The sequence below is a fragment of the Schistocerca americana genome, chromosome 2 (genome assembly GCF_021461395.2).
Source record: "Schistocerca americana isolate TAMUIC-IGC-003095 chromosome 2, iqSchAmer2.1, whole genome shotgun sequence".
Taxonomy (NCBI): Eukaryota; Metazoa; Arthropoda; class Insecta; order Orthoptera; family Acrididae; genus Schistocerca; species Schistocerca americana.
The window spans coordinates 525,684,628-525,828,806 of record NC_060120.1 but is presented as its reverse complement, the minus strand read 5'-3'; the positions used below and the strand labels follow the sequence as shown (position 1 = coordinate 525,828,806).

General features: G+C 41.3%; 4 protein-coding genes and 1 long non-coding RNA gene across 5 annotated transcripts; 1 reads left to right on the top strand and 4 right to left on the bottom strand.

Annotated features, from left to right (window-relative positions):
- Window positions 1-23,757: 23,757 nt before the first annotated feature.
- On the bottom strand, window positions 23,758-33,862 carry LOC124596320. Its single transcript, XM_047135421.1, has 3 exons — window positions 33,820-33,862; window positions 27,096-27,323; window positions 23,758-24,141 (listed from the first exon to the last, which is right to left on the bottom strand). The coding sequence occupies exons 1-3, from the start codon at window positions 33,845-33,847 to the stop codon at window positions 24,080-24,082; spliced, it is 318 nt and encodes a 105-aa protein (XP_046991377.1). The 5' UTR covers window positions 33,848-33,862; the 3' UTR covers window positions 23,758-24,079.
- A 4,758-nt stretch (window positions 33,863-38,620) lies between these two features.
- Window positions 38,621-54,459, top strand: LOC124596319. Its single transcript, XM_047135420.1, has 3 exons — window positions 38,621-38,653; window positions 50,894-51,121; window positions 54,077-54,459. The coding sequence occupies exons 1-3, from the start codon at window positions 38,626-38,628 to the stop codon at window positions 54,136-54,138; spliced, it is 318 nt and encodes a 105-aa protein (XP_046991376.1). The 5' UTR covers window positions 38,621-38,625; the 3' UTR covers window positions 54,139-54,459.
- Window positions 54,460-61,792: 7,333 nt separating this feature from the next.
- Window positions 61,793-78,907, bottom strand: LOC124596325. The gene is made up of 3 exons (XR_006978291.1): window positions 78,881-78,907; window positions 69,775-70,002; window positions 61,793-62,043 (listed from the first exon to the last, which is right to left on the bottom strand). It is a non-coding gene; the product is annotated as an uncharacterized LOC124596325 (long non-coding RNA).
- A 17,600-nt stretch (window positions 78,908-96,507) lies between these two features.
- LOC124596318 lies at window positions 96,508-111,974 on the bottom strand. The gene is made up of 3 exons (XM_047135419.1): window positions 111,867-111,974; window positions 103,025-103,252; window positions 96,508-96,840 (listed from the first exon to the last, which is right to left on the bottom strand). Exons 1-3 carry the CDS (start codon window positions 111,892-111,894, stop codon window positions 96,779-96,781), a joined length of 318 nt encoding a protein of 105 aa, XP_046991375.1. The 5' UTR covers window positions 111,895-111,974; the 3' UTR covers window positions 96,508-96,778.
- Window positions 111,975-135,612: 23,638 nt separating this feature from the next.
- LOC124596321 lies at window positions 135,613-143,346 on the bottom strand. The gene is made up of 3 exons (XM_047135422.1): window positions 143,279-143,346; window positions 138,389-138,613; window positions 135,613-135,928 (listed from the first exon to the last, which is right to left on the bottom strand). Exons 1-3 carry the CDS (start codon window positions 143,304-143,306, stop codon window positions 135,867-135,869), a joined length of 315 nt encoding a protein of 104 aa, XP_046991378.1. The 5' UTR covers window positions 143,307-143,346; the 3' UTR covers window positions 135,613-135,866.
- Between the last annotated feature and the right edge of the window lie 833 nt (window positions 143,347-144,179).

Sequence of the window (144,179 nt, the reverse complement as noted above, 5' to 3'; positions counted from 1 at the left end):
AGTTTTCTACGTGCATGTAATCAATAAACTGCATGTGCAGCGTCAGACTGTTATAGATAACATCAGAGAATTCGCATATATCGTTGATGATTAAAAAAAATGTTCAAATGGTTCTGAGCACTATGGGACTTAACATCTATGGTCATCAGTCCCCTAGAACTTAGAACTACTTAAACCTAACTAACCTAAGGACAGCACACAACACCCAGCCATCACGAGGCAGAGAAAATCCCTGACCCCGCCGGGAATCGAACCCGGGAACCCGGGCGTTGATGATTAATTTCGCTCTCATGTTTACTATTGTTTCAACAATACTAAAGGAAACTTTACGAAAACTGTGCACTGTATTATAAGAAATGAAATAAAACTACCCACGATAACCTTACGACGAAAGTCTGTTTTAATAAAACTTCGTATCTGTACACAAGCATGCCTCTATCGACACGAATTAGTAAAATACTACTCACTTAGATTTTGATTGGGTCTGTGTTTAATTTGTATGCTGTGTCATACTCAAGAGGTGGGCAAATGTGGCATTTCATAAATATAGTTATGTATTTCTAGGAACCCAAAATTTGCTTGTCAGCAGCGGAAAGAGGCGTTACCTGTTGTGCAGCATTGTTAGTTTTTCACCGTTGCACTATGAGCCGAAAGCATTTTATTGCGATTTACTTATTGATGTTTGATCTGACTGCTTGTAGCTCTTCCACAGAAGGGGTAAATTCGTTGAAGTCACTGAGATTGGAACTGCGAACCGTAACAGACCTCTTTCACACGTCAGCACGTTATCGCACAGCTGGCGAACACGTTATTGTGTGAGTTTCCTCTTACGAGGCCAATATTGGCTAAAACTCACAAACCGCTATTTAAAGAACGAGATTAGTTGCGATTTCCACCTGCAACGACTTTCCTGGGCTGAAAACCGTAAGCTTACAATCTTTTGTTACACCTCAAGCGATAATAACTGAGATTATTCAATGGAATTGACAGGTAAAATCAAGTGAACTTTGAGGCTTAATTCCGTGCACACGAGGAAGTAACTCGTCGATCACAGAGTTGCCAAACATACGTTGCCTTGTTGCCAAATCTCAGTTACACTACCAGCAGGAAGAAGACGAACCGATGTGATCCTGTAGCGGGCTGGGAAGTGACCATAGCTGGTGTCTCCAAGTCGTAGCTGCTACAGCCTGGAATGCGTAATGCGACTGATTCGCATTTCTGTAACTGGGTTTAGGGACTGGAGCGTAGTTACTGTAGTTACTAAAAATACTCAGAATTGATATAAAACTAAGCATCATAAATCAGTAACTCTCATAGTTGTTTTTATATTTCTTTCGCAAGTGTACTCAAAACTAAGAAACTCATTCACAGGCGTTTTCGTGCCTCGTCGATAGTCGAGCACAACAAACAAATAAAAAAAAAATGTGTGTGTGTGTGTGACAGAGAGAGAGAGAGAGGGAGAGAGGGAGAGAGAGAGAGAGAGAGAGGGAGAGAGGGAGAGAGGGAGAGAAATAAAAAAGAATGAGAGAGAGAGAGTGTGTGTAAAAAATTGTTGTAAAGAAATTGAATCATGATATGTAAAGAAATCTTTCATTTAAAATGACACGTTCCACATCATTACGAAATGTCGTATTCATGATCTATGGAACAGGAATTAATCTAATCTAATCTAATCGCATCATATTGATGACTAGCCATGAAGAGTCATGAATTACCGAGATATTTGCCATTACCAGTAACCAAATCTAAACTTGGAAATAAAAGACGACAATTTTTGTAATAAACCGAGACCCCTATCAAGACTCTTTCGTCCCTGTTAACTAACCACGAAAGGTGTCTGATATACCTCCATTCTGAAGTAACAAAGTGTGCATGCATTTAAAGATGAAGTGCAAGATGTGAAGTTCTGTGACGGAGGTACGAACCCAACACGTAGTCGGATTGTTAACTAAGAAAAACCAAATGTTACGTATCTGTTTTTCTTCCGAGCTGCTAGATGTTTGAATAAAAAAAAAAGGATACAAAGTTCTGCGCCTAAGCGACAATCGAACTGCACACCTACGGTGCATCCACGAATATAGCTTACATATCAGTTGCTTACTCACCAACAATAAGATGTGTGCATGTCTGACCAGAAATAACGACACCTATTTCGATTGTTGGCAACACATGAACAGACATTAAAAATGCACGTTAATTTTCACTAGCAGGTGGGTGTGCACTTGATAGGGCTTGAAATGAAATTATGAATATTTTTGTACTGAATGCTTTGGAGGAGCCCTAGAGAAGATTGCAGTCTTGGGAAAAGGAACGAAATGAGTGAACTATACTGTTCTGAGAGATTCGGATCCTCGAAAGAGGATATACGAATTCGAATCACAGTCCAGCACCAAATTTTTCAACGTCTCTAGTTCCATCAAGTATAAGTAAAGTAAGAGACCCGTTCCTTTAAATGGGTATCGGTTCATCAAATAGTAGACATGGAAACCATATGACTACAATGAGGAAAGTTGCAGTAAGAGAAGACCGGATATTTGTGTCATTTATGCAGAATATCTGAAAAGGTACAATACCGCAACACGAGAGCATGCATCCTTTGGTGAAAATACAACAGATAGGACGGAAATTACTTTTCCTAATTAGCTAGGAAAAGAATTATAGATGTAGAGCAAATGAAGTTGTGAATAATAAAATCAGTTGCCAGATGTGGTTACTCTTGTTTAGTTCAGAGAACTGTTGTCACTTAAAGTTATTTTAACTTGGGAGCCGAACGTTATGACTTGGCCGACGCTGGTGCATGCGGGTGAGCCACCTTCAGTAGCCACATGGCTGCCGGCGAGCAAGCAGGTAGTCACAGGATGAATAAAACGTTCTCGGTTTTCAAGCTGCGTCAATTCGAATAAAATCCTCGGGTTTTCGATGACCATCGTCGTCAGGAGTTCACTGATTGCCCGTGCTGTTTTTTTTTTTCTTTATTGTGATTTCATTACCCTGCCCCATAGGGGCAGGAGAGGGCTGTCAGCAGCACAATCCGCTGCACTTCAGCCGAGTGACACTACAACTAAAACAAGAATAAAATCATACATACATTAGGAGATAAAAAAGGGAAACATAAAACAGAGTAAGGGGAGAAAATAGAGCTAAAATATACACTGACATGGAGACGTTCATGGGGGACAGTTAAAAAAGTCAACAGAAAGTTAAAAAAACACAGTTGGTGATTCTCAAACACAAAGAAGACACTGAATGCACAGGCACAGGTTAAAAGTCGGCCACAGTAGTAAAAACACTCCGGAACAACACACTTAAAACCCACTTGGAGCACACACGACGAAGAATAAAACTGCCAGGTGGGACCTGCCGAGGGAAAGGTCAGAGAGGATGGAAAAGGAGGGGAGATGATGGGGCAGCTGGGGAAGCGGCGGGATGAAGAGAGGAGGGGCAACAGTGGGTTCACGAAGAGGCAGGAGACACGTGGGACGGGAGAGGAAGAGGGAAGACAGGGCAGGAGGGAGCGCAGAGACACTGAAAGGAGGCACAAGAGATGGAGGGGGAGTAGGAGGGGGAAGCCGCTCAGGAGGAGGGAGGGAGAGGAGAGCCCGTGCTGTTATGGTTTCTCGCTTATATAGGCATGATGACATGTGCAGCAGCCAATCAGTTAGAACCAATGTGGCGCAAGCGCGTAAGGCGACCCGGACAGCTAGCGGAGCTATTGCCCGTGGCAGCACCGGTGACGTCAGGTGGCGCCAGGGGCAGGCGATGGTGGAGATGGTCATCGAAAGCTCGAGGATTTTTTTCGAATTGACGCAGTTTGAAAACCAAGAACTTTTTATTCATGCATGTCGTCGCAAAGACTCGGAGGGCACATAGTCAAAGGATATCAGTGGTTTCCCACCAGCAGTGGAAGGGATGAAGTAAGCGCTATATAATGCGGAAGACAAGAGCTATTATCAGTAAAATGACAAGCTCTATGTACCTTGTATGTATTGTATTGTAAAGATTTACATATTTTTATTTGCGTAAACGTGCCAGATCCGCACTTACACAGAACATGCCTGTTGCATGACATTCTTCATACCTTACCTCTGGTAAAATGGTGACATATATATAACATAGAACAGGATTTCTAGTTAACTTCCAATTTATTTTTAGTATTAATTAAATATTAAATGTGTCCTATACGGAAGACTACTCACTTGAAAGTGGTAATTTAAATGTAAATTCCATAACAGCACTGAACAGAAAGCAGAGAGGCGCTTTTGTTGAACCGGCTATTTTAATTTTATTGTATGTTTATGAACGATTAGTTGATCGTTTATCATGTGCCCTTATGCACAAATGTTGTGTTTTATGTAATGATGTGTAAAGGATTGTATCTTTGATTTGTAGTTCACTATTGCCATTAGAATTTACATACTACCATCCTGTTGCTTGGAGGTAGTGATTGGGGTTGTAGACGCTAGAAACTGGAGTCCCAAGTGCATAAATCCCAACATTCCACCACAATCTTTTATTTGAGTTCAGTAAAGGTGAGAACCAAAGGGAGCAGTGAAAAGCACTTGCGCCGGTTATGGGGATAATACCACTGATCATGGCAAGAAAATGACTTTTGTTTCAAGGAGGAATGTTTTTACTTTAGTGACTCCCCACGTTCGTAAGACCTTTGGGGTTTGATGACGGTCGTTTAAAGGCATTAGGCCAAAATTACGCACGTCAATGTACCTGAAAACTGGCAGATGCGATGAATGACCTTAAGTTTAAAACTAGTGTACTGTACTTGCTTTATGCAGTGCAAGTGCTATGCAAATAAAATGAATTGCACAGTGTTCGTGCATTAATGGTCTTGTAAATCAGCCCACATCTCTCAGAACTGTATTAAGTAAGAGTACATCAGATACAGGATTTGTTTCAGGCAGAGGGTAAGTTGTTGTGACATCACGTATGACACAATCATTTTACCAGTCGCCATTTTTGAATGTGAAATCAAGATGCAGCTTCGTTTGACCAACTACGCTGCTTAGACCTACTGTGATTTTGTTGACTTTGACAGTTAGTTCCACTGTGCTTGCGATGTCAATGATTTCGTCTTATTACATCTACAGTTAGGTAACGATGTCGTAGTGTTGGCCATCCTGGACGCTATATATCTGAGGGAACCAGGAGGATAACTACTCTTGAATTTCATTTACTACAGAGGGGCAGGAAAGGGTAATGCAATCATAGGATCGTAAATTATCCGATAAGAATCAAATAATTCTTGACTCCAGCCGCAGCCCGGTTTGTCTCAAAGAAGAGGGTGAGAAGGTCATTAAGCATCTAGTGATCAGGTGACAAGTAATCAAGGGGGGCTCACAAATAATCCCTGTCTTCTGGGTGACAGTTGGTGGAGAGGGTCTGAAAGTGGGATAGAACTGGTACTGTTTCACAATTAACATGTAATTATTAGTAATTATCTTTAAATTATCACAGCTACTCATTATTATGTGAATTCTGATATGTAGAACTCTATAGTGAACTATAACTATTTATGAACTGAGGAATATTTTGTGTTTAGTAGATGACAGGGGACTATATTTGTCACTGACCATCGCCCTTTAATAAATGTATTGGAAACTACTAACTCTAAAATACAGAATCACGCAAACTTCGCTGCATTTGATAATTTTTGTAACTTGTTTTGATGCTTAAGCTATATTTATAGGATAACCATGTGAGTTATTAATCTGACCACTTACCCGCATCTCGTGGTCGTGCAGTAGCGTTCTCGCTTCCCACGCCCGGGTTCCCGGGTTCGATTCCCGGCGGGGTCAGGGATTTTCTCTGCCTCGTGATGGCTGAGTGTTGTGTGATGTCCTTAGGTTAGTTGGGTTTAAGTAGTTCTACGTTCTGGGGGACTGATGACCATAGATGTTACGTCCCATAGTGCTCAGAGCCATTTGAACCATTTTGAATCTGACCACTTCCCGTGTATCCATTTTCAATCCAAGGTGCTATTTCTTAAACAAAGTGAATTTTTTTATGTCGAAAGAATATTGTCTACAGGTATTCTTTTGGTACAAACAACTAACTCCTCAGTTTACAATAAGAGATTACTACTCACATTACCTGCTTATCGTCGTTATGTTCCATTTCAACAGCTCAGTCATTCCATTGGTTTGGCATTCCTCGTCTCTCCCGAACTTGTGTTACCCACTTTGTTTTGCGAACTTGTAAAATCCACCATCCTTTGTAATCTATTTCGCATTATTTTCATCTGCAAGTGTGTCTACAAATCTTCCCCTCGATTGCACACTAGAACACCGAGTAGGCTTCTCATGGGTAAGTAAGAACAAGTCAGCGAAACTTTATGTTTGTATTTGCTTGGGCCTTACTCTCAAAAAATTGAAACTTTTCCTATAGGCAACACGAACACCTTTCGTCAAGTATCCATGAAATAACATTGTTCGTGAGCAAACGAAATGAAAAAAATCTTGCTAGAACGCTCTCGACACTCTAAGCTGTCTTCCATTCCGAGCTTAACGTCGCCAATTGCGGAAATTGACTATTCTAGTTCAACAGTAGAAATTGATCTTCACGAGGATTAATACATGAGAAATTATGTAAAATGGGGCTAAGAAAAATTTCGTTTATCGTGAATGAAAGTTTCTAAATTCTGTCAAAACTTACCAGCATCAAACAACAGAGCAGTCTTCATTATACTCGAGAAGAACTATAACTCCTCTCTACGTTATATTTTCATTTGTATATGTTTAAACGCCCGATGGCATCATCGACTGTTATCGCAAGATTCCTCCTGATTTTCCGTTCCATGAACTGTGGCTGCAGTAATTAGCAGCAGATTGACTTTCCTTGTACTTGAAAGAATCTGTTTTCGTTTGCTATGTCACACTTATTATCAACATAACAACTGCAGCATTCAATAAAACTGGTTACCATAATGCGTGTTTTGTTTGCTTCTTTTTTCCTTTCCTTTTTTTTTTTTTGCGTTGTGTGTCACTGTAGTACAGGCGAGGAAACGAAACCACCCGTGTTCGCGGAAATTAACAGCCAGGGCTCAGCAACACAATTGAGTTGATATTTCATACACGTCTTAGGGGCAGTACTTGTCAAATTCGCAATGAGAAGGGACATTTCTACTAAAGAGAGTTTCGGGAAACTGCTAATAATACTTTTGAACATTAGTACAACTCAACTTAGGCACAGGCTCGAAAGGAGAATTCCTTTTCCGTCAAAAAAACCTACCTTTTAATGCAGTAAGGTTTAAATCCTGAAGAAAGGAGGTGAACAGAAGTCACTGATCGTTTACACCATTCGCCTTGCAGTCTAAAGAGCTTTCCATTTGGAAGAGGTAAATCTTGTGCCTAGGGGATTGTATACCTAGGAGCTACAGTCAAGGTACCGATCTTAGAATCACATGAAAAAATGAACTCTGGAGACTACCTAAGAAATTTGCACCATCTTATGAATTTTTAATTACTATTAGCGTAAGGTGGTGTTTTGTGTGGCATTTTTAATTATTTCGTCTTCTACACGTTTAAGTCGTGTATGATATTTAAAACTATTTGAAATATATGGTTAATTATTTGGTTACATAAAATCATTGCAAGTTACACACATACACGGTGGTCCATTGATAGAGACCTGGCCACATATCTCACGAAATAAGCAGCAAACGAAAAAACTACGAAGAACGAAACTCGTCTAGCTTGAAGGGGGAAACCAGGTGGCGCTATTGTTGGCCCGCTAGATGGCGCTGCCATAGGTCAAACGGATATTAACTGCGTTTTTTTAAATAGGAACCCCCATTTTTTATTACATGTTCGTGTAGTACGTAAAGAAATATGAATAATTTAGTTGGACCACTTTTTGTTTCGCTTTGTGATAGATGTCACTGTAATAGTCACAAACGTATAACTACATGGTATCACGTAACATTCCGCCCTTGTGGACGGTATTTGCTTCGTGATACTCGTGCGTTACCCGTGTTAAAATGGACCATTTACCAATTGCGGTAAAGGTCGATATCGTGTAGATGTATGGCTATTGTGACCAAAATGCCCAACGGGCGTGTGCTATGTACGCAGCTCGGTATCCAGGACGACATCATCCAAGTGTACGGACCGTTCGCCGGATAGTTACGTTATTTAAGGAAACAGGAAGTGTTCAGCCAGATGTGAAACGTGAACCACGACCTGCAACAAATGATGGTGCCCAAGTAGGTGTTTTAGCTGCTGTCGCGGCTAATCCGCATATCAGTGGCAGACAAATTGCGCGAGAATCGGGAATCTCAAAAACGTCGTTCTTTTCACGTCTTTCGTTTGACGCTTATTTCGTTATATATTTGACCCGGTCGCGATCAATGGACCACCCTGTATATTGGAGGGAGGTGGTAGTGTGTATTGCTCGGGTGGGGGGGGGGGGGGGGGAATAAGGGAAAAGGTTGTGGAGGGAGACCTATAGATGAGTACATTAAGCAGTTTGAGAAGGATGTAAGTAGCAGTAGTTATTCTAAGGTGAAGAGGCTGACGCTGGTTTGAGTGGCTCGGAGCACTTCTTCCGACTATAGCCTCAACAACAACTACTCCCACTGAGCAACTGTCATTCTTTGTACCAATTTGTAAAGTGCAAGTACTGTTATTACATACTCTCTATGTTTAACTTCGATAATCGCTATACAGGGTGACGAACGAATGTTAACATGCGAATCTTTAACCAGATTTCAATCAAAAATTTGTCTATCAAAATAAGATCGGCCGCATTTAGGAAACACATGTGTGAAAAGGAGGAGCTGTCGACACTGTCACATCATGTAGGGCATCGGAATGTAAATAGCACTGTGTATCACTGCAATAACCGTGAAAGGCGTAGTAGGTCACGGAGTGGTCTGCTGAAACATCAAACCTACCCCCACCATTGAGCCATTGTTCGAATCCTCGTCAGGTTTCTTTTTCATTGTTTGGATGCCCGTTCGCTATCTCTCGTCGCTTATAGGCGGGACATAATTTCAGCACAAGATAGTGGCCAATAGGATGACAGTGGCCTATGACATTTGGGTGGGATCCATTAAACTGCATTTATGAGTCTTCAAACCGCATAGTGGACAACCATAGACGCTACTGTCAAGTCTATGTAGGACAGATTCCCGAGGGAGTGCACAAACGAAGAATATCTCAATACCTTTTTGATGCCGAGTATTTCCGATCAGGAAGCTGCTGCTGTTGGTCGTGTATGTGTCACACTGTGCCCTCACAGTCGTCATCTTAAAGAGAATACCAGAATGAGATTGTCACTCTGCAGCGGAGTGTGCTCTGATACAAAACTTCCTGGCAGTTTAAACCAGGTGCTGGACCGAGACTCCAACTCGGGACCTTTGCCTTGCGCGAGTGAGTGCTCTACCCAAGCACCCATTCTCTCATGTTTACTTCTGCCATTTCCTCGTCTCCTACCTTCCAAACTTTGCAGAAGCTCTCCTGCGAATCTTCCAGAACTAGCACTCCTGAAAGAAAGGACATTGCGGAGACATGGCTTAGCCACAGCCTGGAGGGTATTTACAGAATGAGATTTTCGCTCTGTAGCGGAGTGTGTGCTGATATGATACTTCCCGGCAGATTAACACCGTGTGACGTGTGGGGCATGACTCGTGCTTGGGTAGAGCACTTGCCCGTGAAAGGCAAAGGTCCCAAGCTCGAGTCTCGATCAGGCACACAGTTTTAATCTGCCAGGAAGTTTTTAAAGAGAATGATTTTCGTCAACTGAAGCACAGCTTTCTGCTATATGGGTAATCTTCGTTCACAAGTAATGCACACCTGTTGTCCAAGTATAAAACACACTGTTTTGTGATGCACAAAGGTCTGTTTCTGTATCATAGCACGCTAATTCAGCACCAGTGGCTAGAAGACCGAAATGGACGAGTATAGGTTTGAGAGTGTATTTTACACTAAATGGAAGATAACTTTGGATGGGCTGAGTGATCCATCTTCTATTGTGAAGTTACTTTCAATCGACAAAAATCATTATTGATTAGAAAACAACCCACATATAACCTGTGAACTAGACACTTTCTAACCTCCCGCTTTCCGCACTCAGGGGCTGTAATATGTCCGAACGATCTGAGAGGTATGGTTCGGAGGAGCGGGGTGACTAACTCTGAAGCATGCACAGAAACATCGACAAGAGTTTCACTGACTTTATTGAATCGAAGGTACACAGCAGGCCTTCCTGTGGTCCCAGTGGTGGCGCCTCATGGAGTGAGTGCGTGGATCACCCACAAATGCCAATGGTGAAACCTGCTGCATGGGGGTCCAGTCACCCAGCGTTTTAGACGTAGCGCTCCAACTCAAGTCACAGCTAAGGGGCAGCCGCCTGTGTTGGCTGCAGAGGTACCCTGGGACGTGGCTGGCTGCTCCCTAAAGGGCAATTTGTGGATCCCACGTACAGCACCGTAAGGAAACAGCTGGCCGCCATTGTTGTAGTATTCTTTAGCAGCCAACACGTCTTGGTAAGTGAGCGCAGACTACTCTGCAACCGGGATGTCGCTAGTTGGCGCCTCCGCCTTGCCTCTGCGAATGGCAACTTGCCATCGGCCGGACGATGTCGCGCCGGTGCATCTCCAGGGTGCGGCCCACCCGGCCACACTTGTTGCGTGTCCTTGCTGCGGGCCGGTTTGCCGGCGTAATCCATCACCCAAAGGTCGTCCAGGTTGGCCTCCAACTTAAATAACCGTCCTTCTCTGGCGTTCTAAACATGGACATAATAGAGACACGACGGCTTCCAACTTTCGCTTCCGGGCTCGCTTATTTATACGTCTTTTACCTACAAAAATGGCTCTGAGCCCTATGGGACTTAACTTCTAAGGTTATCAGTCCCCTAGAACTTAGAACGACTCAAATCTAACCAGCCTAAGGACATCACACACATCCATGCCCGCGGCAGGATTCGGACCTGCGACCGTTTTTCCTACACCTCTGACGTATTTCCTCTGGAGGGGGCTAGTAGAGTGATGTTTAATTAATACAACGTCAGCTTCCCTCAGCCCTCTTCGGCCTCTACACACAGATTTTTAGGCGCTCCTCTATCTGCAATGTATCGGATCTTCAAAGCCCGTCAGTTCCCTGAGCTACTCTGTTTTCACCACTGCACATGGCTTGTGTTCGTGACGCAGGAACATAAATCCACAGGCTAGAATCGTGGGAGAATTACCTATTGCTAGACAATTTGCATGTGCCCTTGCATCGTTAGTTCCTTTGCAACAAATTCCATGATGCGTTTGAAAAGTTTCTCTTGGTGCTCAGCGACAGCTACGGTTTCCGCATGATGGTGCACTGCCACTCTTTGGAACAGAATCGTTTCCAGGGAACTGAGTTGGTCATAGATAATAGGTGTTGTCACCATCCAGCTCAGGGTGAAGGAGTACTTCGCACCTTGGTTCACAGGGCCCACGTTATCTCAGACCCTGAAAGTTTGGAAGCTGAACTATCACATCTCAAGGTCACCTTTCGTGAGAGTGGTTATAGTGCGAGGCAGGTCAAAAGTGCGTTGCGCTATAAGCCTTCTGTGCAACGGGTGAGTGACGATAGCAACAAAGTGCCACCTAAGTCTACGGCCTTTTTGCCTTACGCAAGAAGCATTTCCAACAGGACTGGCCGTATTTTGTCGAAATATGATGTGAAATGTGTTTTTCGACCACCTTCTAAGATTAAGGCCCTGTAGGCGTCCGTAAAAGATGATCTTGGTTTGCGTAAGGCTGGTGTCTATCGTATTCCTTGCAGTTGTGGGATGTCATATATTGGTCAGACAATCAGGACTGTGGAAGACCGGTGTATTGAACATAAGCGTCACACACCCTTACAACAGCCGAGCAAATCCGCTATTGCAGAACATTGCCTTGACACCTGTCATCCTATGGAATACAACAACACGGAGATTCTGGCTTGCACGTCCAGCTATTGGGACAGTGTTATTAAGGAAGCTGTTGAAATCAAACTATCAAACAACATTATAAGCAGAGATGGTGGATTTTGTTTAAATGCTACTGGGAATCCGGCTCTGTCTCTCATCAAAAATCAGAGGGACAGAATTAGTGCGCATATAGCCGCATATCAACCGTCCAGTAATCCGGCGGAATGGTATATGCGCGAAATTTGGAGGATTATGTAGAACATACTGCCATTAGAATCACCGAGCATGAGGGAAATACATTTCAGATTTTGAAGAAATCATGAACTCGCTGAAACAAGAGAGTACAGCATGTACTCCAGGGGATAATCTAAAGCAAAAGGCACACCAAGAGTTTGGTAGGAAAATTATTAGCGTCCCCACATGGCAAGGAAATGGCTGTGGATGAAAAGAAAGACACATTGAGAAACAAAATGGCTAAGCAAGCTGAGAGCAGGATTCGTCGGCATGACGAAAAATAGAAACTTCCAAAACCTGTCGTTGGTGACTTGGTTCTCGTGAAAGCTTACGAGAAGTCAAGAGAAATTGAGCACGAAATATAGAAATTTAAATTTGTTTATAACGGGCCATACCGAATAGTAAACATACCGCATACCAGTGCGTACTATTTTGAATACCCAGTGTCAAAAAAAGGTTTTGGGACTAGAAAAATTCTAGACTTAAAGAAGTATGAACCACGGGTTCAACCGACAGATAATCAGACTTAAACGCTGTCTGAAAAAACCTAAATGAGTAAAGTAAAATAAGAATATAGTACTTGTTAAAGCATGACATTGATAATAATGTATAAATATATATATAGATGAGATTGTAACATAGTTTTCTAAGTTACAGGGAAACCTAAGTGTAAATATAGGTAGGAAGGCCTGTGGTTCTAGAAAGCCGTGAAATTCCAGTGATGGTGAAAACGGGGTGAGCAAGGACTCACCGGGGAAATGAAAGTGGTGGGGAGTGACAAATGGTGCACTAATAGCTCCACAAACGTAAGCAACGAAATGAGCAAGTGACGCTCTTGGGCGCATTGCCCTTATCTCTATTGTTTCCTTTCGTGTGACGTAGAGACTTTCTCTGTTTTCAGGAGAATTTTGTTATTTAACTGTGTATTTGGTATACTGTATGTGTTAATGTTTTGGGCTAATCTTATAAGAGTAATACAGAAAAATCTATAATATGAAAAAAGCAACTAAAGAGTAATGTGTAATTTAACGAAATGTGGACCAAATATGCAAAGATAAGAGGAGGAGATGGAATAGTAGTTTATGTAATTATTGATGTAATCTAGATTTTTGTTTTTTGATGAGATGTTATATTGATGGAAGGTATAACAAAAATTTTGATCATAGAGGAAATGAGTTTTACCAAAGAAACATTCCGTTAAGCTCATCCCTTCAGGAAGATTTAACGAAATGTGGGGAATACGTGATGCCACCGTTAAAAATTAAATAATTTTTTAAATATTTTTTTACTTTGCTTTAGGGTACTGGTATGTTGAAAGATCGATATGAAGTGTTACAGAAAGACGTAAAAGGAGTCAGCAAATAAATGTGTAAAATTGTTATGTTTGTATGCAAAGCTCTTTGACATAAAATAATTACTTCATTCCCAATTGTTAATTAACGATAAGAAAAATGTTATTGCCATTCAATGAAAAAATTTTAATGACTGTAAACACCTCAGGGAAAATTTTCGTGTTTAATATGTTAATCAATGTACAGAATAGGATGTGGGGAAGTACAGAGGGTTTTACGTGACCAGTTGTGGAGGTGACCTAGGTGAGAGGAGCGTTAAGGGAAAAGACGATGGAGAGAAAGGAGGTTGCGTGGGAGCCTTCACCGCATTTGTATCGGGCTGTAATAGGTCCGCTAAGGTGAGGCTTATTTGGTGCTAAAGTTGTGAAAAAGTGCAACCAAATATTCGGATGGCAGCGGCTTTTATGCCCCAAAGTCGTCTAGAGTATGTATCAAATTGGAAAGCAAGATTATCGGAATAATTTTATAAGGGAATTCGGCCGACCCTCCGACGAGTAAAGATGGCTGCTGCTTGTGACGTGGCTATCAATAAGGAAGTCCATCACTGGGGACGTGAAGAGCCGACCGAAATTGTTGTACCAACAGTACTATGAGCCATCCAGCACACAACTCAAGGCAAGCACTAATTTTACAGACTCGTTTGTTTGATCTCAGAACATGTAAGGGGTTACAGTTAACTTACTTTTAAACGAAAAACTAGAAGATGTGCAAACTTATTCTTCGAAATCATACAATACAGGCTTTCACGGCCGGTATTGTCTTCACTTAAAACTTCCGGGATGATAGGCCGTGGTCGAAGTATAAAACTCTCCGCTGACGTTTCGTCTCCGACTGCGGGAGACATACTCGGAGTTACAGCGGCGAACTGCGAAGAGAACTTGAGGAAGCGCTGATTACATAGGCAGTACAGATGGCGCCACTGTCGATTACGTGGCGTCGGCTATGAGATTGTCTCTGGTAATGCCAACATTCACGATTGGAAGTAATCGATCGTCAAGATTGCGGTGCAACGCTGACATCCAAATTTTAACCAGTTTAACACCTTCGTCTTTCCTGTCAAAATTATTACGCTGTTTATCAATCTCTATAGCCTCTCTATACATGCGTGCATAATAATGCGAGGTTTTTTATATGACGCTCGTATGCTGAATTTTATTTCATGATCAACTTCCTAGTAAACATGTTGCGCTACGGCCGATTTATCTGTGGCGGCAATTCCTCTTACGTTCAACAAGACGGGTATTCACACTTCTCTTTGTGGTACCGGTATAAACCTGTCCACAACTACAAGGGATTTTATATACCCCCGGTGTAGCCAAAAGCTGTCGTGCATCTTTTTCCGATCTTAAATATTCTTTTATTTTCCTGGTGGGTTTGTAAATAGTTTGCACACCATACTTGCTTAAAACTTTCCCAATGCGATTTGTGACCTTACTAATGAACGGAAGAAAAACTTTGCCCTTGGGCGACTATTGTTCGTCGTTGCTCCTGATTCTCTGCCTAGAGCGAAGTGCTCGACCTATATCCTTGCTAGAATAGCCATTCTTCACGAAAGTTGACCGTATATGCTCAATCTCATCTTTTAAATAAACAGCTTCGCAAATTTGGTACGCTCTGTCTACCAAGATTTTCATTACACCTCTTTTTTGTCTAGTGTGGTGGTTTGAATCTTTATGCAGATAACGATCAGTATGTGCGACCTTTCTATACACCTTATGGCCCAACGTTCCGTCCCGTCGTTTAATTACAGACACATCCAGGAAATTCAATTGCCCCTTCCTTTCCGTCTCCATAGTAAATTGGATTTTCGGATTAATGCTATTTAAATGTGTCAGGAAGGCATCCAGCTCCTCTGCCCCGTGTGTCCGTACTACGAACGTGTCATCGACACAGCGATAGCATCTCGCTGGTCTCTTACTGGCAGTCTACAACTCTCGTTCTTCAAAAGTCTCCACAAATAAGTTTACCACAGCAGGACTAAGACGAACTGCCCATAGCCACCCCGTCAATCAGTTCATAAAAGTTATTATTGTATTGAAAATAGGTTGTGGTGAGTCAGTGTCGGAATAATGCCACAATATCGGTAGGAAAAATATTCGCTATGTATAAGTTAGCTTCGCTTACCGGAATCATGTTAAATAACGACACAATATCGAAACTGACGAGGATATCATCCGGGCCCACGCTCGTTCCCTCTTATTGTCAATGAAATGAGCTGAATTTTTAATATGACTATCCGTCCTACCAACATAAGTTTGCAGCAATTAGGCAGGGTGCCTAGCTAAATCAAGGTGTTGGTCCGCCTGTAGCGCTGACAATTGGCCTCAACGGAATCTCAGGTTTATGCACTTTGGGTAAGCCATAAAGTCTAGGTTGGTACGCTTCTGTTTAACAAAGCAGCTTCTTATCCTCGGAGGCGAATGAAGACGCTATCACCTGTCGATTAGTCATTCTTAAAATCTTGAAACATGGACGATAAATAGTTTGGACAAGAAGAGAATAGAAGCTTTTGAAATGTGGTGCTACAGAAGAATGCTGAAGATTAGATGGGTAGATCACATAACTAATGAGGAAGTATTGAATAGGATTGGGGAGAAGAGAAGTCTGTGGCACAACTTGACTAGAAGAAGGGATCGGTTGGTAGGACATGTTCTGAGGCATCAAGGGATCACCAATTTGGTTCTGGAGGGCAGCGTGGAGGGTAAAAATCGTAGAGTGAGACCAAGAGATGAATACACTAAGCAGATTCGGAAGGATGTATGTTGCAGTATGTACTGGGAGATGAAGAGGCTTGCACAGGATAGACTAGCGTGGAAAGCTGCATCAAACCAGTCTCAGGACTGAAGACCACAACAATAAGAAAATCTTGATAGTCGGATCCTTCTGGAATTTCTTGATTTATCAAAATGGTTCAAATGGCCCTGAGCACTATGGGACTTAACATCTGTGGTCATCAGTCCCATAGAACTTAGAACTTCTAAGCTTAACTAAGCTAAGGGCATCACACACATCCATGCCCGAGGCAGGATTCGAGCCTGCGACCGTAGCAGTCGTGCGGTTCCGGATGACTAGAGGAAGGGATCGGTTGGTAGGACATGTTCTGAGGCATCAAGGGATCACCAATTTGGTTCTGGAGGGCAGCGTGTAGGGTAAAAATCGTAGAGTGCGACCAAGAGATGAATACACTAAGCAGATTCGGAAGGATGTATGTTGCAGTATGTACTGGGAGATGAAGAGGCTTGCACAGGATAGACTAGCGTGGAAAGCTGCATCAAACCAGTCTCAGGACTGAAGACCACAACAATAACAAAATCTTGATAGTCGCATCCTTCTGGAATTTCTTGATTTATCAAAATGGATCACATGGCTCTGAGCACTATGAGACTTAACATCTGTGGTCATCAGTCCCATAGAACTAAGGACTTCTAAGCTTAACTAAGCTAAGGGCATTACACACATCCATGCCCGAGGCAGGATTCGAGCCTGCGACCGTAGCAGTCGCGCGGTTCCGCACCACGCGCCTAGAGCCGCTAGACTACCGCGGCCAGCCTTAATATATCAAATATAGTTCACACTGTTCTGAAAGATTGTGGCATCCTCCATATCTAATGACAACAATAATGTTTTTATCTGCATTTATATCCATCAGCGCCTTCCTTTGTGCCTGCGAGAAATTACTGTTGGGTGGCTTACATGTACGTAAAATTCTAGCCGTTTCCATCCTAATTTCGTCAGCAGACTTCTGTGGAAGCTGATGGATACCTGCCTCAATATTTGCTACAATATCCTCTGTGGGTACGTTTTGGGGCGTCACAGCAAAATTGCCTCCTTTCGCTAGTACAGAAATTTCAACTTTTGACAAATCTTTATCAGGCAGGTTATTCTTCGAAAATTTCTGCCCAAAGACATCTCCAGTCCTGTTTGCTGGTCATGTTTGTTGTGTAATGACGGTTTGAAAGTTAAATTGCTTGTTTGTTTAATAATTGAGCAAAAGGTACAATAAATAAATTCATTATTATTATGAACTGCTTCATAGTAGAAAGAGGGGGACTTTCAAGCGAAGAAATTGCTTTGGTTGATAACACCATCTTTAAATGTGGTCGCTTTGTTCAACAAAATAAACTACATTCCACTGAATAACATTAATTTTGATGCAAATTTAAATTTGCATTGTCTGCTAATTCAAAATTAGAGTAATACCTTTTTCAAAAGTAAAGATAGCTCGAGTTTGCTTCCATGTTGTTGCGAAGTAAATTCAAATAAAAAAACTTACAGCCACTCAAAGGCAGTGTCATCACTAAAAGTAAATAAAGGAAAAACGTTAAAAGATTTCAAAATTGCTCCATCAGAGCTGACGACCGAAAAAAAAATTTTAGGAATAGTTTTTCTTACAGTGGGCCTAACTAAGGTAAGGTTTCGAGTCTGCTGTGGTGTACTACTGCAGTGTGGATGGATCTTCTAGCAGGTAGGTCAGACATTGTACAATCCTGTGTTCCGCAACGAATTTGCACAGCGAGCCCCTTCATCCACATTGTGCTTTGGCTAGAAGCCCACGTTCAATGACAGCCTTGCGGTGTAACGTCCATTAGGTTACACCGGTCATACGTTTTGTTGAACATAGAAGGTTTATAAACAGTAAGTGTAGTAACATTTTACAGTGTAAAGTTTAAGTTAGCAGGGGTGAACTAATGGCTGTTTGTGGCTTGAGAAAAGCAGCGGAACGCGGCCACAGAGACACGGATAAGTTTTTTTGTGCCAGTGTCCATAGGTGTCAGAGGAGGCGTGGTCGCTGCCCGCTTCCTAAGGGCGTTCGCTTTCGTCGGGACGGCTTGCGCTGGAGTTTCACTTATCAGCAATCAACAAACGTTATTATGTGCACTGAAAATGTATTTATTTAAACAAAATTAGTAGAAAGAAAGACATAAGGAAAGACGCACGTAGTTAACAGTTTGTTTCTTCCAACTACGTTTCGTAAAGACAGTACGATACCGCGCCATGTCGTACGAGAATTATTTAATACTACGAATCGGTCACACTTGGAATCGGCGGGTTCGGTCACATGACGACGGCCATCTTAGTGTTGGCGCTAGTACTGACAGTGTGTGTGTTATCTTGACTGACTTTCAGCGAAAGCCGAACTATTACATTCGTTTCCATTGCGCTTACTTATTGCAGTTTTGTCTTGAAAGTGGCAAGGTGTGCTTCTGCAGAAATATTAGAGGTTGTCAACGATGTCTCCCGCCTGTATTTCTGTAAGTATTTAGAAGATTGTACACGCCGGGATACACTCGGTCTGATACTGCTTTCATTTGACGAATGGAGAAGATACAAAAATTGCAGGGAATGAAACAGGCGAAAGGGAACGCAGATGTCTATGGTGGCCGAGTTAGAATGGATGTAAAATATAAACTGGAAATGGCAAGACAGGTGTCTTCGAACGAGAGAAATATGTTAACACCGAATATAAATTAAAGTGTAGGACATATTACCTTAAAGTATTTGTTGGGACTGTAGTCGTGTATGGAAGTGAAACATGGACAATAAACAGTTTCGATAAGCAGTTAACAGAAACCTTTAAAATGAGGTGCAACAGAATAATCCTAAAGATTAGATTGCTACATGACGTAATTAATAAGAAGACACTGAACAGAAATTCGGGGAAAAGGAAATTGTGGGCTGAATCTGACTAGATAAAGGGATCAGTTAAAGCCACACATTCTGAGACATAAAGAGACTTGGAGAGGTCCTTCCAACCATAACGTAAACAACAACAAATCCCACTGAGCAACACACTTGTTTTGTAGACGTTTGTAATTTCAGTAATTGTTAATACATACTCTTGTCGGCTAACTTCCTTAATCAATATACAGGGTGATGAAAAAATGCCAGCATGGGAATTTTTAACCAGAGCCGAATCAAAAACTTATCTCTCAAATTAAGATCAGGTGCGTTTAGGGAACACTTATTGGGTGAAAACGAGGGCATCGGAATATACAGATTGCTGTGTGTTATCCCACATAACCGTGCCAGGCCTTGCAGGTCATTGAGTGGTCCGATGACACATCAAACCTGCAGCCTCATGCAGCCGTTGTTCAAATCCTCGTCAGGTTTCTTTCTCATTTTTTGGATTCACGATCCCTAGCTCTTGCCGTTAGTATGTTGGGAATCATTTCAACACAGGACAATGGCCTATAAAGTGATCGTGACATATGGCATGAGAACTGGATCCATTAACCTGAGTGTATGAGTCTACTGATTGCATAGTAGGCAACCATGGCCACTCCTGTCAAGTTTATATACGGCAGCTTCCCGATGAGACGGACAAAGATAAATAACTTAATATGTTTTGGATGCTGAGTGTTTCCGATCAATGGGCTGCTCGTACATATGCTACACAGTACCACAGAAGACGCCATCTTGATGGGAATGGTTTTCCTCACCTGAAGCACAGTCTTCTGGGAAACCGGTAAACTTCGTATACAAGTAATGCACAAAAGTCGACCAAGGACAAAACCTAATACACAAACAGATAACGCAATTCCTTAAACCAATCTACTACATCACCAAAAGCAGTTTCAGATATGTGAAAAACTAGTTTTTGAAGGGATGTACAATGATCTGTTTCTGTATCATAGCAAGCTAATTCAGCACCATGGACCGACAGCCCGAAATGGAAGAGTATAGCTATGTGACTGTATTCTGCACCAAGTAAAGATACTGAACATTTTAAAAGTAACGTGGGATACACTGACGAAACTACCTTCACTCATGAAGCTATTTTCAACTCACATCAACCATTATTGATTGAAACACAACTTGCATGTCACCTGTAAACGTGACATTTCACAACCGCCATGTAACGCTCAAGGGTTGCAATAAGTCGGAAAGGCAGGGAGGTATTGTTTGGTGGAGAGGGGTGACATACGCGCAAGCGTGCAGAGAAAAACCGGCAACTCTTTCGTTGAGTTTCCAGCATCAAAGTTAAACAGCAGGCCTCCCACTGATCCCAGTGATGGCGCCATGTTGCGTCCATGCGTGGATCAGCACCAATACCAGTGGTGGAACCTGCTGCAACGGCGTCCGCCAACCTGTTGTTGCAGACATAGCGCTCCTACTCACCTCACGGCTAAGGGGTCGCCGCGCGTTCTGGCTGCATAGGTAGCCCGGGACGTGGGTGGCTGCTAGCTCAAACACAACTTGTGGACCCCCCTTACAGCGCCGAAGGGAAAACACCTTTCAGCCATTGTTGTAGTTAGCCTTAGCAGTCAGGGCATATTCGTGAGTGACCGCAGACTGCTCTTCACCCGGGGGGTCGGTAGTTGGTGCCTCCGACCCGCCCCAGCCAATAGCAGCCTGCAGTCCGCCAGACGATGTCACCCACAGAGCGGAGGAGGACATCTCGCTGCTCGCGACGGTGCAGCTTCAACCCGCCCCGCCACAGCTATAGCGCGTCCGTGCAGCAGAGGTTGGTAGTAGTTACAGCGGTCCGGTTGGCCGACGGGATTCATCACCAGAATGTCGTCGAGGTTTTCGTGCAATTTAATCAATCGTTATTCACTCGCCTTCATGCTACACCCCTGACGTATTTCCTCTGGAGGAAACAAGTGGAGCGCTCTTTAATAGCGCCCTCTTCGGTCAATATATACAGTTCATTGGCTGCACTTCTATCTGCAATATATCGGTTATTCACAGCATGTCAGTTCCCTGTGCTGCCCTGATTTCATCACACTTGTGTACAGTGCCCGCCGTGCCTTGCCTTCACTCCTATGTGCGGCGTCGTAAACCTACGTCCCCGAATCGTTTGCTAAATATCAACGTCACCCGCGAAAGGAATATGATGTGACATTCTGCTAGCAACTATTACCTTCCAGCCAAAGGTGCGAGAAATTTGGAAGAATTCAGAAAATATCACCCAGTACATGGCTTGTGTTCGTGGCGCAACAACATAAATCTACAGGCTAGAATCATGAAAGATGTGCTTTTGATCCCTTACCTATTACTGGACAATTTGCATGTGCCCTTGCATCGTTCGTTCCTTTGCAATACATTACATGATGCGTTTGAAAAGTTTCTCTTGGTATTCAGTAACACTTTAGGTTTCGGAACGATGGTACACTGCCACACTTTGGAATAGAAGCATCTCCAAACAAATGAATCGGTCATGGATTTTCGATGTTCTCGACTCTACAATCTCCCGACATTAATCCCCTGGAGCCTAATTTGGTGTGTGAGTGGGAGGGGAGGGAAACTTGACAAAAGTTGATGCAGACGTGTTGTGTACGTTTCGGCAACGTATGATAGTTGCGAAATTTGCAAATGCAAGGTAGTTGAACGCCTTTCCGAAAGTGAAATTTGCTCGTGTGTCTACGTACCAGCACTGTGAAGATAAGCTTGGACGATGGATGTCTAGAACCGAATTATAATGTGTAACGTAATGTGCGATTTAGTGTCCCCTACGTATTGCGTCCTTTGTACCTCATTCGATACCGACGATGTTTTTGTGTGCACTATTATTTTCAACTGTTTTTAATTAAATCATGGACAGAGTAAAACCGACGTATTATACGTAAGAAGTTTATGTTATGTCTTAATGTTTAAATAAAGACAGATAGAAAAAGATAACATACCACAATTGGAGGTGTCAACTAGATACTGTTTGAAGCTTTAACTGAAAAAGGATGTTTGGAGCAAACTCAACTTGAACATCATTCAGTCTGAGTCTCCGATTTCCACGGCATTTTCTCGTCTCACCGAGCTAGTGGGAGAGCTCCACGTCAGCCCAGAATTAGTGCTACTTGTTCTTAGCCCCGCTGCATGTAGTAACAGCGTTACCAGAGCCTCATTTTCTGAAAAGCATTTCTGTTAACCAGAGAGTCGGACTAAGGTTAGGTAGATACACATTTGTCTTGAACTGGGATGAGCAATCAAATGTCTACCGTGACATGCGGAATTTTTTCTTAATCATGTGCGCTGTTGTGTACCCCTATCAAGCAAATTACGTGTGTTATCGCCATTTGGGATTTACTTTTAATTTTAGTACTGAGCAGATATTAATTTATGATTAATGTATGGTTTCCTTAATCTAACTGATAACGATTTTCTTACCTGTCTCGGTTTATCTTTCTGTTTATTGGTATAACACTATTTTGTAGCATTCGTTTTGCATCATGCTTTTTTTTTTATATATCTGATGTTACCCAAGAAAAAATGAAAGAAATATTGTTAAGACGGGATGTATGCCTCCGAGTTTTTCATTGTATTAACAATGCAGGTTACCCTCTTACGCGTCGTGCATATTACTCGGTCGACTCTCACGATTCCATAACGTAATTGCAACCCTCTGTCGATCGAGGGCTACGTACTGTAGCGTGTGACATGGCGGTGTGTTACGTAACTGTGACAGACCCCGAGATACTGCTTGTTGTATTCTTTAAATAAACTGAAAAGACGAATCGAAGAGTTCTTGCACACATGGAGCTACCTTTCCTTCATCATGACAACGACAGAGCATGTACATGCGACATGTGTAACAACCCGACACTTTGTATACGAGGTAACAGATCATCTTCCATACACCCCGACTATGCGCCATCCGCCCGTCATCTTTTTCCAACACTCGATGAAGACTTTTAGAGGGTTTCACTTTGATAGTGATGAAGCGGAGCAAGTAGAAGTAATGTTGTGGCCCCTTCAACAAGGTCAAACATTCTACAGTGGGGGTATCAAGAATCTGTTCTCTGGTTTGGATAAAGATAGTGACTGGAAGAATGAGGATGTAGAGTGTTAATAAGGTTTATTTTATTAAAAAAGCTTTATAAGTTTTCACATATAACAATTCGGAGGCATTACTTTTCAGCACGCACCTTTACTTACGCTTCAATCGACAAGATCTAGTAATTGAGACGGTACACGGTCACTTTTACTACTTCGATAATGCGAACACGCATCTTGTCGTGATATTTCAAATAGCTTGCAATAAATTTATATAGAACCGTGAGATATGACACCATTTCCTCTGGATTACAAATTTTTCACTTCTTTCCAAGGCCAGGTAAGGCCCAGCCGAGGCGTCAATCGTAAGTCTTTGCTGTGGCCGCCGGTGTCCTCGTGGCAGTCAGTGTGTTAAGGTTGGAAGTGGACATTGGGAATATAGGTCAGCGTGAATAACGGATGAAATGCATTTGATGTTATTAATAACAAGCCGTAGTTTGTCAGTATTAACGTGAACCTGTAGGTAGAGAAATATCTTGTACCGTTTAATATAACAGTTGACGTCATTAAACTACACTTATATTGCGTCGGCATACAACTGTTATAGAAACAACAGAAACATAAGAAGAACACAAATGCAATGTTTTTAATACTAATTTTTACAGTAATGATATTTACGGCATGTCGTGAAGTAATCAGAAACTGACACAGAATAGGATGTATAGATTCGACCGGATATTTTTAAAAGCAAGAGTCAAGTTCTGACACATTTCCAGTTTCTTGGCTCCTCGGGAAACAGCAGATGTCTTCAGTCAGCAGTCCAGCTATTTGTTCTCCACTCCCACGCAGACGATTCAATCTGAGCCGACTGATATGCAATACTTCTAGTTCCTGGGACAATCTGACAGGTATGGTTTGCACTGACTCTTTGGTTTCACCACGTAAACTGCAAAGAAGAGAAATGCGCTTTTCTGAAGGTAGGAAGTACAAAAATAACATAGCAGTTAATTTTACTAGTGATAAGACAACGGTAAGGCTTCACCTTTTTTACATAGTGCGAATTTCACTATCAGCGTTGTGACAAGATTATGTTATGTTCGTGTATCAGAGATAATGTGGGGTCACACGGTGTGCTATGTTACAGGGTTCCTATCCTTACTGGTACTATGGCAGACAGTTGGAAGATTGGCGACGCGAATAAACCTGACTTATAGCGTATTTCGAAAGTTTAAGGATATCACTAGAACCATGTTCCTCTAGGAGGGTAATGCTCCTGACGTGCGAAGCATTCAGTAGGCAACACATGTACCCTGTGACGAGGCAAATGACGATAACCTGAGGGACCTCGGTTTCGTTTGCTGGGAACTGATCTGGCGATCCCTGAGTTTGTGTTTAGGGAATGGTCAGCACCGCCGGTCCCCGGTAACCGTAAAACTTTGTCGTACGTGAGACTATCTTAACAGTAGAACGATCCAACGTGACTGGATGAAATGCGTTTACTCTGTCCTTCGTGTACAGGTCAGCAACGGAATTCCGCCGTCCGAACGTTCCCCCAACCCATATGGAACACCCTTTTGTAGCAAAAAGAAATAGAAAAATCAGTCACCTTGACAGTGATGACAGCTACTGACAACAAAATTTACACTCTTAAATGTTTAATAAACAACAGTGTTACGTAAATACTAATGCTTATCATAAAGAACGGACAATGAAAGAATACCATATGATACGAAACAGAATAATTCAAGAAATTATTATTTACGAAGGTTAAACCCCAGACCATGAATTGACCAAAAATAACATTTTTCTTAGAAGAGGGTTGTAGCCCCATCGAGCTGTAAGTTTGCGGTGACTACAATGTAACTCGGCAATGGAGATGTTAACTTCATTTCTCTCTTGCACTCTTGCAATAGTAGTACGCATGTTAAGTGCTACTAGGTTATTTTAAAGACGATCTGAATTTTAAAAGTTTTACGGTTGGAATTATTAGTCAGAAGTCGGACTCTAGAAGAATCATCTTTACCGTTTAGACAGATAACGGGATAGTTGATTGCTGATTTGTGATGGGACTTAGCCTTCGTGATACTTAATAGTCACGAACATCAAAGACCACAGATAGAGACTCATCGCTGACATACATTCAATTATTAGACTTGAATAGACAACAGCTAAACGCAAAGAATTTACAATTGCGCCGTGCTGTCAGAAGCTATCGTCAAAGTCAGAACTGCGGATGCTAAACGCAATCACCCTGTAGAAACACTGAATGAATTAGGTACCTTTCTCCATCACTCAGAATGCCATGTTTGGAGAGTGCAAGGTCACTAAATGTTAATTGTTTTGAGGAGACCAAAAGTTTGTAGTGGTGAGATCTTCAGTTTTCCCCAACTCTAGAAGATACACATTTTGTTAGAGTTTGAAGAATTATTCTCTTGAAATTGTGCCAGTGTTTCATTGCACGATCCCTGTGAAGTTATGGACCTCAGCTTAGTGCGAGATGCGAGGCCACCTTCTGTTTATTAATCGTCCGCTAATTTATTGCACCTGGGGCTGGGGCATTTCGGTCGGCTCATCATGAGTTTTAATCGTGATATTTTGCTAGAACACGACGAGCAATTTCACAGTATAAGCACAGCTCTTCTGAAAGCTTCGATAGATGTTGCATTTTCCTTAACCACTGTTCTTGGTGACTGCAATGTATCAGCCTGCTTACAGCAGTGGCCACGAAAAGCCAAGCTAAATAATGTCGTGGTTGTATAGTAACAAACTTACTATATGTGTAGATTTTGCCACTTGTTTTCTAGACATTTGCATTTAAAGATTCATTATTTAACTTTCATGTACTCTTGTGCTAACCAACAGGCGTGCAGGCACAACTTCTAACGTAGTGGAAATCTTAACCAGTTATACGACAACCCCACATCTTCGTCTTTCGCGATATTTTGGTCTGGCCTAAGTAACGTGCTTTTATCAGGTTCTTTTTTCAACCTTCATTGACTCCTAACTAAAATATGTGGCATGTTTCTATTTACCATATAAATGCCCGATATTTGGGAAACTTTTTGCAATGGTTGTACGGTTGATTGCTAATACAGTGTGTCATCGCCTATAAGTAGCATATATTTCGGTCCGATATTACATTGTAGATTTCTCACTAAGACAATGAATGAGTCTGTGCCCTAATTTAATGCCAACATGATGTTTCCGAAAAGATGTAGACCAGTACGTTCACTTATCATTGCCCAGTTCACCTAATTCTTTGTCTCTATGTCAACGCGTCGTTAAATTTTAACTTCTTTAAAACTGCAAGCCTGTTTCTACTTGCTCCTAAGGGTATGACGGGTATTGTTTATACATATTAATCCAGGTTCGGCCTTCTACAGGGTATGAAGAGAAGTGTACGTTGCCTATTGGTTTATAGTGTTAAGCTTAGTAAAGGTGTGTGTACTTCACTGCCAACACATGCACTGTGAAAATTAACCACACGCTACGGACCACGGCACTCGTGGCAACTTCCGCCGCCTGTTAAAATATTTTTCGTAAAATGTTGAAACTATGGCCCATTGCGTACTTCATGTCACGTTATACGACATAATCCTCCTAAAAGAATTCAAGGGTGTGTAGTGAAAAACATGCAGCATATTTAAGGGGCAAGAAAATTACTATAAAAGGTGGACTAAATATGTGCAGCAAATTGCTCTGAATGGTTTTGGTGGGGAATCATGAAGAGTTGCAATTTCGTAATTTCGGCGAGGCAAGGGTAGCCACTGTTAATTGATGTTTTGATTTCACTCATATTTTCACTTTCTTTATGGAACCCTACGCGAATTTTTATGCTAAAAAAACTGGTTTTATCTTGTCAATTTTGAACAGAAAACAGTTTTGTTCAAAGTAACTTACCTTTCGGTAACTGGTTGTAGCAAGAATACAGCTTCAACGAATTAGCATACAAGTAGAACTTGTTGTCTGCTGCGACACAAATGGTATCACCGTCATCTTCCGTGTAGGACGACCTCCCCAGAAATATATTCTCAGCCGTGATATTTCCGGTGCTTAGATTCTCATTCCCGATGTTGGCGGTGGTCGACTCTTCTGGTTGTCCGTGGACCTCCGCCACTGCTACCAGTGCTGTAAAGGTCAGTGACCGTAATTAAAGATCTTTATTTCGTCTAATGGCTGCTAGTGCAACCCTCCCACTTAGCACTGCATCGCTTCTGTATGCTATATATGTGTTACTTGAACAGTCCGCTGGTAGCAGAAAATAAAAAACAACGAATCAACAGCGCCATGCACGATATGCTCATGTCGGACAAGTGTTCCAATATACAATTACAGTGGTCTTTCAAGTTCTTGTTGGATTGTTATTATCTCAAAATTAAATTGACAATATTAGTTCTTTCCTCATATTTGGGAAGGTTTGCCTTTTTAGTAAGGCTCTGCCACACTAAAAGCTAGCCAGATATTTGGCTGATTAAGTTAGGTTCTTCATCGGTTTTGACATCAGACAGCCCGCTCCACCGTTAGTAGTAAAGAATAAAAAGGCAATGCGGAAGCTGGAAGCCTTCCTCGTTACGATCATGTAGCTGGGGTTTCACTGAAAAGTACAAATATCTCCAAGTGGACGGCTCTGTAAAGTCTTTTGCTCCTCATCAAGATAATGAACGTAACCTATTAAAATATTGTCCCTGTTCCGTCCTCTGAAAATCACGTGATAGAGAAGATTAATAGGTGCCATTAGTATTTGTTTGTTTTTCTGTTACATTCAAACTAAATTTAGAGGCAAAGAAGTGACAGCCTTGCATGGAACGTCTCCCATAACTTCTTGTGATGTTCCGCATATTGTACGACAGGAGACATCAGAGTCATTTCACTATCTACGTCAAGTCCAAGACACTAGTACATACACGGTTCCGTCACAGTAATGTGACCACCGCCTTTGTTCGACATCAACGCGAGATAACCACTCAACGAAGGTATGGTGTAGCATTATCAGTGGACTCTATATAAAGATCATCAGGGAGCCGCGGGGGACAGTGCAATCGTTGTCATAATGCGGAAACGAAGCTATTTATCTGACGTCCAAAACGGTATGATTATTGCCTTTCTGGTAAAGAGTAGATGTACGCCTCAGTTTGTTAACTGTTCAAGTGTCACCCTGCTTAAAGTGATTTGTGCATGGTAAAACTGCACTATCGAAAACTGACAGCATGACCAGTGGGGCAGCATTGACCATAGATGACAGAAGTGAAAGACAGCTGCGGAGATGTGTACGGATGAACAGACATGCAACAGTTGAGGGAAAGGCGCCCCAGATGAACAACTGGGCTACCAGCAATGTCTGCTCAACGATTATCCCACGAAAGTCGCTGTTTTCCGCTGTCCACAGTAGGTTCCAGATTCGTTCGCTCACATCGACTGCTGTTCACAGGCGACGAAGTCTTCAATTTTCACTCCAATATCCGAACCGGACCTGCTTTGAGCAGCCGTTTAAGGTGAAAGACGTTTTATGCTCGATCGGGTATGAGGCGAGTGGCGGGTAGGGCGTGAAACGTCTCAAGGCAAACAACCTGCAATGAGTGAGGCAGCGTTAAGGTCTGAGGAATGTATTCGTGTCGGTGATTCTTCATAAAGGAAGCCATAATCGATCTAAACTCCTATGCGTTTGTGTTTGAGGAGCGTGTCCACCCCTCCATGCAGTTAAATGTTTTCGGTACGATGACATCTACCAAGAAGACAATGCATCCTCTCACTGTTGGATCTGTAGTTTGCTCTTAACATGACTGGATATGTTTCCTTCTGTTCTTTGAGATCTCAATATGGTAACTTTAGGGCTCTTGTACTTCTCGTTATACTCTGTGATCAAGAAATGTGTTTCCAGTAATTGCAGTTTTATTTTATTATGCAACTGTTTTGTTGGATACTTGTTGTCAGTTTCACTACGTAGTTTTCTGTAAAGAATATAAGAGTTTTTTCACTGCACTCGCTTTCTTCAGCAGCGTCAATTATGTGGTCTATATTTGGCTTTCTAATTTTTACGTGGTTCTCCCCTAGTTTTTGTTTTGTTTTTGCTACTTATTGTTTAACATTGTCTTTTATTTGCTGTTCGTACTTATGTTCACCTTTCTTTAATCCCTTTGTTCGTAGTTTGTTTAGTTAGTGACTTGTAGCGCATTTTTCGTTGCTGTTCATTATTGCACTACTACTTACGTTTGTAAGACCCCTCATAGTTTTTACAGAAACATTTGAAATGTAACGCATGAGAAAATTTTTCAGCCAGCACACCGAAAATTTCATAAAGGCAACGAAGAACGTGACATCATACGTTACAGTTCAAAGTGCACAAACAAACTTTGTGAATTGACTCAGTCTCTGTATTTTGAACGCGGTATGAAATGCGTAATAAGATATTCCAAAAATATTATCCTTGAATAGCTGAAATTATGTTCTATGATTTAAATTTGCTGGCTTTTTAATTGCGGTGAGGACTAAACAGACGACCGCAATTGAAAAATCGTTGAGTTACACACACGCAGACAAATGATCGAAAATTTATGTTGCTTCCAACAACACTAAGGGGAAATAAAATTGCGAAAACTATAGTCAGGAAAACGTAACTGGTGCAGTAACTGTTTTTGTTACATAAATAAAGCTGGCGTCCTCTTTTCACCATTCCTACAAGAGGTGTTGCGTGCGCATTCTAGTATGTGTCACAGCTTATCGTCATGGTTCTTTACTTCTCAAGTGTAAAAGGATTCCAAAACCAGTCACTAACTCTCAAAATACATATAGCTATTAAATAGTAGAGCAATGTGATTAAACCTGGTGCCACAGGCAGGATTTGTGTGATACTGTTCTGGGCAATTTCTCTGACAAATGCCATACGCTCATTTTAATTCATATCTGACAAGTACCTCTAGCATTTTAGCTACAGAAGCCACTCTCTTACATCTAACAGACTCAGAGTCCCCGTATCAGTTGTTATGAAAGAGCAGCTCAGTGATCATAGGGAGGTTACAAATTGAACGTCTTTTAGTGTCAATAGAATGTTACTGGATATAGGAAAGAATTCCCCCTCAGAAGAAATATCAGGAATTTAACTACAGTATATTGCAGCTGTCAAGATCGAATATTCAGCTCCATTAGTGACGAGGGTGTGAAACACAAAATGGTCAACTCTACGAGTATTTGCAAACTGCATTTTAGACCTGTATGAGCCCAGCAAGTTTTCAGTGAAATGCAAAGACCCATCACAGTTCTAGTGATACGTTACTAAGTTTCTGTCAAAACATTAAGAGCTTCAATACACGTTTCAAGACTTCTTAGCCTTGTTAAAAGCGAAACCTGAAAGCAGCTATGATATTTAAATTAATCACTCAATAGCCGATATGACCAAAAATCTTAACGTATATGGGTACAATATACACATCTACTTCACTTATTAAGTCACTCTTTGACCATACTGACACCCTCTCGACAAATCTAGGAGAGAAGGTCGAAGTACTGATTTCGCTTTTCCGAATCTGATTCACCACAGAATTAGGTTTCGTTGAATTGTATCAAAAGACCCAGCTAGTAGACATTGACGTAACTTATCGAACAAGTAGAAACTAATACCGCTCAGTAGTGGAAATGTATCTGGATCTAAGAAGATGTCTTCAAGGTCCTTTTACACAACTTTCTGCCGTTCCAGCAGAAGTTATCCGTAGGCCGAAAGAGCGACAAAGCATGCCGAGCGACTCGAAAAAAGCACACATAATTGGATGCCTAACTCGTTGTACTTGTAGAATAGATGAACCCCCATTTTATACCCACGGTTGATGACCGTTTTGGTGGACGGAAGTCCCCTCCATAAGAAACCATACTGATTCAGCAAACACAAGTCTTGTGATACCCATCAACTAGGAATCACACTATGGGCAATGTCGCCCACATCGAAGCCTCGTTCCTTGAAATATTCCGAACAATATTCGTTCCGAAATGTCATTTAGTGGACAACGTACGAGAATACCGGATATCGGACCTGATTTATGATTTTATTCGGTAACTCACAGCAGAAATAGTACAACACAACAGTCTTAATGGAACCAAAGTGATAGTCGGAAAGATATTTTCAAAGGTACGACAGCGAGCTGTGATATGGCTATAAATGTTCACACTTTACACAGTATAAAAAAAGTATCCAATTGTTTGGGAGGTGGCAGGTTAGACGAAAACATAAGCAAAATGTCCCGAAGTCATGAGATCCAAGATACATTCTTTTAGAGCTACTTGTACTTGGTGATACTGTAAACCGCCTTCACAGTTAATTTCAAGTGCAGCATATACGTTAATTCTAAGAAAACAGTTACGTATTTTGAACAGTTTATTAAAAACATTTACGTTGTCGTTTTTTCTCTGAAATCACCAGAACATTGATGCCTGCTGTTTCACAAAGAAAATACCAAACTCCATTTTGATCCCCTCCTTTACAGATGGCTCACAAATGCAGGTCTTATGTAATAGCTTGTAAAACTACGACACCGTGCAGCACGTGTTTTCCAGCTATTTGGTATCATAAATTTAAAACCATTTTTGGAACTGTATGTACTCATGAAATTAATCATAAATGATATTTTATGAGCCTGTAATATATGCTGAAAGAATAAATAACAAATAATTATGTCAAGACGTTGTAGTAAGTAGTCTGGAAATGACAGGGATGTTATATTTCTATGACATGGGTCATACTTTTCATGTAACAATAATATCGTTGGCGTAAGAACGCACGGAGGGATGAGTTGCGAACAATCTGCGTTGTGGGTCAGACATGTGTTTAGGGGCAGAAATGACGAAGTGTGCTGGAATTGATGTTATAAGAAGGGGGAAGCTAAGATATAAGTGAGGGAGCACGTGTATGTGCGTAGTACATGATCGCAAGAAGGTTTTTAGAGTTAATGAAAAAAGCAATGTGGCCCAAGTTTATCCAAGTTCATCGCTAATCAAACGAGCCTACTGTCTGTACTGAATTTCATAAATAGCATTACAGCGTACTGCAAGCAACTAATCGCAAAGTAAGATACATCCAGTAGTTTTATAGTTGTGTTATACGCATGCCAGTATAATAGAAGCTTTCTTGGTTCAAAAAATAGCTCTGAGCACTATGGGACTCAACATCTGAGGTCATCAGTCCCCTAGAACTTAGAACTGCTTAATCCTAACTAACCTAAGGACATCACACACATCCATGCCCAAGGCAGGATACGAACCTGCGACCGTAGCGGTCGCGCGGTTCCGGCCTGAAGTGCCTAGAACCGCTCGGCCATCCCGGCCGGCAGCTTCCTTGGGACATTAGATTGGTGTAGTCAAACCACCAACGTAGTCCTATCCTCTCATCATAACTTCGGAGAAGGTCATAAAGGAAAAATATAGATAATAGAGATACGTTAAATTGAGAACTAATTTTCAATCAAGTAGTCATTGTTATAGAAAGCTGTAGTAACTATGGTTCTTCATATGGTGCAGCACTGCTATGCTAACACAGACAAACAGTTGAAACAAAAAGTGATATAAGTGCAATACATGTTTGAGTGACAAAACTATACTGGCTATCTTGAGGCCAAAGTAATTTTATGATTTTATGTTGTGTTCTGTAAATAACATATATCTACATGACATTAGTACTGGCAGTAGGTTGTTGACTTGAGGGAAAGTTTCTACGGCACTATTCGAATAAAATCTGCTAAGGATAAGGAATTAATTACTTCCGGTCACGACTAAAGATATTTTCAAAGACACAGCTTTATCGTTATTTGCTTGACGCAATATAGTACCTATGAAGTGATGCTAGCCGCAATTAAAGTTTTTATTAAAATTATTTCATCACAGATTAACGTCTATAGTGTTCATTTTACGCGTGGTTTTTTTTTTTTTTTTTTTTTTTTTTACATCCAGGATCGCGCAAGCGCATTTCGTTTATTTACCGCATTACCTTTGTTAAAGTATTTGCGTGAATTCAGTCTAATTAGCTATTTACCAAATGCAGCCTTCAATCGTTTTGGAGAACGATAACATTTTATTCAGATCTCTAAATTCATTCATACAACTTTGTGATACATAATCACGGTTTCCTGCAGTAAGGCCGCCACTCGTAGCGTTTCTTTTTTTTACATTTATAAAGATTTGTACACTGCAAATACTCGTACAATAACGATTGGGTTGTAACTGTCTAAATAGTATCGGTAAGCATCGATCTCCATATTAGACGCTTTGTTTCTATTTATTGTGCAACAGTTTTATGTACAGGAGAGTATATGTGAGTGTTATGTTACGATAAAACAAGAATATAATGTGGTCCAAGTGGTTTAACAGTTGCTTACTGCACTCTGCTGATGATTCGATATAGCAAACAGCTTACACTGGACGAGATAAGCTTCACAATAGCGAAGATTAACAAGTGCTCGTTCGAAATAAGATATGCATTTTAAAGTCTCCTGGATTGTATTTCATTTTTTTTCGGCCGATCAACCATCTACCTATACATGGAAATAGCTTTCGCACGGATTAATACATGAGAAATTATGTAAAATTGGGTTAAGAAAAAAATGTTTATCGTGAATGACAGATAATAAATTCTACCAATACTTACCAGCAACAAGCAACAAAGCAGCCTTCATTGTACTCGACAAAAACAACTACTGCTCTCTGCGTTATATTTTCATTTATATATGTTTAGATACCCGATGGTATCATCGAATGTTATCGTTAAGTTCCCTCCTCATTTTCCGTTCCGTGAACTCTGGTTGCAGCAACTAGCAGCAGATTGACTTTCCTTGTACTTGAAAGGATCTGTGATCGTTCGCTGTGTCATACGTATTATCAGCATTACAACTACAGCATTCAATAAAACTGGTTACCATACTTTAGGCACAGACTGGAAAGGAATATTTTTTTCTCTCAATAAAGCCTATCTTTTAATGTCGTACGGCTCGAATGCTGATGAAAGGAGGTGAACAAATGTCAGTGACGTTTATATCATTCACCGTCCGGTGTAAAGAGCATTCTCTTGTGCATAGAGGAACTTTAGTACTTAGATACTACAGTCTAGTTACCAATCTTAGAATCATACGAGGGAGTGTACTCCAGAGACTACGTAAGCTGTTTCCACCATCTTCTAAATTTTTTTATTATTCTTAGACGTAATGTTTTGTTTTTTGCAGCATTTGTAATTTTTTGGAGACCTACACCTCTACGTCCTGTATAATACATTAAATCTATTTGAAATATGTGGTTAATTCTTTAGCTACAGACTGTTATCCAAAGTTATACATCTAACTTACCGTGGATTAAATTTGGGACCGCCATATCGTATGGGCACGTAAAATTCCCCTCCTTAAAAAATCGTTTTGCGTGTAAAGCAGTCAAATTAAAGGCTAAACGAGCATTGTTTGTTAGGATTGAGTCTATCAACACAATTCGAAACGGAAATGGCATATATCTGTTATAAGTCCAGAGAAAGGGCACTTAACGACTCTCAGGAAAGACATCCTACATAAAGTACTGACGGTTTTGTGATACTGCGTTGGTCGTGCGCCATAGTAAGTAATAATTTAACACAAGACAATGTTGTGATTTGGAAAGTGGGAAAAAGCTTCAATTCAGCAGAGTAAACTTTGTAGTGCAGAAAAAGACTGGAGCACATAAAAAGTGGATAAGAAATAAGGAAATATTTTAAAGATAAAATACCCAGCTGGCTAGGAGCGAAGATGTGTAGATTGTTTCGAATTACAACCTTGTCCCCCACCCTTCTGTTAGAGGGAAAGTCACACAAGGAACGACTTAGAGAGAAAGAGCCGATGTTTCAGACATCACTAACAGCTCCACACACGGAACAATATTATTATTTATTTAACATGATAAGTGTTTAATTGTTTAAGGTTTTAGTGTAAATGGCATATCAGTTATGTATGTAGCAAATTCTGCCACGTGGAAGTTAATTATGTCACATTATCCTTAGAAAAATGAAGTGAAGTAATTTTCTTTTTGATGCCTTTAACCTCGCATTTTGGAAAAACGGACAAAATGTCTGGTGGGATACTGCAATCACTGGTTATACAATGTTACTTATAATCCGTCATGATTGCAAAAATGTATATTCACGTAGCTGGTTACTGTCCCTCTGGAACCATCTTCGGATATGCAAATTTCGGTTACGGGAGTAACCCGTCCCCACACAGCAACATTCACATGCTGCGTCCAGCTGAAAATTCCGGTATGATGTCGAGGGCTCTGGACAGTCTGTCGCACCACACTGGCGCGTCTCTTCTGGAACTTCCTCGTACTCTGTAACAGATGAGTGGACAGATGCGTCAACAAAGATGAATTCTCTGAAAACGTCTGTAGTGGTCTTATTATTTACTGTTGGTACTGCAAATGACACACTCCCTTTCCTACAGAGCACACGTACTTCTATTCCTGCAGCCCCTGCAGAACATGAACAGGAAGTCACGAACGTAGACTTCCTTTGATTACATCGCTATTAGTAGTATAGTATCCATTTTGTTGATCAGCTTTTAACTGCTTCATGTTCGCCTTGTTGGCAAACAAAGTGACGGGCTACTTTTGTACTTTTTACAAACAAGGGACAGCTTTGACAATGAACTTTCGGAACCGGACCAAACCATGTATAAAGTATCACCCGATCATAGAAAAACCAGTGGTCTGTATAAATTCCATTCAAAACGTTGCATTCTACCACAAGCAGCATTTTAATAGAGAGAAATAAAGTAACAAGATGTAATTGAAAGGTGAATAGGGAACTTTAAGAATATTAACATGTAATTCAGTGACGTTCAGTGTAGCATGCACTTTCAGTCAACAGTGCAAAAATACTCTGCCTAAAGTAATCATATTGCTCAAAACACACATATCCTACACACCTGATAGTGCTTATGCGAATTCTCAATCTGCAGATAAGGAAGTGGTTAAAACAATCCAGATGAGAGCAAAGTCAGCACCTCATTAGATCCACGTTTCTATATCCACAATCACTTCCATATTTTATCAGTCCAACAAACAAGGAGACATTAATTACATTTTTAACGATATTGTGAGTGTCAGTGTCATTACAGGCCTTCCACCAAGTATAGTGCAAAATATGCATATACTCAGTTGCCAAAACTTGATTGTACATCCCAGAGTGAAGTGTATAATGACAAACTTATGTGAATCTTCTCTTGTGTTTTGGAACATTGAAGTCTTACATAATCAGCAATCCTTGTGATGTAGAGTTTATATGGGCGAAAGATGTAACCACCAAGAGATGGTAATGTTTTGTGGCTTTTAGTGGAATATCTTCAGCAAATATCTTTGCTTGGAAAATTTGCACTTAGACGAGTACGATGCGTATACCGTCATCATAAATTACGCAGCAACACGTTCTTTTCACTTGCTGCGTGTTCGCCAAGGAATGAAGTAAGATATCGTTTCATGTTGATCTTTCGTCGTTGTTCTACTTGTGCTTGCCTCCGCATGAATGTTTCGTGGCAGGTTGATTCAAGTTCCTTTGAAATATTTGTCGCAATAGTGTCTTTTGACCCTTGAAAACAGTAAGTAAGGTTTTGCAGCTGCAGGAACAGAAGTACGTGTGCTCTGTAGGAAAGAGCGTGTCTGTCATTTGCAGTACCAACAGTAAATAACAAGACCTCTACAGACGTTTTCAGAGAATTCATCTTTGTTGACACATCTGTCCACTCATTTGTTACAGAGTACGAGGAAGTTCCAGAAGAGACGCGCCAGTGTGGTGCGACAGACTGTCCAGAGCCCTCGAGATCATACCGGAATTTTCAGCTGGACGCAGCATGTGAATGTTGCTGTGTGGGGACGGGTTACTCCCGTAACCGAAATTTGCATATCTGAAGATGGTTCTAGAGGGACAGTAACCAGCTACGTGAATAAACATTTTTGCAATCATGACGGATTATAGGTAACATTGTATAACCAGTGATTGCAGTATCCCACCAGACATTTTGTCCGTTTTTCCAAAATGCGAGGTTAAAGGCATCAAAAAGAAAATTACTTCACTTCATTTTTCTAAGGAGAATGTGACATAACTTCCACGTGGCAGAATGTACTACATACATAACTGATATGCCATTTCCACTAAAATCTAAAGCAATTAAACACTTATCATGTTAAGTACGTATGTGTTCCGAGTGTGGAGCTGTTAGTGATGTGTCAAGCATCGGCTCTTTCTCTCTAAGTCGTTCCTTGTGTGACTTTCCCTGAAACAGAAGGGTGGGGGAAAAGGTTGTAATTCGAAACAATTTACACATCTTCGCTTCTAGCCAGCTGGATATTTGATCTTTAAAATATTTCCTGATTTCTTATCCACTTTTTATGTGCTCCAGTCTTTTTCTGCATCACAAAGTTTATTCTGCTGAATTGAAGCTTTTTCCCATTTTCCAAGTCACAACATTGTCTTGCGTTAAATCATTACTTACTATGGCGCACGACCAACGCAGTATCACAAAACCGTCGATACTTCATGTACAATGTCTTTCCCTAGAGTCGTTAAGTGTCCTTTCTCTGGAGTTATAACAGATATATGCCATTTCTGTTTCGAATTGTGTTGCTAGACTCAATCCCAACAAACAATGCTCGTCTAGCCTTTCAATTGACTGCTAGTGTCTACAGATGGCGTCGATTTCTTGCTCTTTACACGCAAATAGATTTTTTAAGGAGGGGAATTTTACGTGCCCATACGATATGGCGCTCCCAAATTTAATCCACGGTAAGTTAGATGTATAACTTTGGATAACAGTCTGTAGCTAAAGAATTAACCACATATTTCAAATAGATCTAATGTATTATAAAGGACATAGAGGTGTAGGTCTCGAAACAACTACAAGTGCTGCAAAAAGCAGAACATTACGTCTAAGAATAATAAAAAAAATTAGAAGATGTAGGAAACTGCTTATGTTGTCTCTAGAGTACACTCCCTCGTATGATTCTAAGATTGGTAACTAGACTGTAGTATTTAAGTACTAAACTTCCTCTATGCACAGGAGTTTCCTCTTTATACCGGACGGTGAATGATATAAACGTCACTGACATCTGTTCACCTCCTTTCATCAGCATTCGAACCGTACGACATTAAAAGATAGGCTTTATTGAGAGAAAAAAATATTCCTTTCCAGTTTGTGCCTAAAGTATGGTAACCAGTTTTATTGAATGCTGTAGTTGTAATGCTGATAATACGTATGACACAGCGAACGATCACAGATCCTTTCAAGTACAAGGAAAGTCAATCTGCTGCTAGTTGCTGCAACCAGAGTTCACGGAACGGAAAATGAGGAGGGAACTTAACGATAACATTCGATGATGCCATCGGGTATCTAAACATATATAAATGAAAATATAACGCAGAGAGCAGTAGTAGTTTTTGTCGAGTACAATGAAGCCCGCTTTGTTGCTTGTTGCTGGTAAGTATTGGCAGAATTTATTATCTGTCATTCACGATAAACATTTTTTTCTTAACCCAATTTTACATAATTTCTCATGTATTAATCCGTGCGAAAAGGTATTTCCATGTATAGAAAGATGGTTGATTGGCCGAAAAGAAAAAGTGAAATGCATTCCATGACTCTTTGAAATGCACATCTTATTTCGAACGGGACTTGTTAATCTTCGCTATTGTGAAGCTTATCTCGTCCAGTGTAAGCTGTTTGCTATATCGAATCATCAGCAGAGTGCAGTAAGCAACTGTTAAACCACTTGGACCACATCCTATTCTTGTTGTATCGTAACGTTATTCTCACATATACTCTCCTGTGCATAAAACTGTTGCACAATAAGTAGAAACAAAGCATCTAATATGGAGATCGATGCTTACCGATACTATTTAGACAGTTACAACCCAATCGTTATTGCTCCAGTATTTGCTGTGTACAAAACTTTATAAATGTAAAAAAAAGAAACGCTACGAGTGGTTGTCTTAACGTAGGAAACCGTGATTATGTATCACAAAGTTGTATGAATGAATTTAGAGATCTGAATAAAATGTTATCGATCTCCAAAACGATTGAAGGCTGCATTTGGTAAATAGCTAATTACACTGAATTCACGCAAATACTTTAACAAAGGTAATGCGGTAAATAAACGAAATGCGCTTGCGCGAACTTCGATGTAAAAAACACGCGTAAAATGAACACTAAAGACGTTAATCTGTGATGAAATAATTTTAATAAAAATTTTAATTGCGACTAGCAACACTTTTAGATACTATATTGCGTCACGCAAATAACGATAAAGCTGGGTCTGAAAATATCTTTAGTCGTGGCCGGAAGTAATTAATTCCTTATCCTTAGCTGATACTATTCGAATAGTGCCGTAGAAACTTTCCCTCAAGTCAACAACCTACTGCCAGTACTAATGTTATGTAGAGATATGTTATTTACAGAACACAACATAAAATCATAAAATTACTTTTGCTTCAAGATAGCTAGTATAGTTTTGTCACTCAAGCATGAATTGCACTTATATCACTTTTGTTTCAACTGATTGTCTGTGTTAGCATAGCAGTGCTGCACCATATGAAGAACCATAGTTGCTACAGCTTTCTATTACGATGACTACTTGATTGAAAATTAGTTCTCAATTTAACGTATCCCTTTTATCTATATTATTCCATTATGACTTTCTCCGAAGTTATGATGAGAGGATAGGACTACGTTGGTGGTTTGACTACACCAATCTAATGTCCCAAGAAAGCTGCCGGCCGGGATGGCCGAGCGGTTCTAGGCACTTCAGGCTGGAACCGAGCGACCGCTACGGTCGCGGGTTCGTAACCTGCCTTGGGCATGGATGTGTGTGATGTCCTTAAGTTAGTTGGGATTAAGCAGTTCTAAGTTCTAGGGGACTGATGACCTCAGATGTTGAGTCCCATTGTGCTCAGAGCTATTTTTTGAACCAAGAAAGCTACTATTATACTGGCATGCGTATAACACAACTATAAAACTACTGGATGTATCTTACTTTGCAATTAGTTGCTTACAGTACGCTGTAATGCTATATATGAAATTCAGTACAGACAGTAGGCTCGTTTGATTAGCGATGAACCTGAATAAACTTGGGCCACACTGCTTTTTTCATTAACTCTAAAAACCATCTTGCGATCATGTACTACGCACATACACGTGCTCCTTCACCTATATCTTAGCTTCCCCCTTATTATAACATCAATTCCAGCACAATTCGTCATTTCTGCCCAAAGCCACATGTCTGTACCACAAGCAGATTGTTCGCAACTCATCCCTCCGTGCGTTCTTACGCCAACGATATTATTGTTACATGAAATGTATGACCCGTGTCATACAAATATAACATCCCTGTCATTTCCAGACTACTTACTACAACGACTTGACATAATTATTTTTTATTTATTCTTTCAGCATATATTACAGGCTCATAAAATATCATTTATGATTAATTTCACAAGTACATACAGTTCCAAAAATGGTTTTAAATTTATGAAACCAAATAGCTGGAAAACACGTGCTGCACAGTGTCGTAGTTTTACAAGCTATTACATAAGACCTGCATTTGTGAGCCATCTGTAAAGGAGGGGATCAAAATGGAGTTTGGTATTTTCTTTGTGAAACAGCAGGCATCAATGTTCTGGTGATTTCAGAGAAAAAACGACAACGGAAATGTTTTTTATAAACTGTTCAAAATACATAACTGTTTTATTAGAATTAACGTATATGCTGCACTTGAAATGAACTGTGAAAACGGTTTACAGTATCACCAAGTACACGTAGCTCTAAAAGTATGTATCTTAAACTTCATGTCTTCGGGACATTTTGCTTATGTTTTCGTCTAACCTGCCACCTCCCAAACTACTGCATACTCCTTTTACACTGTGTAAAGTGTGAACAGTTATAGTCATATCGTAGCTTGCTGTCGTACCTTTGAAAATATCTTTCCGACTATCACTTTGGTTCCATTAAGACTGTTGTGTTGTACTATTTCTGCAGTGAGTTACCGAATAAAATCATAAATCAGGTCCGATATCCGGTATTCTCGTACGTTGTCCTCTAAATGACGTTTCGGAACTGTATCGAATATTGTTCGGAATATTTCAAGGAACGAGGCTTCGATGTGGGCGACATTGCCCATAGTGTGATTCCTTGTTGATGAGTATCACAAGACTAGTGTTTGCTGAATCAGTATGGTTTCTTATGGAGGGGACTTCCGTCCACCAAATCGGTCATCAACCGTGGGTATAAAAGGGGTTCATCTATTCTGCAACTACAACGAGATAGGCATCCAATCATGTGTGCTTTTTTCGAGTCGCTCGGCATGCTTTGTCGCTCTTTCGACCTACGGATAACTTCTGCTGGAACGGGAGAAAGTTGTGTATAGGACCTTAAAGACATGTTCTTAGATCCAGATACATTTCCACTACTGAGCGGTATTAGTTTCTGCCCCCAGGGGCTTAGCATTCATTTGCTGAGTACGGGCTTGGCGACCCCGGGGTCCTGAGGTGGGGACTGGTCAGCGCAGCCAGTCTCCAGTCACCGTAACCCCGGACATGCTTCAGCGACCACCGTATGGCGCGGTGGTGGAATGTTGTGTGCTGCAGGGAATGGTAATCTTGGCTTGATCTCCTGGATTGCGAGGAAGGCCAACCTCTATAAGAACCCCTCAAACTTACGGTGTGCTCCGCGCCTATAAAGTGCATGGCTGTTGGTGTGGGACAGTCGCAAGCGGGCAACCTCTGGGGCACCTGCCGCACCCCAGTTGTATAAGGCTTACTCAGGCACGCGGGGCTCTGTCTGCGCGGACCTTTAGTTCCCTAGCTGCTCGTGGGACTGCAATGGACCCTTCGACCTCTACATTTTCCCCTACGAGTGGATTGGGTGGGCCACTGGTAGGAAAACACACCCCATCGAAAAAGCGACTTCGAGCTACGAGCCCTCCAGCGCCTGGTGTTGCTAGAGATTTATCAGACTGTCGTAACAGAGCACATGCTGATAATCAGAATGTGTTTTTGATTTGAAACGGAAGGAGGGTCGCTTTGAGAGCGTTTCTCTCTTTTACATCCACAAGGGTCTTGAGGGAATTGTAGGAACACTGAAATTTGTGAAGCGACTGTGCAATGGGACTCTGTTAGTTGAGACTTCTAGTTACCGTCAAGTCGCTTCTCTTCGGAAAGCAACCTGTCTCGGAGAGTACGCTATCGAGACCGAGCTCCACTCCACTTTGAATTATAGTAAGGGTGTTGTGACATGTAGGGACTTGGTGGATATCCCCACAGACGAGTTAAAATCTGAGTGGTCTGACAAAGGTATAGTTGACGTGCAGCATATTACGAAACGAGTCGATGGGGACCTCATCAAATCCGACTCGTTTATTCTCACGTTCAGTTGCCCGAGACTCCCAGGGCACGTTAAAGCGGGGTTCTTACGTTTGCCAGTACTGCCATATTTCCCTAACCCAATGCGCTGTTTTAATGTCAGCGCTTTGGGCGTACTACGTTGGGGTGCAATGGGTTGGCCACTTGTGGTAAAAGTGGTCAGCCTGCCCATGAAGGGGGCGATTGTTCATCGCCTGTGAAGTGCGTGAATTGCTCTGGGAGTCACACTGTCTGGAGCCAAGTCTGGCCCATCTATCTCGAAGAACGGAAGATACAGGAGATTAAAACATCTAAGCGCATCCCCTATGGTGAGGCTAAGAAGCTCTTTAAGGCCTTGCAACCTCCTGTGTTTTCAACATCATTCGCTTCTGCTCTGAAAAAACCGGTACAAATGGCCACTGTTGCTACGCAAACGGAGGCTGCTAGTGTTAGCACTAATACCTTCATTTGCCAGTGCACTTGTGCTGCTGCGGTTGTTTTGCAACCTGCAGCTCTCCCCGCAACGTCGGACAAGGCCGTGGTTGCTGACATTGGGGTACTTCCAGCCTCTCCCCATATGGAGCCTTCTGCCCCGGCAAGTACAGCTCCAGCTATTGACAAGGCTCTGCATTCAAAGCCCCCCAAGACAAAGACGCCGAAGGTGAAGGTTTTGCCACCTCAAGAGACTAGTCAGGGTCGGTCAGATGACGAGACCATCGTACTGTCTGACAACTCCCGTGAGTCGTCATCGGAGCTGATGGACATTGGTGTCGACCGGGGGCGATCTTCTCGCCCCAGGAATAAATCTCTGGCCCATACGGGCTCTCTTCCAAAGCACAGAGGCAGGGTGAAAGTTCAGCCACCCTGATCACTGGCTCCCATATTACATTGGAACCTGAATGGGTTCAGGACGCATGTGGCCGAATTACAACTCCTTGTACGAGAGTGCCCTTTGTGCTTATGTCTCCAAGAGACACATTTTCGGGCCACTGACGCTCCTCCTTTATGGGGCTATACCGTGTATCGAAAAGATGATCTGATGGGGGAAAGAGCAAAGGGTGGTGTTGAGGTTTTTGTCCGTGGCATGCCCCCCTCATCTGAGCTCCCTCTCGTTACAGACTTGCAAACAGTCGCAGTGGACCTTCTTGTGGGTCGGGGGCTCACAGTCTGTTCAGTTTACTTACCACCCCAGGATGCGATAGACTCTGCGGCTCTCACAGACCTTATTAGCCAACTCCCCCGCCCATTTCTTCTTCTGGGGGACTTCAATGCTCATAATGTCTTATGGGGCTCTCCGACTACTTGCCCCAGGGGTCGCATTCTGGAAAGCCTCATGATGTCTGAAGAACTGTGCATCCTCAACTCTGGTGCTCCCACTCATTTCTGTACTGCTTCCGGGTCATCATTGGCTACTGACCTTTCCTTTTTCTCTCCAGCACTCACGGATTCTGCTCTGTGGGAGGTTGCTGCTGACCTCCATTCTAGTGACCACTTCCCCCTTTGGATTCGCCTCCTGTATGAGGCTGTGGCATTACCAGTGCCGCCCTGGTGGCACCTCTGCAGAGCTGACTGGACACTTTTCAGCCAACTGGCTGTTTTGGAACACTGTGCCAGCGTCCACGAATGGGTGGACCATGTTACAGCCGTGATCTCCCATGCTGCTGAATTGTCAATCCCACGGTCATCCGGTCATCCCGAGAGGCGTCCTGTCCCTTGGTGGACCACTCAGTACCGTTCAGCTATCCGAGCCCGCCGTGCAGCTCTGCGCCGCTTCAAGTACCGTCCTTCAGCTGACAATCTTGCGGCCTTTCGGGTGGCAAGGGCCAAAGGGCGGCGAGTGATTAAAGAGAGCAAACGACGGTCATGGCAATCGTTCTTGAACTCTATCTCCCGCTCCACTAGTTCTACGAAAGTATGGGAAGCCATCAGGAGGATTTCCGGGAAACTCAGCCAACTACCTGTCACGGCATTGCTGCATCAAGGATGTCTCCTCACGGCGCCGAGAGACGTTGCCCAGACACTGGCCATGCATTTTGCGGAATCTACCGCCACTATCAACTGTGATCCAGATTTCTGCCGCTACCGCACTGCCATCGAGAGGGGTCACTTGGACTTCCGGTCTCCAAATTCTGAACCCTACAACTGCCCTTCACAATGTGGGAACTGAATTCGGCGCTGTCTGTGGCTCATGATTTTGCGCCTGGTCATGATCAAATCCGGTACAGCATGCTGCAGCACTTGTTGCTGTCATCCAAGGAAGTTCTCCTGAATTGTTTTAATATGATATGGTTATCCGGCATGTACCCTGACTCGTGGAGGGAGGCGCTTTTGATTCCCCTCCTCAATCTGGGGAAGGACCGAACGCATCCCAGTAGCTATCGAAGTATTGCTTTGACGAGCTGTGTCGGGAAGACGTTGGTACGCATGGTCAACCGTCGCCTGGTTTGGCTCCTCGAGACCAGGCAGCTCCTTAGCCCCTCTCAGTGTGGCTTTCGGAGATGTCGCTCCACTATAGACAACTTGACCCTGCTTGAGGCGGCCATACAGCAGGCCTTGCTACGTAACCATCATGGTCTGGGTGTATTCTTTGACATTAATAAGGCGTATGACACTACTTGGCGCCGCCTTATCCTCAATCAACTCCATGAGTGGGGCTTTCGTGGCTGTCTCCCCATCTTCATTCGGTCCTTTCTTTCCCACCGCCTCTTTCGATATCGGGTTGGTAATGCGCTATCTGATTTGTACGTGCAGGAGAATGGTGTTCCTCAGGGAAGCGTTTTAAGTGTCATCGTCTTTGCCGTCGCCATTAACAGTATCACGTCCACTATCCGGAGTCCTGCCCAGTGCTCCTTGTTTGTGGACGATTTTGCTGTTTTCTGTTCTTCCTCCAGTCTTGTCACTGCTAGTCGGCAGTTGCAGCTTACGATAAAGCGCTTAGAGGCATGGACTGCGAAGACAGGTTTTACCTTTTCTGCAGAGAAATGTGTGTGTGTTCATTTTAATCGTTCTCGACGTCTTTTTACCTCCCCTGAATTGCGTCTGAGGGACACCGTTCTTACTTTTAGAGACACTGTGAGGTTCCTGGGCCTCACTTTTGATTCCAAGTTGTCGTGGTTGCCTCACCTTAACGACTTAAGGTGCGGGCACTGAAGGCACTGAATATTTTGAAGCGTCTGAGCCATCGGTCCTGGGGAGCAGATCGGGCGTAGCTGCTGCAGTTTTATAGGGCTTTCGTCCGATCGCGTCTTGACTATGGTTGCACCGTGTATGGGTCAGCAAGGCCTTCGTATCTGAAGATTCTTGACGCATTACACCATGAGGGTATCCGGCTGGCCACTGGTGCCTTCCGTACCAGTCCCATACCCAGCCTGTGCGCTGAGGCAGGAGAACCGCCGCTCGCCATCCGGCGGAAACTCCTCATGGTGCGACGGTTGTGTCAATTCCTTGCCTGTCCTGCCTCCCCTGCGTAACCTACCGTTGCCCGACCGCCAATGGAACGTCTCTTTTCCAGTTGTCCCAGGGCAACGAGACCATTTGGGATTCGTGCCAAGAATTTGCTTGAGTCCCTTGGTGTGGAGCGTGTGACCCCCCAACGACGAGGTTTTACTCGCCTGCCTCCCTGGTTGCTCCAGAGGCCCAGCGTCCTTTTAGACTTGTGGAAGTACCGGAGGAGCTGCACTCCTACGTTTGTTTTTACCTCCTTATTTTCCGATAGTTTACACCAGCATCACGACCATGTACCAGTATTTACGGATGGCTCTAAACAGGGGGACTCTGTGGGTTCCCTGATCGAGTCGTCAAGTTACGGCTTCCTGCGGCGTTTACCATCTTTGATGCCGAATTGTTTGCGATCTTGCGGGCATTGGAGCAGATGAGATGTGTTCCCAGCCTTATGTTCCTCAACTGTTCTGACTCACTGAGTGCCCTTCAGACCATGCAACACTTATACCCAGCGGATACAGTCGCCCAGAACATCCATGATGCCCTACTCCACCTGCAACGGCAGGGGGAGGAGGTTTCTTTCTGCTGGGTGCCGGGGCACGTTGGTATTAGGGGAAACTAACTGGCGGATGTGGCTGCCAAAGATGCATGTTCCCTCCCTCACGTTGTTGAATGTGCCGTCCCCCTCCATGCTGTTACCTCCCTCCTGCGTTTTCGTGTTATGCGTCAATGGGAAGAGGTTTGGCTGGCAGTCGGTGACAATAAGCTGCGTCTGGTCAAGGCCACCATGCGGCCATGGCGTACGTCCTACCAGTCATTCAGGCGGGATGAGGTTCTCCTCACTCGCCTCCGAATCGGGCACAGTCTCTTAACACACGGTTTTTTACTCCGGCGGGAGGACCCCCCAATCTGCAGTGCTCGTGGGGTCCAGATTACTGTCCACCTCATTTTACTTGACTGTCTTTTATTCTCTGACCAGGGGTTTCATTGCCACCGGATTTGCCCTCGATTTTGCAAGACGACGCAACGACTGTGGTTAAAGTCTTACGGTTTTGTGTCCTGTCCAGTTTGTTACCTCGGATTTTGGGAAGGGGGTTTTAATGTGATGCTGGGTGATTGGCTCACCAAGGTTTTAGGTAAGAGGTCCGCCGGTCACGAATACCTCCTTGTTTCCCTTCGGTTTCTGTCCTCCTTTCCTTGTGTTCCCTTTCCTTTTTTAGTGCGTTTCTTCTCCTCTTGTTTTGCCACTGTACGTGAGGATTTGGAACTGCATCAGGTTTGTGTGTTTTAGCCGTTCTCCTTGTTCGCTGTCCGTCTTAGTCCCTTCACTGCATGTGTTCCTGTTTTTATGCGTTTGGGCGCTGATGACCACGCTGTTTAGCCCCCGTAAACCACAGACACACACACACGGTATTAGTTTCTACTTGTTCGATCAGTTACGTCAATGTCTACTAGCTGGGTCTTTTGAGACAATTCAACGAAACCCAATTCTGTGGTGAATCAGATTCGGAAAAGCGAAATCAGTACTTCGTCCTTTTCTCCTAGATTTGTCGAGAGGGTGTCAGTACGGTCAAAGAGTGACTTAATAAGTGAAGATGTCTATATTGTACCAATACATGTTAAGTTTTTTGGTCAGATCGGCTAGTGAGTGATTAACTTAAATATCATAGCTGCTTTCAGGTTTTGCTTTTAACAAGGCTCCGAAATCTTTAAACGAGTATTGAAGCTCTTAATGTTTTGACAGAAACTTAGTAACGTATCACTAGAACTGTGACGGGTCTTTGCATTTCACTGAAAACTTGCTGGGCTCATACTGGTCTAAAACGCAGTTTGCAAATACTCGTAGAGTTGACCATTTTGTGTTTCACACCCTCGTCACTAATGGAGCTGAATATTCGATCTTGACAGCTGCAATACACTGTAGTCAAATTCCTGATATTTCTTCTGAGGGGGAATTCTTTCCTATATCCAGTAACATTCTATTGACACTAAAAGACGTTCAATTTGTAACTTCCCTATGATCACTGAGCTGCTCTTTCATAACAACTGATACGGGAACTCTGAGTCTGTTAGATGTAAGAGAGTGGCTTCTGCAACTAAAATGCTAGAGGTACTTGTCAGATATGAAATGAAATGAGCGTATGGCATTTGTCAGAGAAATTGCCCAGAACAGTCTCACACAAATCCTGCCTGTGGCACCAGGTTTAATCACATTGCTCTACTATTTAATAGCTATATGTATTTTGAGAGTTAGTGACTGGTTTTGGAATCCTTTTACACTTGAGAAGTAAAGAACCATGACGCTAAGCTGTGATACATACTGGAATGCGCACGCAACACCTCTTGTAGGAATGGTGAAAAGAGGACGCCAGCTTTATTTAAGCAACAAAAAAAATTACTGCACCAGTTACGTTTTCCTGACAATTGTTTTCGCTATTTTATTTGACCTTAGTGTTGTTGGAAGCAACATAAGTTTTCGATCATTTGTCTGCGTGTGTGCAATTCAACGATTTTTTCCCATGCGGTCGTCTGTTTAGTCCTCACTGCAATTAAAAAACCAGAAAATATAAATCATAGAACATAATTTCAGCTATTCAAGGATAATATTTTTGGAATACCTTATTACGCATTCCTTACAGCGTTCAAAATACAGAGATTGAGTCAATTCACAATGTTTGTTTGTGCACTTTGAACTGTAACGTATGATGGCACGTTCTTCGTTGCCTCTATGAAATGTTTCGGTGTGCTGGCTGAAAAATTTTCTCATGCGTTAGATTTCAAATAATTCTGTAAAAAGTATAAGAGGGTCTTACAAACGTAAGACGTACTGCAATAATGAACAGCAACGAAAAATGCGCTACAAGTCTCTAACTAAACAAACTACTAACAAAGGGAATAAAGAAAGGTAAAGATAAGTACGGACAGGCACATAAAAAACAATGTTAAACAATAAGTAGCATAAAGAAAACAAAAACTGGTGGAGAATCATGTAAGTATTAGAAAGCCAAATAGAGGCCACATAATAAACGCTACTGAAGAAAGCGAGTGCAGTGAAAAAACTCTTACATTCTTTACAGAAAACTACGTAGTGAAACTGACAACAAGTATCCAACACAACAGTTGCATAATAAAGAAAAACTGCAATTACTGGAAACACATTACTAGATCACAGAGTATAAAGAGAAGTACAAGAGCCCTATAGTTACCATATTGAGATCTCATTCCAAAGAACAGAAGGAAACATGTCCAGTCGTATTAAGAGCAAACTACAGATCCAACAGCGAGAGGATGCATTGTCTTCTTGGCAGATGCCATCGTGCCTAAGAACATTAAACAGTATGGAGGGGTGGACACGGTCCTCAAGCACAAACGCATTGTAGTTTAGATCGATTATGCCTTCCATTATGGAGAATCACACACACGAATACATTCCTCAGACCATAACGCTCCCTCACTCATCGCAGATTGTCTGCCTTGAGACGTTTCACGCCCTACCCGCCACCCGCCTTGTACCCGATCGAGCATGAAAAGTCTTTCGCCTAAAACGACCGCTCAAAGCAGGTCCGGTTCAGGTATTGGAGTGAAAATTGAAGCCTTCGTCGCCGGTGAACAGCAGTCGACGTGAGCGTATGAATGTGGTACCTACTGTGAACAGCGGACTTTCGCGGGATAATCGTTGAACAGATACTGCTGGTAGCCCTGTGGTTCATCTGGGGCGTCTTTCCCTCAACTGTTGCATGCCTGTTCATCCGTACACATCTCCGCAACTGTCTTTCACTTCTGTCATCTATGATCAATGCTGCCCCACTGGTCATGCTGTCAGTTTTCGATAGTGCAGTTTTACCATGCACAGTTCACTTTAAGCTGGGTGACACTTGAACAGTTTACAAACTGAGGCGTGCATCCACTCTTTGCCAGAAAGGCAATAATCGTTCCGTTTTGGACGTCAGATAAATAGCTTCGTTTCCGCATTATGACAACGATTGCACTCCCTGATGATCTTTATATAGCCTCCACTGATAATGCTACACCCTCCCTTTGATGAGTGGTTATCTCGCGTTGATGTCGAACAAAGGCGGTGGTCACATTACTGTGACGGAACCGTGTATGTACTAGTGTCTTGGACTTGGCGTAGATAGTGAAATGACTCTGATGTCTCCTGTCGTACAATATACGGATTATCACAAGAAGTTATGGGAGACGTTCCATGCAAGGCTGTCACTTCTTTGCCTCTAAATTTAGTTTGAATGTAACAGAAAAACAAACAAATACTAATGGTACCTATTAATCTTCTCTATCACGTGATTTTCAGAGGACGGAACAGGGACAATATTTTAATAGGTTACGTTCATTATCTTGATGAGGAGCAAAAGACTTTACAGAGTCGTCCACTTGGAGATATGTGTGCTTTTCAGTGAAACCCCAGCTACATGATCGTAACGAGAAAGGCTTCCAGCTTCTGCAATTCCTTTTTATTCTTTACTACTAAAGGTAGAACGGGCTGTCTGATGTCAAAACCAATCAAGAACATAATTTTATCAGGCAAATATCTGGCTAGCTTTTAGTGAGGCAGAGACTTACTAAAAAGGCTAACCTTCCCAAATATAAGTGAGGAAAGATCTAATATTGTCAATTTAATTATGAGATAATAAGAATCCAACAAGAACTTGAAAGACCACTGTAATTGTATATTGGAATACTTGTCCGACATGAGCATATCGTGCATGGCGCTGTTGATTCGTTGTTTTTTATTTTCTGCTACCAGCGGACTGTTCAAGTAACACATATATAGCATACTGAAGCGATGCAGTGCTAAGTGGGAGGGTTGCACTAGCAGCCATTAGACGAAATAAAGATCTTTAATTACGGTCACTGACCTTTACAGCACTGGTAGCAGTGGCGGAGGTCCACGGACAACCAGAAGAGTCGACCACCGCCAACATCGGGAATGAGAATCTAAGCACCGGAAATATCACGGCTGAGAATATATTTCTGGGGAGGTCGTCCTACACGGAAGATGACGGTGATACCATTTGTGTCGCAGCAGACAACAAGTTCTACTTGTATGCTAATTCGTTGAAGCTGTATTCTTGCTACAACCAACTACCGAAAGGTAAGTTACTTTGAACAAAACTGTTTTCTGTTCATAATTGACAAGATAAAACCAGTTTGTTCAGCATAAAAATCGCGAATGGTCTCACAGCGAAAGTGAAAATATGAGTGAAATCAAATCATCACGGAACAGTGGCTACCCTTGCCTCACCGAAATTACGAAATTGCAGCTCTTCATGATTCTCCTCCAAAACAATTCAGAGCAATTTTCTGCGCATATTTAGTCCACCTTTTATAGTAATTTTCTTGCCCCTTAAAACTAAACACCCTTGAATTCCTTTAGGAGGATTATGTCGTGTAACGTGACATGAAGTACGCAATGGGCCATAGTTTCAACATTTTACGAAAAGATATGTTAACAGGCGACGGAAGTTGCTACGAGTGCCGTGGTCCGTAGCGTGTGGTTAATTTTCACAGTGCATGTGTTGGCAGTGAAGTACACACACCTATACTAAGCTTAACACTATAAACCGATAGGCACCGTACACTTTTCTTCATACGCTGTAGAAGGCCGACAACTGGATTAGTGTGTATAAACAATACCCGCCATACGCTGAGGAGCAAGTAGAAATAGGCTTGCAAGTTTAAAGAAGTTAAATATTAAACGACGCGGTGACATAGAGACGAAGAATTAGGTGAACTGGGCAATGATAAGTGAACGCACTGGACTACATCTTATCGGAAACATAATGTTGGCATTAAATTAGGGCACAGACTCATTCATTGTCTTAGTGAGACACCTACAATGTAATATCGGACCGAAATATATGCTACTTATAGGCGATGACACACTGTACTAGCAATCAACCGTATAAACATTGCAAAAAATTTCCCAAATATCGGGCATTTATATGGCAAATAGCAGCATGCCACATATGTTAATTAGGAGTCAGTGAAGGTTGAAAAAAGAACCTGATAAAAGCACGTTACTTAGGCCAGACTAAAATGTCGTGAAAGAAGAAGATGTGGGGTTGTCGTATTACTGGTTAAGTTTTCCACTGCGTTGGAAGTTGTGCCTGCACGCGTGTTGGTTAGCACAAGAGTACATGAAAGTTAAATAATGAAACTTTAGATGAAAATGTCTAGAAAACAAGCGGCAAAAACAACATGTATAGTAAGTTTGTTACTATACAACCACGTCATTAATAGGCTTGGCTTTTCGTGGCCACTGCTGTAAGCAGGCTGATACATTGCAGTCATCAAGAACAGTGGTTAAGAAAAACGCACCATCTATCGAAGTTTTCAGAAAAGCTGTGCTTATACTGTGCAATTGCTCGTCGTGTTCTAGCAAAACATCACGATTAAAACTCATGATGTGCCGACCGAAATGCCCCAGCCCCAGGTGCAATAAAATAGTGGACGATTAATAAACAGAAGGTGGCCTCGCATCTCGCACACAGCTGAGGTCCATAACTTCACAGGGATCGTGCAAAGAAACACTGGCACAATTTCAAGAGAATAATTCTTCAAACTCTAACAAAATGTGTATCTTCTAGAGTTGGGGAAAACTGAAGATCTCACCACTACAAACTTTTGGTCTCTCTCAAAACAATTAACATTTTGGTGACCTTGCGCTCTCCAAACTTGGCATTCTGAGTGATGGAGAAAGGTACCTAATTCATTCAGTGTTTCTAAAGGGTGATTCCGTCGTTTAGCATCCGCAGTTCTGACTTTGACGATAGCTTCTGACAGTACGGCGCAATTGTAAATTCTTTGTGATTGCGTTTAGCTGTTGTCTATTCAAGTCTAATAATTGAATGTATGTCAGCGATGAGTCTCTATCTGTGTCCTTTGATGTCCGTGACTATTAAGTATCACGAGGGCTAAGTCCCATCACAAATCAGCAATCAACTATCCCGTTATCTGTCTAAACGGTAAAGATGATTTTACTACAGTCCGACTTCTGACTAATAATTCCAACCGTAAAACTTTTAAAATTCAGATCGTCTTTAAAATAACCTAGCAGCGCTTAACATGCGTACTACTATTGCAACAGTACAAGAGAGAAATGAAGTTAATATCTCCATTGCCGAGTTACATTGTAGTCACCGCAAACTTACAGCTCAGTGGGGCTACAACCCTCTTCTAGGAAAAATGTTATCTTTGGTCAATTTATGGTCTGGGGTTTAACCTTTGTAAATAATAATTTCTTGAATTCTTTCTGTTTCGTATCATATGGTATTCTTTCATTTCAGTCCTTTCTATACGATAAGCTTTAGTATTTACATAACACAGTTGTTAATTAAACAGTAAAGAGTGTAAATTTTGTTGTCAGTAGCTGTCATCACTGTCAATATGACTGATTTTTCTATTTCTTTACGCAACAAAAGGGTGTTCGTTATGGGTTGGGAGAACGTTTGGACGGCGGAATACTGTTGCTGACCTGTACATGAAGGACATAGTAAACGCATTTCATCCAGTCACGTTGGATCGTTCTACTGTTAAGATGGTCTCACGTACGACAAAGTTTTACGGTTACTGGGGACCGGCGGCGCTGACCATTCCCTAAACACAAACTCAGGGATCGCTAGATCAGTTCCCAGCGAACGAAACCGAGGTCCCTCAGGTTATCGTCATTTGCCTCGTCACAGGGTACATGTGTTGCCTACTGAATGCTTCGCACGTCAGGAGCATTACCCTCCTAGAGAAACGTGGTTCTAGTGATATCCTTAAACTTTCGAAATACGCTATAAGTCAGGTTTATTCGCGTCGCCAATCTTCCAACTGTCTGCTATAGTACCAGTAGGAATAGGAACACTGTAACATAGCACACTGTGTGACCCCACATTATCTCTGATACACGACCGTAACATAATCTTGTCACAATGCTGACAGTGAAATTCGTGCTATGTAAAATAGGTGAAGACTTACCGTTGTCTTATCACTAGTAAAATTAAACTGCTACGTTATTTTTGTACTTCCTATCATTACTAATGCGCATTTCTCTTCATTTCAGTTTACGTCGTGAAACCAAAGAGTCAATGCAAACCATACCTGTCTGATTGTCCCAGGAACTAGGTGTATTGCAAATCAGTTGGCTCAGATTGAATCGTCTGCGAGGGAGTGGAGAATAAATAGCTGGACTGCTGACTGAAGACATCTGCTGTTTCCAGAGGAGCCAAGAAACTGGAAGAGTGTCAGAACTTGACTCATATACTTAAAAATAACCGGTCGAATCTACACATCCTATTCTGTGTCAGTTTCTGATTACTTCACGACATGCAGTAAATATCATTACTGTAAAGATTAGTATTAAAAACATTGCATTTGTATTCTTTTTATGTTTCTGTTGTTTCTATAACAGTTGTATGCCGACGCAATAAAAGTGTAGTTTCATGACGTCAACTGTTATATTAAACGGTACAAGATATTACTCTACCTACAGGTTCACGTAAATACTGACAAGCTACGGAGTGTTATTAATAACATCAAATGCATTTCATACGTTATCCGCGCTGACCTCCTATATTCCCAATGTCCACTTCCAACCTTAACACACTGACTGCCACGAGGACACCGGCGGCCACCGCAAAGACTCACGACTTACGCCACTGCTAAGCCTTACCTAGCCTGGGAAATAAGTGAAAAATTTGTAATCCAGAGGAAATGGTGCCGTATCTCACTTTTCTATATAAATTTATTGCAAGAAATTTGAAATATCGCTCCAAGATGCGTGTTCGTATTATCGAAGTAGTAAAAGCGACCGTGAACCGTCTCAATTACTAAATCTTGTGGATTGGACCTTAAGCACAAGTACGTGCTCAAAAGTAATGACTCCGAAGTTTTATATATGAAAACTTATAAAGCTTTTTAAGTATAATAAACTTTATTAACACTCTATCCTCATTCTTCCTGTCACTATGTTTATCCAAACAAGGCAACAGTTTCTTGATACCCCCACTGTAGAATGTTTGACTTTGTTGAAGGGGCCACAACATTACTTCTACTTGCTCCGCTTCATAACTATCAAAGTGAAACCCTCTAAAAGTTTTCATCGAGTTTTGGAAAAAGATGACGGGCTGATGGGGCGTAGTCGGGTGTATGGAAGATGATCTGTTACCTCGTATACAAGGTGTCGGGTTGTTACACATGTCGCAAGTACATGCTGTGTCGTTGTCATGATGAAGGAAAGGTAGCTCTATGTCTGCAAGAACTCTTCGATTCGTCTTTTCAGTTTATTTAAAGAATACAACAAGCAGTATCTCGGGGTCTGTCACAGTTACGTAACACACCGCCATGTCACACGCTACAGTACGTAGCCCTCGATCGGCAGAGGGTTGCAATTGCGTTATGGAATCGTGAGAGTCGACCGAGTAATATGCACGACGCGTAATAGGGTAACCTGCATTGTTAACAGAATGAAAAACTCGGAGGCATACATCCCGTCTTATCAATACTTTCTTTCATTTTTTCTTGGGTAACATCAGATATAAAAAAAAGAATGATGGAAAACGAATTCTACAAAATAGTGTTATACCAATAAACAGAAAGATAAACGGAGACAGGTAAGAAAATCGTTATCAGTTAGATTAAGGAAACCATACATTAATCATAAATTTATTCTTCTCAGTACTAAAATTAAATGTAAATCCCAAATGGCCACAAAACACATAATTTGCTTGATAGGAGTAGACAACAGCGCCCACGATTAAGAAAAAATGCCGCACGTCATGGTAGACATTTGATTGCTCATCCCAGTTCAAGATAAAAGTGTGTCTACCTAACCTTAGTCCGACTCACTGGTTAACAGAAATGCTTTTCAGAAAATGAGGCTCTGGTAATGCTGTCACTGCATGCAGCGGGGCTAAGAACAAGTAGCACTAATTCTGGGCTGACGTGGAGCTCTCCCATTAGCTCGGTGAGACGAGAAAATGCCCTGGGATTCGGAGACTCAGACTCGATGATGTTCAAGTTGAGTTTGCTCCAAACGTTCATTTTCAGTTAAAGCATCAAACAGTATCCAGTTGACTCCAATTGTGGTATGTTATCTTTTTCTATCAGTCTTTATTTAAACATTAAGACATAACATAAACTTCTTACATATTAAACATATCTTTCTTTCACTCTGTCCATGAGTTAATTAAAAACAGTTAAAAATAATAGTGCAGACAATGACATCGTCGGTATCCAATGAGATACAAAAGACGCAATACGTAGGGGACACTTAATTTCACATTACGTTACACATTATAATTCCATTCTAGACATCCAACGTCCAAGCTTATCTTCCCAATGCTGGTACGTAAACACACGAACAAATTTCACTTTCGGAAAGGCGTTCAACTACCTTGCATTTGCAAATTTCGCAACTAACTGTATCATACGTTGATGGAACCTACACAATACGTCTGCATCAACTTTTGTCAAGTTTCCCTCCCCCCTCCACTCACACACCAAATTAGGCTCCAGTGGATTAATGTCGGGAGATTGTAGAGTCGAGAACATCGAAAATCCATGACCGATTCATTTGCTTGGAGATGCTTCTGTTCCAAAGTGTGGCAGTGTACCATCGTTCCGAAACCTAAAGTGTTACTGAATACCAAGAGAAACTTTTCAAACGCATCATATAATGTATTGCAAAGGAACGAAAGTTGCAAGGGCATTAGTCTGCTGCATCACGTAACTAATTAGAAGGCACTGAACAGATTTTCGGAGAAAAGAAATTTGTGATCCGAACCTGACTAGATAAAGGGATCAGTTAAATCGACACTTTCTGAGACATAAAGAGGATTGGATAATTCCTACAAAGAGTAACGTAAACAACCACAACTCCCACTGAGCAACACTCTTGTTTTGTAGCCGTTTGCGATATCAGTAATTGTTATTACGTAGTCTTGTTGGCTAACGTTCTTAATCAATACACAGGTCGACAAATAAATGCCACCATGCGAATCTTTAACCAGATTCCAATCAAAAATTTATCTCTCTAAACAATATTGAGTGCTTTAGAAAACACATAACGTGTAAATACGAGGAGATATCAACAATGTCACATTTTTGTAGGGCATTGGAATGTAAAGAGGACTGTGTCATCCCACATAACCGTGCCGGGTCTAGCAGGTCACTGAGTGGTCCGATGAAACATCAAACCTACACGCCCATAGAGCCGTTGATCAAATCCTCGTCAGGTTTCTTTTACATTTTTTGGATTCCCCTTCCCTAGCTCTCGTAGTTTGTAAGTTGTGCATCATTTCAACACAGGACAATGACCTATAAAATGATAGTGGCCTATGGCGTGATAGTGGGAACCATTAACCTGGGTGTATGTGTCTACTGACTGCAGAGTGGACAACCATGGCTATTCCTGTCAAGTTTATGTAGGACAGCTTCCCGATGAAACGCACAAAAGATAAATATCTTAATATGTTTTTGATGCTGAGTGTTTCCGATCAAAAGGCTGGTGTTGCACGAGAATATGCTACATAGTGCCACAGAAGACGCCATGTTGATGAGAGTGGTTATCGTCACCTGAAGCACAGCCTTCTGGGAAACGGGTAAACTTCGTATACAGGTAACACACAGTGGTCGTCCAAGGACAAAACCTACTCCTACAGATAACGCAATCTTTGAATTCATGCTACTACATCACCAACAGCAGTTCCAGATACGTGAAAAATTCGTTTTTGAAGTGATGCACAATGACCTGTTTCTGTATCACAGCGAACTAATTCAGCACCAGTGGACAGAAGACCGAAATGAAAGATTATAGTTATTTGAATGGATTCAGCACCAAGTGAAATATATTGGCCATTTTAAAAAAAAAGTGGGATGGACTGACGAATATAGCTTCACTCGTGAATTTATTTTCAACTCACAACATTCATTACTTATTGGAACACAACGTCCATGTGAACATGACACTTCACAACCCCCCAGTAGCGCTCAGGGGTTGTAATAAGTCGGAACGACAGAGAGGTATGGTTCGGTAAAGAGGGGTGGCTTACGCGTAAGAATGCAGAAAAAAACCGGCAAGTGTTTCGTGGACTTTAATGCAGAGAAGTTAAACAGCAGCCCTCCAACTGATTGCAGTGATGGCGCCACGTGGCGTCCATCCATGGATCAGCGCCAATACAAGCGGTGGAACCTGCTGCATCGGCGTCCAACCACCCAGCGTTGCATAAGTAGCACTCCTACTCTCATGACGGCTAAGGTGTCGCCGCGGTAAATCAACTTGCGTGTATGTGCATAGGTAGCCTGGGACGTGGCTGTCTGCTCCCTCAAGCACAGATTGTTAACCCCCCGTACAGCGCCCAAGGGGAAATAACTAGCCGCCATCGTTGTAGTAAGCCTTAGCAGCCAGGGCATATTCGTGAGAGACCGCAGATTGCTATTCATCCGGGAGGTCGCTAGTTGGGGCCTCCGACCCGCCCCAGCGAATAGCAGCTTGCAGTCGGCCGGACGACGTCACCCACAGAGCTGAGGCTAGCGGCCATCTCGCTCCTCGCGTCGGTGCAGCTCCAAGGTGCGGCCCCTGCCCGCCACAGATAATGCGCGTCTGTGCAGCAGAGGTTGGCAGTAGTTTCAGCGGGTCGGTTGTCCGTCGAAAGTCATCCCACAATGTCGTCCAGGTTCGCGTGCAATTTAAACAATCGTTATTCACTCGGATTATAAACATGGACATAGTGGCGGTACAACTACCCCCCATTTGAGCCTGCGGACTACACCCCTGACGTATTTCCTCTGGAGGAGACAAGTGGAGTGCTCTTTGATTTTTACAACTTCAGGTTCCCTCAGCCCTCTTTGGTCCCTACACACAGTTCATCTGCAATGTATCGGTTCATCACAGCAGGTCAGTTACCTATGCTGCCCTGACTTCATGACACTTGTATACAGTGCCCGCCGTGCCTTGCATTCCCTCCCAAGTGCTACGTCGTATACATGCGTCCTAGAGCAGCTTGCTAAATATCAACGTCACCCGCGAAAGCCATCCGATATGACACTCGGTTCCTTAACTACTACCTTCCAACCATTGCTGCATGCAATTTAGAAAAGTTATCCCCAAACCACGCATGCACATGGCTCGTGTTCGTGACGCAGCAACATAAATCTAGAGGCTAGAATGGTCAGAGAAGTGCTGTTGATTCCTTACCTATTACTGGACAATTTGCATGTGCCTTGCATCGTTAGTTCCTTTACAATAAATTCCACGATGCATTTTAAAGGTTTCTCTTTGTGTTCAGTTACGCATTAGCTTTCGGAACGAAGATACGCTGCCACACTTTGGAATACAAGCACTTCCAGGGAAATGAATCGGTCATGGATTTTCGATGTTCTGGACTCCACAATCTCCGGACATTAATCCACTGGAGTCTGATTTGGTGTATGAGTGTGTGACTGGAGGGGGGAGGTAAACTTAACAAAAGTTGATGCAGACGTGTTGTGAAGGGTCCAGCAACGTATGATCCCGCTAGATGCGAAGTCTTTGCAAATACAAGGTAGTTGAATACCTTTCCCAAAAATGAAATTTGTTTGTGTGTCTACGTTCCAGCACTGTGAAGACACGCCTGGGCGATGGATGTCTAGAATGGAATTATAATGTGTAACACAATGTGCAATTTAGTGTCCCCTACGTATTCCTGTTTTTGGACCTCATTGGACCCACGATGTTATTGTGTGCACTATTATTTTCAAATATTTTTAATTATCTCATGGACAGAGCAAAGCAGACGTTTTAAATGTAAGAGGTTAGGTTAGGTTAGTGTTGTTTAACGTCCCGTCGACAACGAGGTCATTAGAGACGGAGCGTGAGCTCGGGTTAGGGAAGGATGGGGAAGGACATCGGCCGTGCCCTTTGTAAGGAACCATCCCGGCCTTTGCCTGAAACGATTTAGGGAAATCACGGAAAACCTAAATCAGGATGGCTGGAGACGGGATTGAAACGTCGTCCTGCCGAATGCGAGTCCAGTGTGCTAACCACTGCGCCACCTCGCTAGGTATATATGTAAGAAGTGTATGTTATGTCTAAGTAAAGACAGAAAGATAAACACAACAACCCCAATTGGAGCTGTCAACTGTATACTGTTTGATGATTTAACGCAAAAAGAACGTTTGGCGCAAACTGATCTTGAATATCACAGAGTCTGAGCCCCGATTCTCACGGCATTTTCTCGTCTCACTGAGCTAATGGGAGAGCTCCACCTCAGCGCAGAGTGCTACTTGTTCTTAGCCTCGCTGCATGCAGTAACAGCATTACTAGAGCCTCATTTTCTGAATACCATTTCTGTTAACCAGTGAGTCGCCCAAGGTTAAGTAGATACACTTTTGTATTGAACTGGGTTGAGCAATGAAATGCCGACCGTGGCGTACAGCAATTTTTCGTCATTGTGTTTGCTGTTGGCTACTGATACCAAGCAAATTATGTTTTTAGTGGCCATTTGGGATTTAATTTTAATTTTAGTACTGAACAGAATAAATGATAATGTATGGTTTCCTTAATTTAACTGATAACTATTTTCTTACCTGCCTAGATATATCTTTCTTTTTATTGATATAACACTATTTTGTAGCATTCCTTTTGCATCATGTTTTTTTCTTGGATATCTGATGTTATCCAAGAAAAAAAGAAAGCAAATATTGATAAGACGAAATGTGTGCCTCTGAGTTTTTCATCGTGTTAACAATGCAGGTTACCCTATTACGCGTCATGCATATTACTCGATCGACTTTCACAATTCCATAACTCAGCTGCAACCCTCTGCCGATCGAGGGCTACGTACTGTATCGTGTGACACAGCTCGCGAAACAGCTTGTTGTTTTCCTTCACGAAACTGGAAAGACGAATCGAAGAGTTCTTGCACAGATGGAGCTACCTTTCCTTCATCATGACAACTATAGAGCATGCACAAGCGCAGCGACATGTGTAACAACCCGACACCTTGTACACGAGGCTACAGGGCATCTTCCATACACCCCGTCTAGGCCTCATCTGCCCGTCATCTGGTTCCAAATCTCGAAGAAAACTTTTATAGGGTTTCACTTTGGCAGTGATGAAACGGTGCAAGTAGAAGTAATGTAGTGGCCCCTTCAACTAAGTCAAACATATTACAGCGACGGTAATAAGAAACTGTTCTCTCGTTTGGAAAAACGTTGTCGCACGACGAATAAGGGTATAGAATGTTAATAAAGTTTATTTTATTTAAAAAGCTTTATAAGTTTTCACATATAAGACTTCGGAGTCATTAGTTTTGAGCACGCACTTGTGCTTAAGCTACAATCGAGAAGATCTAGTAATCGAGGCGGTACACGGTCACTTTCACTACATCGATAATTTGAACCCGCATCTTGGCGTGATATTTCAAGGTTTTCTTTGCATAATAGCTTGCAATAAGTCCATGTAGAACCGTGAGATATGACACTATTTCCTCTAAATTACAAATGTTTCACGTATTTTCCGGGCCATGTAAGTCTTTGCTGTGGCCGCCGGTGTCCTCGTGGCAGTGTGTTAAGTTTGGAACTGGATATTGGGATTATAGAAGGTCAGAGTGAATAATGGATGAAATGCATTGATGTTATTAATAATAAGCCTTTGTTTTTCAGTATTTACGTGAACCTGTAGATAGAGAAATATCTTGTGCTTTTTAAATATAACAGTTGACGTTATGAAACTACATTTATATTGCGTCAGCATACAACTATTAACGAAACAACACAAAGATGAAAAGAATACAAATGCGATGTTTTAATAATAATCTTTACAGCAATGAAATATACAGCATGTCGTAAAGTAATCAGAAAGTTCTGACGCTCTTGCAGTTTCTTGGCTCTTCTGTAAACAGCAGATGTCTTCAGTGAGCAGGCCAGCCATTTTTGTCTTCACTCCCTCGCAGACGATTCAAGCTGAGCCAACGGACTTGCAATACTCCTAGTCCCTGGGACAATCTGACAGGTATGGTTTGCACTGACTCTTTGGTTTCACCACGTAAACTGCAAGGAATAGAAATATGTTTTAATAGAGGTAGGAAGTATAAAAATAACATACCAGTTTAAATTTACTAGTGATAAAACAACTGAAACTCTTCGCCTTTTACAAACAGCATGAATCTCATTTCTAGCATTGTGACAACATTATGTTATGGTCGTGCATCAGAGATAATGTGGGGTTCCGCCAGTATTTATTTCCGTCCTACATTTTACGAAGACGTGCTTAATAGGCGGGGAATTTTATTATAAGTGCCGTAATTATGCCGCAACCGTCGTAACTGCTGCCAAGTGTGCTGTGTCACTGGGCTCCTATCATTATTGGTACTATAGCAGACCGTTGGAAGATTGAAAACGCGAGTAAACCTAACTTATAGCGTATTTCGAAAGTTGAGGATGTCACTAGAACCAAGTTCCTCTAGGGGGGTAACCTCCGGGCGTGTGAAGCATTCAGTAAACAACACATGTATCCTGTGACGTGCCAGATGACGATAACCTCAGGGACCTCGGTTTCGTTTGGTGGGATCTCATCTGGCGATCCCTGAGTTTGTGATTTGGGAATGGTCAGAACTGCCCGTCTCCACTAACCGTAAAATTAGTCTTCTTAACAGCGATGACAGCTACTGCAACAAAATTTACACTCTTGTCAGTTTGTTTAACAAGAATGTTATGTAAGTACTTATGCTTATCATAAAGAAAGGACTGAATTAATGAATTCTATATGATACTAAACAGAAACTTTAAGGAAAGAATTCAAGAAATTATTATTTACGAAGTTAAAATTCAGACTATAAACTGACCAAAGATAAGATTTATCCTAGGAGAAAGCTGTAGCCACATCAAGCTGTCAGTTAGGTGTGTAAACAATGTAATTCGGCAATGGAAATGTTAATTTCACTTCTCTCTTGAACTGTTGCAATAGTAGTATGCATGTTTACGGTTGGAAGTATTAGTCAGACGTCGGACTGAAGTAAAATCATGTTTACCATTTGGGCAGATAACGGGATAGTTGATTGCTGATTTGTGATGGGACTTAGCCTCGATGATACTTAATAGTCACGAACATCAAAGGACACAGAATGAGACTGATACCGACATAAACTCAATTATTCGACTTGAGTAGGCAACAGACAAAACGCAATGACGGAAAACTTAGACTTGAGCCGTGTTGTCAGAAGCTATCGTCAAAGTCAGAATTGCCGATGCTAACAGACCCAGTTCTCTGAATGAATAATCGGTGAGTGTGTTCAGTGTAGGGACAGATGATTATGAAGAACAATATATTTTAATCCAACATTAATTCTTCGAGTAGCGTACATCATTTAATGGATATTTGAAGTGTGTTTTTGGAAATGACTGATACTTCGGATATCATAAAAGTGAGAAGTGATTTAGTGGCATTTTAACTGTAAACAGCAATAAGTTTACACGGAAGCACGACTCATTCTTAATATTGCTCAACGGTATGTTATCTCTATAATTACATCGTGTATGGGCGCTGATGACCACGCTGTTTAGCGCCCGGAATCCTCAAACCACACACCCATCGTGTAGTTGTTGAATACGTGACGTAGCGTCGCCTTCTCGACGGAATGACAATTAACAACGCAATTTCCTCGCAAAAATCATGATGTGACATCGGCTTCGGTGATGGATTGGTGATTCATGGCATTATATTTTCATCGTTTGAATACCCATTCTCAAACCGGGCATAGCTACTACAGTCAGCACGTTCACGTGAACTGGAAGTCTGTCGCGAATACCCAAAGGACCATGTCGTGATCGAGCTACACCGTCCCACGTCATCTCGACTGGGAAAACCATCACCATCGAGCCGAGACAAAGCGAGACGTCACAGAGTACAGTTCATTCGCTGTGAACTAACGAAAGAGATTTTGAATTCAAAACACTTACTGAGAATACATTCTCGATGACAAAGTACTATGTATTTGGAAAAAATTATTTGTAGTGAATTTCGTCTTTGTATGAAACCTCTGAAGTGTCAAACCTTGCTGCTCAAGATGTATGTCCGAATATTGCCTGTTATGTTTGATAGTATCACGGCCGCTGTAAGACCTAGTCACCAATCGAATATCACTTATTTCTTACAAACCATTCATGTAATTTTTTTTTTTGGGGGGGGAGGGGCATTTCGTGTTCCATTGTTGTATTTAATCACGAATGGTACTTGTTCCATGTCCTCAATACGTTGCAACTGTCTGTCCAGTGTTCTATGTGTTTAGCTGTGAGTGCTTTACGATGGAGGTTACTGAGATCAATAAGAAAATGAACTTGTGTTATTTGCATCGTACTGAAGATTAATCCCTCTTGGAGGTAAAGCATCATCGGCTAGGATCTTGCTTATGAACATAAATTTCTCCTATCAGTCGAGAGTTCTCATATTGTTGTCCGCATACTACTGATCAAATATTTTTACTCGCATTGCATCTCGCTAAAATGGTAGTAGTTTTTCCCTCAGCTACGTAGCTGCAGAACGTTAAGGGGACGCTGGCGCATGACACCCAGATTCGTGACATCAATAGACATATCATGAAGGATAGATTCTTCTACTCTGAAGGAATAGTGTCAACCGTAATGGAGAATGGTGACCACCTAGGGGAATGGTAGCTACTTTCAGCAAAGGTAGTCAGTTAGCAGTTAGTGATTGACGAAAAACAAGAGACAGGGAAGAGTTAAACTTTTTTGTAAAATCATGCGTCAGACGACAGTTAATGACGAGATGAGTGTGAACAAATACATGTGTGGGGTGAGATGTTATGAGGAAAATTAAATGACGAGACAGTACAGAGGGAAATTTAATGAAAAACTTGTTACAATTTTTGGAAAAATTGGTTACTAAACACGTGAGTGCTTAATGAGTATTATTAACAATTGACAGTTGAAATACAGAGGTGTTTGTTTCTTTGCTTCTCTCTCTCTTTGTATGTGTGTGTGTGTGTGTGTGTGTGTGTGTGTGTGTGTGTGTGTGTGTGTGTATGTGTTTGTTGTGTGTGTGTGTGTGTGTGTGTGTGTGTGTGTGTGTGTGTGTGTGTGTGTGTGTATGCGTGTGTGTGTGTGTTCGTTTTGATGTTCAATCATATTTGGTTTAAAGTAATTATGTGTGTCGAAAATAAGCCCATGTGTTTGTCACGGTATATGTCCATTCTCTTCCTTTGGTCCATGTGAAAACCCGATTCCTTTCACCGTCAGGGGGTTCACGAGGTGGGTGCTAGCCAAGATCGCCAGTCATCAGTTGCTGTAACTTCAGTGTGTGCTTAAACCAGTATTACTGGGCTACCAGTGAGGCATATTGTATGACACACAAGTCGGCGGGGTAAGCTCAACCATAATTTTAAACAAAATAAGGGAAAACATGTCAATTCTTACACGATGCTAATAGATGAGTGCTGAAGTGAAGCAGTCGACCTCTGGAAAACTAGCAGTACGCCAGTTCTACAGCAGCAAATCGGGATTGTCTCTTGGTGCATTTTATCGAACCAGCGGTTCCCATGATAATAAAACTGTCTTCGTTTCTGAAAATAGCAGATTTCTCTGCTTTTTTTGTATGCGGGAAGGGAAAAAAATACTCAAACGAAAGAGCGGAGGCAGACAGTTCTCCCGTTTAAGCATCTCTGAGAGAATAAAGCAGGAAACATTAGACAATTTTTGTAGTAATATAAGATTCGTTTGATAACGAGTCAGTGTTCTATATATCTAAAGGTCTTAATAGCTCTGATGGTACACTTAAATGCGTTAAACGAGTATGAAATACACTCTTTACGTCTACATGAAAATAACACACCAAGTATGAAACATATGAAGAAGTATGAAAAATTGAGTACGTCGAATACAAGTCGACCTGCACTAAACTAAATACATGATTCATGTTAAAATGTGGTGGCATGGTGTAATATAACGAACATACACAGAGAAAAATTGCAGAAAGAATGACTATAAGGCGGGACATAAGTTCCTGGAGTTGAAGAGAAAACAGCCTGAGACCGCACTAATTAATGCGTCGCTGCGTGTTTTTTGATAGTCAGTTCTCCAGTAGATGTTGCGCCAATAGAAGGCCTCACATACCCTCCTAGCTGCTAAATTGACAGCCATTCTCTTAAAAGCCACCTCCGTTTTCGTAGTACTCAGTCACTAAAAAGACGTCGTCTCCTTAAAGCCACAAAGACATGGTTTTGAAGGCTACTAACAGCGCATTTGGGCTCTTTAAAACAGATGTCATCACTTCGCCTGAAGGTGATGGAGACTCATCCCATCGAAACGTTGCTATGGGACGACGAAGCTACTCGGCTGACAACTCGTGAAGACTTCATATATAGATGTCATCACACTCCTCATCCTATCAATTTATGCACCGACTGGTATTCAGGGAGACCAGCTGTATCATGCTGTTACATGACATGTACTAAACGAAAGTCTTTGGATCTCCGTTAGCCTATTGTTCAATTACACGTGTTCGGAATTATAATGAGTGATTTTTTCCATCGTGTATAAACTCTAGGGATTCATCGAATAGAAGATTAAGGAACAGAAAATTCCAATGAATTTATTTTCGGATATGCATGGTTTCCAAGCTAGAGCCCTTTTATTGAATCGTACACTGTTGCAGAGACTGCGATCTAGTAATAGCTGTACCACGCAGCCACAGTTACCATATGCATGGTTTCCTCCTAAAGGGTGGTACTGTTCTTCATACGTCATGAGATAGCACCCTCTCATGCAACAGTAATTAGTAATTTTGTGTCCGATTCACTTCCACCTTATAGTGGACGTGATACGGCGTTGTACACAATGGTTCCGTATTCGAATCGAGAGCATGCGGACATGGTATTTACTTACGGAGAGGCAAATGGCAACGGGCGGCGGGCAACGACGTTGTATCAGGAGACCTATTCCTGCCGACAACAATCACAGAATTCTGTGTTTGCAAAGGGTGTTTCGCCGTTAGTGTGACACAGATTCGTTTCAGGTAGCAGGAAATCAAGAAGGACGTACCCGAAATTTTCGAACATCAGACTTTTAGGAAAATGTGATTAATACTGTGGAAGGCGACCGCTGTGTCAGTACCAGGCAGTGTCCCCCCCCCCCCCCCCCCCCTTCCTCCTCCAGCACTGTAAACGATAAGCCATACGACCTTGTGGAACACTATCCATAACAACTATTACAATCCTGATCACTTACAGCGTGTGCACGGCTTACAAGCTACAAACTTTCCACATCGGTGGCAGTTTAGTAACTGGTTCCTTCAGCAGGCCACAACGACTGCGGGATTTGTGTCATCCATCCAATTCATAGATGAGGCCACTTTCACGGCGAGTGGTATCTTCAACTTTCAAAACAATCATCTGTCGGACAGTATACATAACCTTCATGGAATGGTGATAGCGAATCGTCAGCATCGATTCAGCTGGGATGTGTTTGCTGGGATAACTGGCGACCGTATTTTTGGACCAGTCTTCCTTCCATATCACCTAATAGGCCGGAACTCTCGAAGGATCTTGTGGATGACTTTCCACCCGTGCTGGAAGATGAGCCTTTGATGATTCAAAGCGTTATGTGGTTCCCACATGATGGTGTTTCAGCTCACTTAACTGTTAACATCCGGACGCATCTCAGTCGTGTGTTTCCTGGTCGATGGGTCGATCGAGGAGTTCCAGCTGCAGGCCCTGCTCGTTGATTGGATTACAACCTGTGCGATTTCGGGTTATCGGACCATCTGAAAAGTATAATGCATACACAGCCCATTCCAGACATGGAGACACTGGACCAGCGTATTCATGCTGCCTTTGACACTGTTCGGATGCGACCTGGCCGATGACAACTTGTGAGACAGAACATGCTACGGCGCGTACATGCATGCGTTGATGGCACATGTAAACAATGTTCAGCACATACTGTAACAGTGGCCGCCTGGTACAGCGCGTATTAGTTCGCATTCTCTGTAACAACGTATAATTGAAAAACGATCATTTGCAAGGAAACAACGGAAAGCACTTCCGGACAAAAGTTCTCTAGACCTTATTTGTTCGTCATCGTCACATAGATCCAACACGTTGGAAAATATCACCCTGTAGAAACACTGAATGAATCCGGTACCGTTATCCATCACTCAGGATGAAGAGTGTGGAGAGCGTAAGATGACCAAATTGTTAATTGTTTTGAGAGAGACCAAAAGTTTGTAGAGGTGAGACCTTTCATTTTCCACAACTCTAGAAGATCCATATTTTGTTAGAGTTTGAAAAATCATTGTCTTGAAATTGCGCCAATGTTACTCTGCACGATCTCTGTGAAGTTATGGACTTCAGCTTTGTGCGAGATGCGAAGCAACCTTCTGTTTATTAATCGTCCGCAATAGTACTGCACCTGGGACTGGGGTGTTTCGATCGGTTCAACGTGAGTTTTAATCGTGATATTTTGCTAGGACACGATGAATAATTTCACAGTATAAGTACAGCTCTCCTGAAAGCTTCGATAGAAGGTGCATTATCCTTAACCACTGTTCTTGATGACTGCAATGTATCAGCCTGCTTACAACAGTGGCCACGAATGGCCAAGCTAAAAAATGTCGTGGTTGTATAGTAACAAACTTACTATACATTTAGAATTTCCCGCTTGTTTTCTAGACATTTCCGTCTACAAATTCATTAATTAATTTTCATGTAACCGCTACTCTCGTGGTAACCAACACGAATGCAGGCACAATTTCTAACTCAGTGGAAATCTTAAGTAGTACTACGACAACGCCACTTCCCTATCCTTTTTTCGAGATACTTTGGTGTGGCCGAAGTAACGAGCTTTTACCTGGTTCTTGTTTCAGCCTTTACTGACCCCTAATTGAAATGTGATGTATGCTGCTATTTATAAATGCCTGAAATTTCGGACATTTTTTGCAATGGTTATTCGGTTAATAACTAGTACATTTGTCGTCGTCCATAAGTAACATATTTCGATCTGATATTACATTGTAGATGTGTAATTAACTGAATAAGTGTGTGGCCTAATTTAATGCTAGCATGATGTTTCCGATAAGATGTAATCCAGAACGTTCACTTATCATTGCCCAATTCACCTAATTCTTCGTCACTACGTCAACGCGTCGCTAAATTTTAAACTTTTCTAAACTTAGAAGCCTATTTCTACTTGTTCCTGAGCGTATTGCGGATATTGTTTATGCACACTAACCCACTTTTCGGCCTTCTACAGAAAACGATGAAAAGTGTACGTTGCCTATCGATTTATAGTGTTTAACTTAGTATATGTGTGTACAACGCTGCCAATACATTCACTGTGAAAATTAACTACACGCTATGGACCGCGGCACTTGTGGCAGCTTACGTCACCTGTTCAAATATCTTTCCGTAAAATTTTGAAATTGTAGCCCATTTCGAACTTGATGTCGTGTTACATGACATAATCCCCGTAAAAGAATTCAAAGGTGTGTAGAAGTTAAAAACATGCAGCAGTTTTACCGGGAAAGAAAGTTAGTGTAAAAGGTAGACTAAATATGCGCAGCCAATTGCTCTGAATGGTTTTGGTGGAGAATCATGAAAAGTTGCAATTTCGTATTTTCGGTGAGGTAAGGGTAGTCACTGATCCTTGATAATTAGGTTTCATTCATGTGTTCACATTAACGGAAGAATCGTTGGCAAAATATAATGCAAAACAGTCAGATGTTATCTTGTCAAAAATGCACAGAAAGTAGTGGTATTTGAATTAACTTACCTTTCGGTAGCTGGTTTTAGCAAGAATACAGCTTCAGCGAATTAGCATACAAGTAGAACTTGTTGTCTGCTGCGACACAAATGGTATCGTCGTCATCTTCCGTGTGAGACGACCTCCCCAGAAATCTACTCTCAGCCGTGATATTGCCGATGCTTAGTTCCTCATTTCCGATGCTGGCGGTGGTCGACTCTTCTGGTTGCCCGTGGAGCCCCGCCACTGCTAGCAGTGCTGTAAAAATCGATGAACGTAATTACAGATCGCTATTTCGTCTAATGGCTGTTAGTGCAACTCTCCCACTTACGACTTCGACACTACTGTATGCTATATGTGCACCGTCTGCTAGCGTGACAATACTGAGGTATAGTGGAACTCTACTGACCCTTACCACGAACTCTTCCACGTGCTAACATATCTCCACCGTTTGGAAATGATACTGATTTTCTCTCATTGTGTGAGTCTGAGTTTGACAGTCTGTTCGACGTACTGAAACCCACGTGACTACATTCAGTGAAGCTACAGTAAGAGAATACCGGATATTTGTGACATTTATGAAGAATATATTAAGACGTACTGCATCGCGATACGAGAGCATGCGCACTTGGGTGAAAATGCAACAGGTAGGACGGAAATTTCACCACTAATTTGTAATTATTACTAATTATCACTAAATTATAATATCTACTCATGTTTACGTGAATTCTGATACGTTGAACTCTATAGTAAACTGTAATTATTTACGAACTGGGGAATATTTTGTGTTTAACGATGACAGGGGACGTTTTTACTGACTGTCCCAGCTTAATAAATAAATTGGAAATTTCTAACACTAAAATACACAATCACGCAAACTTTATTGCATTTGATAATCTTTGTTACTTCGTTTCATTCTCAAGCAATAATCGTAGGATGACCATGTGAGTTATTTCACTGTCCGAAAAAATATCAGTTTATTGTAAAATTAGCATCTTGACGTTTGCTACATCAATTCTTCAGGACAATAACATTTTTTACCACTTTTTAATACTTATGTTAATGCGGATTGTATTTGCTTACATTCGCTTTACTCGGTGATGCTTCGCTAAAATTTGGGCAAAGATAATTTTTCGCCGTGGTAAGAAAGCAGGCATGTACCGCTCGACCCTACAATATCAGCCCAGTAATCCAAAGAGCGCTCAAATGTGGTAAGTGCCTAACATCATCCCATGGATTATTTGAACTACATAAGAGTAGTACCAATACATCGCAGCATATACGTCAGGCTAGTCGTTAGTAACTTCAACCATCATACGATAATTGCGTTTGGCACAGGAGACGCGTGGCCTAGGAAAAATCTGGCAGTTGAAATCCGTTCGACGAAAGCAGAATACTCTTGCCACTCCAGCTGGGAGCAACAATGGCGTAAGTGCAGTACTACGATTGCCCCGAGTAATTTATCCCTTGTACTGAGTGTACCCTACTAAAATTACATACTTTCATTGAATAATGCTAAATGCTCTCCTGGCTATAAGCTAAATGCTGTAACTGGAAATCGCTACCCATAAGGTTGGTAATGGAATCCAATCTGTCCGCCTAACACCCCACACGGTAATTGGCTATGATGTATATAACAGAAAGATGGGTCATTTCTTGAACAGTCCGCTCGTCCCAGAAAATAAAAAAAGAAAGAATCAGCAGTGACATAGACGCTACGTTCATGTCGGACAAGTTCTCGCAGTTAATTTCTAGCCCCAATATACAAATGCAGTTGTCTTTCAAGCTCTTGTTGGATTGTTATTATCTCACAATTAAATTGACAATATTAGTACTTTCCTCACTTATGTTTGGAAATGTTTCCCTTTCTAGTAAGGTTCTGCCCCACTAAAAGTTAGCCAGATATTTGACTGAAAAAGCTGGGGTATTCATTGGTTCTGACATCAAACAGCCGGCATATTGTACGATGGAGGCATCAGAGATCTTTCACTATCTACGTTAAGTCCAAGATACTAGTACACACACGGATCCGTCATAGAAATGTGACCACCGCCTTTGTTCGGCATCAATGACGGTAGGGTGCAACATTAACAATTGAAGCTGTATAAAGCGCGTCAGAGAGCCGCGGGGGACAGTAGAATCGTTGTCATAAAGCGAAAACGAAACTATTTATCTGACGTCCAAATGGGTATGATTATTGCCTTTCGGACCAAGGGTGGATGCACGCCTCACTTTGTAAACTGTTCACGTGTCGGCCTGCTGAAAGTGTACTGTGCATGGCAAAACTGCATGATCCAAAATCGACGCCATGACCAGTGGGGCAGCTTGGCCCATAGATGACAGTAGTGAAAGACAGCTGCGCAGATGTGTACGGATGAACAGGCATGCAACAGTTGAGGAAAAGACGCCCCAGGTGAACCAAGGGGTTAAAAACAGTGTCTGCTCAACAATCGTTAAGCGAAGATTGCTGTTTACCGGCGTCCACAGCAGGTCCCAGATTCGAACGCTCAAGTCGACTGCTGTTCATCGGCGACGAAGCCTTTAATTTTTACTCCAGTACCTGAACTGGACCTGTTTTGAGTGGCCGTTTTAGGCGAAAAACGTTTTATGCTCGATCGGTTATAAGGCGGGTGACGTGTACGGTGTGAAGCGTTAAGTCCAAGATACTAGTACATACACGGATCCGTCACAGAATTGTGACCACTGCCTTTGTTCGGCATCAGCACGAGATAACCACTCAATGACGGTAGGGTGCAACATTAACAGTGGAAGCTATATAAAGCGCGTCAGGGAGCCGCGGGGGACAGTAGAATCGTTGTCGTAAAGCAAAAACGAAGCTATTTATCTGACGTCCAAATGGGAATGATTATTGCCTTTCGGACCAAGGGTGGATGCACGCCTCGGTTTGTATACTGTTCACGTGTCGGCCTGCTGAAAGTGTACTGTGCATGGTAAAACTGCACGATTCAAAATCGACGCCATGACCAGTGGGGCAGCATGGCCCATTGATGACAGGAGTGAAAGACAGCTGCGCAGATGTGTACAGATGAAGAGGCGTGCAACAGTTGAGGAAAAGACGCCCCAGATGAACCAAGGGGTTACCAACAGTGTCTGCTCAACAATAACTAAGCGAAGATTGCTGTTTACCGGCGTCCTTAGCAGGTCCCAGATTCGAACGCTCACGTTGACTGCTGTTCATCGGCGACGAAGTCTTCAATTTTTACTCCAATACCAGAACTGGACCTGTTTTGAGTGGCCGTTTTAAGCGAAAAACGTTTTATGCTCGATCGGGTATAAGGCGGGTGGCGTGTACGGTGTGAAACGTCTCAATGCAAAGAACCTGCAATGAGTGAGGGAGTGCTATGGTCTGGGAATGAATTCGTGTCGGTGATTCTTCACAATAGATGTCATTATTGATCGAAACTAGTATGCGTTTGTGCTTTAGGACCCCTCCATAGAGTTTAATGTTCTTCGGCACAATGGTATCTACCAAGAAGACAATGCATCCTGTCGCTGTTAGATCAGTAGTTTACTCTTAACATGACTGGATATGTTTCCGTCTGTTCTTTGGAATGAGATCTCAATATGGTAACTTTATGGCTCTTGTACTTCTCTTTATACTCTGTGATCAAGAAATGTTTCCAGTAATTGCAGTTTGGTTTTATTTTGCAACTGGTTTGTTGGATACTTGTTGCCAGTTTCACTACGTATTTATCTGTAAAGAATATAAGAGTTTTTTCATTGTACTCGCTTTCTTCCATAGCGTTTATTATGTGGCCCCTAATTTTTGCTTTGTAATTGTTACATGATTCTCCCTCTGTTTTATTTGTTCATGTTACGTATTGTTCAACACTGTTTTTTATTTGCATGCTCGTACTTACCTTTTACCTTCCTTTAATCCCTTTGATAGTCGTTTGTTTAGTTAGTGACTTGCAGCGCATTTTACGTTGCTGTTCATTATTGCTGTACGTCTTACGTTTGTAAGCCCCTCTTATAGTTTTTAATGAAACGTTTGAAATGTGACGCTTGAGAAAAATTATCTATCAACACACCTAACATTTCATAGAGGCAACGAAGAACGTGACGTCTTATGTTACAATTCAATATACAGAAACAGACACTGTGAATGAAGTGTTATGCACGAGTCAGGCTCTATATTGTGAAGGCGGCATGATATGCGTAAGAAGATATTCCAAAAATATTTTCCTAGAATAGCAGAACCTACATTGCAAGATTTATATTTTCTGGTTTTTTAGTTGCAATGAGGACACAAAGAGGCGACCACATGGGAAAAATCGTTGAATAACACACACGCACACAAATGATCTAAAACTTATGTTGCTTCCTACAACATAGAAGAGTGAAAAAAATGCGGAAAATATTGTCCTAAGTTAGCAAAACGTATTTAATGCAGTATCTTTTTTGTTCCATAAATAAAGCTGCAGTCCTCTTTTCACCATTCCTACAAGAGGTGTTGTGTGCGCATTGCAGTATGTATCACATCTTAGCCTTATACTTCTTTACTTCTCAAGTGTAAAAGGATTGCAACACCAGTCACTAACTCTCAAAATGCATATAGCTATTAAATGAAAGAGCTATTCGATTGAAACTGGTGCCATAGGCTGGTTTTGTAGGAGACCGTTCTGGACAATATTTCTGACAAATTCCATAAGCTCATTTCTTTCCATTTCTGACAAGTACCTCCAGCATTTTAGTTACAGAAGCGACTAATAGGGAAATCTCTTACATGATCAGCGAACAGACCCAAAGTTCGCGAATCATTATTTATCATTGGGCTGATACAAATTCAACGGCTTCTGGTGTCAAAAGAATGTTACAGGAAATATGAAAGCATTCGAGCTCAGCGGAAATATCAGCAATTTAGCTGCAGTGCATTTTAGCTGTCAAGATCGAATGTTCAGCTCCTTTAATGATGGGGGTGTGATGCACAAAAAGGTCAATTCTACGAGTATTTGCAAACGGCATCTTAGACCTGTATATGCCGGAAAAGGTTCCAGAGAAATGCAAAGGCCCGCCACAGTTCTAGTGGTACGTTACAAAGTTTCTGTCAAAACAATAAGAGCTTCATGCACGTTTAAATGACTTCGGAGCCTTGTTAAAAGCAAAACCCGAAAGCAGCCATGAAATTTTAATGAAACAGTCACTAACCGATCTGACAAAAAATCTTAACATGTATTCATACAGTATATACATCTACTTCACTTATTAAGTCACTCTTTGACCGTTCTGTCGCCCTCGCCACAAATCAAGGAGAGGAGGTCGAAGTACTGATTTCGCTTTTGTGAAACTGATTCACCACAGAATTAGGTTTCGTTGAATTGTCTCAAAAGACCCACCTAGTCGACATTGACGTATTTGATCGAGCAATATAAACTAATATCACTCTGTAGTGGAAAGGTATCTGGATGTGAGAAAATGTCTTCAAGATCCTATACACAACTTTCTCCCCTTCCAGCAGAAGTTAATCGTATGTCGAAAGAGCGGCAAAGCATTCCAAGCGACTCGAAAAAAGCAGACATGATTGAATGCCTAACTCGTTGTCGTTGCAGAACCCCTTTTATACCCACGGATGTTGATCGTTTTGGAGGAAGGAAGTGTCCTCCGTAAGGAACCAAATTGATTCAGCAAACTAAAGTCTTATGGTACTCATCAACTCGGAATCACAGTATGGGCAATGTCGCCCACATCTAAGCCTCGTTCCTTGAATTATTCCGCACAATATTCGATACAGTTCGGAAATGTTATTTAGTGGACAATGTACGAGAATACCGGATAGCAGGCCGCGGTGGCCAAGCGGTTCTAGGTGCTTCAGTCCGGAACCATGCGACTGCTACAGTCGCAGGTTCGATTCCTGCCTCGGGTATGGATGTGTGTGAACTCCTTAGTTAATTAGATTTAAGTAGTTCTTAGTTCTAGGGGACTGATGACCTCAGATGTTAAGTACCATAGTGATCAGAGCCATTTTAACCATTTTGAATACCGGATATTGGACCTGATTTATGATTTTATTCAGTAATTCACTGCAGAAATAATTCAACTGAACTCTTTTAATGGGTCAAAAGTTATAGTCGGAAAGAAGCTGTGATATGTCTATAACTGTTCACAATATACACAGTGTAGAAGATGTATTCCATAGTCTGGGAGGTGGTAGTTTGGATGAAAACACAAGCAAAATATCCGGAAGACGTGAGCTGTAAGATCCATACTTTTAGAGCTATGTGTACTTGGTGATACCGTAAACCGTATTCACAGTTCATTGCAAGTGCAGCGGATACCTTATTTCTAACAGAACCGGTGCGTATTTTGAACAGCTTAAGAAAAACGTTGTCGTTTTATCCCTGTAATTGCCAGAAAATTGAAGCCTGCTGTTTCACAAGGAATATACCAAACACCATTTTGATCACAAATGCAGGCCGTATGTAATAGCTTGTAAAACTACGAGTCAGTGCCACACGTATTTTCCAGATACTTAATTTCATAAGTTTAAAACCATTTTGGAAACTGTATGTACTTGTGAATTCCATTGTAAATGAGATTGTAATATATGCTGGAAGAATAAATAACAAATAATTATTTGAAGTTGTAGTAAATACTCTGACAATCCCTTGGATGTTATATTTGTATGAAACATGACGTACATTTCATGTCACGATAATATCGTAGGCGTAAGAATGCGCGGAGGGGTGCGTTGCGTACAATGTGCGCTGTTTTACAGACGTGTGTCTTGGAGCAGAAATGACAAATTGCGCGGGAAATGGTGTTATAATAAGTGGGACGGTAAGACATAAGTGAGGGAGCACGTGTATGTGCGTAGCACATGTCCAAGAAAGTATTTAGCATTAACGAAAAAAGCAGTAAGGGCCAAGTTTATTCTGGCTTATCGCTAATCAAAAAGAGGCTACTGTCTATACTGAATATCATAATAAGCTTTACATCGTACTTCAAGCAACTCATCGCAAAGTAAGATTTATATAATAGTTTTATAATTGTGGTATACGCATGCCAGTTTAATAGTAGCTTTCTTGGAAAACTAGAATTGTCTTGTCAAACCAATCTTTACTGACCCAACCCGTTAACCATCAACGTAATCGTATCCTCTCATCATAACTTCCGAAAAAGTCTCAAGTGAAGAATATGGTTAAAAGAAAAAAGGATCCGTTAAATTGAACACTTATTTTCAATCAAGTGGTTGTTGTAATAGAAAGCTGTAGTAGCTACGGTTCTTTATATCGTGCATCACTGCTATGCTAACGCAGCAATCCGTTGAAACGAAAAGTGATATAAGTGCAATACACGTTTGAGTGACAAACGCAAACTGGCTCTCTTGTAGCCAAAGTAATTTTTCTGATTTTATGGTGTGTTCTGTAAATGATATATCTCTACACAACACTAGTATTGGCAAGAGGTTTTTGCCCTGGAGGAAAGATTCGACGGCACTATTCGAATAGTATCAGATAAAGAATTAATTACTTCTGGTCACGACTAAATATTTTCAAAGAGACAGCATTATCGTGATTTGTTTGACGCATTAGAGTTTCTATGCAGTGTTGCTAGTCGCAGTTAACTTTTTTATTAGAATTATTTGATCGCTAATTAACATCTTTAGTGTTTATTTTACTCGTGTTTTTTACATCTAACTTTGCGCAGGGGCATTCTGTTTATTTACGGCATTGCCTTTGTTGTCCAGCATTTGTTTGAATTCAATGTCATTATCTATTTACCAAGTGTAGCTTTTAATCGTTTTGGAGATGGGACACCTTTTATTCTGATTTCTAAATTCATCCAGACAACTTCCTACAGGAAGGCTGCCGCTCGTTGCCTCCCTTTTTTTTTACATTTCTATCGTTGTTGTACACTGCTAAACACTTGTGCAGTAGTGATCGGTTTGTAACTGTCTAAGTTCTGTCGGTAAACATCGATCTTCGTATTAAATGCTTTGTTCCTATTGACTGTGCAGTTTTATACTCGGGAGAGTATCTGTGAGTAATATGTTATGATACAACAAGAATGTTATGTGGTCCCACTGGTTTACTCAGTTGCTTACTGCACTCTGTTAATGATTCGATTCAGCAAACAGCTTACAGTAGACGAGATAAGCTTCATAATAGCGAAGATTAAGAAGTGTTCATACGAAATAAGGAATGCATTTTAAAGTCCACTGGATTCTTTTTTTGTTTTCTTTGTTTTTTTGTTTCGACCATACAAACATCTTTCAATGCATGAAATACTTTTTTTTAACACCCTCTACGTAAATGATCCTTTGGTACCGACGGAAATTCCATAAGATATTTCGCGGACGACATTGATGTCTGTAGCGAGGTTGTTACGTTAAAAGACTGCAGGGATATGGAAATCTGCACTGCGCATAAACACGTGAAAAAACCCACAACACGTCATTTACAGTGTTGGCGAAAATTCACTAAAACCAGGAAATACCTAGGAGTAATTGCCCGAAGAGACCTAAAGTTGAACGGCCACATAAAACTGGCTGCAGGAAAAGCAGTTGCGAGTGTGAGAATTATTGGAAATGTCTTAATGAAATGAAATTCATCCACGAAAGTGATGGTTCTCAAAGCACAATGTCTGTAGGTTGCTGTGTCCGTCTCGTATGTCTTGAATCGATAGGACTGAGATGACAGAGAAGACGAAGAATGATTCTTTTGTTTAGTGAGTTCGAGGGCTTTACGAATATGCTGAACAAGCTCAATCTCCTCGTCGTCAAACTGATATTCCACGACTCTAACAAGATGACTACGGGTGTACCTATAAGATTAATAAGACTGTACCTACAATATATATTTTTGTAATTGCTAGAGACTTACTCTCAAACCATTCATACTTTTCATATAGGCAAAACAAATACCTTTCGTCAACTATCTATGAACTACCATTGTTCGCGAGCAAAGGATATGAAAAAATCGTCCTAGAACACTCCCGACCCTCTAAGGTGTTTTCCATTCCGAATTTTACGTCGCCAATTGCGGCAATAAAATGTACTTCCTCGATTGTACAAATAGCTTTTCAAACGGATTAATACATGAGAAATTATGTAAAATGGATGTAAGAAAAAAATGTTTATCGTGAATGAAAGTTTATAAATTCTGTTGATAATTACCAGCAACAAGCAACAGAGAAGCCTTCATTGTACTCGACAGGACTATAACAGATGTCTGCGTTATATTTTCATTTATATATGTTTAGACGCCCGATAGCATCACCGAATGTTATCGTCAAGTTCCCATCTGATTTTCCGTTCCGTGAACTCTGGCTGCAGCAACTAGCAGCAGATTGACTTTCCTTGTGCTTGAAAGAACGTCTTATCGTTCGCAGTGTCTAATTATAATCAACATTACAACTACAGCATTTAATAACACTTTTTACCATTCTGGGTCAATTAGTTTGCTTCTTTTTTCCTTTCCTTTTTTTTTTGCGTTGTGTGTCACTTTAGTAGAGGCGAGGAAACGAAACGACAGTGTCCACGGAAATTAACTGCCACGGCACACAAACACAGTTGAGTTGATATTTTCACACACGTCTTATTGGCAATACTTGTCAAATCCGCAATGCGAAGACACATATCCTACATACCAGATAGTGCTTATACTAATCCCCATTCTGCAGCAGCTGGAGTGGTTAAAACAATACGGACGAGAACAAAGACAACACCTCACTAAATCCACGTTTCTATGTTCAATATCACTTACGTATTCAATCAGTCCAATAACAAACGTGACATTAATTACATTTTTAAATGGTAATGTGGGTATGTCAGCGTCAAACAGGCCTTTCACCAAGTTTAGTGCAAAATATGCATATACCCTGTTGCAGAAAGTTGATTGTACATAACAGAGCGAAGTGTAGAATGATAAACTTATGTGAATCTTCGCTTGTATTTTGGAATATTGAAGTCTTCCATAACAGCAATCCTTCTGATGTAGAGCTTATACTGGCGAAAGATGTAACCACCAAGAGATGGTAGTGTTTTGTGAATTGTAGTGGAATATCTTCAGCATAACATCTTTGATTGGACAAATTGCACCTCGACGAGGACGATGCATATACCCTCACCATCAATTATGCAACAACACGTTCTTTTCACCTGCTGCGTGTTCGCAAAGGACTAAAGTTACAAATCGTTTCATGTTGATCTTTGGGTCTTGTTCTAGTTTTGCTTGCCTCCGCATGAATGTTTCGTGGACAGGTTCCTTCGAAACATATGGGGCAACAGTGACTTTTGTGACTTCAAAACAGATGTACAACTTGTTTACTAATCAGTCTGTCATTGATAATACCACATCAATTGTATATCTGTGGGTAGAGCATGACAGTGTTGAGGGTGAAGACATTTCGTAGTGGAATTGGCTCTGGTCAATGTTCCAAATATTTTCTCTCTCCACACTCTGCTCTCTCATAAACACGTTCACTTCATCCACATACTGTTGTGTCATCTGACGTATACTATTAAGGGCTTGTTTCTATTTCTGTGTGACAAATATAGTAACATGCGATATTAGCTTTAAGACTGTCGATAAAGGAATTCGAAAGCTTTGAAATTGTAAAAGTCATCCATTTTATACGCTTCTAGTGCCCAGATCTGCAGATGCCAACAGTGAACAGTAGATCCACACGACCTCCCTCTATCTAATCGTGATACCACATGCTCAATCAGAGCTTGTACTGTTTTCTTTCAAATGATCTCCTGCTGCCTTTCACTAGACGCTCAATTTACAATTAATCGGTAATTTGATTTACTTTTAATGCCCTTACAGTGTCTCACTAGTATGCTACAGGAATTGAAGCCAAGACTGTCACAGTCTTCATCAGTGTTTTGTAGTCGGCTGTCGTCAGTATCTTTCAGTACACTGGATTTCGGCGGTTTGCATGTAGATAGGTCGTACTCACTTTGACTGGACTGTTGCTGCTGCCCTAGAGATGAACGTCGTGTACTGATTGGACAATCACCTTCAGCTTCAGGTTCTTCCTGTTCTTCCAAATCAGTATCCCTATCTTCATATTTTAATGTTTAACATCTTTACATCACACCCAGTAGATCTATACAGGTGTGGAACCGTTAAATTCCTTAGCTTTCACAGATTCTTTTAGGTTTAATCAGTTCTAGTGACTCTCGCAGGGTACCCTCGTAAACAAGGAAACGACGTCAAAACTCAGAAGTTTGACGAGAAGGCCACTGAACATTTTAGGCATGTCTTGACTTCCACGTATTTTCCTTTTAAAGAAGAATACTACGAACAAATGGAGGGAGTAGCCATGGGTAGCCCACTGTCACCGGTGGTAGCGAATTTGTACATGGAGAACGTCGAGGAGGAAGCCCTGTCGTCATCCGAATGGAAACCTACTTGGTTTTTCCCTTACGTGGACGGCACATGGTATGGATAAACTCCAAGGCTTCCTTACACATCTAAACTCCATACACCCTAACATCAAATTCACTACGGAGACTGAAACGGAGGGTATATTACCTTTCCTTGACGTCTTGGTCAAGCGAAGGGCTAACGGCACCCTGGGTCATGGAGTGTTTCGGAAGACAACGCACACTGATCTTTATTTGCACGCAGACAGCCGCCACCACCCTTCACAGAGGAATGGGGTGCATAAAACTCTAGTACATAGGGCGCGCACTATCTCTGACGCAGAGAGTCTACCCTGGGAATTGGAACATCTGAGAACTGTATTTCGAAAAAGTGGGTACTCAGAGTGGCAGATTCAACGTGCTCTCCGCCCAACCACTACAGCAAAACCAGTGGAGATGGAAGAAATCATGAGGGAGGAGGTAGGCACTGCGTTTATTCCATATATAGGCGCACTTTCGGGGAAAATCACCCGCATTTTGAAGAAACACCGGAACTGTGTTTTGTCCTCGGAATAAAACTCGTGCACTGGTGGGGAGCGCCAAAGATGACCTTGGTTTGAGGAAGGCCGGCGTGTACTAGATTCCGTGTCAATGTGGCAAGTCGTATAATGGTCAGACGATGCGTACCGTCGAGGATCGATGCCGTGAACACCAGAGGCACCCTCGACTGGTATATCCGAGCAAGTCGGCGGTCGCTAAACATTGTTTGTCGGAAAATCACGGTATGGAGTATGAATGCACGAGTTTTCTGGTACAGACGTGGAGATACTGGGACAGCGTTGTTAGACCGGCCATCAAAATTCGCGCCAATGATGACCTCATAAACCGTGATTATGGCTATAATCTTAGCAATGCTTGGGAAACAACGATTGGGTTAATCAAGAGTAAATCGAGCAAACGTGTAGTTGTGACGACCACGGCGGACAGAGCCATCACACCGACGTCATCTCAGACGCCGTCGCAATCTGTTCCACCGCGTGACCGTGGCGGGGGGCGCGGACGGCGGAGGGATTGCGCCATGGGCGGAGGGAATTTAAATCGGCCACCGCCACGACCTAACCCAGCTGCCCTGAGCAGCCATAGCGTACGGATCTCCGTACCGGCACGTTCACAGGAGCTCAGTCCGTCAGTTCACCGGATGATGGCGATGTGTATGATCGCCAAAATATTTTTCCCGTTGGACACTGTAGACCCTTGGATATTTTGATCACTTATTGTTCTTTCTAGGCATTTTATGCAACTGCCACGTGCATTATGTAAAAAAGTGAAATACAGGAAGACGTAACAGATGTGTTATGTTACAAACTTATGACTGGAGCAACCTTGCATGCTACATCCAGATCTAAATTTTCTTCTCCCAGCGGAAACCTCTCGCAAATGGAACGCATTCCTAAATCATTCGCATGCTCGTAGAATGGCTTATTGTGGTTTACGCTTCTTCTATTTGTATCTTTCCCTGTCGTGCGACATATTTGGGTCGATGGGCTCCAGTAGCACCTTCAGAATTTCTGAATCTATCAAACCTAGGAACCAAGCACACTTACGTCGGCATTCTCTAACTACCTGCATAATGGACCTGACAAATGAAAATATTGTCTTATTAATTTTTCCATTTCCGCTGTTATTATGAAACATACATCGCTCACGTATGAGAAGGAACACTTAATTGAAGTATCGGAACGCACCTTGAAAAAGTTAATGGGACCCCCTCTTACTTGAGCGATGTATGTTTCACAATAACACCAGATTTGCTGAGACTAATAAGACCAGATTTTCACTTGTCATGCTTGATAGGCAAATATTTAGACAATGGCGATCCTAATCCAACAAATCTGAGGTTAGGATTTAAATGTTCTCTGTAGATAAAAGCTACACAGTGATGTTACGTCACCATCAATTTTTGTTTCTGGCGACATGATAGATTTACTATGTGTAAACAAACAATGTTTGTTAGTCATGTTTTCGATCAGTGGATATTTCTGTTAGTTATCAATTGATTTTGTCTTGTATTGCGTGTTCTTGTGAGTGTAGCGGTGTGTGACAGTTGGTGAATTTTTGAGTCACTGCAGACTAGATTTACAGCTTGAAGTGCATCGTTCATCAAATATGGGAGTTTCATGGATTGTGTTTTTCTTTTAAAGTACATTGGAAAATTATAATACATTGTTTAGATAGTTGCAGTACAGAAAACTTTCTTGATCTATGGTGTTAGAGGTGTTTCTACCTGCCAAATATGCATTGTTGCTATAAGGATTGTGTCAATTGGAGAAGGCCACTTTATTCATACAGAGTTCTATTTGAGAGCAGTCTTTTTCGATGTCTGATTGCACACCACCGAGAACTATTCCATAGTTGCACTGTCGCTGGCTCCAGAAGCCAGGAATCACATATATTGACAGGTTAACTTAATCTCTGTTAAAAATTTTAAATGAAAGAGACATTCTGCTGAGCTTACTACCCGACAGTCACATCCTGCCCTCCACTCACCAAACACGTTACAAGTCACATAGTAAGTTGACAGACCCGCTGTCACTGGAGAATACAAAGAAGTATCGAGATGCAAAGATTAAATGTAGGAGGCAGAGACCTTATCAGTAATCACACAAAATCCTCTCTCGTGAATAGAAAGGACAAAAACTGGCAAACATTATATACTGGTCCATTTGAAATAGGTAATGTTCAAAAAGTTGGTGCTTCCTTGCTAGTATATCCTTGATAACCAAAATTAAAGGCTATAAACACCCCACTACTTAATGAGCAACTTATAAAACGTTTTTGAATGTTGGTGTCCACATAATGATGTATGTATGAATATAGTTTCCACGTTTTGTAGATGAAAGTCCATGCAACTCGACATTTTAAATTTAGTACGAAGCACATGTGTACTATGTACAAGTGTATGTATCAGTAGAATAGTGTGTGAACATATGCATTATTAACCAGTTGCCATATTGTGGCATAATCTGTAATGAGCTGTAAGTACTTAGGGTAGTTGTACTTTTATGTCACTTATTGAACTGTGTCTTGTGTACATGTTGTTTAAACATGACCTTGGAATGGTTCCAGTCAAAAGGAGTCACCACACTTATTACGATGTTTATACCTTTGTGACAGCAGATGAACAGTTCCTGTTTCGTAAAATGTGGTCGGCCGCTGACGGATTCACAAGCGCATTGGCAACTGCACCTCCTTGACCAGCAGCAACAGACGTCCACACATGTCTATCTTCAGGTCACCAAAGAAGTGAAAACCACGCAGAGAAAGGTTCTGGCTGAACGGAGCATGTTGCAGTGTTTCTCAACCGAATTGTCGTAGATCAGGCTTAGTCCGAATGGCAGTGTGGGGGCTTGCGTTACCGTGCAAGAAGAATATACGGACCGACTGCCCGAGGTCAAATGGGAAATCCAAGACTAGAAACATCCCACAGCTTGTGATATCATACCAACATCATACTTGCTTCCAAGAGTCTTTCCTGGGAGCAATGGAGGCTGCAGCTTTATGCATAAGACATAATTAGTGGTGTGATGTACCAGTAGTAGAAAGTGACCTCTTGCGGTAAATATGGCAAGAAAATGCGGTCTCTCAATGTGATTGGCTGATGCATTCGAAGGCTGTGCCCTTAACCACCACTTTTCTTCCACCAACACTTTTGGAAAGGTGCATTATACTCACCTAACATTCTGGAATATGTTTCTTTAAATCTAAGCTATCGCCACCTTCATTAGAAGTTCATAATTACAAGCGTAACTGAAAACAAAAGCTAAACGGAAAGACAAACAACGCTCTTCGGGCACTCAAGCGAAGTAATGGCCCCGTCTAAACAGATCAAATGTGCAGTCATGATACAATGACGTGCTGTTGGATGCGGACAATTATATTTCATTTTCACGCACAATTCAGTAAAATGTTAAGGAAATTTAGGGGTTAGTCATGGGACACGGACATGTTGCCTCGTGCGGTCATTTAAATCTTATTTCTGTGCACTAATAATGAGTCTAAAACTGTTTCAGAATACATAACATGTAAACGGTTTATTCGCTCGCATGATAAATTTCGTAAATAAGACAATAACTTGCGAATTGGTAATACGAAGAGAATAATGTTTGTGACTTGTAGATTATCCCATCCCGCAAAAGCAAATACGAATAGCATTTCTGTAAAAGAAGTGAACGAACTACTTAAATACGTGACACCAGCTCCTCGATTATGGTTGATAACAGTCTCAGGACAACTAATCAGCGACCTGCGACAGTATTAGAAGTCTGTATGTTGGTTAAATCATTAGAGCTCTAGAGAAAGCAGATAGGTACCTCACACGTGATTCGCTCTCTGAGTGAATGAGATAGTTAGCATATAATCTTTAGTATCACCGAGGAAGTTAAGGGGATCAAACTTGAGTGTGGTTACTCCCCTATATTCCTTTCTTTGTATAATATGAGGCTTGAAATTACTATCGAGAATCTGAACGGTAAAAACCTTTAAACTATACGAGAATATCAATACAAGGACAATGATTTATATACATTTACAAGGGCAAAAACATTTCCCGGAGGGAAGAGAAACTAAAGAGGAATCAGAAATACTTAATTCCCTTACCAGTGATTTCAGGGAAGTTCGGAAGTAGCCACAAATGAATGCATGATCATGTTGGGACAACTATGAATGGTGAGAGTAAAAAAGATGATTTAATGGTAAATAAAAAGAATCAAAATGTAGAATATGTCGCTCCTGATGAGAATGGCGCAGTCGATTAAAATGGAAACGCCGTAGACAGCGGATCTGACCTGCACCTTTCAAATGAAGCGACAGAAGACTGAATAAAAATATGATACTGCGCCTGATGAGATTTCTCCAAATGAAACCAATTGTGCGAAATATAAAGTTGTAGTGAAGCTAAACTAAAATTTTTCACCAGAAACAAAAGTGTTGGGCGGGAATTTAACTAAATATCATAGTAAAGTGAACGGTAGCATAAGTGAAGAACCTGACACTTGTGACGGCGGGAACAGCTGTAATGAACAACGAGAAGCGAATGCATGGTACAGTGAACAGTCAGTTTATGAAATTAGTGAACCCAATTATAAGCTAAGTGAGTTATTTAACATACGTCATGCCATAGTACACGGAAGTTAATAATGCCAGTGAAGTAGAAAGTAATGCGAATAAAACTAGTAGTGCAAATAATAGACTTCAGTTCTCGTGTATTTACTCTATGCCTGACGGGCAGAATAAGATTAGCAACGAAACAGTGCATGTTGAATCAGACAATGAACGTAAAACTAATGCAGTTTAAACTATTATCGAGACCCTATACTATGAGGATAGTCGTACTGTTGATACAAAATGTGCAGTCAATGATCTGTGTATTGAGAGTAGCTTTGTGAGATGAAATAGCGAAAGCAGCTGAGGAGCTAATAGGTAAAACGACAAAGTCTATTAGAAACACTTGCACAACACAGGACATACTGGATTTACTGGAATACAGCCGGGTGACGTCGTCGAAAAACGACAATATTTCGAAAGGAGCACAACCTGCCGTTTTCAGTCCAAAACTGCAGCAAGTAAGCGCTAAGCAACTTAACGTAATGCCTTGACTTTCACAGAAACGTCATAATGATAACACACACACATAAAAACAAAAGCGTAGAGACACTGTAATCACTAGGGCTATCTCGTACAAACCAAAAGTTAGCGACGTCAGAAGTTATCTACAGCGATTATTAAAAACCAACGGTGAGAAGCGTAAGCTCTGTCACGTTGTTTTATGAAAAGTGACAGAGCCGGATTCCATACAAAATTTAAACAAAAATCAGCATGCCTATTGATGATGTGTCTTGATACTTCAATTTCAACAGCTTCCTTAAGAACATACAACAGCTGGAAGTGCATTCCAGAATCTTCGTACTGTTATGCTTCGTAGGATAACAAAATTCTCCAATGGCGGGATTGCTCTCCTCTTGCAAGCGTGTGCGACTTATGCTCAGTACGCTGGCCCTCAATTGTCCTCATCGACTTACCAATACAAGATGACTTCAACTACAAGGAATACGGAAGACACCCGCCTTACGCAAACCATGATCATCCTCTGCAGATCCTAAAAGCACACTGGTTTAAGATGGCGATCCAGTGACGAACTTCACACCAGATCTCCACAAAATACGACCAATACTGTTAGAAATGTTTCCTACGTAAGGCAAAAATGCCGTAGACTTTGGTACTAACTCGGTGTCATAACTCACCTGATGCATAGTTGGCCGAAAACGCAATGCACGTCTGATATGTCTTACACTATAACCATTCTGACAAAAGGTGACCTCGAGATGCGCTAACTCAGCTGACATACTCTCAGATTCTGGGATACAATAGCCCTATGAACCAAGGTAAGAAGTGTCGCTTCACCTTGAGCGACTTGGTGACAACTGTCAGCCTACAGATACAAGTCAACGCTAGTCGGCTGCCTACCTTCAGCGTGACCCATCGCACCACCCACTTTACTTGTGACTAACACATCAAGTAAGGGTACAAAGCCACCGTTTCCCATCTCCATCATGAGCGGAATATTCGGGTGGATTGAATTCATGCTCTCTAGAACATCGCTGAAATTTCTCACTACCATGACGGTTAACAACAAGGAAAACCTGCCTTTCTTTTCAGACATGTAGACGACATTTTTGTAATTTGACCTCGTGGAAGTGAAAATTTCAGCAACTTTTTAAAGCACTTCAATTCACTCAACCCGATTATTCGCCCTATGATGTTTATGGAGAAGGATGGCGGTCTTCTCTTTCTTGATGTGTTAGTCAGAGGAAGGTGGATGGTACGTTGGGTCATTCTGATGATAGGAAGCGTACTAGCTTTGTCTTGTATCTGTTGGCTGACAGCTGTCACCATCTGCCTCAACCAGAAAGGATACTTCACACCTTGATTCACTGGACCCATGCCATCACAGACATGAGAGTTTTTCAGCTGAGCTAATAAATCTCGAAATCACTCTTCGTCAGGTTGGTTACAGTGAAAGACAGATCAGACCTGCATAGCGCTCTTGGTCATGTGCGCTCCCGGTGAGTGGTGATAATACCGAGGTAGCACCAAATTATATGGCCTTTTTGACCTACATTGGGACCATTTATAAGAGTATTGGTCGTAGTTTGCGGAGATATAATGTGACACGAGTGTTTCGACAGTCATGTAAGGTCAGTGTACTTTCGGTTTCCGTAAAGGATCATCTGGGTGGGGAGCATGACGCTTGCTCTCCTTGCATTTGTGGCATATTGGTGAGACAATCACGTCTGTGGAGGCCTGGACAGAGTTCTTGCTTAACACCTGGTGATTATTATTTCACTATCGATAACTTCTGAGTGTGATGTCACCGTTCAAAATTACATATTTTTTTGAAATACCTCTTAACATTGTTTTAGGGTACTGGTACGCTGAAATATCGATATTAGATTTTACAGAGAGATGTAAAGGGAGTCAGCAAATGAATGTGTAAAAGAGTTATGTTTGTATGCAAAGCTCTTTGATGTAAATGAATTGATAAATAACGATAAGGAAAATGTTATTGCCACTTAATGAAAAAATTCGAATGACTGTAACCACCTTAGGGCTAATTTTCATGGTTAACATAATAAACAAATGTATAGAATAAGATGAGGGGAAGTACAAAGGGTTTTACGTGACCAATTGTGGAGGTGACTTTGGCGAAAGGAGCGCCAAGTGAGAAGACGATGGAAAGAAAAGCAGTTGCGTGGGAGCCTTCACAGCGTGTGTATCGGGCTGCGATAGGTCCGCTAAGGTGAGGCTTATTTGGTGCTAAAGTTGTGAAAAAGTGCAACCAAATATTCGGATGGCAGCGGCTTTTATGCTCCAAAGTCGTCTAGAGTATGTAGCAAATTGGAAAGCAAGATTATCCGAATAATTTTATAAGGGAATTCGGCCGACCCTCCGAAGAGTAAAGATGGCTGCTGCTTGTGAAGTTGCTATCAATAGGGAAGTCCATCACTGGGAACGTGAAGAGCCGACCGAAATTGTTGTACCAACAGTACCATGAGCCCTCCAGCACGCAACTCAAGGTAAGCAGTAATTCTATAGACTTCTTTCTTTGATCGCAGAACGTGTGTGGGGTTACAGTGAACTAACTTTGAAGCGAAAAAATAGAAGTTGTATAATATTTGAGTAAACGGTACGATAAGTAAATTCATTATTATTATGAACTGCTTCATAGTAGAAAGAGGGGGAATTTCAAGCGAAGAAATTGCTTTGGTTGATAACACCATCTTTAAATGTGGTCGTTTTGTTCAACAAAATAAACTACATTCCGTTGAATAACATTAATTTTGCTACAAATTTAAATTTGCTTTGCCTGCTAATTCAAAATTAGAGTAACAAGTTTTTCAAAAGTAAAGATAGCTGCCACTTGCTCAGTCCGAGTTTGCTTCCATGTTGTTGCGAAGTAAATTCAAATAAAAAAAAATTTCAGCCATTCAAAGGCAGTATCGGCACTAAAAGTAAATAAAGGAAAAACGCTAAATGACTTCAAAATTGCTCCATCAGAGGTGGCGACCGAAAATAAAATTTTAGGAATACAGTGGGCCTAACTAAGGTAAGGTTTCGAGTTTGCTGTGGTGTACTACTGCAGTGTGGATGGATCTTCTAGCAGGTAGGTCAGACATTGCACAATCCTGTGTTCCGCAACGAATCTGCACAGCGAGCCCCTTCATCCACATTGTGCTTTGGGTAGAAGCCCACGTTCAATGACAGCCTTGCGGTGTAACGTCCATTAGTTTACTCCGGTCATACGTTTTGTTGAACATAGAAGGTTTATAAACAATAAGTGTCATAACATTTTACAGTGTAAGGTTTAAGTTAGCGGGGGTGAGTTAATGGCTGTATTGTGGCTTGAGAAATGTAGCGGAACATGGCCACATAGACACGGTTAAGTTTTTTGTGCTAGTGTCCATAGGTGTCAGAGGAGGTGTGGTCGCTGCCCGCTTCCTAAGGGCGTTCGCTTTCGTCGGGACGGCTTCAGATGGACTTTCAATTATCAGCAATCAACAAACAATAATATGTTCATCGAAAATGTAATTATTTAAACAAAAGTAGTAGAAAGAAAGACGTAGGGAAAGATGTACGTTCTTAACTGTTTTCTTTTTCAACTACGTTTCGTAGAGACAGTACTATTCCTTTCGATTTCGTACGAGAATTATTTTGTACGAGTAGTACGAATCGGACAAAGGTGGAATCGGCAGGTATGGTCACATATGGCTGCCTTGACAGGACTTATAAAACCTTTTCTGGGAAAAGTTCTGTGTGCAAACGTGCACAAATACCAGAACTTGGTAACAATTGTCCATGACAACAAGCTGCAAGGTAGCACAACAAAGACCGATTCTGACAATGAGACAGTCTCTGTTTAATTGCGTAAGTGTACTTGTGAGGCAAGACAACTATTTAATAAAAATGTCAGGGTCTAACGGCAATCCCGAAACGGAGAAAATTAAGACAGAAATTGCGTATTTTGGGGAACTTTTTTACATGTATGATGAGTTGAAATATGGGAGGGTTGAGCAGAATATGAGACGTATTGACTGGGAAGGGGAGCTACCCTCAATAGGAAAAATGTATTGCACAATGATGCATACACAAATATATTTTGACGAGATAATCCTATTCTACGAATGGAAACAAGAATTACTGCATTATGTCCCAAAGGGGGCAACTTTCGGAGATGAAACTGCCCCTGATCCACGAACTGAAGTACGAAACCCATTCCGATTGTGATCAGTTGTCAGTAGAAAAGGATGTTCCCTATGATGCTAGTGATTCCGAAAGTGATGATAATCTGGTTGAGTGTCCAACTGGCGACCAAAACACGCAAGCAACTGACTGTAGTGTCCCTGAATTCGATGGTGTTCAACTAACAAGTAGTGATACACAGGAGGAGGAAAGCTACATGTACGATTCTGACAGTAATTGTTAGAGGAGGACGAAGAAATCCAAGACATATATAGGGGGACCGCTGATTTTTAGCACCTTGTAAAAAGGAAGATAGCAAAAACGGGCTCCGGTCAGAGACTGATGAAGCTGAAAGCAGTAGTTATAATGAATTTATCTTTCCTCCAGGGGTAATCGATGCTGTAGGCAGTATTTACCTGTGTACAGCCAAAGAAAGTAAATTCGTGTTAATTGAAGAAGAAGTTATCGAAACACCACAAAAGTTACGTTAAACATCTCTCTAAATGGAAAGCGATGAGGATGAGGTACTTGAAAGAGATGTACAAAGAAGGGAGTAAGTAATTCATAGCAGTGACGCAATATGATAAATCGCAATCGCAATACTGTACAATCCGACCTTTATGAAAGTCGGAAACGTGATGGTACGCATTTCTCCTCCTTACACGAGGCATCACAACAACGTTTCACCAGGCAACGCCGGTCAACTGCAGATTGTGTATGAGCAATCGGTTGGAAACTTTCGTCATGTCAGCACGTTGTAGGTGTCGCCACCGGCGCCAACCTTGTGTGAATGCTCTGAAAAGCTAATCATTTGCATATCACAGCATCTTCTTCATGTCGGTTAAATTACACGTCTGTAGCACGTCATCTTCCTAGTGTAGCAATTTTAATGGGCAGTGGTGTACATTTCATAAAGACAATAGGAATACGCGTGATTTCGTACGAGAATTATTTAATACTACGAATCGGTCACACGTGGAACCAGCGGATTCAGTCACATGACGGCGGCCATATTTGTGTTGGCGGCAGTGCTGACAGTGTGCTTGTTATCTTTACGGACTTTCAGCGAAAACTAAAATATTAAATTCGTTTCCATAGCGCTTACTATTTGCAGTTTTCTCTTGAAAGTGGCAGGAGTACTTCTGTAGAAATATTAAGGGTTGTCAAAGATGTCTCCCGCCTGTATTTCTGTAAGTTTTTTGAAGATTGTATACGCTGGGATACACTAAGGTCCGATACTGTATTCATTTTGACGAATGGAGAAGATACAAAAATGCAGACGTCTATAATAAGATGGTGGCCGAGTTAGAGGGATATAAAATGTAGACTGGCAATGGCAAGACAATTGTCTTCGAAAGAGAGAAATATGTTAACATCGACTATAAATGTTCGGAGTATAGCCGTGCATGGAAGTGAAACATGGACAATAAACTGTTTAGACAAGCAAGTAACACTAATCTTTAAAATGAGGTGCAACAGAATAATGCCGCAGATTAGATTGCTACATCACATAACTGTTAAGAAGGCGCTGAATAGAACGTCGGAGAAAAGAAAATAGTGGTCTGAGCCTGCGTGGTAAAGGAATCAGTTAAAACGACTCATTCTGAGACCTAAAGAGGCTTGGAGAGCTCCTTCATACCGTAACGTAAACAACAAAAACTCCCACTGAACAACACTCTTGTTTTGTAGTCGATTGTAATTTCAGTAATGGTTACTACATACTCTTGTTGGCTAACTTTCTTAATCAATATACAGGGAGACAAATAAATGCCAGCATGCAAATCTTTCACCAGATTCCAATCAAATATTTATCTCTCTAAATAAGATTGAGTGCGTTTAGAAAACACATAACGGGTAAAAACGACTAGATATCAACAATGTCACATCTTGTAGGGCATTGGAATATAAAGAGGACTGTGTCATCCCACATAACCGTGCCGGGTCTAGCAGGTCACTGAGTAGTCCGATGAAACATCAAACCTACACGCCCATAGAGCCGTTGATCAAATCCACGTCAGGTTCCTTTTACATTTTTTGGCTTCCCGTTCCCTAGCTCTCATAGTTTGTAAGTTGTGCATCATTTCAACACAGGACAATGACCAATAAAATGATAGTGGCCTATGGCATGATAGTGGGATCCATTAACCTGGGTGTATGTGTCTACTGACTGCTGAGTGGACAACCATGGCTATTCCTGTCAAGTTTATGTAGGACAGCTTCCCGATGAAACGCACAATAGATAAATATCTTAATATGTTTTTGATGCTGAGACTTTCCGATCAAAAGGCTGGTGTTGCACGAGCGTATGCTACATAGTGTCACAGAAGACGCCATGTTGATGAGAATGGCTATAGTCACCTGAAGCACAGCCTTCTGGGAAACGGGTAAACGTCGTATACAAGTAATGCACAGTGGTCGTCCAAGGACAAAACCTACCCCTACACATAACGCAATTCTTGAAACCATTCTGCTAAATCACCAGAAGCAGTTCCAGATATGTGAAAAACTGGTTTTTGAAGTGATGCACAATGACCTGTTTCTGTATCATAACAAACTAATTCAGCACCAATGGCCAGATGAACGAAATGGAAGAGTGTAGTTATTTGAATGGATGCAGCACCAAGTGAAAGATATTGGCCATTTTAAAAGTAACGTTGGATGGACTGACGAATCTAGCTTCACTTGTGAAGTTATTTTCAACTCACAACAATCATTATTGATTGGAAAACAACCTGCATGTTAACATGACATTTCACAACCGTCCTGTAGGGCTCAGGGGTTGTCGGAACGACACAGAGGTACGGTTTGGTAGAGAGGAGTGACTTACGCATAAGAATGCAGAGAAATACCTGAAATTGTCTCGTTGACTTCATTGGATCGAAGTTAAACAGCAGGCCTCTCACTGATCCCAGTGATGGAGCCACGTGGCGTCCATGTGTAGATCAGCACCAATACCAACGGTGGAACCTGCTGCATCGGCATCCGGCCATCCAGCGGTTCAGACGTAGCGCTCTTGCTCAAGTCACGGCTAAGGGGTCACCGCATGTTTCGGCTGCATAGGTAGCCTGGGACGTGTCTGGCTGCTCCCTCAAGCACAACTTGTGGACCCCACGTACAGCGCCGGAGGGAAAATAACTGGCCGTCATCATCGTAGTAAGCCTTGGCAGCCAGGGCATTTTCTTGAGAGACCGCAGATTGCTCTTCACCCGGGAGGTCGCTAGTTGGTGCCCCCGACCCGCCCCAGCGAATGGCAGCTTGCAGTCCGCCGTACGATATCACCCAGAGAGCGGAGGGTGGAGGCCATCTCGTTCCTCGCGCCGGTGCAGCTCCAAGGTGCGAAACCTCCCCGTCACATCTACTGCGTGTCCGTGCAGCGGAGTATGGTATTGGTTTCAGCGGGTCGGTTGGCCGCTGAAATTCATCGCCAGATTGTCATCGACGTTGGCGTGCAATTTAAACCATTGTTATTCACTCGGATTCTAAACATGGACATAGTGGCGGCACAACTACCCCCCACTTGAACCTGCGGGCTAGACCCCTGACGTATTTCCTCTGGAGGAGACAAGTGGAGTGCTCTTTGATTTTTACAACTTTAGGTTCCCTCAGCCCTCTTTGGTCCCTACACACAGTTCATTAGGTGCGCTTCAATCTACAAGGTATCGGTTATTCACAGCAGGTCAGTTCCCTGTGCTGCCCTGATTTCATCACACTTGTATACAGTGCTCGTCGTCCCTTGCATTCCCTCCCAAGTGCTACGTCGTATACATGCGTCGTAGAGCAGCTTGCTAAATATCAACGTCACCCGCGAAAGCCATCCGATATGACATTCGGTTCCTTAACTACTACCTTCCGGCCATTGCTGCATGAAATATAGAAAATTCTCCAAATACCACGCCCGCACATGGCTTGTGTTCGTGATGCAGCAACATAAATCTACAGGCTAGAATGGTCAAAGAAGTGCTGTTGATTCCTTACCTATTACTGGACAATTTTCATGTGCCTTGCGTCGTTAGTTCCTTTGCAATACATTCCACGATGCATTTTAAAGGTTTCTCTTTGTGTTCACTTACACATTAGCTTTCGGATCGAAGATACACTGCCACACTTTGGAATACAAGCACTTCCAGGGAAATGAATCGGTCATGGATTTTCGATGTTCTGGACTCCACTGGAGTCTAATTTGGTGTATGAGTGTGTGACTGGAGGGGGGAGGCAAACTTAACAAAAGTTGATGCAGACGTGTTGTGAAGGGTCCAGCAACGTATGATCCAGCTAGATGCGAAGTCTTTGCAAATACAAGGTAGTTGAATACCTTTCCCAAAAATGAAATTTGTTTGTGTGTCTACGTTCCAGCACTGTGAAGACACGCCTGGGCGATGGATGTCTAGAATGGAATTATAATGTGTAACATAATGTGCAATTTAGTGTCCCCTACGTATTGCTTTTTTTGGACCTCATTGGATACCGACGATGTTATTGTGTGCACTATTAATTTAAAATGTTTTTAATTATCTCATGGACAGAGCAAAGCAGACGTCTTACATGTAAGAAGTTTATGTTATGTCTTAATGTTTAAGTAAAGACAGAAAGAAAAACACAACAACCCCAATTGGAGGTGTCAACTGGATACTGTTTGATGCTTTAATTGAAAAAGAATGTTTGGCGCAAACTGAACATGAACATCATTGAGTCTGAGTCTCCGATTCCCACAGCATTTACTCATCTCACTGAGCTAATGGGAGACCTCCACCTCAGCGCAGAATTAGTGCTACTTGCTCTTAGCCTCGCTGCATGCAGTAACAGCATTACCAGAGCCTCACTTTCTGAATAGCATTTCTGTTAACCAGTGAGTCGCCTAAGGTTAAGTAGATACACTTTTGTATTGAACTGGGTTGAGCAATGAAATGCCGACCGAAACGTGCAGCAATTTTTCTTCATCGTGTTTGCTGTTGGCTACCGCTATCAAGCAAATTATGTGATTATTGGCCATTTGGGATTTACATTTAATTTTAGTACTGAACAGAATAAATTATAATGTATGGTTTCCTTAACCCAACTGATAACGATTTTTTTACCTGCCTAGATATATCTTTCTGTTTTTTGATATAACACTATTTTGTAGCATTCCATTTGCATCATGCTTTTTTTCTTGGATTTAAAAAGCTTTATAAGTTTTCACATATAAAAATTCGGAGTCATTACTTTGAGCACGCACTTGCGCTTAAGCTTCAATCGAGAAGATCTAGTAATTGAGACGTTACACGGTCACTTTTACTACATCGATAATTTGAACCCGCATCTTGGCGTGATTTTTTTAAAGTTTTCTTTGCATAATAGCTTGCAATAAGTCCATGTAGAACCGTGAGATATGACACCATTTCCTCTAGATTACAAATGTTTCACTTCTTTCCCAGGCCAGGTAAGGCGAAGCCGTGGCGTCAGTCGTAAGTCTTTGCTGCGGCCGCCGGTGTCCTCGTGGCAGTATGTTAAGTTTGGAACTGGATATTGGCATTATAAAAGGTCAGAGTGAATAATGGATGAAATGCATTTGATGTTATTAATAATAAGCCTATGTTTTTAAGTATTTACGTGAACCTGTAGATAGAGAAATATCTTGTGCTTTTTAAATATAACAGTTGGCGCTATGAAACTGCACTTATATTGCGTCAGCATACAACTATTACCGAAACAACACAAAGATGAAAAGAATACAAATGTGATGTTTTAACAATAATCTTTACAGTAATGAGATATACAGCATGTCGTAAAATAATCAGAAAGATCTGACGCTCTTGCAGTTTCTTGGCTCTTCTGTAAACAGCAGATGTCTTCAGTGGGCAGGCCAGCCATTTTTGTCTTCACTCCCTCGCAGACGATTCAAGCTGAGCCAACGGACTTGCAATACTCCTAGTTCCTGGGACAATCTGACAGGTATGGTTTGCACTGACTCTTTGGTTTCACCACGTACACTGCAAGGAATTGAAATATGTTTTAATAGAGGTAGGAAGTATAAAAATAACATAGCAGTTTAAATTTACTAGTGATAAAACAACTGAAACTCTTCGCCTTTTACAGGCAGCATGAATCTCATTCCCAGCATTGTGACAACATTATGTTATGGTTGTGCATCAGAGATAATGTGGGGTTCCGCCAGTAATTATCTCTGTCCTACATTTTACGAAGACATGCTTAATAGGCGGAGAATGTTATTATAAGTGCCGTAATAATGTCACAACCGTAGTAACTGCTGCCAAGTGTGCTGTGTCACTGAGCTCCTTTCGTTATTGGTACTATATCAGACCGTTGGAAGATTGAAAACGCGAGTAAGCCTAATTTATAGCGTATTTCGAAAGTTGAGGATGTCACTAGAACCAAGTTCCTCTAGGGGCGTAATCCTCCTGCCGTGTGAAGCATTCAGTAAGCAACACATGTATCCTGTGACGTGCCAGATGACGATAACCTCAGGGACCTCGGTTTCGTTTGCTGGGAACTCATCTGGCGATCTCTGAGTTTGTGATTTGGGAATGGTCAGAACTGCCCGTCTCCAGTAACCGTAAAATTAGTCTTCTTAACAGCGATGACAGCTACTGCAAAAAAATTTACACTCTTGTCAATTTGATTAACAAGAATGTTACGTAAGTACTAATACTTATCATAAAGAAAGGACTGAATGAATGAATACTATATGATACTAAACAGAAACTTTAAGGAAAGAATTCAAGAAATTATTATTTACGAAGTTTGAATCCAGACTATAAACTGACCAAAGATAAGATTTATCCTAGGAGAGAGCTGTAGCCGCATCAAGCTGTAAGTTAGGTGTGACTACAATGTAATTCGGCAATGGAGATGTTAATTTCACTTCTCTCTTGAACTGTTGCAATAGTAGTATGCATGTTTACGGTTGGAAGTCAGACGTTGGACTGAAGTAAATCATGATTACCGTTTGGACAGATAACGGGATAGTTGATTGCTGATTTGTGATGGGACTTAGCCTTCATGATACTTAATAGTCACGAACATCAAAGGACACAGAATGAGACTGATACCGACATAAACTCAATTATTCGACTTGAGTAGGCAAGCCGGCCGAAGTGGCCGTGCGGTTAAAGGCGCTGCAGTCTGGAACCGCGAGACCGCTACGGTCGCAGGTTCGAATCCTGCCTCGGGCATGGATATTTGTGATGTCCTTAGGTTAGTTAGGTTTAACTAGTTCTAGTTCTAGGGGACTAATGACCTCAGCAGTTGAGTCCCATAGTGCTCAGAGCCATTTTTGAGTAGGCAACAGACAAACGCAATCACGGAAAACTTAGAATTGAGCCGTGTTGTCAGAAGCTATCGTCAAAGTCAGAATTGCCGATGCTAACAGACCCAGTACTCTGAATGAAAAATCGGTGAGTGTGTTCAGTGTAGGGACAGATGATTATGAAGAACATTATATTTTAATCCAACATTAATTCTTGGAGTGGCGTACATCATTTAATGGATATTTGAAGTGTGTTTTTGGAAATGACTGATACTTCGGATATCATAAAAGTGAGAAGTGATTTAGTGGCATTTTAACTGTAAACAGGAATAAGTTTAGACGGAAGTACGACGCATTCTTAACATTGCTCAACGGTATGTTATCTCTATAATTACATCGTGTAAGGGCGCTGATGACCACGCTGTGTAGCGCCCGAAAACCTCAAACCACACACACATCGTGTAGTTGCTGAATACGTGACGTAGCGTCGCCTTCTCGACGGAATGACAATTAACAACGCAATTTCCTCGCAAAACTGGTACAACCATCACCATCGAGCCGAGACAAAGCGAGACGTCACAGAGTACAGTTCATTCGCTGTGAACTAACGAAAGAGATTTTGAATTCAAAAAACTTACTGAGAAAACATTCTCGATGACAAAGTACTATGTATTTGGAAAAAATTATTTGTAGAGAATTTCGTCTTTGTACGGAACCTCTGAAGTGTCAAACCATGCTGCTCAAGATGTATGTGCGAATATTGCCTGTTATGTTTGATAGTATCACGGCCGCTGTAAGACCCAGTCGCCAATCGAATATCACTTATTTCTTACAAACCATTCCTGTAATATTTTTCTTTGGGGGGGGGGGGGGGGGGAGGGGCATTTCGAGTTCCATTGTTGTATTTAATCACGAATGGTACTTGTTCCATGCCCTCAATACGTTGCAACTGTCTGTCCAGTGTTCTATGTGTTTAGCCGTGGGTGCTTTACGATGGAGGTTACTGAGATCAATAAGTAAATGAACTTGTGTTTTTTGCATCGTACTGAAGATTTATCCCACTTAGAGGTAAAGCATCATTTGCTAGGATCTTGCTTATAAACATATATTCTCCTATCAGTCGAGTGTTCTCATATTGTTGTCCGCATACTATTGATCAAATATTTTTACTCGCATTGCATCTCGCTAAAATGGTAGTAGCTTTTCCCTCAGCTACGTAGCTGCAGAACGTTAAGGGGACGCTGGCGCACGACACCCAGATTCGTGACATCAATAGACATATCATGAAAGATAGATTCTTCTACTCTGCAGGAATAGTGTCAACCGTAATGGAGAATGGTGACCACCTAGGGGAATGGTAGCTACTTTCAGCTAAGTTAGTCAGTTAGCAGTTAGTGATTGACGAAAAACAAGAGACAAGGAATAGTTAAACTTTTTTGTAAAATCATGCGTCAGGCGACAGTTAATGACGGAATGAGTGTGAACATATACATGTGTGGGGTGAAATGTTATGAGGAAAATTAAATGACAAGACAGTACAGAGAGTAATTTAATGAAAAACTTGTTACAATTTTTGGAAAAATTGGTTACTGAACACGTGAGTCCTTAAAGAGTATTATTAATAATTGACAGTTGAAAATACAGAGGTGTTTGTTTCTTAACTTCTCTCTCTCTTTGTGTGTGTGTGTGTGTTTATGTGTGTGTGTGTGTGTGTGTGTGTGTGTGTGTGTGTGTGTTTGTGTGTTTGTGTGTGTTCGTTTTGATGTTCAAAGTTCCCACCGTTTTTTAACTCACATGTGCAGCAATAACGGACGCATTTGAAAATTTCAAAGAATCTGTGACGTTTCGGGCAATCGTATTTTGTGTGTCGAAAATGAGCCTATGTGTTTGTCACGGTATATATCCATTCTCTTCCTTGGTCCAAGTGAAAACCCGACTCCTTTCATTGTCAGGGGGTTCACGAGGTGGGTGCTAGCCAAGATCGCCAGTCATCAGTTGCTGTAACTTCTGTGTGTGCTTAAACCAGTATTATTGGGCTGCCAGTGAGGCATATTGTATGACACACACTCCTGGCGCATTTTATCGAACCAGCGGTTCCCATGATAATAAAACTGTCTTCGTTTCTGAAAATAGCAACTTTCTCTGCTTTTTGTGTCTGCGGGAAGGGATAAAAATACTCAAACGAAAGAGCGGAGGCAGACAGTTCTCCCGTTTAAGCATCTCTGAGAGAATAAAGCAGGAAACATTAGACAATTTTTATAGTAATATAAGATTCGTTTGATAACGTGTCAGTGCTCTATATGTCTAAAGGTCTCTCATGGTACACTTAAATGCGTTAAACGATTAAGCAATACACTCTTTACGTCTACATGAAAATAGCACACCAAATATGAAACATATGAAGAAGTACGAAAAACTGAGTACGTCGAATACAAGTCGACCTGCATTAAACTAAATACATGATTCATGTTAAAATGTGATGGCACGGTGAAATATAACGAACATACACGTGTATGGAATTATAATGAGTGATTTCTTCCATCGTGGATTCATCGAATAGAAGATTAGGGAACAGAAAATTCCAATGAATTTATTTTCGGATATGCATGGTTTCCAAGCTAGAGCCCTTTTGTTGAATCGTACATTGTTGCAGAGACTGCGGTCTAGTAATAGCTGTACCACGTAGCCACAGTTACCATATGCATGGTTTCCTCCTAAAGGGCGGTACTGTTCTTCATACGTCGTGAGATAGCACCCTCTCATGCAACAGTAATTAGTAATTTTATGTCCGATTCACTTTCACCTTATGGTGGACGTGATACGGCGTTATACACAATGGTTCCGTATTCGAATCGAGAGAAGGCGGACATGGTATTTACTTACGGAGAGGCAAATGACCATCTCAAGAGTATAATGTATACACAGCCCATTCCAGACATGGAGGCACTGGACCAGCGTATTCATACTGCCTTTGACACTGTTCGGATGCGACCTGGCCGATGACAACTTGTGAGACAGAACATGCTACGGCGCGTACATGCATGCGTTGATGGCACATGTAAACAATGTTCAGCACATACTGTAACAGTGGCTGCCTGGTACAGCGCGTATTAGTTCGCATTCTCTGTAACAACGTATAATTGAAAAACGATCATTTGCAAGGAAACAGCGGAAAGCAGTTCCGGACAAAAGTTCTTTAGACCTTATTTGTTCCTCATCGGCACATCGATCCAACACGTTGGAAAATATCACCCTGTAGAAACACTGAATGAATCCGGTACCGTTATCCATCACTCAGGATGAAGAGTGTGGAGAGCGCAAGATGACCAAATTGTTAATTGTTTTGAGAGAGACCAAAAGTTTGTAGAGGTGAGACCTTTCATTTTCCACAACTCTAGAAGATCCACATTTTGTTAGAGTTTGAAAAATTATTCTCTTGAAATTGCGCCAATGTGACTCTGCACGATCTCTGTGAAGTTACGGACTTCAGCTTTGTGCGAGATGCGAAGCAACCTTCTGTTTATTAATCGTCCGCAATAGTATTGCACCTGGGACTGGGGTGTTTCGATCGGTTCAACGTGAGTTTTAATAGTGATATTTTGCTAGGACACGATGAATAATTTCACAAAATAAGTACAGCTCTCCTGAAAGCTTCGATAGAAGGTGCATTTTCCTTGACCACTGTTCCTGATGGCTGCAATGTATCAGCCTGCCTACAACAGTGGCCACGAAAAGCCAAGCTAAATAATGTCGTGGTTGTATAGTAACAAACTTACTATACATTTAGAATTTCCCGCTTTTTTTCTAGACATTTCCGTCTACAAATTCATTATTTAACTTTCATGTAACCGCTACTCCCGTGGTAACCAACATGCATGCAGGCATAATTTCTAATTCAGTGGAAATCTTAAGTAGTACTACGACAACGCCACTTCCCTATCCTTTTTTCGAGATACTTTAGTTTCGCCTAAGTAACGTGCTTTTACCAGGTTCTTTTTACGGCCTTTACTGACTACTAATTATAATGTGAGGTATGCTGCTATTTATAAATGCCTGAAATTTCGGACATTTTTTGCAATCGTTATACGGTTAATAACTAGTACATTTTTCATCGTCCGTAAGTAGCATATTTCGATCTGATATTACATTGTAGATATGTAACTGACTGAATAAGTGTGTGCCCTAATTTAATGCTAGCATTATGTTTCAGATAAGATGTAATCTAGAACGCTCACTTATCATTGCCCAATTCACCTATTTCTTCGTCACTACGTCAACGCGTCGCTAAATTTTAAACTTTTCTAAAGTTAGAAGCCTATTTCTACTTGTTCCTAAGCGTATGACGGGTATTGTTTGTACACACAAACCCACTTTTCGGCCTTCTACAGAGAACGATGAAAAGTGTACGTTCCCTATCGATTTATAGTGTTTAACTTAGTATATGTGTGTACAACGCTGCCAATACATTCACTGTGAAAATTAACTACACGCTATGGACCGCGGCACTTTTGGCAGCTTACGTTACCTGTTCAAATATCTTTTCGTAAAATTTTGAAATTGTAGCCCAATTCGAACTTGATGTCGCGTTACATGACATAATCCCCGTAAAAGAATTCAAAGGTGTGTAGAAGTTAAAAACATGCAGCAGTCTTACCGGAAAAGAAAGTTAGTGTAAAAGGTAGACTAAATATGCACAGCAAATTGCTCTGAGTGGTTTTGGTGGAGAATCATGAAAAGTTGCAATTTCGTAATTTCGGTGAGGTAAGGGTAGTCACTGATTCTTGATAATTTGGTTTCATTCATGTCTTCACATTGAAGGAAGAATCGTTGGCAAAATATGATGCAAAACAATCTGGTGTTATATTGTCAAAAATGCACAGAATATAGAGGTATTTGAATTAACTTACCTTTCGGTAACTGGTTGTAGCAAGAATACAGCTTCAGCGAATTAGCATACAAGTAGAACTTGTTGTCTGCTGCGACACAAATGGTATCATCGTCATCTTCTGTGTAAGACGACCTCCCCAGAAATCTACTCTCAGCCGTGATATTGCCGATGCTTAGTTCCTCATTTCCGATGCTGGCGGTGGTCGACTCTTCTGGTTGTCCGTGGACCTCCGCCACTGCTAGCAGTGCTGCAAAAATCGATGAACGTAATTACAGATCGCTATTTCGTCTCATGGCTGTTAGTGCAACTCTCCCACTTACGACTTCGACACTACTGTATGCTATATGTGCACCGTCTGCTAGCGTGACAAAACTGAGGTATAGTGCAACTCTACTGACCCTTACCACGAACTCTTCCACGTGCTAACATATCTCCACCGTTTGGTAATGATACTGATTTTGTCTCATAGTGTGACTCTGAGTTTGACAGTCTTTTCGACGTACATGAAAACCATGTGACTACATTCAGTGAAGCTACAGTAAGGGAATACCGGATATTTGTGACATTTATGAAGAATATATGAAGACGTACTGCATCGCAATACGAGAGCATGCACACTTGGGTGAAAATACAACAGGTAGGACGGAAATTTCACCAATAATTTGTAATTATTATTAATTATCATTAAATTATAATATTTACTCATGTTTACGTGAATTCTGATACGTTGAACTCTATAGTGAACCGTAATTATTTACGAACTGGGGAATATTTTGTGTTTAATCGATGACAGGGGACGTTTTTACTGACTGTCCCAGCTTAATAAATAAATTGGAAATTACTAACACTAATATACACAATCCCGCAAACTTTATTGCATTTGATAGTCTTTGTTACTTCGTTTCATTCTCAAGCAATAATCGTAGGAAGACAATGTGAGTTATTTCACTGTCCGAAAAAATATCAGTTTATTGTAGAATTAGCATCTTGACGTTTGCTATAACAATTTTCCAGGAGACTAACATTTTTTACCACTTTTAAATACTTATTTTAATGCGTCTTGTATTTGCTTGCATTCGCTTTACTCGGTGATGCTTCGCTAAAATTTGGGCAAAGATAATTTTTCGACGTGGTAAGAAAGCAGGCATGCACCGCTCGACCCTACAATATCAACCCAATAATCCAAAGAGCGCTCAAATGTGGTAAGTGCCTAACATCATCCCATGGATTATTTGAACTACATAAGAGTAGTACCAATACATCGCAGCATATACGTCACGCTAATCGTTAGTGGCTTCAACTATCATACGATAATTGCGTTTGGCACAGGAGACACGTGGCCTAGGAAAAACCTGATAGTTGAAATCCGTTCGACGAAAGCTGAATACTCTTGCCACTCCAGCTGGGAGCAACAATGGCATAAGTGCAGTACTACGATTGCCGCGAGTAATTTATCCCTTGTACTGAGTGTACCCTCCTAAAATTACATACTTTCATTGAATAATGCTAAATACTCTCCTGGCTATAAGCTAAATGCTGTAACTGGAAATCGCTACCCGTAAGGTTGGTAATGGAATCCAATCTGTCCGCCTAACACCCCACACGGTAATTAGCTATGATGTATATAACAGAAAGATTGGTCATTTGTTGAACAGTCCGCATGTCCCAGAAAATAAAAAAGAAAGAACCAACAGTGACATAGACACTACGTTCATGTCGGACAAGTTCTCGCAGTAATTTCTAACTCCAATATACAAATGCAATTGTCTTTCAAGTTCTTGTTGGATTGATATTATTTCACAAATAGATTGACAATATTAGTACTTTCCTCACTTATGTTTGGAAATGTTTCCCTTTCTAGTAAGGTTCTGCCCCACTAAAAGTTAGCCAGATATTTGGCTGAAAAAGCTGGGCTCTTCATTGGTTCTGACATCAAACAGCCCGCATATTCTATGACGGAGGCATCAGAGATCTTTCACTATCTACGTTAAGTCCAAGATACTAGTACATACATGGATCTGTCACAGAAGTGTGACCACCGCCTTTGTTCGGCATCAGCACGAGATAACCACTCAATGACGGTAGGGTGCAACACTAACAGTGGAAGCTATATAAAGCGCGTCAGGGAGCCGCGGGGGACAGTAGAATCGTTGTCATAAAACAAAAAGAAGTTATTTATCTCACGTCCAAATGGGTATGATTATTGCCTTTCGGACCAAGGGTGGATGCACGCTTCAGTTTTTAAACTGTTCACGTGTCGGCCTGCTGAAAGTGTACTGTGCATGGCAAAACTGCACGATCCAAAATCGACGCCATGACCAGTGGGGCAGCATGGCCCATAGATGACAGGAGTGAAAGACAGCTGCGCAGATGTGTACGGATGAACAGGCATGCAACAGTCGAGGAAAAGACGCCCCAGGTGAACCAAGGGGTTACCAACAGTGTCTGCTCAACAATCATTAAGCGAAGATTGCTGTTTACTGGCGTCCACAGCAGGTCCCAGATTCGAACGCTCACGCTTTTCATCGGCGACGAAGCCTTCAATATTCACTCCAATACCTGAACTGGACCTGTTTTGAATGGCCGTTTTAGGCGAAAAACGTTTTATGCTCGATCGGGTATAAGGCGGGTGGCGCGTACGGTGTGAAACGTCTCAATGCAAAGAACCTGCAATGAGTGAGGGAGTGTTATGGTCTGGGAATGTATTCGTGTCGGTGATTCTTCATAATAGACGACATAATTGATCTAAACTAGTATGCGTTTGTGCTTTGGGACCCTGTCTACCCCTCCATAGAGCTTAATGTTCTTCGGCACAGTGGCATCTACCAAGAAGACAATGCATCCTCTCGCTGTTGGATCTGTAGTTTGCTCTTAACATGACTGGATATGTTTCCGTCTGTTCTTTGGAATGAGAGCTCAATATGGTAACTTCAGGGCTCTTGTACTTCTCTTTATACTCTGTGATCTACAAATGTGTTTCCAGTAATTGCAGTTTGGTTTTATTATGCAATTGATTTGTTGGATACTTGTTGCCAGTTTCACTACGTAGTTATCTGTAAAGAATATAAGAGTTTTTTCATTGTACTCGCTTTCTTCCATAGCGTTTATTATATGGCCCCTATTTTGCTTTCTAATTGTTACATGATTCTCCCTCTGTTTTATTTGTTCATATTACGTATTGTTTAACATTGTTTTTTATTTGCCTGCTCGTACTTATCTTTTACCTTTCTTTAATCCCCTTGGATAGTAGTTTGTTTAGTTAGTGATTAGTAGCGCATTTTACATTGCTGTTCATTATTGCAATACGTCTTACGTTTGTAAGCCCCTCCTATAATATTTAAAGAAACATTTGAAATGTGACGCATGAGAAAAATTATCTATCAACACACCTAACACTTCATAGAGGCAACGGAGAACGTGACGTCTTATGTTACAATTCAATATACAGAAACAAACACTGTGAATGCAGTGTTAAGCACGAGTCAGTCTCTATATTGTGAAGGCGGAATGATATGCGTAAGAAGATGTTCCAAAAATATTTTCCTAGAATAGCAGAACCTACATTGCAAGATTTATATTTTCTGTCTTTTTAGTTGCAGTGAGAACGTAAACAGGGGACCTCATGGGAAAAGTCGTTTAATATCACACACGCACACAAATGATCCAAAAATTTTGTTACTACAACACAGAAGAGTGAAAAAAATGCGGAAACTATTGTCCTAAGCTAGCAAAAAGTAATTAATGCTGTATCTTTTTTGTTCCTTAAATAAAGCTGGAGTCCTCTTTTCACCATTCCTACAAGAGGTGTTGTGTGCGCATTGCAGTATGTATCACATGTTAGCCTTATGCTTCTTTACTTCTCAAGTGTAAAAGGATTGCAACACCAGTCACTAACTCTCAAAATGCATATAGCTATTAAATGAAAGAGCTATTCGATTAAAACTGGTGCCATTGGCTGGTTTTGTATGAGACCGTTCTGGACAATATTTCTGACAAATTCCATAAGCTCATTTCATTCCATTTCTGACAAGTACCTCCAGCATTTTAGTTACAGAAGCGACTAATAGGGAAATCTCTTACATGTTCTGCGAAAAGATCAAAGTTCGCGAATCATTTATTATCATTGGGCTGATACAAATTCAACGGCTTCTGGTGTCAAAAGAATGTTAATGAAGATAGGAAAGCATTCGAGCTCAGCGGAAATATCAGCAATTTAGCTGCAGTGTATTTTAACTGTCAAGATCGAATGTTCAGCTCTTTGAATGATGGGGGTGTGAAGCACAAAATGGTAAATTCTAAGAGTATTTGCAAACGGCATCTTAGACCTGTATGTGCCGAAAAAGGTTCCATAGAAATGCAAAGGCCCGCCACAGTTCGAATGATACGTTACTAAGTTTCTGTCAAAATAATAAGAGCTTCATACACGTTTAAAAGACTTCGGAGCTTTGTTAAAAGCAAATCCCGAAAGCAGCCATGACATTTAAATTACACAGTCACTAACCAATCTGACAAAAAATCTTAACATGTATTGTTACAGTATATACATCTACTTCACTTATTAAGTCACTCTTTGACCGTACTGTCGCCCTCGCCACAAATCAAGGAGAGGAGGTCGAAGTACTGATTTCGCTTTTCTGAAACTGATTCGCCACAGAATTAGGTTTCGTTGAATTGTCTCAAAAGACCCACCTAGCCAACATTCACGTATTTGATAGAGCAATATCAACTAATATCACTCTGTAGTGGAAAGGTATCTGGATGTGAGAAAATGTCTTCAAGATCCTATACACAACTTTCTCCCCTTCCAGCAGAAGTTAATCGTAGGTCGAAAGAGCGGCAAAGCATTCCAAGCGACTCGAAAAAAGCACACATGATTGAATGCCTAACTCGTTGTCGTTGACCAACCCATTTTATACCCACGGATAGTGATCGTTTTGGAGGAAGGAAGTGTCCTCCGTAAGAAACCAAATTGATTCAGCAAACTAAAGTCTTATGGTATTCATCAACTCGGAATCACAGTATGGGCAATGTCGCCCACATCTAAGCCTCGTTCCTTGAATTATTCCGAACAATATTCGATACAGTTCGGAAATGCTATTTAGTGGTCAATGTACGAAAATACCGGATAGCAGGCCGCGGTGGCCAAGCGGATCTAGGTGCTTCAGTCCGGAACCACGCGACTGTTACAGTCGCAGTTTCGAATCCTGCCTCGGTCATGGATGTGTGTGATCTCCTTAGTTAATTAGATTTATGTAGTTCTTAGTTTTACTGGCTGATGACCTCAGATGTTTAGTACCATAGTGTTCAGAGCCATTTTAACCATTTTGAATACCGGATATTGGACCTGATTTATGATTTTATTCGGTAATTCACTGCAGAAATAATTCAAATGAACATACACACACACACACACACACACACACACACACACACACATACAAAGAGAGAGAGAGAAGTAAAGAAACAAACACCTCTGTTTTTCAACTGTCAATTATTAATAATACTCTTTAAGCACTCACGTGTTTAGTAACCAGTTTTTCCAAAAATTGTAACAAGTTTTTCATTAAATTACCCTCTGTACTGTCTGATCATTTAATTTTCCTCATAACATCTCCCCCCACACATGTATTCGTTCACACTCATCTCGTCATTCAGGCGGTCAGTCCGGAACCGTGCGACTGTTACAGTCGCAGGTTCGAATCCTGCCTCGGGCATGGATGTGTGTAATGTCCTTAGGTTAGTTAGGTTTAAGTAGTTCTAAGTCCTAGGGGACTGATGACCGCAGATGTTAAGTCCCATAGTGCTCAGAGCCATTTGAACCATTGAAGTGATAGTCGGAAAGAAGCTGTGATATGTCTATAACTGTTCACAATATACACAGCGTAGAAAATGTATTCCGTAGTCTGGGAGGTAGTAGTTTAAATGAAAACACAAGCAAAATATCCGGAAGACATGAGCTCTAAGATCCATACTTTTAGAGCTATGTGTACTTGGTGATACCGTAAACCGTATTCACAGTTCATTGCAAGTGCAGCGGATACCTTATTTCTAACAGAACCGGTGCGTATTTTGAACAGCTTACGAAAAACATTGTAGTTTTTTCCCTGTAATTGCCAGAAAATTGAAGCCTGCTGTTTCTCAAGGAAAATACCAAACTCCATTTTGATCACAAATGCAGGCCCTATGTAATAGCTTGTAAAACTACGACTCAGTGCCACACGTATTTTCCAGATACTTAATTTCATAAGTTTAAAACCATTTTTGAAACTGTATGTACTTGCGAATTCCATCGTAAATGTGATTGTAATATATGCTGGAAGAATAAATAACAAATAATTATTTGAAGTTGTAGTAAATACTCTGACAATGGCTTGGATGTTATATTTGTAAGAAACATGACATACATTTCATGTCACGATAATATCGTAGGCGTAAGAATGCGCGGAGGGGTGCGTTGCGTACAATGTGCATTGTTGTACAGACGTGTGTCTTGGAGCAGAAATGACAAATTGTGCGGGAAATGGTGTCATAATAAGTGGGAAGGTAAGACATAAGTGAGGGAGCACGTGTATGTGCGTAGCACATGTCCAAGAAAATATTTAGCATTAACGAAAAAAGCAGTATGGGCCAAGTTTATTCAAGCTTATTGCTAATCAAAAAGAGGCTACTGTCTATACTGAATATCATAATAAGCATTACATCGCACTGCAAGCAACTCATCGCAAAGTAAGAACCATATTGTAGTTTTATAATTGTGGTATACGCATGCCAGTATAATAGTATCTTTCTTGGAAAACTAGAATTGTCTTGTCAAACCAATCTTTACTGACCCAACCCGTTAGCCATCAACGTAATCGTATCCTCTTATCATAACTTCCGAAAAAGTGTCAAGTGAAGAATATAGTTAAAAGAAAAAAGGATCCGTTAAATTGACCACTCATTTTCAATCAAGTGGTTATTGTAATAGAAAGCTGTAGTAGCTGCGGTTCTTTATATCGTGCAGCAATGCTATGCTAACGCAGCAATCAGTTGAAACGAAAAGTGATATAAGTTCAATACACGTTTGAGTGACAAACGCAAACTGGCTATCTTGTAGCCCAAGTAATTTTTCTGATTTTATGGTGTGTCCTGTAAATGATATATCTCTACACAACACTAGTATTGGCAAGAGGTATTTGCCCTGAAGGAAAAATTCTACGGCACTATTCGAATAGTATCAGATAAAGAATTAATTACTTCTGGTCACGACTAAATATTTTCAAAGAGACAGCATTATCGTGATTTGTGTGACGCATTAGAGTTTCTATGCAGTGTTGCTAGTCGCAGTTAAATTTTTTATTAAAATTATTTGATTACTAATTAACATCTTTAGCGTTTATTTTACTCGTGTTTTTTACATCTAGCTTTGCGCAGGGGCATTCTGTTTATTTACCGCATTACCTTTGTTTCCAGCATTTGCGTGAATTCAGTGTCATTAGCTATTTACCAAATGTAGCTTTTAATCGTTTTGGAGATGGGAAACCTTTTATTCTGATTTCTAAATTCACCCAGACAACGTCCTACAGGAAGGCTGCCGCTCGTTGCCTCCTTTTTTTTTACATTTCTATCGTTGATGTACACTGCAAAACACTTGTGTAGTAGTGATCGGTTTGTAACTGCCTAAGTTCTGTCGGTAAACATCGATCTTCGTATTAGATGCTTTGTTCCTACTGACTGTGCAGTTTTATACTCGGGAGAGTATCTGTGAGTAATATGTTATGATACAACAAGAATGTAATGTGGTCCCACTGGTTTACTCAGTTGCTTACTGCACTCTGTTGATGATCGATTCGGAAACAGCTTACAGTAGACGAGATAAGCTTCATAATAGCGAAGATTAAGAAGTGTTCATTCGAAATAAGGAATGCATTTTAAAGTCTACTGGATTCTTTTTTTTTTTTTTTTTTTTTTTTTGTTTCGACCATACAATCATCTTTCAGTGCATGAAATACTTTTTTTAACACCCTCTACGTAAATGATCCTTTGGTACCGACGGAAATTCCATACGATTGATGTCTGTAGCGAGGTTGTTACGTTAAAAGACTGCAGGGATATGGAAACCTGCACTGCGCATAAACACGTGAAAAAACCCACAACACGTCATTTACACTCTTGGCGAAAATTCACTAAAACCAGGAAATACCTAGGAGTAATTGCACGAAGAGACCTAAAGTGGAACGACCACATAAAACTGGTTGCAGGAAATGCAGTTGCGAGTGTGAGAATTATTGGAAACGTCTTAATGAAATGAAATTCATCCACGAAAGAGATGGTTCTCAAAGCACAATGTCTGTAGGTTGCTGTGTCCGTCTCGTCCTTCTTGAATCGATAGGACTGAGATGGCAGAGAAGACGAAGAATGATTCTTTTGTTTAGTGAGTTCGAGGGCTTTACGAATATGCTGAACAAGCTCAATCTCCTCATCGTCAAACTGATATTCCACGACTCTAACAAGATGACTACGGGTGTACCTATAAGATTAATAAGACTGTACCTACAATATATATTTTTGTAATTGCTAGAGACTTACTCTCAAACCATTCATACTTTTCATATAGGCAAAACAAATACCTTTCGTCAACTATCTATGAACTACCATTGTTCACGAGCAAAGGATATGAAAAAATCGTCCTAGAACATTCCCGAACCTCTAAGGTGTTTTCCATTCCGAATTTTACGTCGCCAATTGCGGCAATAAAATGTACTCCCTGGATTGTACAAATAGCTTTTCAAACGGATCAATACATGAGAAATTATGTAAAATTGAGGTAAGGAAAAAATGTTTATCGTGAATGAAAGTTTATAAATTCTGTCAATACTTACCAGCAACAAGCAACAGAGAAGCCTTCATTGTACTCGACAGGACTATAACAGATGTCTGCGTTATATTTTCATTTATATATGTTTAGACACCCGATGCCATCACCGAATGTTATCGTCAAGTTCCCTTCTGATTTTCCGTTCCGTGAACTCTGGTTGCAGCAACCAGCAGCAGATTGACTTTCCTTGTACTTGAAAGGACGTCTTATCGTTCGCAGTGTCTAATTATAATCAACATTACAACTACAGCATTTAATAACACTTTTTACCGTTCTGGGTCATTTAGTTAGCTTCTTTTTTCCTTTCCTTCTTTTTGCGTTGTGTGACACTTTAATAGAGGCGAGGAAACGAAACGACAGGGTCTACGGAAATTAACTGCCACGGCACACCAACACAGTTGAGTTGATATTTTTACACACGTCTTATTGGCAATACTTGTCAAATCCGCAATGCGAAGACAAATTTCTACTAAAGCGAGTTTCTAGAAATTGCTGATAATATGTTTTAGCATTAGTACAACTCAGTTTAGGCACAGGTGCGTAAGGAAAATTTTTTTTTCTCTCAATAAAGCCTATCTTTTAATGCAATACGGCTCGAATCCTGATGAAAGGATATGAACAGAAGTCAGTGATCGTTTATAAAGTTCATCTTGCAGTCTAAAGAGCTTTCCATTTTGAAGAAGAAACTCTTGTGCCAAGAGGATAGTATTCCCAGGAACTCAAGCACCTAGATACTACAGTCTAGTTACCAATCTTAGAATCACATGACGGAGTGTACTCTAGAGACTACCTAAGCAGATTCCACCATCTTCTATTTTTTTATTGTTCTTAGACGTAAGGTTGTGTTTTGTGCAATATTTGTAATTTTTTCGAGATCTACACGTTTAAGTCTCGTATAATGCATTAACTCTATTTGAAATATATGGTTAATTCTTTAGTTACAGACTATTATGCCAAGTTATACATATATATTGCACTGGATTAAATTTGGGCGCACTCTATCGAATTGGCACGTAAAATTCTCCTCCTCAAAAAATCGTTTTGTGTGTAACGGGTAACAAACCGACGCCTTCTGTAGACACTAGCCGTCATATGAAATACAAGTTGCATTATTTGTTAGGATTCAGCCTAGCTACACAATTCCAAACGGAAATGGCAAATATTTGCTACAACTCCAGAGAAAGGCACATAAAGACTCTTAGAAAAGACATCCTATATAAAGTATTGACGGTTACGGAATGCTGCGTCGGTCGTTCACCTTAATAAGAAATAATTTAACAAAGGACAATGCTGTGACTTGGAAAATAGGAAAACCTTCAATTTGGCAGAGAAAATATTGTAATGCAGGAAAAAACTGGAGTACAATGAAGTGGATAAGGAATAAGAAAATATTTTAAAGATCAAGTACTCATCTGGCTAGAAGCGAAAGTGTGTAAATTGTTTCGAATTACCACCTTGTCCCCTACCTTTCTGGTAGAGGGAAAGTCACCCAAGGAACGACTTATAGAGAAGGAGACGACGCGTCACATCTCACTAACACCTTCACAGAGGTACACATACGTATTTAACATGAGAAATGTTTAATTGTTTTGGGTTTTAGTGTAAATGGCATATTAGTTATAATACAGTAGAGTCACGTGAAAAGATTATGTCACATTGTCCTTAGAAAAATGAAGTGAAACAATTTTTTTAATGCTTTGAACCTCACATTTTGCAATAACAGATATAATGTCTGGTGTTATACCACAATCACTGGTTATACAATGTTACTTATAATCCGTCTTGACTGCTAAAATTATTTATTCACATGGATGGTTTCGGTCACCATCAGATCTGCAAATTTCGGTTACAGGAGTAACTCATCCATAAGCAACAACCTTCACATGCTGCGTCCTGTAACCGAAATTTGCAGATCTGAAGGTGGTTCTAGAGGCACCGAAACCGTCCACGTTAATAAACATCTTTACAATCAAGACGGATTATAAGTAACATAGATTTGAACCTCGTGCACAGTGATGTTGTGGGCCATACAGAGCTAAGATAATGATCAAATTCATTTGCACTACACTTCCCCAAAGGGGTTGTAACAAGACCAATACCCCTGGCTCTTCCTATGACTAACGAAGAAGTATGTAGAACACTTCACATCGCTTCACAGGGTTCAGACCTTGCAAACAGCAACCTACGATATCACTGTATGGTTTCACCAATCCTGCTACCTTTAACGTTCCTACTGCTTCTTTCAAATACTTGTATACTATCTTGTTATCAGTGGTCTGAGAAAGATATTTGGAGAGATTTTCTCCGTTAGTAAGACTATTTTTTCAGTGTCTTCACGAAGAAGACGAAATTAATAACATTAAAAATCAAGTAAACAAAACAGTTTTATGACATTTTGACTGTTACCTGGAAGTAAACATGGCAGAGAGGACATTCTGTTAAGTGGTACTGAAGACAAATCGTCATAACGAACGGTACAGCCTTTCTCGCTTCGAGTGGAGAGATACCAAATCTCTTTCTGTTACTTCTCTTTAAACATCGCTAGGATTTCGTTTGTGGCTTAAGGAATATGTCAGGATGGTTGCTTTAAAAAAAAGACGCCACTGATATCCTACCACATCCATATCATAGCTTGTGTTCTATTTCTGAAGAGATTACCATATTTCCTCATGACGTGCTTGCTGCTGCACAAAAATATACTTCGATATCGATTTTTATTCCTCTGTCGCCTTGTCTCTAATGGACAGCACTCACGATTATATGTTACGGTCGTGGTCTGAAATAAATTTTGATTTTTGCGCTACTGCGTAATTTTTCAATCATCAGCTGATTCGTAGCGGTTACAGAGATGGATCATTTTATTTCATGACTAAAAATGTAGCAACTTATATCGTAAAACTGACTTCGGTTGGGAGCAAACCTGTTGCAAGAACGAGGAAACAAAAAATCCCGAAACATTGTATGTAAATGATAATCTGTGAAGACAGCAGCTTGAACTCTGATCCGTCGGCGGTGAGTCAGCCACTTCGTGCTCTTCCTCTAGCTGAAAATTCCGGTGTGGTCTCGAGGGCTCTGGACAGTATGTCGCACCTCACTATCGCTTCTCATCTGGAACCACCTCTTACTCTGTAATAAATAAGGGTACAGATATGTCAACAAAGATGAACCCTGTGAAAACTCCTGAAGAGGTCTTGTTAATCATTGTGGGTACAGCAGATGTCAGACACGCCCTTTCCTACAGAGCACACGCACTTCTATTCCTGCAGCCCCTGCAGAACATGAAGTCACAATTGTAAATTTCCTTTGACTACATCCCTATTAACAGTTCAGTATCAATTTTGATGATGAGTTTTCAAATACTTCATCTTCGCCTGATTAGTAAATAAAGTGACGTGCTACTTGTGTACTTCTTACTAACAAGGGACAGCTTTGACAACGAATTTTCGGAACCGCACAAAACCATGTATAAAATAACACCTGATCACAGAAAAACCAGTGGTCTGTGTAATTTCCATGAAAAACGTTTCATTCTACAAAGAGCAGTATTTTAATAGAGAGAAATAAAGTAACAATATGTAAGTGAAAGGTAAATAGGGAACTGGAAGAATATTAACACGTAATTCAATGACGACAGTATAACAAGAATTTTCAGTCAACAGTGCAAAAATACTCTGCCTAAAGTAATCATATAGCTCAAAACACACATATCCTACATACCTGATAGTACTTATACTAATCCTCATTCTGCAGATGCTGGAGTGGTTAAAACAATGCGGACGAGAACAAAGACAACACCTCACTAAATCCACGTTTCTATGATCAATATCACTTACGTATTCAATCAGTCCAATAACAAACGTGACATTAATTACATTTTTAAATGGTGATGTGGGTATGTCAGTGTCAAACAGGCTTTTCACCAAGTTTAGTGCAAAATATGCACATCCTCTGTTGCAGAAAGTTGGTTGTACATAACAGAGCGAAGTGCATGATGACAAACTTATGTGAATCTTCGCTTGTATTTTGGAATATTGAAGTCTTCCATAACAGCAATCCTTCTGATGTAGAGCTTATACTGGCGAAAGATGTAACCACCAAGAGATGGTAGTGTTTTGTGGATTGTAGTGGAATATCTTCAGCATAACATCTTTGATTGGACAAATTGCACCTCGACGAGGACGATGCATATACCCTCACCATCAATTATGCAACAACACGTTCTTTTCACCTGCTGCGTGATCGCAAAGGACTAAAGTTACAAATCGTTTCATGTTGATCTTTGGGTCTTGTTCTAGTTTTGCTTGCCTCCGCATGAATGTTTCGTGGACAGGTTCCTTCGAAACATATGGGGCAACAGTGACTTTTGTGACTTCAAAACAGATGTACAACTTGTTTACTAATCAGTCTGTCATTGATAATACCACATCAATTGTATATCTGTGGGTAGAGCATGACAGTGTTGAGGGTGAAGACATTTCGTAGTGGAATTGGCTCTGGTCAATGTTCCAAATATTTTCTCTCTCCACACTCTGCTCTCTCATAAACACGTTCACTTCATCCACATACTGTTGTGTCATCTGACGTATACTATTAAGGGCTTGTTTCTATTTCTGTGTGACAAATATAGTAACATGCGATATTAGCTTTAAGACTGTCGATAAAGGAATTCGAAGCTTTGAAATTGTAAAAGTCATCCATTTTATACGCTTCTAGTGCCCAGATCTGCAGATGCCAACAGTGAACAGTAGATCCACACGACCTCCCTCTATCTAATCGTGATACCACATGCTCAATCAGAGCTTGTACTGTTTTCTTTCAAATGATCTCCTGCTGCCTTTCACTAGACGCTCAATTTACAATTAACCGGCAATTTGCTATACTTTTAATGCCCTTATAATGTCTCACTAGTATGCTACAGGAATTGAAGCCAAGACTGCCACAGCCTTCTTCAGTGTTTTCTAGTCAGCTGTCGTCAGTATCTTCCAGTACACTGGATTTCGACGGTTTGCATGTAGATAGGTCGTACTCACTTTGACTGGACTGTTGCTGCTGCCCTAGAGATGAATGTCGTGTACTGATTGGACAAAAACCTTCAGCTTCAGGTTCTGCCTGTTCTTCCAAATCAGTATCCCTATCTTCATATTTTAATGTTTAACATCTTTAAATCACACCCAGTAGATCTATACAGGTGTGGAACTGTTAAATTCCTTAGCTTTCCTAGATTCTTTTAGATTTAATCAATTCAAGTGACTCTTGCAGGGTACCCTCGTAAACAAGGAAACGACCTCAAAACTCACCATGATTTGTCATAAGTTTGACGAGAAGACCACTGAACATTTTAGGCATTTCTTCGACGTATTTTCTTTTTAAAGAAGAATACTAGGAACAAATGGAGGGAGTCCCCATGGGTAGCCTACTGTCACCGGTGGTAGCGAATTTGTACATGGAGAACTTCGAGGAGGAAGCCCTGTCGTCATCCTAATGGAAACCTACTTGCTTTTTCCGTTACGTGGACGACACGTTCGTCATCTGGCCACATTGTATGGATAAACTCCTTGACTTCCTTACACATCTAAACTCCATACACCCCAACATCAAATTCACTATGGAGACTGAAACGGAGGGTATATTACCTTTCCTTGACGTCTTGGTCAAGAGAAGGGCTAACGGCACCCTAGGTCATGGAATGTTTCGGAAGACAACGCACACTGATCTTTATTTGCACGCAGACAGCTGCCATCACGCTTCACAGAGGAGTGGGGTACTTAAAACTCCAGTACATAGGGAGCGCACTATCTCTGATGCAGCGAGTCTACCCCAGGAATTGGAACATCTGAGAACTGTATTTCGAAAAAGTGGGTACTCAGAGTGGTAGATTAAACGTGCTCTCCGCCGAACCACTACAACAAAACCTGTGGAGTCGGAATAAATCACGAGGGAGGAGGCAGGCACTGCGTTTATTCCATATATAGGCGCACTCTCGGGGAAAACCACCCGCATTTTGAAGAAACACAAGAACTGTGTTTTGTCCTCGGAATAAGACTCGTGCAACGGTGGGGAGCGCCAAAGATGACCTCGGTTTCACGAAGGCCGGCGTGTATCAGATTCCGTGTCAACATGGCAAGTCGTATATTGGTCAGACGATGCGTACCGTCGAGGATCGATGCCGTGAACACCAGAGGCACACTCGACTGATGTATCGGAGCAAGTCGGGGGTCGCTGAACATTGTTTGTCGGAAAATCACGCTATGGAGTATGAACGCACGAGTTTTCTGGTACAGACGTCGAGATACTGGGACAGCGTTGTTAGACAGGGCATCGAAATTCGCGCCAATGATAACCTCATAAACCGTGATTGTGGCTATAACCTTAGCTAGGCTTTGGAAACAGCGATTGGGTTAATCAAGAGTAAATCGAGCAAACGTATAGTTGTGACGACCACGGCGCACAGAGCCATCACACCGACGTCATCTCAGACGCCGTCGCTATCTGTTCCACCGCGTGACCGTGGCGCGGGGCGCGGACGGCGGAGGGAGTACGCCACGGGCGGAGGGAATTTAAATCAGCCGCCGCCGATTAATTTTTCCATTTCCGCTGCTACTATGAAACATACATCGCTCACGTATGAGACGGAACACTTAATAGAAGTATCGGTACGCACTTTGAAAAAGTAATGGGACCCCCACATCCTTGAGCGATGTTTGTTTCACAATAACAGCAGATTTGCTGAGACTAATGAGACAAGATTTTCGCTTGTCATGCTTGATACGCAAATAGTTACACAACGGCGATCCTAATCCAACAAATCTGAAGTTAAGATTTACATGTTCTCTGTAGATAAAAGCTACACAGTGATGTTACGTCACCATCAATTTTTGTTTCTGGCGACATGATAGATTTACAATGTGTAAACAAACAATTTTTGTAAGTCATATTTTCGATCAGTGGATATTTGTGTTAGTTATCAATTGATTTTGTCTTGTATTGTGTGTTCTTGCGAGTGTGGTGGTGTGTGACAGTTGGTGAATTTTTGAGTCACTGCAGACTAGATTTACAGCTTGAAGTGCATCGTTCATCTAATATTTTAATTACGTTACTGTCGGCTGACAGTTATGGGAGTTTCAAGGATTGAGTTTTTCTTTTAAAGTACATTGGAAAATTAGAATAAATTGTTTAAATACTTGCAGTACAGAAAACTTTCCTGTTCCATGGTGTTAAAAGTATTTCTACCTGCCAAATATGCAATGTTGCTATAAGGATTGTATCAATTAGAGAATGCCACTTTATTCATACAGAGTTCTATTTGAGAGCTGTCTTTTTCCATATCTCATTGCACACCACCGAGAACTATTCCATAGTTGCACTGTCGCTGGCTCCAGAAGCCAGGAATCACGTATATTGACAGGTTAACTTAATTTCTGTTAAAAATTTTAAATGAAAGAGAGATTCTGCTCAGCTTACTACATGACGGCAATATCCTGCCCTCCACTCACCAAACACGTTACAAGTTACATAATAAATTGACAGACCCGCTGTCACTGGAGAATACAAAGAAGTATAGAGATCCAAAGATTAAATGTAGGACGCAGAGACCTTATCAATAATCACACAAAATCCTCTCTCGTGAATAGAAAGGACAACAACTGCTAAACATTATATACTGGTCCATTTGAAATAGGTAATGTTGAAAATGTTAGTGCTTCCTTGCTAGTATATCCTGGATAACCAAAATTAAAGGCTATAAACACTCCACTACTTAATGAGCAACTTCTAAAATGTTTTTGAATGTTTCTGTCCCCATAATGATGTATGTATGAATTTAGTTTCCACGTTTTGTAGATGAAAGTCCATGTAACTCGACATTTTACATTTAGTACGAAGCACATGTGTACTTTGTACAAGTGTATGTATAAGTAGAATAGTGTGTGAACATATGCATTATTAACCAGTTGCCATATTGTGGCATAATCTGTAATGAGCTGTAAATACTTAGTGAAGTTGAACTTTTATGTCACTTAATGAACTTTGTCTCGTGTACATGTTGCTTAAACAACGTGACCTTGGAATGGTTCCAGTCTAAAGGAGTCACCACACATATTGCGATGTTTATATCATTGTGACAGCTGATGAACAGTTCCTGTTTCGTAAAATGTGGTCCGCCGCTGACGGATTCACAAGCGCATTGTCGACTGAACTTCCTTGACCGGCAGCAACAGACGTCCACACATCTCTTTCTTCAGGTCATCAAAGAAGTGAAAACCACGCAGAGAAGGGTTCTGGCTGAATGGAGCATGTTGCTGTGTTTCTCAACCGAATTGTTGAAGATCAGGCTTAGTCCGATTGGCAGTGTGGGGGCTTGCATTACCGTGCAAGAAGAGCATTCGGACCGACTGCCCGAGGTCAAATGGGAAATCCAAGACTAGAAACATCCCACACCTTGCGATATCATACCACCATCATACTTGCCTCCAAGACTCTTTCCTGGGAGCAATGGAGGCTGCAGCGTTCTGGATAAGACATAATCAGTGGTGTGATGTTCCAATAGTAGAAAGTGACCTTTTGCGGTAATGGGAAATCCAAGACTAGAAACATCCCACACCTTGTGATATCATACCAACATCATACTCGCCTCCAAGAGTCTTTCGTGGGAGCAATGGAGGCTGCAGCTTTATGCATAAGACATAATTAGTGGTGTGATGTACCAGTAGTAGAAAGTGACCTTTTGCGGTAAATATGGCGAAAATGCGGTCTCTCAATGTGACTGGCTGATGCATTCGAAGGCTGTGCCCTAAACCACCACTTTTCTTCCACCAACACTTTTGGAAAGGTGCATTAAACTCACCTAACATTCTGGAATAAGTTTCTTTAAATAGAAGCCATCGCCAACTTCATTCGAAGTTCATAATTACAAGCGTAACTGAAAACAAAAGCTAAACGGAAAGACAAACAACGCTCTTCGGGCACTCAAGCGAAGTTATGGCCCCGTCTAAACAGATCAAATGTGCAGTCATGATACAGTGACGTGCTGTTGGATGCGGACAATTATATTTCATTTTCACGCACAATTCAGTAAAATGTTAAGGAAATTTAGGGGTTAGTCATGGGACACGGACATGTTGCCTCGTGCGGTCATTTAAATCTTATTTCTGTGCACTAATAATGAGTCTAACACAGTTTCAGAATACATAACATGTAATCGGTTTATTGGGTCGCAAGATAAATTTTGTAAATAAGACAATAACTTGCGAATTGGTAAAACGAAGAGAATAATGTTTGTGACTTGTAGATTATACCATCCCGCAAAAGGAAATACGAGTAGTATTCCTGTAAAAGAATTGAACGAACTACTTAATTACGTGACACCAGTTCCTCGATTATGGTTGATAACAGCCTCCGGACTACTAATCAGCGACCTGCGACAGTATTAGAAGTCTGTATGTTGGTTAAATTATTAGAGCTCTAGAGAAAGCAGTTAGGTACCTCACACGTAATTCGCTCTCTGAGTGAATGTTATAGTTAGCATATCATCTTTAGTATCACCGAGGAAGTTAAGGGGATCAAACTTGAGTTTGGTTACTCCCCTATATTCCTTTCTTTGTATAATATGAGGCTTGAAATTACTATCGAGAATCTGAACGGTAAAAACCTTTAAACTATACGAGAATATCAATACAAGGACAATGATTTATATTCATTTACAAGGGCAAAAACATATCCCGGAGGGAAGAGAAACTAAAGAGGAATCTGAAATACTTAATTCCCTTACCAGTGATTTCAGGGAAGTTCGGAAGTAGCCACAAATGAATGCGTGATCATGATGGGACAACTATGAATGGTGAGAGTAAAAAAGATGATTTACTGGTAAATAAAAAGAATCAAAACGTAGAATATGTCGCTCCTGATGAGAATGGCGCAGTCGATTAAAATGGAAACGCCGTAGACAGCGGATCTGACCTGCACCTTTCAAATGAAGCGACAGAAGACTGAATAAAAATATGATACTGCGCCAGATGAGATTTCGCCAAATGAAACCAATTGTGCGAAACATAAAGTTGTAGTGAAGCTAAACTAAAATTTTTCACCATAAACAAAAGTGTTGGGCGGGAATTTCACTAAATATCATAGTAAAGTGAACGGTAGCATAAGTGAAGAAGCTGACACTTGTGACGGCGGGAACAGCTGTAATGAACAACGAGAAGGGAATGCATGCTACAGTGAACAGTCAGTGTATGAAATTAGTGAACCTAATTATAAGCAAAGTGAGTTTATTAACATACGTCATGCCATAGTATACGGAAGTTAATAATGCCAGTGAAGTAGAAAGAATTGCGAATAAAACTAGTAGTACAAATAATAGAGTTCAGTTCTCGTGTATTTACCCTGTGCCTGACGGGCAGAATAAGATTAGCAACGAAGCAGTGCTTCTTGAATCAGACAGTTAAGGCAAAACTAATGCAGTTTAACTATGAGGTTAGTCGTACTGTTGATACAAAAAGTGCAGTCAATGATCTGTGTATTATGAGTAGCTTTGTGGGATGAAATAGCGAAAGCAGCTGAGGGGCTAATACGCAAAACGACAAAGGGTATTAGAAACACTTGCACAACACAGGACATACTGGATTTACTGGAATACAGCCGGGAGACGTCGTCGAGAAACGACAATATTTCGACAGGAGCACAACCTGCCGTTTTCAGCGCAAAACTGCAGCAAGTAAGCGCTAAGCAACTTAACGTAATGCCTTGATTTTCACAGAAACGTCGTAATGATAACACACACACACATACAAACAAAGGCGTAGAGACACTGTAATCACTCGGGCTATTACAACCAAAACTTAGCGACGTCAGAAATTATCTATAACGATTATTAAAAACCAACGGTGAGAAGCGTAAGCTCTGTCACGTTGTTTTATGAAAAGCGACAGAGCCGGATTCCATGCAAATTTTAAACAAAAATCAGCATGCCTATTAATGATGTGTCTTGCTACTTCAATTTCAACAGCTTCCTTAAGAACATACAATGTAAGTAGGCTGTTTAGGTTTTTTAATTGGTAACGCCACCTCTGTATGAAAATCACTGGCTGTGCTGTGTGCAGTCTGTGGCTGCTTTGCATTGTTGTAATACTCGCCATTGTAGTGTTGGGCAGCGGCAGCTGGATGTGAACAGCGCGTAGCGTTGCGCAGTTGGAGGTGAGCCGCCAGCAGTGGTGGATGTGGGGAGAGAGATGGCGGAGTTTTGAAATTTGTCATGAACTGCTATATTTATATATGATGATATCAAGGTAAATACATTGTTTGTTCTCTATTAATATCTTTCATTTGCTAACTATCCCTATCAGTAGTTAGTGCCTTCCATAGTTTGAATCTTTTATTTAGCTGGCAGTAGTGGCGCAAGCTGTATTGCAGTAGCTTGAGCAGCGAAGATTTTTGTGAGGTAAGTGGTTTGTGAAAGGTATAGTTTAATGTTAGTCAGGGCCATTCTTTTGTAGGGAATTTTGAAAGTCAGATTGCGTTGCGCTAACTAAATATTGTGTGTCAGTTTAAGCACAGTCATGTAGAATTGTTCAAAAGGGACGTTTCAACAACAATTGGAATCTTCGTACTGTTATGCTTCATAGGATAACAGTTCCAAAGACAAAGTTCTCCAATGGCGGGTTTGCTCTCCTGTTGTAATCGTGTGCCACTTATGCTCAGTACGCCGGCCCTCAATTGTCCTCATCGACTTACCAATAAAGGATGACTTCAACTACAAGGATTACGGAAGACACCCACCTTTCGCAAACCATGATCATCCTCTACAAATCCTAATGGGACACTGGTTTAACATGGCGATCCAATGACGAGCTTCCCACCAGATCTCCGCAAAATACGATCAATACTGACAGAAATGTTTCCCACGTAAGGCAAAATTATCGTAGATTTTGATACTAACTCGGTGTCATCATAACTCACCTGATGCATAGTTGGCCGAAAACGCAATGCACGTCTGATATGTCTTACACTAGAACCATTCTGACAAAAGGTGACCTCGAGATGCGCTAACTCAGCTGACATACTCTCAGAGTCTGGGATACAATAGCCCTATGAACTAAGGTAAGAAGCGTCGCTTCACCTTGAGCAACTTGGTGACAACTGTCAGCCTACAGATACAAGTCAAAGCTAGTCGGCTGCCTACCTTCAGCATGACCTATCGCACAACCCACTTTCCTTGTGACCAACACATCAAGTAAGGGTACAAAGCCACCCTTTCCCATCTCCATCAAGAGCGGAATATTCGGGTGGATTGAATTCATGCTCTCTAAAACGTCGCTAAAATTTTTCTCTACCATGACGGTTAACAACAAAGGAAACCTGCCTCTCTTTTCAGACATGTAGACGACATTTTTGTGATTTGACCTCGTGGAAGTGAAAATTTCAGCAACTTTTTAGAGCACTTCAATTCACTCAACCCGATTATTCGTCCTTTGATGCTTATGGAGAAGGATGGTTCAAATGGCTCTGCGCACTATGGGACTCAACATCTTAGGTCATAAGTCCCCTAGAACTTAGAACTACTTAAACCTAACTAACCTAAGGACATCACACACACCCATGCCCGAGGCAGGATTCGAACCTGCGACCGTAGCAGTCTCGCGGTTCCGGACTCCAGCGCCAGAACCGCTAGACCACCGCGGCCGGCGGAGAAGGATGGCTGTCTTCCCTTTCTTGATGTGTTAGTCAGAGGAAGGTATATGGTACGTTGGGTCATTCTGATGATAGGAAGCGTACTAGCTTAATCTTGTATCTGTAGGCTGACAGCTGTCACCATCTGCCTCAACCAGAAAGGATACTTCACACCTTGATTCACAGGACCCATGCAATCTCAGACATGAGAGTTTTTCAGCTGAGCTAATCAATCTCGAAATCACTCTTCGTCAGGTTGGTTACAGTGAATGACAGATCAGACCTGCATAGCGCTCTTGGCCATGTGCGATCCCGGTGAGTGGTGATAATACCAAGGTAGCACCAAATTATATGGCCTTTTTGACCTACATTGGGACCATTTCTATGTGTATTGGTCGTAGTTTGCGGAGATATAATGTGACACGAGTTTTTCGACAGTCATCTAAGGTCAGTGTACTTTCGGTTTCCGTAAAGGATCATCTGGGTGGGGAGCATGACGCTTGCTCTCCTTGCATTTGTGGCATATTGGTGAGACAATCACGTCTGTGGATGCCTGGATAGAGTTCATGCTTAACACCTGGCGATTAACATTTCACTATCGATAACTTCTGAGTGTGATGTCACCGTTAAGAATTACATATTTTTTTGAAATATCTCTTAACATTGTTTTAGGGTACTGGTACGCTGAAATATCGATATTAGATTTTACAGAGAGATGTAAAGGGAGTCAGCAAATGAATGTGTAAAAGTATTATGTTTGTATGCAAAGCTCTTTGATGTAAATGAATTGATAATCAACGATAAGGAAAATGTTATTGCCATTTAATGAAAAAATTCGAATAGCTGTAACCACCTTACGACAAATTTTCATGGTTAATATAATAAACAAATGTGTAGAATAAGATGAGGAGAAGTACAAAGGGTTTTACGAGACCAATTGTGGAGGTGACTTTGGCGAAAGGAGCGCCAAGTGAGAAGACGATGGAAAGAAAGGCAGTTGCGTGGGAGCCTTCACAGCGTGTGTATCGGGCTGCGATAGGTCCGCTAAGGTGTGGCTTATTTGGTGCTAAAGTTGTGAAAAAGTGCAACCAAATATTCGGATGGCAGCGGCTTTTATGCCCCAAAGTCGTCTAGAGTATGTAGCAAATTGGAAAGCAAGATTATCCGAATAATTTTATAAGGGAATTCGGCCGACCCTCCGACGAGTAAAGATGGCTGCTGCTTGTGACGTGGCTATCAATAAGGAAGTCCATCACTGGGGACGTGAAGAGCCGACCGAAATTGTTGTACAAACAGTACTATGAGCCCTCCAGCACGCAACTCAAGGCAAGCAGTAATTCTATGGACTTGTTTGTTTGATCGCAGAACGTGTGAGGGGTTTCAGTCAACTTACTTTGAAGTGAAAAAATTGAAGTTGTGCAAACTTATTCTCTGAAAATTTCTGCCCCAAGCCATCACCAGTCCTGTTTCCTGGTCATATTTGTTGTGTAATCACGGTTTGAAAATTAAATTGTTTGTTTGTTTAATATTTGAGTAAACGGTACGATAGGTAAATTCATTACTATTATGAACTGCTTCATAGTAGAAAGAGGGGGACTTTCAAGCGAAGAAATTGCTTTGGTTGATAACACCATCTTTAAATGTGGTCGTTTTGTTCAACAAAATAAACTACATTCCATTGAATAACATTAATTTTGCTACAAATTTAAATTTGCTTTGCCTGCTAATTCAAAATTAGAGTAACAAGTTTTTCAAAAGTAAAGATAGCTGCCACTTGCTCAGTCCGAGTTTGCTTCCATGTTGTTGCGAAGTAAATTCAAATAAAAAAATTTACAGCCATTCAAAAGCAGTGTCAGCACTAAAAGTAAATAAAGGAAAAAAGTTAAAAAATTTCAAAATTGCTCCATCAGAGGTGGCGACCGAAAATGAAATTTTAGGAATAGTTTTTCTTACAGTGGGCCTAACAAAGGTAAGGTTTCGGGTCTGCTGTGGTGTACTACTGCAGTGTGGATGGATCTTCTAGCAGGTAGGTCAGACATTGTACAATCCTGAGTTCCGGAACGAATTCGCACAGCGAGCCCCTTCATCCACATTGTGCTTTGGGTAGAAGCCCACGTTCAATGACAGCCTTGCGGTGTAACGTCCATTAGGTTACACCGGTCATAAGTTTTATTGAACATAGAAAGTTTACTAACAATAAGTGTAGTAACATTTTACAGTGTAAAGCTTAAGTTACCGGGGGTGAGTTAATGGCTGTATTGTGGCTTGAGAAAAGCAGCGGAACGCGGCCACAGAGACAAGGTTAAGTTTTTTTGTGCCAGTGTCCATAGATGTCAGAGGAGGTGTGGTCGTTGCCCGCTTCCTAAGGGCGTTCGCTTTCGTCGGGACGGCTTGCGCTTGAGTTTCACTTATCAGCAATCAACAAACGTTATTATGTGCACTGAAAATGTAATTATTTAAACAAAAGTAGTAGAAAGAAAGACGTAGGGAAAGATGTACGTAGTTAACTGTTCTATTTTTCAACTACGTTTCGTAAAGACAGTACTATTCCTTGCGATTTCGTACGAGAATTATTTTATACGAGTACTACGAATCGGACAAAGGTGGAATCGGCAGGTATGGTCACATATGGCTGCCTTGACAGGACTTATAAAACCTTTTCTGGGAAAAGTTCTGTGTGCAAACGTGCATAAATACCAGAACTTGGTAACAATTGTCCATGACAACAAGCTGCAAGGTAGCACAACAAAGACCGATTCTGACAATGAGACAGTCTCTGTTTGATTGCGTAAGTGTACTTGTGAGGCAAGACAACTATTTAAAAAAAATGTCAGGGTCTAACGGCAATCCCGAAACGGAGAAAATTAAGACAGAAACGGACAGCTCTGGCAATGGGGCGCTGATAGCTGACGTAGCGGGCGCGCTCGGGAGCAGTGACGCATCTGGCCGACCGGTGTCATTACTAGCGGCTAGTGACAGTGCAATTGAAATGACGCAACCATTAAGCGAAACAACACAGCTAAATGTGCGAAAAGTAGGAAAAGAGACTACTGTTTCAGATCAGCATGATGTTGATTCGAAACGAACAAAGGGTGTAGATGTTCAACCATCTATATCCTATTTAATGACAATGTGGAACAATATGTCCAAGATCATGTTGGCTATGAATTCTAACATGAGTTCCAATATGGGAGGGATCCGGTTGGATATTACGGCTGAGAGCCAGAGTTTAGAAACTAGGCCCACTAGTAAACTTGAGCCGAAAATTTCCGATCAGACCAAAGAATTAGATACGAAAATTTCTACGTTAGACATTAATGTAACGTGGAAAACTGAAGCGAATTTAAAAGTACTAAATTTGCAGAGCCAAAGAATTAATGAACTCAGTACTTCTACAACGTCAGTTAAAGGTGGGGTAGTGGGTATCAACGAAAGGCTTGATACTGAATTAACACGCATGGCAGAGACTGTGAAACCTATGGAAGAGGTCAAGTTGCAGGAAATACTACCTGTAATGAAAACCGAGATCGCTGACGAAACAAAGGCTGATTTCGTGACGCTTAAGGATACAGTAACGAGGGTACAAGTCAGTTTTACGAAAGTTCAAAGTAATGTAGGTGATGTGACAACCCAAATACGTAACGAAGTCGAAGCATTACGTATTGATTGGCAACGTAATGCCGACTAGTTACGAGTGGGATTGCAAAGCAAAGCGTGCAGTATACCTTCGTTTGTGCAGAAATCTGAACTGCTGAGCTAGGAGGACAAAATTAAACCTCAAGCGAAACAAGGGGCGTGATACTCGGCCGATTTCATAAAGAATAGCGAAAGGATGTTACCAACAGCAATGACAGACAGAGAAAAGATCAGTTTATCGATTGGTGCTATGGTAGGTAGTACAAAGACTGGGGTTTAAACTTGGGTACATCAAACATGACGTTTTCCCAGTTTAACGAAAAGTTTGTGGATGAGTTTTGATCCTTACAAAAGAAGGTTAAGTTGTGGCGAGAATTTGTCGTCGCAACAATGGCGGGTATTCCATGAAGGAATATTGCTAAAATTGGTTTAAACGATCTCAGCACAGACTATCGGAGTTTGAAATCGTATGAGAGTTACGGAAGAACTACCTGACGCAACCAAACGTTATGTAGGAAGCCCAACAAAAGACGACAGCGACCACAGAAGGAATAAGGAGACCGAAGTAGGCAAGTCGAGTGTTACCGTGTTGTAAATACATATTCCAGCAGTGGCAATGTAATGGTGACTGTCGGTGTACAGACACATAGTGTGGCAAACCAGACTACTGACAAACAAGTAAATAAGGGTGAACATAGCCAAACGGAACGGTTAATGCAAAAAGTCGTAGAAGAAGAGCTTGGATCAAAGACAAGGTATTTTGCTATTACTGAAGGAGGGACATGTTGCTGCTTCGCGTAGCAATCATGGCCTAATAGAGGACGAGTCAGATGATGTTGCGTATTTTGGGGAACTTTGTTACATGTATGATGAGTTGAAAAATGGGAGGGTTGAGCAGAATACGAGACGTAGTGACTGGGAAGGGGAGCTACTCTCAATAGGAAAAATGTATTGCACAAAGATGCATACACAAATAGATTTTGACGATGTAATCCCATTCTACGAATGCAAACAACAATTACTGCATACTGTCCCAAAGGAGGCCACATTCGGAGATGGAACTGCCCCTGATCCACGAACTGAAGTACGAAACCCATTCCGATTGTGATCAGTTGTCAGTAGAAAAGGATGTTCCCTATGATGCTAGTGATTCCGAAAGTGAAGATAATGTGGTTGAGTGTCCAACTGACGACCAAAACACGCATCCAACTGACTGTAGTGTCGCTGAAGTCGATGGTGTTCAACTAACAAGTAGTGATACACAGGAGGAGGAAAGCTACATGTACGATTCTGACAGTAATTGTTAGAGGAGGACGAAGAAATCCAAGAGATATATAGGGGGACCGCTGAATTTTTAGCACCTTGTAAAGAGAAAGATAGCAAAAACGGGCTCCTGTCAGAGACTGATGAAGCTGAAAGCAGTAGTTATGAAGAATTTATCTTTCCTCCAGGGAAAATCGAAGCTGTAGGCAGTATTCACCTGTGTACAGCCAATGAAAGTAAGTTCGCGTTAATTGAAGAAGAAGTTATCGAAACATCACAAAAGTTAGGTTAAACATCTCTCTATAGAGAAAGCGATGAGGATGAGGAACTTGAAGGAGATGTACAAAGAAGGGAGTAAGTAATTCATAGCAGTGTCGCGATATGATAAATCGCAATCGCAATAAGCTACAATCCTACCTTTATCAAAGTCGGAAACGTGATGGTACTCATTTCTCCTCCTTACACGAGGCATCACAACAACGATTCACCAGGAAACGCCGGTCAACTGCTGATTGTGTATGAGCAATCGGTTGGAGACTTTCGTCATGTCAGCACGTTGTAGGTGTCGCCACCGGCGCCAACCTTGTGTGAATGCTCTGAAAAGACACTCATTTTCATATCACAGCATCTTCTTCATGTCGGTTAAATTACGCGTCTGTAGCACGTCATCTTCGTGGATTAGTAATTTTAATGGCCAGTGGTGTACATTTCACAAAGACAATAGGAATACGCATGATTTCGTACGAGAATTATTTAATACTACGAATCGGTCACACGTGGAACCGGTGGGTTCGGTCACATGCCGATGGCCATACTTGTGTTGGCGGCAGTGCTGACAGTGTGTGTGTTATCTTTACGGACTTTCAGCGAAAACCAAACTATTAAATTCGTTTCCATAGAGCTTACTTTTTTGCAGTTTTCTCTAGAAAGTTGCAGGAGTGCTTCTGTAGAAATATTAGGAGTTGTCTAAGATGTCTCCCGCCTGTATTTCTGTAAGTTTTTTGAAGATTGTATACGCTGGGATACACTAAGGATCCGATACTGCATTTATTTGACGAATGGAGAAGATACAAAAATGCACATATCTATAAAAAGATGGTGGCCGAGTTAGAGAGGATATAAAATGTAGACTGGCAAAGGCAAGACAATTGTCTTGGAAGGAGAGAAATATGTTAACATCGATTATAAATGAAAGTGTAGGATATCATACGTGAAAGTATTTGTTCGGAGTGTAGCCGTGTATGGGAGTGAAACATGGACAATAAACTGTTTAGACAAGCAAGTAACACTAATCTTTAAAGTGAGGTGCAACAGAATAATGCCGAAGATTAAATTTCTACACCACATAACTGTTAAGAAGGCACTGAGCAGAATGTCGGAGAACAGAAAATAGTGGTCTGAGCTTGAGTGGATAAAGGGATCAGTTAAAACGACTCATTCTGAGACCTAAAGAGGCTTGGAGAGCTCCTTCATACCGTAACGTAAACAACAAAAACTCCCACTGAGCAACACTCTTTGTTTTGTAGCCGATTGTAGTTTCAGTAATTGTTATTACATACTCTTGTTGGCTAACTTTCTTAATCAATATACAGGGCGACGAATAAATACCAGCAGGCGAATCTTTAACCAGAATCCAATCAAAAATTTATCTGTCAAAATAAGATCGTGTCCGTTTAGAAAACACATAGTTGGTGAAAACGAGGAGCTATCAACACTGTCACGTCGTGTAGGGCATCGGAATGTAAAGAGGACTGTGTGTCATCCCACACAACCGTGTCAGGCCTTGCAGGTCACTGAGTGGTCCGAAGAAACATCAAACCTACACCCCCATACAGCCGCTCTTCAAATCTTGTTACGGTTTCATTTTCATTTTGTGGATTCCCTTTCCCAGCTCTCGTAGTTTGTAAGTTGGGCATTATTTGAACACAATACAATGACCTACGAAATGATAGTGGCCGATGGCATTAGAGAGGGATAAATTAACCTGCATTTATGCGTCTACTGAATGTTTAGTGGGCAACCATGACTGCTCCTGTCAAGTTTATGTAGGGCAGCTTCCCGATGCAATCCACAAAAGATAATTATCGTAATACGTTTTTGTTGCTGAGTGTTTCCGATCAATAGGCAGCTGTTGCTCGTGGATATGCTACACAGTACCACAGAAGACTTCTTCCTGAAGAGAATGATTTTCGTCACCTAAAGCACAGTCTTCTGGGAAACGGGTAACCTTCATATACAAGTAATGCACAGTGGTCTTCCAAGGACGAAAACTACTCCTACAGATAAAGCAATTCTTGAAACCCTTCTACTACATCACCAAAAGTTGTTCCAGATATGTGAAAAACTGGTTTTTGAAGTGATGTACAAGGACCTGTTTCTGTATGATAACAAGCTAATTCAGGACCAGTGGCCAGAAGACCGAAATGGAAGAGAATAGTTATTTGAATGGATTCTGCACCATTTGAAAGATTGTTTTAATAGTAACGTGGGATGGACTGACGAATCTAGCTTCACTTGTGAAGTTATTTTCAACTCACAACAATCATTATTGATTGGAACACAACCTGCATGTGAACATGACATTTCACAACCGTCCTGTAGCGCTCAGGGGCTGTCGGAACGACACAGAGGTACGGCTTGGTAGAGATGGGTGACTTACGCATAAGAATGCAGAGAAAAACCGGAAAGTGTTTCGTTGACTTTAATGCATAGATTTTAAACAGCAGCCCTCCCACTGATCGCAGTGATGGCGCCACGTGGCGTCCAGCCATGGATCAGCGCCAATACCAGCGGTGGAACCTGCTGCATCGGCGTCCAACCACCCAGCGTTGCATAAGTAGCGCTCCTACTCTCGTGACGGCTAAGGGGTCGCCGCGATACATTAACCCGCGCGTATGTGTGTAGGTAGCCTGGGACGTGTCTGGCTGCGCCCTCAAGCACAAATTGTGAACCCCACGTACAGCGCCCAAGGGAAAATAACTGGCCGCCATCGTTGTAGTAAGCCTTAGCAGCCAGGGCATATTCGTGAGAGACCGCAGATTGCTCTTCACCCGGGAGGTCGCTAGTTGGTGCCCCCGACCCGCCCCAGCGAATGGCAGCTTGCAGTCCGCCGGACGATGTCACCCACAGAGCGGAGGGTAGCGGCGATCTCGTTCCTCGTGCCGGTGCACCTCCAAGGTGCGGCCCCTCCCCGCCACAGATACTGCGCGTCTGTGCAGCAGAGGTTTGCAGTAGTTTCAGCGGGCCCGTTGGCCGCCGAGAGTCATCACCACAATGTTGACGACGTTCGCGTGCAATTTAAACTATCGTTATTGATTCGGATTCTAAACATGGACATAGTGGCGGTACAACTACCCCCCATTTGAGCCGGCGGGCTAGACCCCTGACGTATTTCCTCTGGAGGAGACAAGTGGACTGCTATTTGATTTTTGCAACTTCAGGTTCCCTCAGCCCTCTTTGGTCCCTACACATAGTTCATTAGGTGCGCTTCGATCTACAATGTATCGGTTATCCTCCGCAGGGCAGTTCCCTGTGCTGCCCTGATTTCATCACACTTGTATACAGTGTTCGTCTTGCCTTGCATTCCCTCCCAAGTGCAACGTCGTATACATGCGTCCTAGAGCAGCTTGCTAAATTTCAACGTCACCCGCGAATGCCATCCGATATGACATTCGGTTCCTCAACTACTACCTTCCAGGCATTGCTGCATGACATTTAGAAAAGTTACCCCAAAACCACGCCTGCACATGGCTTGTGTTCCTGACGCAGCAACATAAATCAACAGGCTAGAATGGTCAAAGAAGTACTTTTGGTCTCTTACCTAATACTGGACAATTTGTATGTACCTTGCGTAATTATTTCCTTTGCAATACATTCCACAATGCATTTTAAAAGTTTCACTTTGTGTTCAGTTACACATTAGGTTTCGGAACGAAGGTACATTGCCACACTTTGGAATAGAAGCACTTACAGGGAAATGAATCGGCCATGGATTTTCGATGTTCTGGAATCCAGACTCCCAAGACGGCAATCCACTAGAGTCTAATTTGGTACGTGTGTGTGTGTGTGTGTGTGTGTGTGGTTGAGGGGAGGGGGGAGGCAAACTTAACAAAAGTTGATGCAGGCTGGTAGTGTAGGGTCCAGCAACGTATGATACAGCTAGGTAGTTGAACCCCTTTCCTAAAGTGAAATTTGTTCGTGTGTCTACGTACCAGCACTGTGAATATACGCCTGGGCGATGGGTGTCTAGAATGGAATTATAATGTGTAACGTAATGTGCAATTTAGTGTCCCCTACGTGTTGCGTCTTTTTTACCTCATTGGATACCGACGATGTTATTGTGTGCACTATTATTTTCAACTGTTTTTAATTAACTCATGGACAGAGAAAAACAGACGTTTTATATGTAAGAAGTTTATGTTGTGTCTTAATGTTTAAATAAAGACAGATAGGAAAAGATAACATATCACAATTGGAGGTTTCAACTGGACACTCTTTGATGCTTTAACTGAAAAAGAACGTTTGGAGCAAACTCAACTTGAACATCATTGAGTCTGAGTCTCCGATATCCACGGCATTTTCTCGTCTCACCGAGCTAATGGGAGAGTTCCACCTCAGCCCAGAATTAGTGCTACTTGTTCTTAGCCCCGTTGCATGCAGTAACAGCATTACCAGAGCCTCATCTTCTGAATCGCATTTCTGTTAACCAGTGAGTCGGACTAAGGTTACGTAGATACACTTTTATCTTGATCTGGGATCAGCAATCAAATGCCTAGTGTGACGTGCGGCATTTTTTCTTAATCGTGTGCGCTGTTGGCTACTCCTACCAAGCAAATTATGTGTTTTGTAGCCATTTGGGATTTACATTTAGTTTTAGTACTGAACAGAATAAATTATGATTAATGTATGGTTTCCTTAATCTAACTGATAACGATTTTCTTACCTGTCTCTATTTATCTTTCTGTTTATTGATATAACACTATTTTGTAGCATTCGCCTTGCACCATGCTTTTTTCCTTGGATATCTGATCTTACCCAAGAAAAACAGAAAGAAAGTATTGATAAGACAGGATGCATGCCTCCGAGTTTTTCATCGTGTTATCAATGCATGTTACCCTATTACGCATCGTGCATATTACTCGGTCGACTTTCACGATTCCATAACGCTATTGCAACACTCTGCCGATCGAGGGCTACGTATTGTAGCATGTGACATGGCGGTGTGTTACGTAACTGTGACAGAGCTCGAGATACTGCGTGTTGTATTCCTTCAAGAAACTGAAAAGACGAATTCGAAGAGTTCTTGCGCAGATGGAGCTACCTTTCCTTCATCGTGGCAACGACAGAGCATGTACAAGCGCTGCGACAGGTGTAACAAACCGATACATTGTATACGAGGTCACAGTTCATCTTCCATATACCCCGACTCTGCCCCATCCGCCCGTCATGTTTTTCCAAAACTCGATGAAAACTTTTAGAGGGTTTCACTTTGATATTGATGAAGCTGTGCATGTAGAAGTAATGTTGTGTCCCCTTGAACAAAGTCAAACATTCTACAGTGAAGGTATCAAGAAACTGTTCTCTTGTTTGGATAAACATAGTGACAGGAAGAATAAGAATGTAGAGTGTTAATAAAGTTTGTTTCATTTAAAAAGCTTTATAAGTTTTCACATATAAAATTTCGGAGGCATTACTTTTCGGCACGCACCTTTACTTACGCTTCAGTCGACAAGATCTACTAATTGAGACGGTACACGGTCACTTTTACTACTTCGATAATGCGAACACGCATCTTGTCGTGATATTTCAAATAGCTTGCAATAAATTTATATAGAACCGTGAGATATGACACCATTTCCTCTGGATTAGAAATGTTTCACGTTTTTCCCATGCCACGTAAGGTCCAGCCGAGGCGTCAATCGTATGTCATTGCTGTGGCCGCCGGTGTCCTCGTGGCAGTCAGTGTGTTAAGGTTGGATTTGGATATTGGGAATTTAGGAGGTCAGCGTGGATAGCGGATGAAATGCATTTCATGTTATTAATAACAAGCCGTAGTTTGTCAGTAATTACGTGAACCTGTAGGTAGAGAAATATCTTCTATCGTTTAATATAACAGTTGACGTCATGAAACTACATTTTTCTTGCGTCGGCATACTACTGTTTGGGAAACAACAGAAACATATAAAGAATACAAATGCAATGTTTTTAATACTAATCTTTACAGTAATGATATTTACTGCATGTCGTGAAGTAATCAGAAACTGACACAGAATAGGATGTGTAGATTCCATTGTTTATGTTTAAATAAATGTGTCAAGTTCTGACTCTCTTGCAGTTTCTTGGCTCCTCTAGAAACAGCAGATGTCTTCAGTCAGCAGGTCAGCCATTTAGTCTCCACTCCCTCGCAGACGATTCAAGCTGAGGCAACGGACTGGCAATACTCCTAGTTCCTGGGACAATCTGACAGGTATGGTTTACACTGACTCTTTGGTTTCACCACGTAAACTGCAACGAAGAGAAATGCGCTTTGCTAAAGATAGGAAGTACAAAAATAACATAGCAGTTTAATTTTACTAGTGATAAGACAACGGTAAGCCTTCACCTTTTTTACATAGCGCGAATTTCACTGTCAGCATTGTGACAAGATTATGTTATGGTCGTGTATCAGAGATAATTTGGGGTCACACAGTGTGCTATGTTACAGGGTTCCTATCCTTACTGGTACTATAGCAAACAGTTGGAAGATTGACGACGCGAATAAACCTGACTTATAGCGTATTTTGAAAGTTTAAGGGTGTCACTAGAACCAAGTTCCTCTAGGAGGGTAATGCTCCTGGCGTGCGAAGCATTCAGTGAGCAACACGTGTATCCTGCGACGAGGCAAATGACGATAACCTGAGGGACCTCGGTTTCATTTGCTGAGAACTGATCTGGCAATCCCAGAGTGTGTGATTTGGATATGGTCAGCATCGCTGGTCCCCAGTAACCGTAAAACTTAGTCGTACGTGAGACCATCTTAACAGTAGAACGATCCAACGTGACTGGATGGAATGCGTTTACTCTGTCCTTCGTGTACAGGTCAGGAACGGTATTCCGCCGTCTGAACGATCGCCCAACCCATAACGAACACCCTTTTGTTGCAAAAAGAAATAGAAAAATCAGTCATCTTGACAGTGATGACAGCTACTGACAACAAAATTTACACTCTTGACAGTTTAATTAACAAGAATGTTATGTTACACTAATTCTTATTATATAGAAAGGACTCAATGAGAGAATACCATATGATACGGAACAGAAAGGATTCAAGAAATTATTATTTACTGAGGTTAAAGCCCAAATCATAAACTGACCAAAGATAACATTTTTCCTAGAAGAGGGTTGTAGCCCTATCGAGCTGTAAGTTTGCGGTGACTACAATGTAACGTCATTTCTCTCTTGTACTCTTGCAATAGTAGTACGCATGCTAATGCTTCTAGGTTGTTTTAAAGACGATGTGAAGTTTAAAAGTTGTACGGTAGGAAGTATTAGTCAGAAGTCGGAGTGAAGTAAAATCATCTTTACCGTTTAGACAGATAACGGGATAGTTGATTGCTGATTCGTGATGGGACTTAGCCTTCGCGATACTTAATAGACACGAACATCATAGGACACAGGTAGAGACCCATCGCTGACATAAATTCAATTATTAGACTTTAATAGACAACAGATAAACGCAATCACGGAAAAGTTAGAATTGAGCCGTGCTGTCAGAACCGTCGTCAAAATCAGAACTGCGGATGCTAAACGACCCAATCACCCTGTAGAAACACTGAATGACTCAGGTATCTTTCTCCATTACTCAGAATGCCAAGTTTGGAGAGCGCAAGATCACCAAAATGTTAATTGTTTTGAGACAGACCAAAAGTTTGTAGTAGTGAGACCTTTCATTTTCCCCAACTCTAGAAGTTTCACATTTTGTTAGGGTTTGAAGAATTATTCTCTTGAAATTGCGCCCATGATACTCTGCACGATCTCTGTGAAGTTACGGGCTTCAGCTTTGTGCGAGATGCGAGGCAACCTTCTGTTTAATAATCGTCCCCAATACTATGGCGCCTGGGGCTGGAGCATTTCGGTCGGCTCATGGTGAGTTTTAATCGTGATATTTTGCTAGGACACGATGAGCAATTTCACAGTATAAGCTCAGCTCTGCTGAAAGCTCCGATAGAAGGTGCGTTTTCCTTAACTGCTGTTCTTGGTGACTGCAATGTATCAGCCTGCTTACAACAGTGTCCACGAAAAGACAAGCTAGAGAATGTCGTGTTTGTGTAGTAACAAACTTACTATACATGTAGATTTTACCGTTTGTTTTATAGACATTTCCATCTAAAGATTCATTATTTAACTTTCATGTACTCTCGTGCTAACCAAAACGCGTGCAGGCAGAACTTCTAACTCAATGGATATCTTAACTAGTACTACGCCTAAGTAACGTGCTTTTATCAGGTTCTTTATTCAACCTTCACTGACTCCTGATTAAAATGTGAGGCATGCTGCTATTTATAAATTCCTGAAATTTGGGACATTTTTTGCGATGGTTATACGGTTGATTGTAGTATGGTGTGTGATAGCCTATAAGTAGATTATATTTCGCTCCGACATTACATTGTAGATGTGTCACTAAAACAGTGAATTAGTCTGTGCCTCAATTTAAAGCCAACATGATGTTTTAAGGGGAAAGAAAATTATTGTAAAAGGTGGACTAAATATGCGCAGCAAATTGCTCTGAATGGTTTTGGTGAAGAATCATGAAAAGTTGGAATTTCGTAATTTCGGCGAAGCAAGGGTAGCCACTGTTCATTGATGATTTGGTTTCACTCATATTTTCACTTTCGCTGTGGAACCCTACGCGAATTTTTATGCTGAACAAACTGGTTTTATCTTGTCAATTTTGAACAGAAAACAGTTTTGTTCAAAGTAACTTACCTTTCGGTAGTTGGTTGTAGCAAGAATACAGCTTCAACGAATTAGCATACAAGTAGAACCTGTTGTCTGCTGCGACACAAATGGTATCATCATCTTCCGTGTAGGACGACCTTCCCAGAAATCTATTCTCAGCCGTGATATTTCCGGTGCTTAGATTCTCATTCCCGATGTTGGCGGTGGTCGACGCTTCTGGTTGTCCGTGGACCTCCGCCACTGCTACCAGTGCTGTAAAAGTCAGTGAACGTAATTACAGATCGCCATATCGTCTAACGGCTGCTAGTGGAACTCTCCCACTTAGCAATGCAACACTACTGTATGCTACATAGGTGTTATTTGAACAGTCCGCTCGTCCCAAAAAATAAAAAAAAAACGAATCAACAGCGACATGCACGCTATTCTCACGTCGGACAAGCTCTCCTAATTAATTTCGTGTTCCAATAAACAAATACAGTGGTTTTCCAAGTTCTTGTTGGTCTGATATTATCACACAATTAAATTGAAAATATTAGTTCTTTCCTTAATTATGTTTGGGAAGGTTTGCCCTTTTAGTAACTCTCTGCCACACTAAAAGCTAGCAAGATATTTGGCTGATAAAGTTAGATTCTTCATTGGTTTTGACATCAAACAGCCCACTCTACCCTTAGTCGTAAAGAATAAAAAGTATTACAGAGCTGGAAGCCTTCCTCGTTACGATCATGTAGCTGGGGTTTCGCTGAAAAGCACACATATCTCCAAGTGGATGGCTCTGTAAAGTCTTTTGCTCCTCATCAAGATAATGAACGTACCCTATTAAAATATTGTTCCTGTTCGTCCTCTGAAATCCCGTGATGGAGATGATTAGTATTTGTTTGTTTTTCTTTTACATTCAAACTAAATTTAGGGGCAAAGACGTGACAGCCTTGAATGGAATGTCTCACATAACTTCTTGTGATGTTCCGCATATTGTACGATGGGAGACATCAGAGTCCTTTCACTATCTACGTTAAGTCCAAGATACTAGTACATACACGGTTCCGTCACAGTAATGTGACCACCGCCTTTGTTCGACATCAGCGCCAGATAACAACTCAGTGAAGGTAGGTCGCAGCATTAACAGTGGAGGCTACATAAAGATCATCAGGGAGCTGCGGGGAAAAGTGAAGTCGGTGTCATAATGCGGAAACGAAGCTATTTATCTGACGTCCAAAAGGGTATGATTATTGCCTTTCGGGGCAAGAGTGGATGCACGTCTCAGTTTGTAAACTGTTCAAGTGTCACCCTGCTTAAAGTGAACTGTGCCTGGTAAAACTGCACTATCGATAACTGACACCATGACCAGTGGGGCAGAATGGGCCAGGAGTGAAAGACAGGTGCGGAGATGTGTACGGATGAAAAGGCACGCAACAGTTGAGGGAAAGACGCCCCAGATGAACCAAAAGGACTACCAACAATGTCTGCCTAACAACCATCCAACAAAAGTTCCTATTTACCGCTGTCCACAGCAGGTGCCACATTCGTACGCTCACGTCGACTGCTGTTCACCGCCGACGAAGGGTTCAATTTTCACTCCAATACCTGAACCGGACCTGCTTTGAGCCGTAGTTTTAGGCGAAAGACGTTTTATGCTCGATCGGGTATAAGTCGGGTGGCGTGTACGGCGTGAAACATCTCAGGGCAAACAACCTGCAATCAGTGAGGGAGTGTTATGGTCTGAGGAATGTATTCGTGTCGGCTATTCTTCTTAAGGGAAGGCATAATTGATCTAAACTAGTTTGCGTTTGTGCTTGGGGACCGTGTCCACCCCTCCGTACAGTTTAATTTTCTTCGGCACGATGGCATCTACCAAGAAGACTAAGGTATCCTCTCTCTGTCGGATCTGTAGTATCCTCTTAGAATTACATAAAGAGACGATCGCATGGGAAAAATCATTGAATAACACACACGCAGTCAAATGATCTAAAACTTATGTTGCTTCCAACAACACTCTAAGGTGAAGTAAAATTGCGAAAACTATTGTCCTAAGTCAGGAAAATGTAATTGGTGCAGTAACTTTTTTGTTGCATAAATAAAGCTGGAGTACTCTTTTCACCATTCCTAAAAGAGGTGTTGCGTGCGCATTCCAGTACGTATCACATTTTAGCGACATGCTTCTTTATTTCTCTAGTATAAAAGGATTGCAACACCAGTCACTAACTCTCAAAATACATATAGCTATTAAATGATAGAGCCATTCGATTAAAACTGGTGTCACAGGCAGGATTTGTATGAGACTGTTCTTGGCAATGTTTATCACAAATGCCATATGCTCATTTCACTTCATATCTGACAAGTATCTCCAGCATTTTACTTACAGAAGTGGCTATTAAGGAAATCTCTTAAATGGAACAGACTTATAGTTCACGAATCAGTTATTATCAACGAGAAGGTCAGTGATCATAGGTCTGTTACTAATTCAACGGCTATTGGTGTCAATAGAATGTTACTGGATATAGGAAAGAATTCCCCCTCAGAAGAAATATCAGGAATTGAACTGCAGTGTATTTCAGCTGTCAAGATCGAATATCCAGCTCCTTTAGTGACGAGGGTGTGAAACACGAAATGGTCAACTCCACGAGTATTTGCAAACGGCATCTTAGACCTGTATGTGCGGAGTAAGGTTTCAGAGAAATGCAAAGACCGTCGCAGTTCGAGTGATACGTTACTAAGTTTCTGTCAAAACATTAAGAGCTTCAGTACAGGTTTACAGGACTTCGGAGCCTTGTTAAAAGCAAAACCTGAAAGCAGCCATGAGACTTAAATTAAACAATCACTAGGCGATCTGACCAAAAATCTTAACATGTATTCTTCCAATATATATATCTACTACACTTATTAAGTCACTCTTTGACCGTACTGGAACCCTCGCAACAAATCACGGAGATAAGGTAGGATTACTGATTTCGCTTTTCCGAAACTATTTCACCACGCAAGGAGGTTTCGCTGATTTGTCTCATAAGACCCATCTAGTCGACATTGACGTAACTGATCGAGTGATAGAAACTAAAACCGCTCAATAGTGGAAATGTATTTGGATCTGAGAAGATGTCTTTAAGGCCCTATACACAACTTTCTGCCGTTCCAGCAGAAGTAAATCGTAAGTCGAAAGAGAGGCAAAGCATTCCAAGCGACTCGAAAAAAGCACACATGATTGAATGCTTAACTCGTTGTCGTTGCAGAATAAATGAACCCCGGGAGACGGAAGTGTCCTCCATAAGAAACCAAACTGATTCAGCAAACAGAAGTCTTGTGGTACTCATCAACTAGGAATCACAGTATGGGCAATGTCGCCGATTTCGAAGCCTCGTTCCTTGAAATATTCCGAACAATATTCGATACAGTTCCGAATTTTCATTTAGTGGACAACGTACGAGAATATCGAAAGGTAAGGTATAAGTGAGGGAGCACACGTGTATGTGCGTAGTACATGGTCGCAAGAAGGTTTTTAGAGTTAATTAAAAATCAGTGTGGCCCAGGTTTATTCAAGTTGATCGCTATCAAAAAGAGACTACTGTCTATATTGAATTTCATAAAAAGCATTATATCGTACCGCTAGCAACTCACCGCAAAGTGAGATCCATCCAGTAATTTTATAGTTGTGTTATACGCAAGCCAGTACAATAGGAGCTTTCTTGGAACATTAGGTTGGTTTAGTCAAACCATCAACGTAGTCCTATCCTCTCATCATAACTTCCAAGAAAACCATAATGGAAAAATATAGGTAAAAGAAAAAGGAACCGTTTAATTGACAACTCATTTTCAATCAAGTAGTCATTGTAATAGAAAGCTGTAGCAACTATGGTTCTTCATGTGGTGCAGCACTGCTATGGTAACGAAGACAATCAGTTGACACGAAATGTGATAGAAGCGCAATACATGCTTGAGTGACAAAAGTATACTGGCTGTCTTGTAGCCAAAGTAATTTTATGATTTTATGTTGTGTTCTGTAAATGACATATCTCTTCATAACATTACTACTGGCAATAGGTTGTAGCCTTAAAGGAAAGTTTCTACGGCACTACTCGAATAGAATCAGATAAGGAATTAATTACTTTCTGTTACGACTAAAGATGTTTTCAAAGAGGCAGCATTATCGTGAATTGCGCGACGCAATACCGTATCTATGAAGTGTTGCTAGTCACAATTAAAATTTTTATTAGCAATATTTCATCACAGATTTTCCGTCTTTGGAGTTCATTTAACGCTTCTTCTTTTACATCTAAGCTCAGGCGTGACCTTCATTGTCCAGTATTTGCATGAATTAAGTGTAATTAGCTATTTACCAGAAGCAGCTTTCAATCGTTCTGGAGATGAAAAACCTTTTATTCTGATTTCTAAATTCATTCATACAACTTTGTCATACATAATTACGGCTTTCTACCGTAAGACAGCCGTTCGTTGCCTTTCTTTTTTTTTTCTTTTTTTTTACATTTATAAGGTGGTTGTACACGGAAAATACTCGTGCAATAACGATCGGGTTGTAACTGTCTAAAGTCCATCGTGAAGCACTTATTGTGCTACAGTTTTATACACAGGAGAGTATATGTGAGTATTTTCTTATGATACAAGAATGTAATGTGGTCTAAGTGCTTTACTCAGTTGCTTAATGCACTCTGCTGATGAATCGATATAGCAAACAGCTTACAGTAGACGAGATAAGCTTCACAGTAGCGAAGATTAAAAAGTTCTCATTCGGAATATGATATGCATTTTAAAGTCTACTGGAAACTTTTTTTTTCTTTCCGCAATACAACCATCTTTCAATACATGGATATAGCATTTCACACGGATCAATAGATGAGAAATAATGTAAAATGGAGTTAAGAAAAATATGTTTATCGTGAATGAAAGATAATAAATTCTACCAATACTTACCAGCAACAAGCAACAAAGCAGCCTTCATTGTACTCGACAAAAACTACTACCGCTCTCTGCGTTATACTTCCATTTATATATGTTTAGACACCCAATGGCATCATCGAATGTTATCGTTAAGTTCCCTCCTGATTTTCCGTTCCGTGAACTCTGGTTGCAGCAACTAGCAGCAGATTGACTTTCCTTGTACTTGAAAGGATCTGTGATCGTTCGCTGTGTCATACGTATTATCAGCATTACAACTACAGCATTCAGTAAAGCAGGTTACCATACTGGGTCGTTAAATTTGCTTTTTTCTTCCCTTCCTTTTTTTTGCGTTGTGTGTTACTGTAGTAGAGGCGAGGGAACGAAAAGACAGGTGTCCAGGGAAATTAACTGCCAAGGCTCAGCAACACAATTGGGTTGATATTTTCACACACGTCTTAGGGGCAGTACTTGTCAAAACCGCAATTAGAAGACAAATTTCTACAGAAGCGATTTTCTAGAAATTGCTGATAGTACTTATTAACATTAGTACAACTCAATTTAGGCACATGCTGGAAAGGAATATAGTTTTTCTCAATAAAGCAGCATTTGTAATTTTTTCGAGAGGTACACCTTTAAGTCCTGTATAATACATTAAATATATTTGAAATATCTGGTTAATTCTTAAGTTACAGATTGTTATGCCAAGTTATACATACACATATGCAGGAGATTAAATGTGGGAGCACTATATCCTATGGGCACGTAAAATTCCCCTCCTTAAAATATCATTTTGCGTGTAAAGAAGAACCAACTGACGCCTTCTGTAGACACTGGCCGTCATACGAAAGACTAGATGAGCATTATTTGTTAGGATTGAGTCTAGCTACACAATTCAAAACGGAAATGGCAAATATGTGGTACAGCTCTAGAGAAA

What these genes read in the sequence shown, in the direction of transcription:
- LOC124596318 (XM_047135419.1), bottom strand. Translation starts at nt 111,894, where the DNA reads ATGAAGGCTTCTCTGTTGCTTGTTGCTG. An exon ending in TTCTCTGTTGCTTGTTGCTG is followed by an intron (nt 103,253 to 111,866) that starts GTAAGTATTGAC and finishes CGATTTTTGCAG; the next exon opens with CACTGCTAGCAGTGGCGGAG. An exon ending in CTACAACCAGTTACCGAAAG is followed by an intron (nt 96,841 to 103,024) that starts GTAAGTTAATTC and finishes AATTCCTTGCAG; the next exon opens with TGTACGTGGTGAAACCAAAG.
- LOC124596320 (XM_047135421.1), bottom strand. Translation starts at nt 33,847, where the DNA reads ATGAAGGCTGCTTTGTTGCTTGTTGCTG. An exon ending in TGCTTTGTTGCTTGTTGCTG is followed by an intron (nt 27,324 to 33,819) that starts GTAAGTATTGGT and finishes TGACCTTTACAG; the next exon opens with CACTGGTAGCAGTGGCGGAG. An exon ending in CTACAACCAGTTACCGAAAG is followed by an intron (nt 24,142 to 27,095) that starts GTAAGTTACTTT and finishes TCTTCTTTGCAG; the next exon opens with TTTACGTGGTGAAACCAAAG.
- LOC124596321 (XM_047135422.1), bottom strand. Translation starts at nt 143,306, where the DNA reads ATGAAGGCTGCTTTGTTGCTTGTTGCTG. An exon ending in TGCTTTGTTGCTTGTTGCTG is followed by an intron (nt 138,614 to 143,278) that starts GTAAGTATTGGT and finishes TGACTTTTACAG; the next exon opens with CACTGGTAGCAGTGGCGGAG. An exon ending in CTACAACCAACTACCGAAAG is followed by an intron (nt 135,929 to 138,388) that starts GTAAGTTACTTT and finishes TCTTCGTTGCAG; the next exon opens with TTTACGTGGTGAAACCAAAG.
- LOC124596319 (XM_047135420.1), top strand. Translation starts at nt 38,626, where the DNA reads ATGAAGCCCGCTTTGTTGCTTGTTGCTG. An exon ending in CGCTTTGTTGCTTGTTGCTG is followed by an intron (nt 38,654 to 50,893) that starts GTAAGTATTGGC and finishes TGACCTTTACAG; the next exon opens with CACTGGTAGCAGTGGCGGAG. An exon ending in CTACAACCAACTACCGAAAG is followed by an intron (nt 51,122 to 54,076) that starts GTAAGTTACTTT and finishes TCTTCATTTCAG; the next exon opens with TTTACGTCGTGAAACCAAAG.